General features: G+C 47.5%; 3 protein-coding genes and 1 long non-coding RNA gene across 9 annotated transcripts; 1 reads left to right on the top strand and 3 right to left on the bottom strand.

Annotated features, from left to right (window-relative positions):
* Positions 1-4,297: 4,297 nt before the first annotated feature.
* AK2 (adenylate kinase 2) lies at positions 4,298-21,588 on the bottom strand. 2 transcript variants are annotated; one of them, XM_006196946.4, is made up of 7 exons: positions 21,363-21,585; positions 14,919-15,044; positions 13,091-13,201; positions 12,868-12,962; positions 8,589-8,661; positions 7,213-7,408; positions 4,298-5,173 (listed from the first exon to the last, which is right to left on the bottom strand). In XM_006196946.4, exons 1-7 carry the CDS (start codon positions 21,459-21,461, stop codon positions 5,169-5,171), a joined length of 705 nt encoding a protein of 234 aa, XP_006197008.1. In that variant the 5' UTR covers positions 21,462-21,585; the 3' UTR covers positions 4,298-5,168. The 2 variants fall into 2 exon arrangements, with proteins under 2 accessions (XP_006197008.1, XP_072830949.1); XM_072974848.1 differs by lacking the exon at positions 4,298-5,173 and having other exon boundaries at positions 7,043-7,408; positions 21,363-21,588.
* A 26,605-nt stretch (positions 21,589-48,193) lies between these two features.
* AZIN2 (antizyme inhibitor 2) lies at positions 48,194-79,920 on the top strand. 4 transcript variants are annotated; one of them, NM_001293786.1, is given in 11 exon segments: positions 48,194-48,340; positions 48,437-48,554; positions 49,193-49,364; positions 50,901-51,074; positions 54,633-54,805; positions 55,768-55,902; positions 56,659-56,824; positions 58,372-58,534; positions 59,706-59,818; positions 75,996-76,210; positions 79,444-79,920. In NM_001293786.1, coding segments are annotated over 9 exon segments (1,383 nt in total). In that variant the 5' UTR covers positions 48,194-48,340; positions 48,437-48,554; positions 49,193-49,259; the 3' UTR covers positions 79,583-79,920.
* On the bottom strand, positions 60,681-83,315 carry LOC116282968 (uncharacterized). Its single transcript, XR_012079309.1, has 3 exons — positions 83,088-83,315; positions 79,760-79,884; positions 60,681-61,218 (listed from the first exon to the last, which is right to left on the bottom strand). It is a non-coding gene; the product is annotated as an uncharacterized lncRNA (long non-coding RNA).
* A 14,216-nt stretch (positions 83,316-97,531) lies between these two features.
* TRIM62 (tripartite motif containing 62) lies at positions 97,532-129,092 on the bottom strand. Of its 2 annotated transcripts, none has more exons than XM_072974841.1 (6): positions 128,896-129,092; positions 127,936-128,483; positions 114,673-114,768; positions 109,830-110,086; positions 108,692-108,807; positions 97,532-99,822 (listed from the first exon to the last, which is right to left on the bottom strand). In XM_072974841.1, exons 2-6 carry the CDS (start codon positions 128,341-128,343, stop codon positions 99,272-99,274), a joined length of 1,428 nt encoding a protein of 475 aa, XP_072830942.1. In that variant the 5' UTR covers positions 128,344-128,483; positions 128,896-129,092; the 3' UTR covers positions 97,532-99,271. The 2 variants fall into 2 exon arrangements, with proteins under 2 accessions (XP_072830942.1, XP_006197011.1); XM_006196949.4 differs by having other exon boundaries at positions 127,936-128,457; positions 128,896-129,091.
* Positions 129,093-140,297: the final 11,205 nt, after the last annotated feature.

The following is a 140,297-nucleotide window of genomic DNA, read 5'->3' as shown; positions in this document are numbered from 1 at the left end:
AAAGCCCTTGATATCCATGAACTTGTTTAATCCTGCCAACCACAAGGGGAGGTACTGCTCTCATTCCTTTGGGGCAATTTTCAAAGGTTTTCAAAGGATGAGCCAACAAATTCTCACCAGACACAGCCCACTCCTGCACCTCCCTGGTGCCCCCTGCCCGGAAGCAAACAGACCTCTCACTCCTCTCATTTTGGCTTCAAGGAGGGCAGTTCCTGCAGGCAACCATCGAGGGTCTGAGGAATAAGAGCAGGTACTTCCAGCCCAAGAGGTGGTTTCAGCAGACAGTGCAGTGAAAAGCAGCCTGTTTGGTCTGGTGCAGTACTCCAAGGGGGATGGAGGTAGCACTGGGGAATAGGAATGGGTGAAGATGCACATCCTGAAATACCTGGTAGTCATGGTAGGGTCTTTTCCCCCTTGGCAAATGGTCATGGGAAAAGAGGAAAAAGGTCATTTATTGGACAGCTGCTATTTTTCAATTCATATCGACTCTGCCCACCCACAGATGGGTGCTATGATCTTCAACTTCAGTTAAACATCTCCCCAAGGTACACAGTGAGCTACTGTCAGGTGCCGAGATCTAACCACAGGACATCTTCGTCACCCCCAGAACCCATGCCTACACCACTAGGCACATGACTGAACACTGAGCTGACAGTAAAACTCGGAATCCCCCCTCTACGGTCTCAAAGCAAAGGATCACCCAATTCCTGGTCAAAGCACTAATGTGGAGAGTTCAGGAGAAGGCGGAAGGGTGGCAGGTGGGCTGTCAACTCCATGCTGATGTACGCACCCTCATCTCCTGCTCTTCTGGGTTCTTGACATTACATTTGAGCTGAAAAACTTCTCTTCTATGGTCCCTTTGCTTAGTTTGAAAAACACCATTTCCAACCAGTTGTAGATTTCCCAAGAATTATAGGGGCTCTCTAGGTGAAAGCTGCCAGTGAGTGCCAGTGGGCTCTGTACCTTCCCTCGGGCCACGCCCCCTGCCTGGAATGCCCCAATCTCCCTCCCCAGAGCCAACCTGATCTGCTTTCTGCACGAAGCTACCCGCTTTTCTGCAGTCTGACCTCCTGTACCACATCATTAGCCTTTTCTTCACACCTCACTTTTTTTTAATAATATTTGATTTGTTTATTATTGTATTACTTATTTTGGCAGGGGTTGGGGAGGTAACTAGGTTTATTTATTTTTAGAGGAGGTACTGGGGGACTGAATCCAGACCTTATGCATGCTAAGCATGTGCTCTACCACTTGACTATACCCTCCCCACCCCCACGCCTTTTCCAAAAGAGACTCAAGGCAGTTTACAACACACGTCCGAGCACGGAAACACTAAAATGACAATAGCTGAGTTTGGGCGAGGTGGGGTAAGAATTTTATTAAGAAACCATGGCAGAGGAAAGCAAAGCAAGTGAACACAAGGGGAGCTTCCTTGCTGCCAGGGCAAAAGGAAAACACAGTAGAGAGTGAAGTACTTCTTACCTAGTAGAATGCACACCAGCTAAATAGGAAACAAAATGATCTCCTAGCTCTAAGCTCAGCTCTGTCCCAAAAGTCTTTACCTAAGGGACACCATACAACATGATGATTTTCTCTACAGCAATTTTACCCTCAAAGTACAGATCTATTCAGCCTGAGTTACAGGCAGGGTATCTGGGCCTAAGTCTTGTCCTGGCCTTGCCTCTGACACCTTGTCTTTCTACTCCTTTCTGCTCTCTGCTGGGGGCACCTGAAAGGGGCCTTCTGTGAGAGCAGCTCACCGTCCCACTGCCCAGGACAACTCGAAACACAGAGTTGCCACATTCCCAAGATGCCAGGGGGATAGTGCTCCCTCTGGGGTTGTGAATCACCCAATGACACTAGATGTATGAGGCTGCAGCCTGAGAGAGCGGACCGTGAGCAGAGCCTCCTGCTGCCACCCTTTCCAGAACCAGCAGGGATGGTGGGAGGGGGACGGATGGATGGACTGACTCCCCTCTCCGTGACTCATCCTTCTGGAATGAATACTGGTGGTCCTAAGAGCTCTGCAAATCCGGTACTTTGAAGCTTTTGTGCCCATAGCAAGGAAGCAAGAAAGAAAAATGACACAAAAAAAGGCCTTACCTGAGGCAACACCCCCCGACCCATGTTCTTCACTGTGACAGAGCAAACCTACTTGGATTTCTTCTTTCATTCAGCATTCCTTGTATTATGAGCACCTTGAGAATCCTTCCCTTCTCCCAGGAGTGTCAAAGCAACTGGCACAGTGTAAGAGGTGGGGGTGTGGAGCCACAGACCAGACTCAGCCATTCCTAGATGTATGAGCCTCAAAACGCACAGACATAAGACGGAGATGGTAATAGTACTTACTTCCCCATGGTTATTGAGAAGAAATGAGATAATGTATACAGAACCTACCACACATAAGCATTAAATATGTTAATCTATCACAAATTATGAAAATACAAAAATACAGAATTCCACACTCAATTTCAGAGGCCCATGGACTTCCAAATCTTCAGGTTAAGAATCCTTAGCCTAGCCTGGTTCCTGAGTCAGGAAGACAACAGCTCTTGCCAGTGCTCATGTTTTCTCTCTCAACTCCATCAGCATACACCGAGCACCTGCTGTGTTCCCGGGATCCCAGCCCACACGGGTCTTTTGGTCTCCAGTGTTGTCAGCACACAGGAGGGGTAGGGTCATTCCCATCCAGCTGATGAGGTACGGTAACTTGCCAGAGGGCTCATGGCGGAGGAGGTGCTGCAGAAATCCGTCTTCTGATTCATTTAGCTGGCTTCCTGAGAGGAGGCTGGTAAGGCTTCCTGAGGGCTGAGGCTGCTCTCCACCCCACTGCATCCTATCTGTGACACTGTGTGCAGACAAGAGATCCTAAGACACATGCCCTGGATCCTCAGATTGGCAGCGATTTCTTTAAAATCAGTTCGGGTGGTGTGGGCGTCTGTGAAACAACTCATCTGGAAAGGCCCTTTCTGCCAGTCACTCAATCAACTCAGCAACAAGGCCAAGGGGACAGGCTGTAGTGTCTGGGGTTTGCGTCGTGACTCTGTTTCTTACGTGTGCCCTCAGGAATGTGACTTCATTGCTCCGAGGCTTGCTGTCCTCGCCTGTGACAGGGGAATGGCAGTTGTACCCGCCCAGGGTGCTCTGTGGGGGTCAAGCGAAGTCGTGGGTGTGGGACCGCCGCACAGCGCCTGGCACGGCAGCCCTCCCAGAATGGTAGTGATTCTTACCTCATGCATCTCGGTTTCCAGATGGAGACCAAGCCCAGAGAAGAGGGTGAGCAACAGCTCACCCCATCTTCCTTTGGTTTATTCCTTCCAACTATACTAGGAGTTCTCCTAGGCTGGTCTGAGAAATACTTCCCCAAGTTTCCTGCATGCTGATCAAGGAAAGGAAGAAAATTTTCACGAGGCATTTAAATATTTCAGGGAACAAAAAGATCAGAGCAAATAAGTCACGTTGACACTTGAAAATGACTCTGCAGAGGTGGGGAAGTGGTGAAGCAGAAGAGGGAGGGGCTGTCAGGGGGAGGAGGACTTCGTACCAGTGATGTTCTGCCTCTCTCAGGAACAAGCGCCCGCAGCAACATGGTGCTTCTAGCCTGGCTCCCTGTTTCTGGGAACAGCGGTCATTTCTCAGAAACTTCCCTGGCAAAGGCAGCCCTTCCAAAGAGCATGAGAGCTTCAGTTTGGACACTCAATTGAAGCTGATTTTTGCAGGGAAAGAAATGGATTTACAAAGAAGCAACCAAGAATAATAGAGGCAGCTGAAAAGGCAGCCAAATCCCTGGCTTAGGGATCAGAAGCACTGGCTTTCTAGGCTGTAGACAACTGTCCGCTCAACAACCATCCAGCCCGGCAGGAAGCAGCTATTTTTCTGTGTATATTTGGATCCAACTAGCATTTATCTAGTGTCTGTTGCATGCCAGGCACCAAGCAAAAAGCTTCTTCTTATAAACTTCATTTACTGCCAATGAGTCTGAAGAGGCGGTACTGCCAGTCTCTTTTGTTCAGACGAGGAAATAGGAACGGAGTAAATGACTGGCTGTGGTTCGTCGCACATCCCCTGAACTCCAAGCACAGCGCTGTCTCCACTAGACCAAGCTCCTTGTCTTCAGGCTCAAGAAAATCCTGTATATGAGCAGGAGGTCAATAAGGTACAGGCTCTTCGTATGAATACACACTTGGACTTTCCTGCCTCACGGCTTCCAGTCACAAGAAAGGGCTTCCAAGTCAGATCCAGAATTCAATGTCATTTTTCTAGCCCAGATCCCCTTAAAAAATGCCATAACAGGGGATACAAATTTTTAACACACTTTATTGATTTAGGGGCCAAACAAGGCAGCATTTGGACAGTTAAGAAAGGCACCTCATTGGAAATAATAAATCACAGTGCTGTTGAGTGATCCCAGTCACAGGATTTGAGGATCGGAAGGATAATCTTTGGAACATGTTGTTTAGGACACTTGCTCATTTATTAAAAAGGGTCTCTTCACACATCATAGATGGAGGAAGGCAAGAGTGTAGGACTGTGGCATGTGCTGGGTGGCTGCCAAGAGCTTACCCACGAGAGCAGGTGTGCTGGTAAATCAGTGGTGAGTCGGGAAGGGAGCGAGACCAGCCTGCCCCACCTGCCGCACGACTCCAGTAAACTTGATTTGCTGAGCCACTGCCCTCATGAACACACTCCATATCTCTTTCAAGTGTGGAGATGACAGCTTGATCTCACAGTAGGGAACCAGGGTTAGTAGTCAACTCCTACCCTGTTTCAAGCGACAGGACAGGCAGGACAGCCGTGTTAATTTCCTGCACTCCTGGGCTGGCAAGAGGTTCTGATAAAAGCTGAGGTATTAGGGCACTGGCTTTAAAAAATATTGTCACCAGTCCAGAGTAAATGAAAACATGATTCCTTAGAAAGAATGCTGCATCTCCCTGTTTCTATTTATACCCTCCAATCGGTGTTTTAAAACATTAAATTTCCCCTTTGCTTATACTTTTGAAGACTCCTACTCTCTGTAAAAGAAATCGCTCACTACAACACTGCTGCTCTTCCCAGTCCTCCCTCTCCATCCTCACCCTGACCACCCCTCCCCTCTGCCCAGCACCTAAGAGCAGGGATCACGCCGCAGGGTGATGAGCAGTGGTGCAGTCTCGCCTGGCCTTCTGTTACTAGGCTGAAATAGAGAGGAAACAAGAGAGAACAAAATGGGTTTTTAAAAACCAAGTAAATATCAGAGAAGGTTGGCATGCACGCCCCAGCAACCAAATGTATTAAACACTGGACATTTCTCTGCCAGGTGAAAGCTCTCATGCCTGCTGAGGTTAAGGCTCTGGAATTAAATGAAGCAAAAATTGAATCCTAACCACCCCCAAAGGGCATGATTTCCCCATGATCTTCTAGTTGTTACCGGCAGCCCAAATATCACACACACGTGTGCACACATGTGAATGTATATTGATGGATGACAAATATTTGAGCAAGGATCATGCACACTCAATTAGCAAACACTCAAGGACCTCAACTTTGAGGCCAAGTGCCTGCAACTGTCCCCAGGCAAAGGGGAGTCGACTCTAAGATCCATGAGGCCACCCTCACCCAGAGCAGGAGCCCAGATTCCTGTAGACACAGCAGATAGTTTTGGTTTCGCTCCCTTTCCCTGTCCATTCCCAGAAGTCATGTGCTTCCTAGAAATACCCCACGCCAGACTGGATTTCCGTTAAGAACGGGTGGAATTAGTCTACAGCCATGGAAACAAGGCAGAGCAGAGCCAGCAGACACTCACTCGAAGCGGACAAAGAGGGACGCAGGACGGCCACGTACCCGCAGCCGGCTTCCAGGCGGACAGAGGACAAGCCCGCTGGAGGTCCCTTAGGTAGCAGGAGAGCTCAGGCCAGGTGGGGACTGGGCACTTCAGCGTCCACTGCACTGAGTCAGCACATTATGCCCGGCAGGTGGTATTATTTACTGGACCTGCCACTGAGTTTCTAACGGTTTTTCCAGAGGCTGCTGTTTCCGTGGTCCCTCACAGCAGTCTGTTAATTCATCTGTTTGCGACAAATCAAACCAGAGACCGAAAGGCGCAGCATGGACCCCAGAGAATGCTTAACAGCTGGGGACATGAGGTTAGGAATAATAAAAGCTGGCTAGTGTCATGGGTGATCTTATTTTGGGGTGATCCTTTCTCGGGGAACCTGTGGCCATCACCATCATACTGTAAGGGGTGAAGGATTGGATCTGCAAGGGAGAGGGTTGAGTTTAAAATGGATACATCTGATTTGGGTTTCATATCCTGCAGAGAGACTGGGTTTGAATAAATTCTAATCAAAATGATCCAAAAATAAATCACCCTCAGATCACTGTTTTGTTCACATTTGGGGACAGAGGCAAATGTTAAAAAGAAACCTGCCCTGGTCTCTCTTTGGGGAAGTGGACTGGCTGCTCTCAGATGCTCACCCTGGATACTCAAAAGACACTCTAAATTCAAAAGGACCTTTCACCTGGTTAATTCTTTGGCAAGAATCCAGTATTCAACACAGGTTCCAAATGATTCCTACTTTACAGAATCACGATGCAGATCACAAAAATATTCCAACTTGGCTTAGATCTCTCTATGGTGATACCCTCTCCCAGTAATTTCTGGAATCTATAATGTAAGTGCCTTTTCCCTTCCATTTAGGGCAAAAAACTTAATGATCCCTGTCCACACACTGACTCATTTGGCTTTTCTTTATGGGTGAGAAAACAAGTGGAATTTATAGCCAACAGTCTGTCATTAGGAACTGTGGCTCTGCCTGACTTCACGTGACTCTGAGCTTCCAGTTATCTGGTAGAGACAGAATAAACACCAGGGAACTAGGGTACCTGGCAGATACCTGAGTTAGTTTATTTTGGTCAACAAATAAAATTAAAAGTATGGCTAAAAAACTATACAGCTGGTAAAGCAACCTCGCCTATAACTTAGAGTAGGAAAGTGTACACGTACTTACATCAACACACACGCACATACACACAGATGAGATGAGAGTTGCACACACGCCAAAGATAGATGGAGCAAGTGCTTTTTTAATAAGTACATCAAATGATATTCTTGCTGCCCTGAGGAAGCTTCCCTCTGCCTGCTCTGCCAATCCCACCCGTTTCCTCAACAGGGATAGGAAGAAGAAAGAATTCCTTTTTGGACCCAACATTAAATAAACATAACCAAGTCTTTACATGTGGCCTTGGAGAAGGCTGCCAGGATGCTTGCAAACACGACATCAGGGGTCTGGGATGCGTCGATGGCCGAGTGGATCCCCCGTTTACTGTAGTACTCCACCAGCCGGGTAGTCTGAGTGTGGTAAGCCTCCAGGCGGATTTTCAAGGCCTTCTCATTATCATCTGATCGGCGGATCAAAGGTTCTCCGGTGACCTGAGACCAGGAGGGGGCAATGAAAGGCCAGGATTCTTAGCAAGGTCTCCTTAAGCCAGATGCAAATTTGAGATGCTGTCTGAACCTGAAGTCCATCAGAGGGAAAGACAGACAATCTAGACCCTCCCCAACAGAGAGCTATGAAGAACTTCACTACTCCCAGCAAGTCGGTCCCAGGAGCAGACCACCTGGTCCAGAGACGTCAGGGAGACTGAAACAGCAGCTGCAAGGGAAGGGCTGAGAGAAGGGGATGGGCACAGTCTTTCTCTCACAGCTTGTGCTCAGCTGTTCAGCTTCCAAGACAAACACTTCCAGAGTCAGAAACAAGGAGACAGAAGCCCCTGAGACCAGGAGAATACATCAAAATCAGAGCTGCATTAACACTTAGGATCTCAGTTGCCTAAGTATTCAGTGTTTTTACTGAGCTGTCAGCCATCAACATTCTGAAAGTGGTAAGTGAAGTGAGCATGCAGAATTACCAACTCTGTGAAATGTGACCAAGTTGACGATGGCTTTGGAACCTGTATGACCTGATGACCTGATGAACTTGTCTCATATGACAAAGGTAAAGCCAGGAAATTCTTACTGTAGCCCACGTGCTCTAAAACAGACGAAATGGACAATTTATGGCAAATGTTACAGTGAGCATGTGTGAGATCCGCCCTTTTACATCTGTAAGAGATTGAAGACTGTCGTAAGAACCTGGCCGTGTTAACCTAGCCAAGCTCTTCTGAATCTGTAGGGCACGGCGGAGTCACTAGAGAGAGAGGATGTTCTTCTGAAGCAGGGCTGGTCCACAAAACTCTCTTCAGTACTATTCTCCCCACCCTGGCTCTACTTAGGGGCTTCCCAGCAGCTCTTCTCCTGATTAGTTGACCATTTATTTAGGTTGCCACGATACCAGAAAAGGGCTGCTCTGGACAAAAGACAGGTACAAACTCGGCCCTGCGAAGTAGGTGGCACTGGTAGTGACCTCAAGGTCAAGCAATAAGACACTTGGTGAGACACTATAGATGAGCCACAGCCCGTGTGATTTATGTGATAGTGTTATTGTTCACGGTTAAGTCAGTAATACTGGTAGAAATAAACGGAAGATGGAAAGAACAAAGTGGGGAGAAAGACAGTGAAGGAAGAAAGGGGAAGGAAAGAAAAGGAAGTTTCCTGTCTTGGGTTTACATACATCATCTTTCATGGGCTCCTTTGGGGGGTTGAACTCCTCATGGTAGGAACGGCCACTTGCGGGGTGAATCAGCCTGAAAGACAGCAAATGAACACAAATGAGGCTGCCTGAACCCCAGCGGTCTCCAAGATGACAAGCACAGACAGAGAAACTGGATGCAAGGACTTTAACCCAGCAGAGAACCCAGTTATAGGCTTTTCTTGCTTAGGAAAATAACTGGGCTTATGCCAGAGTGAGTTATGTTTTCTATTTTGACTCAGTGTTAAACTGAGTGGCTGAAGATGCTAACACAACTGCCTAATTCAGGACTGAGAGAAGGCACTGTGGGGCCGGTCTCACACAGCCATTCATTTACTCACCCATTCATTCAGCAAGAATTTACTAAGGGCCTAGTCCGATTTAGGCCTTAAGCTGAATCCAGGGGCTACAGAGCAATGAGTCAAGATTCCTGCTCACAAGCAGTGCTTAAAGTAGACGGGGAGACAAATGTGGAAATAACGAACTACAATAAATGTGGTGATCCTTTAACAGAGATCTGGGCAAAGTGCTATGGGGGACAGAGAAACTAACCTTATTTTCTAACCTAGTCTGGTTATAAAACCAGAAAGGAGCTACAGGAAAAACATGTGCTATGGATGCCGACACCACTAGACGACGCTGGGACCACACAGGTACAGAGAGCCCAGTCATCAGAGGGCAACATTCAAAGCATCATGAAAAATGACATATTAAACAAGTCATGGAATAAAGAGCCCAAGAAGAAGCATTTACTTGGCACTGAAGATGTAGCTGGTAGTTGCATCTGTGCTGTGTCCCCTGAAGCAACAAGCCCATGTTCCCAGCTAGCGGTGGCCATACCACAGGAGCCCCAAAAACCTAAGGGAAGGAGGCAGGCCAAACACTGCTCAGGAGCCAGGGCCCACTTGAGTTCGTGTGGTTTTCCACTTCTATGCCAAACAAGGTCTGCTTGTTTAACTGATGGCTGTTCTCCTCATGAAGCTCTGTTAGACCAGAGCTTCCCAACATTTTCCACTTCCTGGCATGCACAGAAAAAGTACTTGGGGTGCTTGCTCTGGGGGCTGAGGGATCAATATCTCGGCGCATCAGAAGGGAAAGTCTGGGTTAGACTATCAAAGCCACACACGTTTGTAAAATGTGATGCTGTGTTTTAACGACAGCATATTTTGGGGGAGCCATTTATAGAGTACGGTGGTCCCATTTACAGCATGGGGGGCAAGGTGATGGTAGAATGAAGACATTATACTGAATGGGCCTCTGCCTGCAATCATGTAACGTAAGGTTGGGCCCTCTCTCCTACACTTGAGTTGCTGGAGGGGCTCCTCTGGTGCACCTACTGGGAAATGACATCCACTGGGAGATGCAGGGAGAGGAAGCTGCTGGGCTCCGCTGCAGCTCTCTCTTTGGGAAGGGCAGGGGGCAGCAGATGTGGACCAGGCTTCTTTCACCTTCTGGAGAGCACACAGCACATAGCAGCCAGGCTGCAACACACACAACCCTCTCCACTCCACATCTCGACATTATCTCTTGCTCACTCTCAGATTCCCTCAGCCATCTGCTCCTTCCTCACTCCCAAACATCACTTTAAGAGGAATGCAAGGCTCACTCCCTAGAAGGGAAATGAAAGAAAGTCCAATCTTCAAGTTCGCAAAATGGGTCTGGTCTCAAGTACCAACCAAAACAGCTCTATGAGCCACTAGGTCTGGCCTGGATGTGGAGGTGGAAATGGATGCTGGGATGCTACAGCCACTGCTTGCTGCCTTAAGGGTGACACTTCAGACACCTGTTTTCTCATCCACAAAATGGGGATGGTACAAGACATTAGGTTAATGATACCAGACAGCCAACACTGAATAGGTTAAAACCCAAAACCACCAATCACATTTATGCAAGAAATAAAATAATAACCCATAACATTATTAGAAGTGGAGTCAGAGCCAATTCAGAAGATATTTACAGTGGGGTCCTTTTCATATCAGATTTAAACAAAGATCCATATTAAACCAACTAGTTTCTGTCTCTTTTTCTTACAACAATCAACATAGTGGACCAGGAGACAGAAAGCAGGCTTTTGGTGCCAGTTCTACCACTGACATGCAGAATGAACTTGGATAAACACCTTTACCAGTCTGGCCTGTTCTGTTTCCTTCTCTGTGGGGAAAGGGAGCCACACCACACCACTCACCATCAAATTTAGAGACTGAGTCTTGTTCCCTTTACAACAATTCCGTAGTTTGTTCTTCAGAATCTCTCGGCTCCCCACCAGCCAACCCCAGTTAAAAGCCTCCATCACTTCACATCAGGCTCCTAGGTGGGGTCCTTGTCTGTTTCTCCTTTCTCCCAGTTTAGCCTGTATGCCAGGACCAAGCAACTGTTCTCAGAGTGCTGGATTTGCCACAACACCTAGTGGCTTAAGAACATCCCAGCACTCCTGACTCTTTGTCACATCCACCCTCTTCACCTGGCAGACTTTCCCCAGTGAAGCCCCAAGTCTACCTTCCCCACACACTCATTCTACTACGCAGCCTCGGCCATTCCTCCAACTCTGGACAAACATCTGCCACTAGCCCCAGCTAGAGCCCCTCCCCCAACCCAAACTCATTCTTGCCTCTACTCCCTCCTGGGAAAGCCTCAGCAAGATCCCCTCTATCCAGAAAGGTCAAGTTTGACTTCACACCTCTCTTAGCCAGCCTTCCCTCCCTGCCCCCAGGCTCTCTTACTGGACTTCCTACTGCAGTTAACAGCCCAGGTTTTATGTGTGGCTTATAGACTCTCTGAGGTCAGAGATGGGCATCAGCATATTGTTCTTCTATATCCTCTCCTGGTCCTCTGCTCCCAGAGCCTGGTGCTGTGCACAAGGCAGGCACTTAGGAAGCCGGGCCAATAACATCAAAGGCCCCTAGCGTCACCCATTACTGTTAACATCTGCCCTGCACATCCAAGACCCTAGCCCTGGTGATGTCCTGTCTTGTCAATCCTACTGCTTCTTGGACTATATCAGCTTTGCCTACTCTGTGCCAGTGGGGATGCAAAGAAGCAAAACTTCCTGCTTGAAGGAGCCTATGGGACAGCTGGAAACATGAAAACTGGATCTTTGAAAACAAAATTAATATAAGGTGGATCCCACTGTATCTATTAAAGCCTTCGAGGAAAACACCTCTAACACTCACTCTGTTGTCTGTTTACAGGTCTGCCTCTCTCCTTAAAGATATGGACTGAAGACACATGGAAGAAAGTTCAACCTCATTAGGAAATCAAAGTAATAAAATTTACAATAGGGAAATATTCTCTCCCAACTAAATCCAAAAGTTTACATGTACTATGGTAGTTATAACATCAATTTAACAGTGGACAACTGGAAGAAACACAAATACACAACAGGGGAACAATTAAGTAAATGATGGTTCGTCTACTGTGAAATAGGCTCCAGTTAAAAGCAATGGTCACGGATGTCTGGTTCAAGAGGGTAGGCTGACCACCTTTCTGAGACTCCATTAAAACGAAGAAGGGATAAAAAGCTATAGCCCGTAACAAAGAAAAGAATGTGGGGGTCTATTAGTGCTTGAGAGCTTCGCACATATTTCTGGAGGGCACAAAGCAGATGGCAGAGTGACAGTGAAAGAGGGTAGAGGACACTGTAGCCTAAAGCAGTGGCATTCTTTCAGAACAAACTGCTGAAGCAGAAGCATCCAGTGTTGACTACTATAGAGAAACAAGCACTTCTAAACAAATGTACATGCAAAAAAAGCCAGTGATTTTTGCTAAGGTGGCTGGACCTTAAGCAAGTTTTTCTTCAGTTTTCTAAACTCTGTGTAGATGGTCCTATTATTTTTATAATTAATAAAAAGCCTACAGCAAGGTATGGCAACTCCAACTGGAATTGGATTTAAAAAGCACTACACTGGAGATACACATGTAAAGAGCTCAGCGTTTCTGAAGTGCCCACGAAAGCAGGGCTCTGAACTACGCACATTATGTTATCCACCACGCACAGGGGTTCCCCAAAGCAGGATTATTAACCCCACTCTGAGGATGCAGCCTTAGAGAGGTTAAGAAACTTGCCCAGGGTCAGAGTTAAAAGGCTGGAGAGGACTGAGTTGTTGCCAGACTTCAGACCCCTTGCTCTTCTGTCCACATCCCCGTCCCAAGGCACCAAATAAGACCAAGCCATGATAAAATGGCACTAAGCTTCATGGCTGGGATTAGGCAAGAGCAGTTCCCGTGGAAGCATGAAAACTAGGGATCTTCAGGGGAAAAATACCTTCCTGTGATTCTCCGGATCAGCAGAGAGTCTGGGATGCTGAATTCAATCACAGAATCAAGCTTCTCTTTCCTCTTCTCCATGAGGTCATCAAGCTGTAAAAGAGCGTGTGGCCCACCTAAGCTACCAGAGCTCAATCAGACCCATTTCCCTCAAAGGAATGAAGAGATAAAGGGCCAGAGTGCGCCTTTTCGCGATGGTAATACAAAACCAAGCCGCTCACCATTTCTGCCTGCCTCACAGTCCGAGGGAAGCCATCCAGAAGGAAACCATTTTTGCATGCAGGGGTCTCCAAATTTTTCTCAATGAGCTCCACGACCATTTCATCGCTCACCTGGAAGTCAAAAACAAAAGTTTAAATCCATTAATTAGGTGACATTAGACCAATTCCAAGGCCACAAGTTTGTCTCTGTATAACCCAATTATTAAACTGCATGTTTTCTTGATCCCAAAAATGCAAAAATAAGAGAAAATATGGAGTGACTTCGTTTGGAAGATGCAGTTTCATGATTATTTCTCTGGTTGCCATATACACATTCTCTTCCCCTGGGATTCTCCTGTGTTCCAATACTCTGGATGAGAAAAGAGGATTCCAGTGCCTGCCGCCCTACCAGGAAACCTCTCTGGCCATTAGTCAGAGCCCTAACCATCAGATAACAGCTTCTCAGCAATCAGCTGTCCTCAAGACACCACAAAGTGAAGGCATATGGCTGAGAGATTACTTGGGGACGGCTCCAGGAGAGAATGGGGTTGACCAGAATGTAGAAAGGCACTAACTTTTATCTGTTCCCCAATTTTGATCAGGTTAACAGTAAAGTGACCCAAGCCATCTTAGACATGAAGCAACAGAGAAGTTCACTGACCTGGCAAGACTGGGTCAGAACCAAGGAACTAAGAAGCCAGCCCAACCCGTCTCTGAGCTTCTCTTAAAAACCCCAGTGAGGATCCTTCCAGCCTTCCCCAAACTGGTTTTCCTCCTGGGCTTTCACTGGAAGAAAGGTTCCCTGCCAGCATCACAGCGAAGGCTGCCCATTTTGGTAGCTAACGCTCTTATCTCCTGGGACCATCTGTGAACTTGGGGACATAGTATAAGCTCTGCAACTAAATGAAGGCTGGAGATAAGTCATCTCGTTGCCACATCCCAGTGCTTTCTCAGTGCAGGACCTTTCACCAAGACGCAAAGTCCAAAATACCTAGGTTTCTGGCTTAAGGCCTCACTAACATGAAGGGAAAGCTAGGAGAAAAGAGGCAGGTGGGCGCGCAGGCAGGGCTGCTCCAGCTCCAGGATCTCAAAGCTGGACCAGAAGTAACTAGCACCCTCCCCAACCAACATTCTAAGCTATGTAAAGACCAGACAGCAAAGCACAAAACTTCTGAAGGTGAGTCCCAAGGCCAAGTCCCAGAATAACTCAGTTACAGTTAAGCTCTGGCACTAATCAAAGAAGATTTAGTAGATAATAAATTGTATTTGTCCAATCAGGTCAACTGGACTAAAGACAAGAGAAAATGCTATTATATTCCCCAAATAAGGATTACTTTCGTCAACTGCTGAGCTACTCCTCTATTAGAGGCAAAGAACACCGAATCACAAAAGTAGATTAAAAACACTCTGTGACTTCTTTAGTCGTCTCCTGAATACACCCTCGAGTTCTGGCCTAGGGATGGCAGTTTCATTTTTGGCCTTAAAAAATGGGTACATTACAAAATGTGCTGGCACAAAGGAACCTCAAGAGTACTGTGAACAAAATAAGTGCCATAAATTCAGAATGAACCAAGCAACTTGCAACTGCAAAAGGTCATATAATGTGCCAGTTTGTTAAAACACCCTATAGCGTGGGGCTGTCCAACAGAACTTTCTACAATGATGGAAATATTCTGTATCTATGCTGGCTAGCAAAAACGTGAAATGAGACAAGTGAGACTAAGGAAATTAATTTTAAATTAAATTAAAATTAATTTCAATAGCTACACGTAGCTGGTGGCCACTCTACCAGGCAGTGCAGATCTAGACTCTGAGGAATATCAATATTCACTGGTACCCCCGAACCTACCAGCTTCCCGGCATCCATAGTTGCCTTTAGCTTTTTTCCCAGCTCAGAGCCAGAAGCCACCATGGCCCTCAGCATGTCCCCAGTAGCCAAATGGCAGACACAGAAGTTTTCAGCCAATTTGGGTGCCTGTGGAGGGCAAGAAAAGAACAAGATAAAGTTAACAGTGTAGGTCCTGGAGTCAGACCGCCTGGGTGTGAATTTACTGGCTGTGTGAACTCTGACAAATGCCTAAAATGTAACAGGGATAAAAGTACCTTATATTATAGTTTAATATATGATTATAGCATTGTAGTAAGAAATTACATGAGATAATACATGTAAGGCATTTAAAACAGTGCACCTAGCACACAGGAAGCCGTCACAAGTATCAGCTATTATCACTACTTCCACTAGACACACTAGTGACACGTAAGCTTCAGTTTCCTCGTTACAAACGGGAAGAACAGAAATCGCAATATCAACCCTTCACATGGCTGCTGTGGAGTTTAAATGAGTTCATGTGTATAAAGCACCTGGCACGACGCCTGGCATGTCACGCATGGAATGAACATTTGCTGAAGGAACGGACGTGTGGTTGTCAAGCACTGTGGCCACTAGCCTGGGAGGCAGCTGGGGCCAGTGCAGTACGCAGTTCGGTTCTTCTCCTTCCCTGTCACTAGGGAGCTGCATTATCTTGGCCAAGTCATTTAACCTCTCAGAGGCTGTTTCTGCATCTGTTTAAAATGAAGGCGAAAAGGCTCCATCTCAGAAGGTCGCTGTGAGGATCAGGTGACAGACACGAAGAGCACCTGGCAAACAGTAAGTACTTGCCGAGTACCTTTAGGAGGCAGTACAGCCTTTTGGTTAAAAGCGTGGGCGTGGGAGTCAAACTGCCTGGGTTTTAGATACCAGATTCATCAGACTGGATATGTGACTCGAGAAAAATTATATCACTTTTCTAAATTTTAAATTTCCTCTAAGTAAAATGGAGATAGTAGTAATATGTATATCACTGGGTTGATGAGATTATATAGAGTTCAACATATGCAGGGCCAGGCGTATAGTAAGTGCTCAGTGAGCCTTAGCTGTTACCCTTACCCTGCTCTAATTCCCTATTAATTCCTATGGAAAGAAAATACTTACTGGGATGTCTCTTCCAAGAACCCTGCTGGGAGCCAGGGAAACAGATGCGTAAGAGATACAGCCCTGTCCTCGATGAGCTCAGTTTGGTGGACTATACAACAGAGTGAAGACTAGAAGAGGAAGAGACTCCGGACAGCTCAACGCTGCTTTTATGGCGGCAAAGAAGAATCCAGAACTCATGAGGAATACAGTCAGCTCAAGGAGCCTAATACTTAGTTTTCTGGTTCAATTGTTTTGTGAAGTAAGCAGGGTCGGAACCTTGTTCAGACCAGTTCTTTGGGAGTTTCCTTAGGTGCACACGATAAAAGTTAAATAGATGGGGCTCAGTGCAACAAATGCTGGTTTGTGATTCATGGACTGATTCAGTTCGATCAAAGAACTGACTTCATAGCAAAATGGAAGCCAGGGATTAAAGTACTAAATACTTTAATACTGAAGTATTAAAAACTATACTTTGTAACTTTTACAAAAAACTTTTAAAGTTTTAACTTCACAAGGTACAGCTTTAGCAAACTGGCACAATATGAAGAAGTACAGTAAAAAGTGCTTTTTAACACTGAGGTACTAAAAACTGTACTTTGGGAAGCCAATAAAGTTCAGGGCCCTCTGGCAATAGAAAACCTTCTGGTCCTCCAGGCTGGCACAGTGGCCACAAACCTAGAGAGCTGTGCCTGTCTGCCTATCTGTCTTCTTGGCTGTTGAAATTAAGTTGGGTGGAAAATTTGGAGGTCAGGCTTGTTCGAGGGGAAAGGCTAACCGAAACACCAGAGAAGAGCTGTTAGCACAAAACCTAACCATTCTATTTTTATCACCCCAAATCGCAGGACTCTTCTGTGCTGTTCCAGGTGAATGGATCCTACGGCTGCATGGAAAAACACTCCCAGAGGGACGACACGGCATGGTGGAAGACTGACTCCTTCATTTCCTGCCGGCTGCATGGGAGTCAATGAGGTAGGCTGCTAAGAGCATGAACTTTGGAGTCAGACAGATCTGCACAGGAGCCCTGCTTGCACTCAACAGCTGTGTGACCTTGGGCTAGCTACTTAACTTCTTAGAATCTCAGTTTCCTCACCAGTCAAACGGGGATAATGTCTACTTCACAGGGCTCTTAACTTACCATGTAACCTCGGGCCAGTGATTCTTTGAGACTATTTTCTCATCTATAAATTGGATATATTATTACCATCACTCGGTAGGTAGGAGGAAGAATGGAAGACTCTCAACAAATTATGGTTCCTGGTCTAATCCCAAAACTACCCTAGCATTTGTTAGTCACTCACCTGACACTTCCTGCATGGTGCTCTGCACCAGCATGTATTGCTTACATGCACATTTGTTTCTGCCTCTACACCTATACTGATAGCAACAATGTGAAACAGTGATGCTGTTCAAGAATCAGTCATGAGTTCAAATCCTACCTTTGCTATTTTATGTCCTGGGGCAGGATATAGACTCTGGGTCTCAGTTTATCTGTAAAAAGGCAAGGATAACAACAGGACCTACTCCTAGAGTTGTAGGACTAAATGAGATGACACAGTAAAGTCTTTGGCTGGGGCATCTGTCACATAACCCAGCAAAGGGTGACTACTTTGTGATATTACACCCCCTAGAGGGCAAAGGCTGCTCTGCATCTCTAGCACTGAACTTAGTCAACAAAACATCCACAGGGTAGGAGACAATCAAACCCAGGGCCACAGAGAGCAGCAGGAGCAGGAGCTTTGGAGTCATTCAGATGCAAGATCAGCCAATCACTTGCCCTGCAACCTAGAGAACAAGCCCCTCCAGCTTCAGTTTCTCTAACTGTAAAAGGGGGAATAAGAGTGTGGGTCCCACAAAGTTGTGTTTGGGCTGTGAGTGTCTGTGCACTGACGTAACTGGCAGAGCCTGACCTGTAAGACGGCAGCTGATGCCCTAAGTGTGCTGGCCTTGAAGAGCTGGTGTCAGTGGGACACATGGAAGGAATTGTGAAAGGGGCTGGCAGAGGAAACAGGAAACACATCTTGGTTTTGGCCACACTGCAGGAACACCCAACCCAAAAAGGGAGACAGGGAAGTAAGGTTATTTAAATAAAATAACAAACTCAAGTGTTCTAGATGTTTCAAAAGCAGGTAGCTTAAAAATGTTTAACTACTTTAGTTAAAAATAAGAAGTTTTAAAAACAGATTACTTCAGCCATGCCAACATGAAATTGATAAAATATTATGTATTATGAGTTATGCAGGTATAAAAAGAAGTACTAGTGGTGAAGAAAACAAACATTACTGAGCAGGTACTAGGCACTAGGAATTCTATATTAAAGACTGCAAACATTTACCAATGGGGACCAGGCAGGCAACACATATGAAGTGGGTCAAATATAAGCAAAAGTCAGCGAAGAGGGCTATGCAGGGGACAGGAGAGCACGTGGACCATTTAAGTGGCAGCGTCACTCAGCTGTATGCCACGCTGAATGGAGGCCCAGAACCACCAGATCTGACTTCGCAAGAGAAACGGGAGCTCTGGATTTTTAAGTGAAACTTCACAACTGAAAACACTGTGTGGTCAACTTATTATTTTGAAAGCTGACAAATAAGAGGAATAAATCAAGTATTTAACCTGCCTTTATTATACAAACCATACCAAATAGTAGGTGAGAAGTTTCTCTTTATAGAAGTACTTCGGCTAATAAATGAAAAGGGAATGAGATCATTAGAACACCACCATTTTGCCATCCACAGTGAATTCCTGGACCCAGGTACTAACCACCAGAGACAAGCTGACAGGATGTGCCTCCAAACGGACAGCACGCCATCACCTGTGATGCACCGGGACCAAAACACTGAACCTGGGTCTGCTTGGGTGTATGATCAAACTACAGGAAATTTACAGGAAAGAGAGAGGAAAGAGGAAGATGTTAAATACGGTATGGGGATACAATAAAAAATCCCCAGAAAGAGGATACTCCTAGGATAAATAACTTCCACAAAACAAACAAAACTGCAAGGAAAAAAAGGGGAATCTGTAAATTAAAAGACACTTGAAATGATCACATTTGTGAGACAAATAAATGGAAATGTGAACTTTTACTGCTATTATTGTTTTTAAGGGGATATTGTGCTTATTTATAAAAAAAGAATTTCTCTTCTAGAGATATACACTGAAATATTTACAAATGAAATGTTACGATGTCTGGGAACTGCTTTAAAATTACTTGTGGAGGGAGAGTGGATGGGGAAGGAATGGCCACCAGCTGATGTTAGTTGGGGCTGGATAATGGTGCAAGGGGGCTCATTACACCATCCTGTTTTCTTTCATGATAAAAAGTTGGGGTGTGTCTGCAGGCTGCTGCAGGCTGCCATTCTGCAAGCTCTGAATTAGGAACACTTTTTTTTTTTTAACTCCATAAAACTACAACCACCAGGATTTCTACTGTTCCAGTTAAGGAAAGAAAGGTGTACAGAGGTTAAGCGACTTATGTAAATCTTACTCCTTCCTCAAGTCCCAGCTTTAATCACATCTCCTCTACTTCCACAAAGCCTTCTCTGACCAACTCCCATCATATATACACCCTTATAAATCAGCAATCAGGTATAATTTTCTTCAAAACTTTCTGAATACATCAACCTTTACATAGAGATACATCCAAATTTGGGGGGATATGCTACTAAGATGAGGGAATCGATAATTAGTGAACACTTACTATGTGCCAGGTTGCCATCAACATATGTATTATACATGTATAATAACAATCTTCCAATATCCTTATGAAATTTTGGTCTAGGGGGGGCAAGGACCTTATCAGTCTTGTTCACTGGTCTATCTCCAGTGTTTGGTGCTCATGAAAAGTTGAATGAGCCAGGTAAGCATTATCCCCATTTTTCAGGTGAGAGCACTGAGGCACAGAAATTACAAAGCTATAAAGCCCTTGTCTCAGCACTGGGATGGGTTGTCCATTTCACAACTACTGAAATTATTAACTTCAATATGAACGAAGGAAAAACAATCGATGCATTTGAGCTACCTTGTTTACCTCAGTCACTCACAGCAAAAGTCTGCAGACTTTGGGATTAAACATTCCTGGGCTGCAGGTTACCTAATAACTGAGGGTGGTAGCAACAGAAAGGAGAATTCAGTATTTCTGAGGACAAGGGGATTAGGTAACAGTGAGCCCCAAGGGCAAATCAATGTTGGCTATAGAGAGAAAAGGAAAAGTGGTCTATCTTGACCTAGTGGCCAGAGCCCAAAAGCAAAATAACAGGAATGAATTGAATCTCTCAGACTTCTCTTCTCCTCATTACCCATGTGAATTTATCTTCATCCATATCCAGTAACCCCACCAAATGCCAAGTAACGTGCTGGAGAGTCACAAGAGTCCCGAGGAGTAAGACATATGGTTTGTTTGGCAAGACTCTGGAATCTTTGCAAGTGCTAGGAAGAGAAGGGGGGACACAAAGCAGTCCCCTAGAACCCCATTCCCTTAGGAGCTCAGATTTTCAGGAATTCCCTCTTTAGATCCTAACAACAGGCAAAAACCTGAGGCCCCCCTAGGCGGGGGCAATGCCAAACGTCAGGCAGGTAGAAGATATTGATGGTAATTCAACCAACGGGCTTCTGAATCCTAAGAGAGATCATAAATCTCAACCTTGCTCTATGGGCCCATTAGTCCCAGATGCCAAAGGAGGCCCCAGAGTCAGCTAGGGCAGAGAGCAACTTCAGACTCCAATTACCCAGAGTCCGGTGGCTCCTGAGGTTCCAGGCTCCATGAAGTCAATTTTGCTAACTTGGGAAAGCTATCTGACCTCTCTCGGCCTGTTTTCTTAATGGTATACTGAGACACTCCCAGCTTAAGTGGCTCAGGCAGGTCAGACCCCACTTCCCTTAGCAGTACTTCTAATCGGCCCAGGCCACCTCCCACTTTACCCCACGTGCGGGAGATGCTCCTGCTCCCTCAGTCATTAATCATTACACGAAACGTACCCCTACCCGGAGTGCCTGACAATTCCCTCCCAAATCGCAGGTAATCTGGGGTCCCTGCCTCCACTCGGGTTGCAGTCTTTACCCTTCAAGTCTTCTCAGCTTCTAACCTCTTAAGGGATCTAATCAGTTCTTAGATCTCTTACCACGACACCTCAAGCCTGGACCCCTCAAGAACTCTAACCCTAACTCAGACTCCCTCAACCTCCAATTTGGACCCTCCCTCAAACACCTGCCAGAACCCCATATGCCAACCAGGGCGCCCCCAGGCCTCAGCCCGCGGCCTCGCTCCAGGGTGACCCAGGCCGCCGGCCGCCCCGACCTTGGAGTTCCACCGGTTCCGCTGTCCAGCCCGGCCCTGCAGCTCACCTGGGTACCCTTGCCAGCCCCGGGCGGCCCCAGCAGCACGGCCCGGATGCCTTTAGGGTACTCTTGGGCCGGCTGGGCCGCGGGCACGTTGGGAGCCATGGCTGCCGAAGCCTCTCACCGCTCAACTCGCCCGCACACCTCGCAGGTTCAACGCTTCCAGGGCAGCGCGCCACGCACGCCACGCATGCCCAGCTCGCCGCTCACGCTGGTCCGTCGTCACGTCCGTCAGCCTGCTTCTCTCGTCCCTGAGCGTGATCGACATTTCACCTTACCAACCACGTGGCAAAACTGGAGAAGACGCCTTTCGATTGGACATAACCAGTGAGGGAGTAAGGAAGGGGCGGGCCATCATGGACGGAGGAGGCAGGGGGTGGGGCTCGAGGCGGGTGTGCGGAGTGGGCGGGAAAAAGTGAAGCAAGACCGAGACCCGCCTAGGAGTTCTAGGTTGGTTTTTGACAGTTAATGACAACGGCAACTCCGATGAAGTATTTTAAGATTGCCCGTCGGCATATAAATGGGTAAAATCAGTCTTAGACCATAAATTGGCAAATATGTATCAAATATCCTTTGGCCCAGCAATCCCACTTCCAGGAACTCAAATGACATAATCTAGGACATACAAAACGATTTGTGTAACAAAGATAGGAAGTGTAGCACTTGTAACAGCCCCCAAAGCCCAAAACAAATAAAGAAAAAAAAAGGCAATATTCTAAATGTTCAATATTAAGAGCTTGGTTAAATAAATTGTAACAAATTTGTGTACTGGAATCCCCCCATGTTTAAAATATTTAATCACAAGGGAAAATATTCGCCAAACAGTATACAAAATTGCAGTTACAAAAAAAAATCCCAATTTTGTTTGTTGCAAGGGGTGATCTCTGCATAGCGTAATTACAGGAGCTTCTCCCCTTCTTGTGCATTTTTATATTTTCAGAAAGTTCTATAATGAATTCTGCCATAAACAGATCAACCTTTTTAAGTCAGGAAAAGGTAGTTTTTCTCAAAAGAGATGACCTTCTCTTGGACAGCTTTTTGGTGTGTGAAAGTTTCATCTACACCCTCCATGAAGCAATCCCTGAGGTCCTGGCAAGACCACCCCCAAGGGCCCCTTTGGACCTTTAGTCGAGGGTGTGATTATGAAACAATTATGTTTCCCCACAGGCTTGTCGCAATACATTTTCTACATCCTGAATATGAATTTGCTATCTCTTCAGCTTGGTCTTTTCTGTTTTACCTCCCCAAAGAAGTTCACATTCATTCCTCATCTCCACACTGGACTTCCACAAGGTCCCTGACCTCGAAGGAGGCGGAGATTGTTATGCCCATTTTCCAGGAAGATATACAGTGATCAGCCCAAAGCCACACAGTAGCAGAGTCCCAATGAACACTGGGAATGACAAGCTGGTGCCCCGGAAACCACAGGATTCATGGGAGTGAGGATGAAGGTAGGGAGCAAGTGCATTTTCTCCAGTAGAAGCCTCTGGTGCCCAGAATTCACTTCAATCCAAGAAGACCAGAGTTTATGGAGGTTTGATGTGCCCAGGGCACCGGACAAGGGGCAAAAGGAGCAGCTTTTCCTTTCTACCCTCAATTCCAACCATGCATGGAGCCTCCAGGAGAGAAAGCAAATCAGATTACACATAAATACACAAATGTCAGGTATATTCGCTCACTTTTAAAAAAAATATCCTAGTCTTTGGGCATACTAAGGATCATAAAGGGAATATTGATAGCCCTGGGGAAGGAGAGAGTACCTCATTTATTTATTTGCTCAACTATTAAATTTTAATAGTAACTGCTATTATCTACCTATTATTGGTACTGCATGCCAGGACAGTGCTAAGCACTTTATATGCATTGTCTTATTTAATTCTCACAACAAACTGTATATGAGGTAACTACTTTATTATTTGCATTTTTTTTGGTTGGGGAGGTAATTAGGTTTATTTAGTTTTTTGTTTTTAGAAGAGATAATGGGGATTGAACCCAGGACCTTGTGCTAAGCATGCACTCTACCGTTTGAGCTATCCTCTCCCCTACTGCATTTTTTTAAATAGAGGAAACTAAGGCACAAAAAAGTGAGATCTGTCTGACTGGCTGGTACCCAGTACTGCCAGGTGATAACACAGGCAGTTTCTACAGATGTGGGACTCACAGTGCAGCTGGGTTCCAGCTGGAGGGATCATGGAGATTTCTGTGAGAGGGATCTTGAAGGTTACAGAGGATTTGGCTTTGGGATGGTGGAACATTTCAGGCCGAAGGAACATTTGGAGCAAACCGTCAAAAGTGAAAGAGAGTAGGGTGTGCTGTGGGTTTTATTCAATGGACTTTGGGGAATCAGGAAGTTTCTTAGGTAGGATAGTCATAATTAGATTCATATTTTATAAAGGTCACTTGCAGGACAGATTGGAGAGGAGAGAAAGAGATGAATGAAAGATAAGCTAAGAAATATTTCTGTCAGTGTTTTGCGGTAGACAAAATAATGCCCCCTAAAGATGCCCACATCCTAATCCCTGGAACTTGTGACCATATTACCACACACGGCAAAGTGGACTTTGCAGATGTGATTAAGTTCAGGATTTTGAGATGGAGAGATTATCCTGGATTATCTGGATGGGCCCAATATAATCACGAAGGTCCTCATAAGGATAAAAGGGAGTCAGGAGAGCCAGAGAAGATGCGGTGACACAGCAGAGGTCAGAGCAGTGTGATGGCTGGCTGGCTGGGGACCCCAAGTAGAGGAATCATGGCAGCCTCTGAAGCTGGAAAGGCAAGGAAAAAATTCCCTCCTAGAGCCTCTGGAAGGAACACAGCTGCCAACATCTTGATTTTAGTCCAATAAGGCCCATTTTGGACTTCTAACCTCTAGAATTGTAAGATAATACATTTGTTTTCTTCTAAGCCACCAAATTTGTTACAGCAGCAGTAGGAAACTAATACATGTTCTTTGGAGGCAGGCAACAGAAAGACTGGTTACATTAAGCAAGAAAGGAGGTAATTGGGAGGAAACAGTTGTATAACCCACAGCCTCAGGAATGGCAGGACCCAGAGCTGCTTTGGGTAATCTAGGTAACAGGAACAAGGGGATAATGCCTAGGGGAATGTTTATTTCCTCCTCCAGCTTTTTCCATGTGAAGGGACTTCTTTTAGAGTAACACTCTGCTTCCCACCTCACCTCCTCACTCATCCATCCTCCCAAGAGGAGGAGGAGTGACCGCTCTGATTGGTGAGTTTAGGGAGAATGATTAGAGTTAACTCAGCTCTTCCTCCTTCTTTCTCTTTCAGATCTACTTGCCCACAAGAACCATGCTTTTTTCCTCTCTTCCTGCGTGCTCTAAATTTTCCAGGGTCTGACCCTCACAGGGAAAACTATGATTTTCCAACTCTGCCTGAGATTGGGTAGAAAAGATTAATTTGGGGGTTCAGCATTAGCAAACCCACATGTCAATCAGACCTAAAGGTACATTTCTCAGGGAAGGGTATAGCTCAGCGTTAGAGTGCATGTTTAGCAGGCACAAGGTCCTGGGTTCAATCCCGAGTACCACCACTAAAAAATAAAACAAAATAAAAAATTAATTTAAAAATACATATAGAATCTAATTACCTCTCCTCCCCAAAACAAAAACAAAAACAAAAACAAAACATCTCCAAAAACTTTATCAGTAATAAAGCTGATACTCTGATCTCCCTCTGCAATACGTCTTCAACTATCTCTTTTGGTTCTAAACTTGGGTGAGGCTATCCCAACACCTAATAAACAATTTCTCATGGATGCTACCATTGGAATGACTGAGCTCATTTTTGTTTTTAAAAATATCTGTGTCATTCTACCCAAATTTAAAGCTTGGATCTCATGTTCACTCTTTGGCAAAGGTGGTGAATACCTTGATTGACAGTTCCCTCAGACTGCAAAGAATGGGAGAAGTAGATGCCAAAAACAAATGACAACTTCCAAAATAAGAGGAGAAAGCTATTGGACATACAGAAAGGACAGATGTCCACCACAGGGAGCTATTGCAAAGGCCAAGAGAAAGGTAATGAGGGACTGGACAATGGAGATAGAATTAATGGGACTTGACACCAGACCAGATGGGGATGAGAATGTCCCAGTCTTGGGGCCAGGTGACTAGGGGAATGGTGGTGCCATTAATATTCATCTTATTCGTTCTTTACTTGATTCATTCAATATACATTTAGTGAGCATATATTATGTGCCTAGTATTGTGCTTGGTGCTGGAGATCCAGTGGTGAACAAGGAGGGTAGGGTCTCCTCCCTCATAGAACTTGTAGTCAAGTGGGGGAAAAAAAAGAAAAGATGGTGATTTCAGTACAATGACGGAGGATACGCTGGGGGAAGTCCAGGCTTTAGTGGGGACACAATAGAAGCGCACCTAGCCCAGACTTGAGGGGAAATGACATCTAAGAGAGATAAAATCTCAAGAATGAGGAGAATTTGCCTAGAGAAGAGAGAGGGGACAAAGGGAATGGTCTGGACGCAAGAGAGACTATGGCAATTTGAGGGGAAGCAAGGTACTCAGCAGAGGAATGCCTCTCTTATGTCGTGGAAATACTATACTGTAAAGGGCTTGCGGGAAACAGCCACATTTCACCTACAGAAGCTAATAGGGTGGACTCTTGCCTGCCTCCCTGGCAACCAGGGGATGAGCACATGACCAGGCTTGACCAATGGGATGTTCTTGCCCAGGACTTTGACCTTTGAGGGAGAGAGGCAGAGTGGCAGGGCCTGTTCTTTGAAGGAAGGGGAGAGTCCCACAGCAGTGGGTGGCTAGTAGTGGCTGTCCAACCAGGCTTTTCCTGTGTCATGTCCTTGCCTATGTTCTTAGCCTAATTGCTTTTGGTTCCTATCCAGGTTTGGAAATTGTGAACACCCCACATTATTCAATAAACTCCTTCACTATTTACGCTAGCCACCAGGACCCTAATTGGTACAGACCTGAGAGAATGTCAGCATGGCTGGAGTTACAACTTGAGAGGGTGAGGGAAGAAAGAAGAGGGTGGGGAGGCAGGGACTCATGGGAATTTTCCAGAAGGTTCTATGGAAGGCTTTCCTCTCCAGTAAAAAGAGAGATGCCAGGAGGAAAAATCCCTTCCTGCTTGCCTTTGGATATTGAGGGAGAATGCAGTGCTTAGCTTAACAGCCATCTTGGGGCCATGAGGGGAGAGCCAAGAGACTCAGAGAGAAGCTGACCTAGAATCTGCAGATCACTGAGCTGCTCAGTTAAACCACCTGGATGTCACCCTCCTCTAGATTTCTTGTGATGGGAGATAAACCCCTAATGCTCAAGCTACTTTTGTGTTTTTTTGTGTGTGTGGTGGGGGTGGTATTCTGGTACCTGCTGCTGAAGGCACTTTATGTGACTCAGGCAAGTCACCTAATCTCTCTGGGCCTCAGTTTCTCTTTGCAAAGTGAAGATGTTTATACCTGCCTCACTGGATCATAGTGAATATTGAATTAGATAATGGATGTAAATTATTTAGCACAGTGTCTTAATTATTACTATCTGCATCAAAACCATGGAGCAGATGAATTTGTCCTTGGAAAGGATAGAGAAAAGAGAAGGAGAATGAAGACTCAACCCTTAAGGGGAAAGAGGTAGTCAGAGAAAGAGTCAGGGAATGATTAGAGAGTTAACAGGAAAACCTGAAATTTCATTCTAGCCACCATATCTTTTTTCATCTGGAAAACTCCTGCTCATCCTTCAAAGCCCCAGTTTACATACTCCCTTCTCTATGAAGTCTTCTTGGGCACTCAACCCACAGCCTCACACTCTGAGTTAGTTGTCCTGATGCTCCAGCTCCCGGAGCAGAGCCTTCTTTTCTCTCACTTGTCATGATTTATTGTGATTTTCTGCTTTTGTATCTGTCTCCTGCCTCAGACCACGAATGAACTCCCTGAGAGCAGGGGTGCCCTGACTTGGTCTTCTGCCCTTAATATGGGGCCTGACACCTAGTGGTAAGAATAATAGCTAACATTTGATGATTGGTTACCCTGTACCAGATACTGTGCTAAGTGCTTTGCACATATTAAATAATTAATCTTCATGACAACTATATAAGTTAGGTGCTATTATTAGTCCCATTTTACAAATGAAAAAAAAATGGAAGAACTGAGAAGTTAAATACTTTGCCCAGGTCATGGCTAGTCAATGGCAGAGGTGACATGGACTACAAACTCAGGTGGCCTGGCTCTCTAACCTGTACTGTTAACCATACACTACATTGTCTCTCATGTGATTTGGGCACTGATAAATATTTGTTGATTGAAATGATAGGAAGGAGTGTTACCGAAGCCAAAGAAAGAATTTCAGGGAGTACTTTAATTAGCTTTAGCTAAGTCATGCTGCAGTGGCAAATAATCCCAAAATATTAGCTTATGGAAAGGGGCACATGTCAGCAGCAGATCAGCTATAGTTCTGTTATACATCAGGGATGCTGGCTGAAGGAGCAGCCCCTATCTAGAACAATGTTGTTCTCAGAGGAAAAGATACACAGGTGTGTTGGAGTTGGCTTGAGCTAGCAAGAACTGATAATGTTCATCTCTTCCCAACTCCATGCTCAGGGATGTCACACTGGTAGTTTGAAATCAGTCACAGTGGGAGCACTTATACTATGGAAATCAACAGATACTTTTTTCCCCTTAGAGAGTGAGTTGTTAAACATATACTAGCACAGCATTGGAAAAGGACAATGATATTGTGTCTCAAAGCTTCTGCCAGAAATGGTACAGGTGGTGGAAGTGCCACAGGTCATATGCACTCACATTTTACTTACCAAAGCAAATCTCCTGGCCATTCTGCAACCAATGGGACCAGGAATATATTTCTTCCACTGTGAGGGCCCCAGTGGGAGGGAAAGTGAATATTCACGAACAATAATATAATCTGCCTTCATGAAGGGGTCAAAGATGAGCACTGAGAAAATCCCCTGGGATCTGGCCTCAAGGAGTTTATCCATGACCTTTAACAAGGGAGCAGTTTCAGTTGGGGTTTGGGGTTGAGGGTGGATGGGTAAGGTATGAATTGAGAACCCACATTCTTGAGGCTATGGAAGGAGACAGGTGAGCTGGTAACCTGAGGAGTGGCCAAGTGGAAAGCAAGATGTCTTCTAGAAAGAGGCAGTGTGGTTATCAGTGGGTTCAAACGTCATTTTTAGTGTTAACCGATCTCTTTCTGCAACTGTGGTTTTTCCACCTTTATGCTTCATGCCAGGGATGACATTGGGGAAAACAAAGCACAAAAGAGAAAGAGTCTTACTTGAGGGTGCTAAAAGCTGAGGTCCTAGCCTAAGGAAAAGAAGAATGGAAGAAACAAAGTCAGTTTCCCACTGCCAGAACCAAGCATTTTCATGCCTGTGGGGTGCCCTGGGGGTGGGTAGCTTGGGGAATGGCAGTGATAGGATTCCCAGGCAAGGGTGGGACATTCTAGAGCAGGAGAGGATCTGTCATTTTTCTGGGGGCAGAGGGCGGGGTGGGGCGGGGAGCAAGAAAGCACAGGATCTCAGAGCCCTATCTCCACCCATGATGCAGGGCAAGGCCAAGGACCAGAGACACGAACTCACTCATGACCCCATGTGCTTCAGGGGCATCAGAAGGTGTAGCTGCCCATCGTGAGTTGAGGGGCAGTGGCTGGTGACCAGGGGACTAGAAGAGGTCTTGAGGGAGTTATAAGGAGCCTGTGGTAGGGACCTCTGTGGACTGATGGGCCTCTGTAAACTGATGACTGGAAAACAAATGGGCAAAGGCTGATCCTGCCTGCCCTCTTAGGAGGAGCCTGGTGTAGTGGTTACCCGCTGCTGTTATTGTTACAGGGCCCCAGTCCCTTATCTAAAACCAAATGTGATTCAGAACTTGGAATTCTTTGGGACTTTAGACAAAGTTGACACAGGGAGCAGCAGGGTGTAATGTAAACTTGCTTAGTGTGGTGCAGCCCCATGTGATGAAATACATTAAGATTCCTGCAGTAAAATGCCTAAAGATCAGAGTCTCATCTCTTTCAAATCAGAATGCCTTTCAGGTCAGATTTTGCTGTCAAGTAAGTTTTGGTGCCGAATTTAAAAACTCTTTCCTAGAGCAGTCCCGGGAGTTAGACTGACTCCTTCTTGTCCCTCCTCACCCTCTCCCAGATCCAAGTGGCCAGCAAGTTCCACCTGTCCTGTCTCCTAACATCTCTCATGTCTATCCCCTTCCTTCTAGCTGTCCTGCAACATCCTGACTCAAGCCACCTTTCCCTCTTACCAGGATGATCATAGCCACCCTCTAGCTGACCTCCCACAGTCTCCAGTTTCTCCCCGATACCGTCCTTGGAGGCACTACTCTAGCACACACACTTTTGGCCCACCTGGGGTGTTCCAACTGGAGAGTGATCTGGTTAACAAAAAATACTATCAGAACTGAAGAATCAACTTTCTTTAATGGCCCTGGGTATGGAAATGTTTGGAAGCCACTAAGTGGAAGACTGCGTACATGACCCCAGATCGGGGGGTTGGTAGCTCAGGCCTCCAAAGTTCCACACTGAGATGTAAGCTGCTGCTGCCCCACAGAAGGAGGGTTCTGCGAGGTATGAGAAGCTCCCACTTCCCATTCTTGGGAGTCTGGTTTCCTACTGGCTCCTCCTGACTGCTCAGGCGGGAGCCAGTTGTGCACCTGACTGGTACAAGCAACTGATACCAAACACACATCCCAGAGTCAATTTCTCAGGCCTAGAGGAATGAGGCTTCAATTTGCATGAGAGCTCTCCTTGCAACCCTCCAAAATCCAATGCTGACCTCCAGAGAGCCTGGCTGGCCACATTTATGGTCCTGTTTCACAGGCAAGAACCCAAGCAGGCCAAGAGGTCAGCTCTGCCTACTCGGCCCAACAAAAGCCAAATAAAAATCCCAGGTCTTCCCAAGCCAGGGCAGCAGCCCTTGATCCCAGCTGCTATATGTGTGAGAGAAGGAGAGAGAAATGCAGCTTAAGTTCTTACTGTTCCAGCCTCAATGAAGGAAAGGGCCACAGGGCCTCCATTTTAATCTTGCCTTTTGGCAATCAAGGTTCTCCATAATTTAATATAAAAAATTGTGTATTGAGCAAGTATTTATACCAAGCCCTGTGTTCGGCTCTCTCCGTATAATCTCACTGAATCATTACAATACTCTGGCTATGTCAGAACTATCAGTATCTTGTTTTCTGCTTGGGAAAACCAAGTCCTGGCATGGTTGATTGGCTTGGTTGAAGTCATAAAGTTAGTGAAAGCTCCCACTACATAGCATTTTCTTTGGTGGTTCTTCACAAATAATTGATGTGTCTCCCTCGTACATATTCCTGCCCTGTGGAACTTAGGTGAGAGCACAGGACTTGCTTTGGCCAATGAAACATGAGCAGAAGTGACATGCATGCCACTTCAAGGCAGAAGCTTTTGAGAGCTAGTGCAGGATTTATATGTTCTCGTTTCCTTGCCTCTGTAGTCATGGAAACCTGTATTGAGGTGGAACCTCCATCAGCCTAGGTCTCCGCGAGTCAACCTTGAGGTTAGACCCTTAGTTGATTCATATGATTATAGAGTATGAGCAAAAAATTTATTTTCTTGTTTCAAGTTACTGAGATTTCCCCCATTGTTTGTTACTAGAACAAAACCTAGTCCATCCTAACTGATCTATCCCTCATTGGGGTCAAAATAAAGTGGCTGGATAAGAAGTTCTTGCCCAGTGAGCCAAGACCTGCTTACTTTGAGTTTCAGTTACCACCTCCCACCTGCCAGAACACACCCTTTCTTCTGTGTCCTTCTGGGGCTCCATAGCCCCTCCTGACCTAGCATCCACTTCCCAGTTTCTGTAACATGCTTCCTGTTCTTTGCCATCCAAACCACAATGCTAAGATGTGGTTTTCTAAAGAACTGGCTAAGCCCAAGCCACCTGAACAAGTAAAGCCTTTCAGCTACTGCTATGAGGTCACTGTGACCAAAAGTTAATTTCCATAAATGCTGCCAGTCTACCAAGAAAAGGCTTATGATGTTAATAGTAACAAATAACATGCTTTGAGGGAAATGCCGCACATTGGACACTGCCTGTGAGGAAATCCTTGTGGAAAAAGCCAGTAGTTCTATTAGAAAGTGATGTTGCAGAGCAGAGGGCTCTGGGTTAGAAGAGCTCCTGGAACAACATTTATTGAGCGTCTACTATACCTGGCAGTCAGAACTCTGTGTTCCCTGTGTCAGGGAACTCAGATGATGGTGAATTTAGATGAGAGAGTGAGCTGAGGGTGATAGTACAGTGTGATCAATGAGGCTGGTTGGTTAATTTAATCATTCATTCATCTGATGCATATTTATTGGGCTTTCCTGATATGCTAGGTACTGGGCATTTAGTGCAAACAAGACAGGGACTATCACTGCTCTGCTGAAGTTTTTAGTCTATCAAGACATGAGAGAAATAAACACAAAGTGCTAAGGAAGCATTTAACAGAGGCAAATAAATTAATCTGGAATGGGGTGGGGATTCTGGGATAACTTTATAAAGGACATGACTGCAGAACTGAGTCCTGAAGGATGAGCAGGAATGAAGCAGCAAAGAAGAAGCTGGAAGGGCATTCCACGCCTTTCTGGGAAGAGTTTCAGCAAAGGCCTCGAAGCATGAATCAGCTTAGTGCATTTGGTAAGTGTAAGTAGTTTGGTACGACTAAAGCATAGAATTTAAACTGAAGAAGGGCAAGAGATGAGGTAAGAAACTAGGCTGACAGGTACTCCATCTTGAAGGGTCCTAGGTGCTGTGTTCACGTGCTTGGACTTAACCTGAAGACCGTAGGAGCCTCTGGAAGAGTTTTGAGTTGGAGTGTTTTTAAATTATTAAACAGGCTCAGCTGCTATAATGAAGACTCTAAAATAACAATGGCTTAAACAAGAAAGAAGTTTACTTGTCATTTATGTAAAAACCTAGGTGGGTAAGCCACAGTGCCTGTGGTGGCGCCACAATCCTCAGGGACCCTGGTTCCTTCCAGTCCGTTGCCCAGACATCCTTAATATACAGCTTCCTTCTTGTGGTCCAAGAGGGCAGCTCCAGCTCCCACCATCACTTCTGCATTTCAGCCAATAGGGAGGAGTAAAGGGGCTGCGGAAGACAGACCCCTTCCCTTTAAAGACGTAACCTAGAACTTCACTGTCATTCACATTGCTCTGTCCAGAATGCAGTCACGTGGCCTCCACTGGGAGCCAGGGTGCTGGGAAACGTGGTTTTTATTCTGGACAGACGTGTGCGTATCTAAAATGTAGAAGCTCTGTTACTAAAGGAAGGATGGATGCTGGGGGACAACTACCTGTCTTCATCAGGGTGTGATAATCCTATCTGCCTGTTGAAAGGATCTTTCTTGGGAAGGGTGGAGAAGGGACTGGATGGTCAGAAGTCAGAAGTCAAAACCAAGGGTATAATCCAAACGGGAGCTACTGAGGCTTGAACCAAGGCAGAGACATCTGGGGTTGGGGAAGTGGACAAAAATACTCTTAAGAGATATTTCAAGTTAAATAAACAGGATCTGGTGGCCAATTGACTATACTTTTAATTAACTGTACTTAAGACAGCACTGTGCCTAGCACACAGTAAGTGCTTATGACTGAATGAATATATGAGGGGAAAGAGGACTGAGTGAGTGAGTGAATGAACGAGGTGAAAGAGGAGCTAATAAAAATAATAATAATAATAAATAACAATAATAATAATAATGGCTCTGGGAACTAGTTTGATTGGGGAATATCAACATTTAAAGGTAGATATCAAGGAGTTTAAAAAAATAACACACCAACTGTAATCTGTCATTCGCCCTTCCCTGATGGGCACTTGGCCCCCTCCGTGATATCTCCAGCTGGTTCCAAAACTTTCAGTCATTTTTAGTTTTTCATGCAGTTTCTTGTTTGGGGCATTCACCTGGTCTTTCCTTTTACAGCGGAAAAATTTCAACGTGGAATTCAAAGTCTCAGCAGGACGGGTGGAGATAGGCGTGCTCTGCTATCTCTTCCCTGCCCTCTGGTGGAGGAATTAGAAGGAAAAAAAAGACTTGTTTCCTTAGGTGTCCCCTGCTGGCCCTTGGCTGACCTTTCCTTTCCTGCTTATCGGGTGGCTGTGTCCCTGTCATCACAGCCGCTGCGCACATTCATTATCTGCAGGCACAGTGTGCGGGGGCGGGGCCCCCACAGGCAATGCTGATCAAGGGCTGGGTGCCAACGAGCTTCCTCGGTCCCCGCCCCACTCCCGCCCCCGCCCCCGTCAAGGCTCACCTTTTAGCCCCCGCCCACCTGAGCCCTCATAGCTTCTACCCTCTGCAGCCCCAGTCCCGGGGCCTGTGGTCTTGGGCAGAATCTTTCTTCCTCTTCTTGCCCATTTGCCACTTGGTCACCTCCATGGCCATCTCCCTCTGGTGCCCATTCCCTTATTTTGGTAGCACCAGGGCAGGGCAGCGAGGGCGGTGGCTCAGCTGACAACCACTGGGCAGGAGCGGTCAGACGCCCTCTGGTGGCACCCCAAACTGGACGAATAATTCTCTTGGCTCTGTTCTTGTTATTTGCTGCTGTGTAATAGACCACCCCCAACTTTATAAACAACTGCTGTTTGATCATGCTCATGGATTCCGTGGGTCAGGAATTTGACAGGGCACAGGGGGATGTCTGGGTCCTGCTTGCCGGGGGCAGCCCCCAAGGTGATTCCCAATGACTCCTGCATTACGGTTTTCATGCACTTATGTCGTCCCCTCCCACTTTGTGTCAGCTTGGTCTGTGTAGCTAATAGAATATGGCGGGAGTGATAGTATGTCATTTTGGAGTCTAGGTTATAAAAGACACTGTGGTTTCTGCCTCTCTGTCTTTTGGATCACTGACTCTGGGGAAACCCGCTGCCATGTTGTAAAGACACTCATATATGGAGAGGTCCACCTGGGGAAGAATTGTGGCCTCCTGCTACCCCCAGAGAAAGTCTTAGGTGATCACAGCCTTTGGCCAATAGCTTGATTGCAACTTCATGAGAAACCCTGAGTCAGAACCACCCAGATGTGCTGCTCTCAGACTCCTGAATGTCAGAAACTGTGTGAGATGATCAATGCTTGTTGTTTTGAGCTGGTACATTTTGGGTGTAAGTTGTTACACAGCAATAGATAACTAATACATTGCTCCCTGATGTCTGGGCCCTTAGCTGAGAAGGTTCAAATGGCTAGGGGCTGGGGGCTGCTTCATTCATGTGGCTGGTCCCTGAGCTGTAGTGACTTCAAGGCTCAACTGGCACTGTCACTTGGAGGGACAACACACGGCCTGTCCATGTGGCTTGGCTTCTCACAGCATAGTAGCTGAGCTGTGAGAGGGAATGTCTCCAGAGGGAGTGTCTGCAGAGTAAATTTTCCAAGAGACTAAGGAAGAAGATGGAAAGTTCTTTTGGCCTTGCCTCAGAAGTCATGTGGGGTAACTTCTGCTGCATTCTGTTGTTACAAGTGAGTCACCAAGGCCAGCCAGATTCAAAGGGTGGGGATGTGACTGATCCTCTTGATGGAGGCGAGATAAGGTCATATTGCGAAGACCAAGTGGGATGAGAGATACTATGGTGGCCATAGTTGGACATAACTGCCCTGCCTCAGGAAGAGGAAACAACCCATTGCTCCCTGCTCTGCCCCTCAGGGAGAGAGCCACATACCTCGAGCCCTGTGGGCAGTGCTAGCTCTGCTTAAAATGCGCTTCCCACCAAGCCCTGAGAGGAGTCACTAGTCCGCTGAGCTTGGAAGGTGGAATACTTCCTGCCTTTGATTCTCAGCTCTGGATTCTGGCGTTATTTCTACCTTTCTGGGTAAATAGGGAAGGTCCCATCTGGCATCTAGTCCCATCAAGTCACACTACCCTTTCTCTGCTAGCCACTGGACTTAGCACTTTACCTCAGTCAGTCCTGCACTCACCCATTTTACAGAAGAGACTGTCATCTGGCCAAGGTCATGTAGCCAGAAGGTGGTAGAGCAGGCACTCAACACCCTGACCCCTAAGCTCAAGGGGCCCTGGGATTCCAAAAAGCCTACTGGGTGTTGGAGCCACAGCTCTAGTCTCCTGAGGGCCCTGCTGCGGGTGAGGCCAGTGAGCAGTGTGAGAGGGAGGGGCCGGAGGGAGGTACTCAGTGAGGCCCAGCTTCAAACCCCTGCCTGAGGGTTGGGGCTAATTGTCAGGTGCCTTGTTTGGGTGAAAAGGGAGGAGAAACAAGAGGAGAATCAGTTTTTACTTTCTTTTCAGGCCTGTCCTCAGGTCAGTGACCTTTTCTCAGTGGCCGGAGGGCAACCTCCAGGGTGACAGCCCTGGACTCGTTGTCCCTCTGTGTTTGTTGGACGGAAGTTCCTCTCTGTTCTGGAACCTCTGGTTGGAGATCCCTCTGGGCTCATGGGGCCTGTGGGCACTGGGTCTTGGAGTGATTTCTGGCCCCAGTGAACAGGTCTTCTGCCAGTGTCCGGCCTGTCCTGCCCGCTGCTCCCTGCCGGCCGCTACTTCCCATCAAGCTGCTTTTCCAAGTCCCCAGATGCAAGAGTTCCCAGCACCTCCTGCCTGCCAGGCACTAAGCTCATGTTGGGAACTCAGAAATAAATGAGATTCAGTCCAGTAGAAGGAGAAACACGCAGAGTTAACTACCAGATGTCAGGTGTTGACTGGGGAAAAAAGCACAACATAAAAGTTATGAAGTATGTTTTATCCAGCAGACATTTGGAGGACTTAAGCCCAGGAGACAGCCTCTCAGATAGTTCTGAGGGACTGTTCTGAAGAGGTAACGGAGGGACCAGGATATACAGTTTTGCCAATAAACAAACAAACCCCAGGTTGTCAGAACATCAAAATATTACTGTTAATTAAAGGAAAAACAGACATCTCAAGTTTATGAATTTAACACTTCTCTATATATGGGAAGATGCAAGAGTCTGGGCTCCTTGGAATCATTCCTTTGCTATGCATCTTAACTATCTAGGGCCAGGATCCTGTTTTTCTCCATCCGGAATCCCCTCTGTGTGCACAGTCTGGGCGGCTGCAGTGGCCGATGGCTTGAAGTCTGCAACGTCCTTTGTTCATTGACATGGCAGGCGACATTCTTCGTCCACTCAGTTTACAGGGCACGCTGAAGAAGGTCAAGAATCACGCTGAGGCGAGATTGCCTCACTCAGCAAAAAAAAGAAATGAACATTGCTGCACACAACAACGGGCAAATCTTACAAGCATGTGGAACACAAGAAGCCAGACACAAAAGACAATTAAAAAAGACCGTCTGCTTCCATGTTTATGAAGTTCTGGACCAGGCACAATTGTGGATTGCGTATCGATAGAAATGAGATCAGCAATAGCTTGGAGTGAGGGGGGATCAACTGGGAGGAGGCATGAGGTGATGGATGTTCTGAGGATGAAGAATGAGGATGAGGGGTGTTGTGAGGTGATGGAAATATCTTAAACCTTGACAGGACTGTCAGTCACGGGAAAATATCCGGTTGTTAAAACTAATCAAGATGTACACCTAAGATCTGTGAATTTCATTATCTGTAAATTATACCTGTGATGGGCAGCATTCAAAATAGCTCCCAGGGACCCTTGCCTCTGGTGTGCACAGCCTGGTATAATTCCCACCCATACATTGTATCAGGCTGGCCTGTGTGGTGGATAGAATATAACAGAAATGATGGTTTGAAATTAGGTTATAAAAGATGCTGTGGTTCTTTTTTGGACTTTCTCTCTCTCTCTCTCAGATTGTTTGTTCTGGAGGAGGCCAAATGTTGAGCATCCCTATGGAGAAATACATGAGGCAAGGAACCAAAGCCTTCTGCCAATAGCTCTGTTTGTGAGCTTACAGTAAGTGGATCCTTCAGCCTCTGCTAAAGCCTTCAGATGTCTGCAGCCTTGGCCAATTGCTTGACCACACACTCATGACAGATCTTGAGTCAGGCCACCCAGCTAATCTTCCTTCTGATTCTTGACCCTCAGAAATTGTGTGAGATAATAAATATTTGTTGTCTGAAGCCATTATGTTTTGGGAGTTATTTGTTTTGCAGCTGTGAATGACAAATACAATATTTCAATAAACTAAATTAAACGTGGGGAAAACATCTTCTAAGGGCTCCTGGCCCAGATGGCTTTCCCAGAGATCTTTAAGTGCTTTCTGTGACTCAGACTTCTGGGCTCAGTCTCCAAGATGGGGAAATGAGGAGCCTGAATTCTGTCTAGACCTCAGGAACTGGTGTCTCCAAAATAGCCACAGCCTCCGCCCAAGCCCACAGAACCAGCCAGCGGCACGCAGCCCCCAAGTCCACACCTGTGGAGCAGAGAGGACTCCAGAAATGCTCCCCCAACCCCGGCCCATGTGTACCTGCAGGAATCCACTCAGAGCTCAGAAGCTAATAGCAGCTACTATTTTTAGAATACTTTCTATGTGTCAGGTGACATGCCAAGCATTTTGTGCGGATCTTTTTTTCATTTACTCTTCCCAACAACCCTTGGAAAAAGATACTGTTTTAAAGTGGGGAAAGCTGAGGTTCAGAACACTGAAGCAAACTGCCAGGGCCATAGAGCTACTAGTGTGTCGCAGCTTTAGACTTAAACCCCGATTTGCCTAGTTCCCAAACTGGGAGGCTGGGAAGCAGCAACCCCTGCCCTGAAAATACTTTTCTCAGCTATTTCGGTAAGAACAAGCCACACGTTCTTCCATCAGAGAAGAGGCCCCAGTCTCAACCCAGATTCCCCAGGGCAATGATGTAAAGAGACTGCAGAGGATATTTGAGCCACCAAAAATCTCAGAGGAGGGAACTGAGACCCAGAGAGGAAAGTGACTTTTCCAAGGGCTCCTGCCCAGTGCTCTTTGCACCGAACTGCTCTGTCCCCACCACACAAGAGGGGAATGGTTGCCACATGGGGGAAGCACATTGTGGGTAAAGCGTGGCTTTGGGGTGGCGAGAGGAGAGAGAAAAGGAAGCTAAAAGTCACAACAACAAAATTGAGAACTTACCATTTTATCTTGGGTTATCCCCGCGTGGCTAGGAGCTACAGAAACCAGCTTCACAGATGGTCCCGTTGAGAGCCTAGGCAGCCCCAGAGGACTTCAGAGAAAAGCACCAAGAACAGAGCCTGGCCTGTGGCAGGCCCTAGTGAAAAGCGCTGAGTCATCATTTGCTGTGACCCTGAGTTGTCTCATTCATTCATTCATTCATTCAATAAGTATTTATTGACTATCTGCTTTGTGCTAAGTACTGTTTCAGGAGCTTGAGATATTTCAGTGAATACAAGATCCTTGCCCTTATGAAGCTTAAAGTACATAGACTTAAGATATAAATTCTGAAGTGTTCTAGAAAGTGAAAGGTGCTGTAAAAGAAGAAAATATAAGAAGGAGTAAGAGGACTGAAAGTGAAAACAGAGTGTGTGGAGGGGGTGGGTTGAAATCTTTAAAAGGGTGATCTGGGAGGCTTCCTTGAGAGGTTTCATCTGAACCTTCAAAGACTTGAAGGAGGTGAGGATGTGCCGTATCCAGACTGAGCCATCTGGACACCTGGAGGAAACCCATTCCAGGCAAAATACACACTGATGTATTTGCTGTGAAGAGGAATTATGTCTACAACTTACTCTCAGACAGTTCAGAAAAAATAAGTGATGTGCATAGAAACGGGTATACACAGATAGATATATAGAGAAAAGAAATGATAACGTTAACTTTTGAGGAAGCTAGGTGAAGGGGATATATAATTTTTAGAAATTTTCTGTATGAAATTCCAAAATAAAATATATTTTTAGAAAGATTTATTTTATTAAAAAAAAAAAGATATTCCAGGCAGAGGGGGCAGCGTGTGCAAAGACCCCAGGACAAAATTGTGTCTGAGTGTGTGCAGGAAACACACAGGGTGCTGGCAAAGAAAACAGAGACGGAAAAAAAAAAAAAAAGAAAGAAAACAGAGACGGTCCCCAACTTACAATGGTTCAGCTTAATTTTTCAGCTTTATGATGGTGAGAAAGCGACATGCATTCAGTAGCAATTGCACTGCGAATTTTGAGTTTTGATCTTTTCCCAGGTCAGCGATACGCGGTAGAGATGCTGGGCACCACAGTGAGTGGCAGCTTCCAGTCAGCAGCGCGGTCACAAGAGTAAACCACGGATACACTTAAGACCATTCTGTACCCACACAACCATTCTCTTTTTCACTTTCAGTACAGTGTTCAATAAATCACATGGAGTAGTCAACACTTCATTATCAAAGAGGCTTTGTGTTAGATGATTTTGCCCAACTGCAGGCTAATGTAAGTGTTCTGAGTACGTTTAAGGTAGGCTAGGCTAAGCTGTGAGGTAGGTTAGGTGCATTTTCAATTTACGGTGGGTTTATCAGCATGTAACCCCATCCTAAGCTGAAGAAGATCTGTAAAGAGAAGGCATTGGTGTTTATGATCTGCCTAGAATGCATCTTTGGGTAACAATATCCCATTTTTCCTTTGGGGAACTACCCCTTCTCCACTCTCCTTCCATACTGATCCCATCTGCCAGTGGGAGGGAGGGAGGCAGCTGCAGAACCAGAACTGGCCAGTTAGAGATGGATACATCTTGCAACAGGGCCAAGGAGACAAGAGTCCTGGGGCCCGGGCTGGCAGTTGGGGTGAGAGCCTGCCTTAGGAGAAAGCCAGTGGTGTGGAAGTCCACGCTAAGACTTGAAGCAAACACTGTGTCTGAAGTTTTATCCCTTGGTGGCTTAGTTATAAGAGGGAATGCATTCCCTTTTCGCTTGAGTCAGTTTGAGGTGGATTTTCCCTTGCAACAGAAAAATGTGTTGACTAATCCCAAGGGTGAGAGCCAGGCTCTGAGGAAAGGGCATTTTGGCAGAGACCTGAGGTATGAGCTGTGGTTGGTCTGGTGAAGAGGCGGGGATAACATTCCAGGTAGAGGGATCGGCAAATGCAAAGGCCGCAGGAAAGGAAAAGGCGGGGCAGGTTCAAGGAGCTGCAGGGAGGCCTGGATGGTGGTGGCAGGGAGAGGGAGGAGCTTGGAACTGGGTCCCTGATGGAGGGCCTCAGAGGCTTCGTTAAGGATCTGGGATTTTCACCCAAGAGCCGTGGGAAGTCATTGCAGGATTTAAAATAGGGGTTGACTTAATTTGCATTTGACATTCTTTGTATTTTAATAAGAATGCTCTGGTGGAGTGTGGGACTAGATTGGCAGAGGTGAGAGGAGTGCAGGGGGCTCCCTTAGAAAATTACTGCAGACCTCCAGGCTAGAGATGATGATTTAGAGCAGGGGCTGTGGCTATGTAGAGACTGGATGAGTTTTCTTGCTCTGGTCCCCAAAGATGGCCCCCAATAAACCAAGCCTCCCAATGGTCACGCCTTGTGTGTGGTCTCACATTGAATCTGGAATAGCTCTGTGACACACTGCCGCCAACAGAATGCAGAGGAAGCGATGCTATGCCTTTCAAAGGCAGGTGGTCTGGTGTCCATGCTATAGAGGACTCTGCTATGTGGCCTCTGTAAGGGGGCTTACCCAATGGATGTGGGGCCTCTCATGGACACCAGGCAGGGCTGGAAGCCTCAGAGACAGAGGCAAACACTCTTTGGGTCCCTCAGGAGTGGGTTCCACTGACCCTGGTTCTGACCTATCGCCTGACCACAGTCTCTGCGTCTCTGACGGTCAGTTAACTGGAGGCATAGGAATGCTGTTTGACTCCATTGGCAGTGGGGCAGGGGAGCAGGAGCCCTGAGGTACAGATGGAGCTGCCGGGCTCCACACCTCCCCGGAGTTAGTGAGCGGTTTTCAAGGGGAGAACATGACACTAAAGCAATTTTGAAAGAGGCTCAGTGTGGCTCAGTCAGGCTTCCATCACTCAGTGCTCAGCCCATCAGCTCTGCCCCTATGAAATCCCATGGGGAATGGAATGGAATTCCACCACCCATCATCTCACAGTGTGCTGACTCTCTTCCTGAGCCCCTGATCCCTGCTGGGTGTTCCTCAGCCCAGGTCCCAGAACCTCCCTGTGAGGCTGTTCCAGCAGTATCCCTCTGACACTTTTCTGGATTTTCTACTCTGGCCCCCTGCACCCGGACTCAGGGTAATAATACTAACAGTTACTACTTAGAGTACATTTACTAATGTATGTGCTGGGCACTAGGCAAGAGCTTTTACATGCTCATAAACTCCTTACACCCATTCTAAGAAGTGGGTACTCTTAATATGCCCACTTTACAGATGAATAAAATGAGGCTCACACAAGATAAATAACTTTGCCAAGGTCACACAGGCAGTGAGTGCGGCCCCAGGAGATGGAGTGAAGCTAATATACCCATGAAGTTTGTTCTCTATCTAGAAACAGGACAGCCCTCAGCTAGCCCAGGCTGGTTTTTGCCCCACCCTACTTCCCGGCCAGAGGGGGGTTGGGGGTGAGAGCCTGATGCCTTCTTTCAAGGATAAACAGCTTTGACATCTTGCCTGCTGTGCTTCAAGGTCATTCAGGCCAGGGGTTCCCAAAGTGTGGTTCTTGGGCCCCCAGCAGCAGAAACACCTGGGACCGTGTCAGAATGCGTATTCTCCGGCCCACCCCAGACTTCCTGAATCAGAAACTCTAAGATGGGGCCCAGAACTCTGTCTTTTAACAAGGCTGCCAGGTGCTTCTCATGCACATCCATCTGAGAAGCATTGAGAACACAGAAGAATCAACATCTTTTCCCATTCTACTCCCAGATGTCTCCGGAGACAGCAGTTGGACAAAGTGAGAATTTTCAGGTGAGTATTTTTTTTCATTCAGTTTTTGTTGTTTCCTTATCACATTTGTCAGAAATGACTGAGGTCTGCTTGAGAGATAGTGTGTGAATTCCTTAATTGCCGTACACTATTATTATTTTTTCACATATGTGTTCAGCCTAAAAGAGAGTGAAAATAAACCTAAAGAAATCCGAAGTACTAAATTCAGCATCTTAGCATCCTATCTGTCTAGGGAAAGGTTGTGACTATAATTCCACATTCAGTCAACACACTTAAGCTTTGCCTCTTTGGTGCTGGGTCCCGGGCTGGGCTCTGAAGTACAGACTGGGCCTCTGGTGTGCCTGCCTCTGTGTCACCTTATAACTAGAATTTGGGGGTTCCAAGAGTTGGGGTACAGAGTCTGCTCCAACACAACCCTGGGCCGCACCATTTCAAGTTCCTCATCGGTGCACAGCCCTAAGTTTGGATCCACGCTCTGCCACTTACCGTTGTGTGATCCTGGGCGAATTACCTGGCCTCTCTGGGCCTCAGGTTCCTCCACTGTGAAATGAGAGTAATAATTCCCACCCTGCAGGCTTGTTGTGAGGCTGGAGAAAATGTATGTAGCATTTTGGTGCCCCTTACTCTCTGTGTGACCTTGAGCAGGTGAGTTAGCCTCTTTAGCTGTCTCTTGCCCTGTAATACTAGTAGCACAAACCTTATCGGGTTGTTGTGAGGTTAAAGGTTATATAAATCTTGCCACAAGGCTGCAAGATAGTAAGTGCTCTGGCAATCTTAGCTGCTATTTTTATTATTAAGCACACAATACAGTGCCTGGCGCATAACAGATGCTCAATAAAGGTGTGGCTACTGTTAGTACTTAGTTTCCATCTGAGCTTGAAGACAGCTCTGACCTAACAATGCCTAATGCTGCTTGCAGTTTCTGATTTCTGATTACTTTAAGGTCTCCATCTCACTGATGTCTTCAGGGAGTTTGCAGGGCTGACTTGGGGAGGATGCCTTTTCTGCCAATTTGTCTTTTGTCTGACTCTGAGTTTTATCCTCTCTCAGGTCTCCTGCTATTTGCTCTTGGCTTGGTCTCAGCATTCTTTGTTCTGGCTTCATGCTGCATTCCCAGGGTGCATCTCATAGGCATGAAATCAGTCAGACTAGAGTTAAGCCCAAGCTCTGTTACTCACTAGACAAAGGATTTAATCACAATTTTGTCATCTGTAAAATGGGACTAATCATGCCTACCTTGCAGGGTTGTCTAAAGATTAAATGCAATCATGCATTCAGCATGGTGCCTGTCATCCAATGGGTGCTCAGTAAATGTTTATTTACTTTTCTGTCACCTCTCCCAACGAAGTAAATCCCATAATCATTCTGAACGGGTATACTGATCTGTAAAAGGGGGAAATAATCTTTCCTATTCATGGCAGAGTCTCCCAGTCTCCACACAACATCCAGTCTCCCTTTCTTCTTTACTATTTTGACTTTATTCAGGATGGGAGGAAGCAACAATGCACCCAACTAAAGACTACATCTTCCTGCCTCCCTTGCAGCTATGTGGCATTGTGTATCTATGTTTTATCCAATGATATGAAAGGAAGTATTGGATGCTGGTATGGCTTGAATTGTGCCCCCCCACACACAAAGATGAGTCAACGTTCTAACCCCCAGTATCACAGAATATGACTGTATTTGGATATAGGGTCTTTACACAGGTAATCTAGTTAAAATGAGGTCATTGAGAGTAGTTCTTGTCTTGTTGCAGAAAGAATTCAGAGATGAGACACGGAGGTCAGGAAAGTGGAATGAGGATTTATTTAGTGATAGGATGCTCTCAAGGGGAGAGTGGGCAGACTCAGGTGAGTGTTGTGCTGAGTTTCTTTGGCAAGCTGGTGATACAGGGTGTAAAAATGAATGGGTGGAATATTCATTGGGGGGGGCGGTTTGGGATCATATTTGCAGATTTTCATCCTAGCTCCACCTTTCCGAAGGGAGGAGGGATATTTGTCCTTATTTCATTTCAGTCTTCATTAGGAGTGTCAAGATGTTGGCGCATGATGGGTCCTTCCTATCAAAAGCTACTTTTATTGTAATGAGGGCATAATGAGCAAAAGGTACATTCAGACGTGGGAGATTCCTGTCTTTTCCCACATTTTTTTGTCTGCCTCCAGGACATACAAAATGTTACCCCAAATTGTGTGATTTCTTATCAGTCTGGAGGTTCCTGCTTTTCTCTGTCTGCCCAAGGACCCCTGTTTTTCACAAGAGGTATGGTTTCCTGCCCTTTGACCTGTGCCCTCCTTTCTCTGCTCATATCTAGCTATCTGCTTGATCTAGGTTCAGGTGGGCCCTAATCCAATATGACTGGAGTCCTTATTAAAAGGGAAAACTTGGTCACAGAGACTGACATGTACACAGGGAAGATGACGTGAAGGCACAGGGAAAAGGAGATAGCTGTGTGACTGGGGTGATGCACCTATAAGCCAAAGAACACAAAGGATTGCCAGCGTCAACTGAAAGAAATGCACAGCCTGAAAGCTGAGAGTTACGTTTTATTCAGTGGACATTTCTGAGGACTCAAACCCCTTGGAGCCCGGGATGACAGCCTCCCAGATCACTCTGAGGGACTGCTCTGAAGAGGTAGGGGAGGAACCAGGATATATAGGCGTTTTACAACAAAGACCAGGTAGTCGGAACATTAAAAGATTACTTGTTAACTGAAGAAAACCAGACATCTCAAGTTAAAGAATTTAGCATTTTTCTATGTATGGGAGGGAGCAAACATTTGGGCTCATTGAAATCATTCCTTTGACAAGCATCTAGCTATCTAGGGCCAGTATCCTGTCCTTTCATATTCTGAGTCCCCTCAGGCTCCAGAGGCCAGGCTGCAGGCTGATCTTCACTGTAGGGGAGTGGCGGCAGCAGCTGATGACTTGATGGCTTCAGCATTCTTTATTTACTGATAATGGTTTGTAGTATTTTTCATTCACACCAGTGGACACCAGAAGCTAGAAAGGGCAAGGAAGGTTGTCCCCTAGAATCATCAGACAGAGCATGATATTGCCAACACTTCGATTCTGGAATTCTAACCTTCAGAACTGTAAGATGATAAATATCTCTTCTTTTAAGCCATCCAATGTTTGGTACCTTTTTAAGGCATCCCTGGGAAATTAACACATGTGGAATTTGGGGGTGGCTGATTCCTCCTGCCTGAAATGTGCAGGATTGGTGTTTAAAATATTTAACAATCAGTATGGAGATGGGCACTGATTGATCAGAAAGGACACTGACCATGAACAATTTGTCTGGTCACATTCGTGTGGACTAGTTAAATATTAGCCCTAGGAATGTGGCTGGAGCCCTTGCAGCCATTTTGGACAATGAAGCTAGAAGCCAGGTAGTGAGGATGGCAGAGTTGAAAGAGAGGAGGCACCATGGTTCATGATGACTTTGTGGAGCTGCCACACAAGGTTTGGACCGCTCACCTCCAGTGGTATATACTGCACACATATTAGAATAAACCTGTGTTTGTCTATGGCTCTGTTACTTTTGGCTTTTCTATTTTCCTCAGCCAAACCTACGTTTAACTGATATCCAATTCCATAAAGTACTGGGAAGCCCGAATAAAATGATGAACTGGAAAGCATTTTACAAACTCTCCAGTTCTATGTATACAGAAGGCACTTTAATTATTGCAGTGTTTATGATTACACTTATGATTGGTTTAGGAAGAACAGGTTGAAATTGACTGACATGATTCTGGCCAAAGATCAAAGGCTCTTTGTCCTGCTTCAGTAATACGTTCTTGAGTACTCTGCGTAGCATCAATGGATAAAGTGACATGAGAGACTACAGCAGGAATAGAGCCACCAACCAGCCTTGGGTTGGATGCCAGCAGGATGACTGGGTGACTTTTTTTGAGCTGGGGTCTGAATGGTCAGCCACTGGTTGGCAGTTAAGCATGAAGGTTAAATTCAGGCCAGATGGGTTTAAGTTCTGGCTCCACCCTTCCTTGCTGTGTGACCCTGGGTAAGTTACTAAACTTCTCTGAATTGCAGATTCCTCACCTGTAAAATGGGGACAATTATAGCCCCTATGACATAAGGTTGTCATGGAGATTCAGTGACATCACATATCCAGTAGGGAAAAAGATAAATCCACAGCTTATTAGTATACAGCCCAGGGGACAGAATTTTCTGCTCTGACTTGACAGATTACAAGTGGACAGATTGGATTATGGTTTGTTTCTTTCTACCTTCATTGATTAATTCAGTAATCATACTGAATGTATCTATTATGTACCAGGTGATGAAAAGAGGTAGTGAGGCTGACTTAGACCATGACATCCAAATACAGCCAGCTCAAAGAATGATTAGAAAAAAGAGTAGAGCCAAAGTTTGTTTGGGTGTCCCTCCCCTCCTCTTACTGTTGTCTTTTCTTGAGGACTCCCTTTGAGATCTACTCCCTCTCAATCAAGAGATGCTTGTTCTTAGGAGAGCTTCAGTCACTAATTCATACTATGCTACAAATGACTACAAACCTCTCAAAACATGGACCTGCAAATGACCTTTTTAGTAAAGGTGACTGCCTCCTGAAAGGCTATACCTATGCATAGAAGGCAAAAATGTTCCAGGCAGAAGGGCCCAGAGAAATCATTCAGTCTGAACCCTGTCAGTTCATATGGGTAAATCAAGCCAGGCAGAAGTGACCCTGGTCTCAGCAGAATGATCCAACCAAGGATATCCAGCAGTTTGTGGCCAAGCTGGGGGTCAGGGGGCAGAACAGAAAACGTCTCTTCCAGACTCCATGGTCACTACTCTATGCCATTTGTGTGCTGAGCATGCTTTGATTAGGTTGTACAAGGTGCAGAACAAGAAACGCCTCTCGCTTTCAAGAAGCTACCGCCTGACAGGGGACATGAACCCATATGTCAGACTAAAAGCCCTTTGGCCCCGCTGATCTGAAATGCTGCCTTCATTGTGTACTGAATTCTCCAAGCACCAGCACCATGTGGTTTTAAAGACCATAGCTTTATAAAATATTTTGATATCTGGTAGAGGACGTCCTCTTTCTTCTTTTTCAAAAATGTCTTGGCTGTTACCGTACAATTACTGTTTGAGAAGAACTTTTGGATTAGTAGCACAGATGTTGAATCTTCCTCAGTACTCTTGTTTATGCCAGGCGCTGGGTGCTCTGAGGAGCCAGGCACTCAGATCCTGCCCTTGGGAGCTCATAGACTAGCTGGGAAGTATAAAGAAGTTTAAAGCAAAAACAGGAATCTCACAGGATAGGTAACAAAGGCCAACAGAGTGAGGAGTCCACACAGATATAAATGCTGTGAGTTCCATTGTTCCTTCAGGTTAGGAAAATCATGGGAGGCTCAACAGGGGAGGTGACATTATACTGGGCTTTGATGGATGTGTAGGAGCATGAGTTCATTAGGTATAAAAGAGAAGAAACGCTTTGCATTGAGGAAGTCATAGGACGCTTCTTGGAGAGGGAGACACATATGATTTGAGCGGTGAGTAGGAGTTGGTCCGATCAGAAGGTAGGATGAAGGAAGGGACTGCCCTCAGTTGGGAATGTCACAGGAAGGATCTCTGAAGATTATTTCAGCTGGGTTTTGAGTTGGAGGAATCAGAGACGATGTTGGAAGAGGCAATTAAATAAAAAGAATTTTACTAGAAAAGTAATACAAGGAGAAGTTATTTGACCTGGGCTTCCAGGGATGAGCGGGCAGTTTACCAGATAGAAGAGGAGAGGCACCATTGAAATGAGGTCGTCACAGAAAAGGCTTCCCGGAGCAAACAGGAAACCTCTTGGCTTCCTGCCCACTCTCTAAGATCCAAGATCCAGGAGCTAAGCGTCTCACCTAGTGGACGCTCGTGATTCTGAGAGGGTGGCCCTGCAGTTCCGATTTCCTAGCGTAGGGTGGCTGCGGAGGCTTCTCGGGAGGATTGAGGCTCAGGTTTGCCGGGTTGTCTTGCAGAGTTGAATGCTTTATGTCGAAATCGACCAATGGGATGGCGGCACCCAGTTACCAGGGCTACGGAGGTGCCGCAGGGCGGAGGCGGGGCCTGAGCTCTAGGGGCGGGGTCTGGGCGGGGCTTATATAAGTGGGCGGCGGCAGGAAGGCGTGGCGTGGGGGTCGGTGGCTGCTGGGCGGGCGGGGCGCAGGCCGCGGGGCCGGAGCCTGGGGGAGCGAGCGAGAGGAGGCGCCGAGGATCCGATTCACTCGCTGGGGAGACCTATGGGCCGAAGCCGTGTAAATGCGTTTTAAGGCCAGTGCGGGGAGTGGCTCCGGGAGCCTCGGGGAGCGGGCGTCCTCGGCTCCAGTGTTGACCTGCTCCCTGGCCCCTCTTGCCTCCTCTCAGCAGGGGCCTCGGCTCCGCAACTGCCACTCCTCCTTGGGGTGTTGCACAAGTTTTGAGGTCACCGGCGATCCCCCCTAGCAGCGCGCCTGGCTCTGGCCCCCGCGAAGGAGCACGGGGCTTGGTAAGGGGGTTTAGGGGGGCGGGACTTCGAATCTACACCCAGGAGGGATCAGCCATACGGAACCGCAGTCTTCGGATCTTGCCAGGGAGCCCGGGGTCCCCACCCACCATGGGGGGCCCCCATGCACGCTTAGAATCCTAGCACATCAGGACCAGCCCGGCCTCTGTTTACAAACGGGGAAACTGAGGCTCCAAGAGGGGGATGGGACGTACCCAAGGCCACACAATGGAAAGCACTCTGGCTGAGAGTCCTTGGTACAGCTACCTGCAGCCACTTTAGGTGGGCGTGGTCAGGATGAGGAGCATTTGGAAACTTCCCCACTCGACTTTCCTGCTCCTTCTCTCTCATTCTTTCCCATTTTACCAAAACTCGAATTTCAGAACTGGAATGGATCGCCAAAACAATTCATCCATTTTACGGATGGAGAAACTGAGGCTTGGAGAGGCAGTGACATCTAGGCAGATAATACATAGTCCTAGTACAGGATTCCTGATCATTCTCCGTCTTCCCAGTGAACCAGAGCTCCGCAGGCTTGTGCTGAGGGCTGGGTGTGACAGGACTGGGTGCCTTGGCCAGGGGAAGTGAGGGGTGCAGGGGAGGTCAGCCCCCCAGCAGCCCCCTCACTCTCTTGCCCGCAGTGTGTTGCATACTTTTTAAGGCGGCCAGAGGAAGCGGCAGCTCCATCCAGCCCATCGGCTTCTCGGCATGGCTGGCTACCTGAATGAAACGGACTTTGTGATGGTGGAGGAGGGCTTCAGCACCCGAGACCTGCTGGAGGAGCTCACTCTGGGGGCCTCACAGGCCACCAAGGTGAGGGTCTGGGAGTGGGGGATGGGTCCTCTGTCTCCCTCAGCAGGCCCAGCGCCCACCCTAGGGCCCTCATCTTATTCTTTCACTTATTTGGCATTCAATCCTTGCTATTTCCAAGAGACAGGCTATTTCATCACCAGTTCCTGGTCCTTGTCCCCGGACCTGCTCGTCCTGTGTTCCCTTCTTTCATGAACAATACCACCACCATCCACCCAGCCCTCTAGGTCAGAACCTGGGAGTCTTCGCTTCCCCGTCCCACACCTGGGCATCACCAAGCTCTGTGAACTTAGCTCCTTAAATTACCCTTCAGTGTGCTTTTCTGGAACTTCACTTTGTTGTTTAAGCCTCATCTCTAAAGGCCCCCTAAACTTTTCCCTGACACATCGCACCCCTTCAAGTTTAGCACAGCCCTGCTCAAAATCAGAATTCTTTGGCAGGTTCTCACTACCTACAGGATCCAAGTCAGAACCCCTCTGCCTTCATAGCCCCAATTCTGGCTTTTCCCATGGCACATATTTCCCACGGCACATATCCGTCAGAGCTGAACTACTCTCCTCATATTTCCGAATGATTCCATGTGCTCCATTATCAGTCCTTTGCCCAGACTCTTCCTTCTGCCTGGAACACCCTTCTCCCAGCCTTTCTCCCTCTTACCTATTTCTTCTCATTGCTTATTACTCACCCTTTCCTGTCACCTTTTCCTGATTGCCCCAGGTAGATTTTGCACTTTCCTTCTCTGTGGCCCCTACTGCATTTTGTGGAAAGTCCTGTGTAGCATTAATGGAATGGGCTTGTAACTGCATAAGGGATTAGTTTCCTCCAGACCCAAGCCCCTGTCTGGTCATCTCTGTCCCTTGGTATACTTGCATAAGGATGCTTAGTCAGACACCAAGTGGGTGTCAGTAAAAGAAAGTGTTGCCTAAAAGAGAAGCTGAGTCCCAGGAAAGGTTTAAGTTGTGTGGTGTCACCCATGGCCTCATATATGTTAACCCTCAGCAACCAGCTGTCCACAGTCATGGCTTGTGGTAGCAGTGGGACTACACCAAGGCTTCGCTGAGCACCTAAATGTGAAAGGCAGTGGCTGTAGGCCATAGCTTTGGTCTTCAAGAAATTTATCTGTTTTTTGGAGAAGACAGATGTGTATATACACAGTTCTGATACTTTGGAAGCATGTGCAAAATGCAGTGGCGAGAGTTTCCTTATTGGTTTAGGGGAAGGTGGCATTTCAGCTGAAACTTGAAGGTAGATTAGGTCTCATTTGCCAGACACCTGTTGGGGAAGGGTATTCTCCCTGGAGGGCACGGCGGGTGGGGAATAAAGGCTGGGAGGTGGGCAAATGATCAGGATAAAGCTAGAGTTTGAGCTGCAATGAGGGGAGGGACTGGAGCTGGATCACAGAGCCTCAAATGTCCTGTAGGCTTGGGGAGCCCCAGAGAATTTTAGAGCAGGGTCCTTAGGAGGTACTTGGGGGGATCGTGGATGGAGCCCAAGGCGGGAGCTGGGTGAGATCTCATATTCACCCTTCTTGTTGTGCAGGATGAGGTTGCTGCTTTCTTCGTGGCCGACCTGGGTGCCGTAGTGAGGAAGCACTTCTGCTTTCTGAAGTGCCTGCCACGAGTCCGACCCTTTTACGCTGTCAAGTGCAACAGCAGCCCAGGCGTGCTGAAGGTCCTGGCCGAGCTGGGGCTGGGCTTCAGCTGTGCCAACAAGGTGAGCCTCTGCCCCACACCAGCACACTGACCCCCGCTGCTTACTAAACACATGGCCTGGCTGCTGCAGGTGGACCTAGGGAAGCAGGAGTGACCTGCAGTTGGCCCCTGATCTCTGGGAAGGGCCACCACTTGGAAGGGGCTTAAGGGGTGAGGGAGGGAGAAATAAGCATGGAATTTGGCAGCCTTGAAGTTCCAAACTGGAACCACATGTGCTGTGTCCCTGGGCAGGTGGGTCTCCTTTTTAATGGAGATCTTCAGACTTCTTGGCATAGAGCTATACATGGTATTTTTCTAATTGAAACAAAACCAAACCACCTTTTTATCATTGAGGGGAGGAACTGGAGCTGGATCACAGAGCCTCAAATGTCCTGTAGGCTTGGGGAGCCCCAGAGAATTTTAGAATTTTTGGAAATTTTTAGAATTTTTCTTTCATAATCTTAATAATGTGTGACTGTACATTTTCTTAACTAATCCTTTTAGAGTTTTGTTGTTCCCAATTCTACAGCCTTTTGGATTTGATTAATGCTGTTATCTTAATTCCCCCTGCTCTCTTTAGGTTTACTTTGCTTATTAACTATCATTCTCTATTCACTGGAGTCCTGCAACGTGCTAGACACGGTGCTAGGGAGGGCTGGCAAGACAGTGTTGATTAAAACAGACTCTGTTTTCCTTGAGTTGCCTGCTTAGCTTATCTATTTTATTTCTATTCTTGGTAAAAGCCTTAAGCTATGACATTTCCTCAGAGTACAGCTTTGGACATACTTGTTCATTTATTGAGCACCTACTGTGGGGCCAAGTACTTTTCTAGGTAAGGAATGAACAAGTGAACAAAACAAAAAGATCCTTCTATCATGGAGCATACTTCCTAAAGAACAAACAAGTTAAACAATGAAAATCTATGGTATTTTAGGTAGCAAATGCTGTGGAGAATATTAAAGCAGGGAAGGGAGGTAGGAAAGAGACATGGATGTTGAGAGAAAGGATTATATATTTAGATAGGTTAGCCAGGGAAAGCTTCACTGGAATTTGAACACAGACCTGAAGGAAGCAAAGGATCAAACCAGGTAGATAACTGGGGGAAGGGCATTTCAGGCAGAGAGAACAGAAAGTGCAAAGGCCCTGAGGTGGGAGCAAGCCTGGTGGGTGTTGACTTGTGATACTGTCATTACTGTTATTTTTTTTAATGGTTAATAACGATTGTTTTGAGGGGGAACCCCTTTTAAACCGTGGTCAGCAATGTGGCTAGGTGTTGTGCAGAGGATTCTAGGAAAGGATCCTGGAGGAGATAGGAGGAAAGCTCACCTGGGCAAGATGACAGGGCTGGAGGGATTCCAGGTGGAGAGAGGTGTGCACCACAGCGGGTGGTCACAACGAGCAGGTTCATCTTTATCAGAGACGTGTATTACTGTCCTTAGTGGTAGGTGAGTCTCTGTCGTGCCACCCACAAAGCCCCTTTGCTTCAGCTCTTGCTTTGCACGCCTAGTTTCGTGTGTGCCTCACATGAGGTTCCTGGGGGAGAGATTATCATTTTGCAGTTGAGGAAATTGGGGGCCAGCTGCACACAGCTTGCTGAGAGTAGAGCCAGGACCTCCCCTCTGCAGCACACCGGGCTTCTGCTCTGGCAAAGGAGGACAGGGACCCTTTTCCAGCCCCCTTGGTCTAGGGGTGAAAAACAGGACCAAACCCCACTGACTAGAGTCCTGCGTTTCTGGAAACCCAGTGGTGGGGCACTGTGCCTGGCCCTCAAGCTTCAGAGCTGGCCTCCAAAGAGCAGAGCCATGGGGTGTTAGGACATGACCTTGAAGTCAGTGGGGGACGTTAAAAGCATCTACCATTTGCTGAGCACTCTTGTGCTAGGAGCTTTGCCAAGTGTTTTCTGTACATGATCTCATTTTATTCTCGCAAGAACCCTGTGAGGTAATTATTATTACCGTGGTTCTGACAACAGCCCGGTGAGAAACATTTACTATGTGAGGAAAGGTGGCACAGAGGTTGAGGGAGGCACTGGGAAGGGCCCGCTTGAGTATGGCTAGGGGTCTCAGACTCTACTGCTGCTGTCTTCTCCAAGGTCCTCGGGCAGGAAGTGGTGGAGCTGGGGTCCCTCCCTGTACGTGGGCTCATGTAGCCCTTGGGTGCCCAGACTGAGAGGTGGCTCAGGGAGGCACAGCTTTTCTTAGAAGGCCGAGGCTGCCCTCTTCTGGTTGGCCGGAGCTGGTGGCCACGCTGTACAGCACCATGCCTTGGTGGACACTGACCTAGAGTGAGGTCTAAGCTGGGGCTGTGTGTATAGATAAACATCAGGCAGACTCCAGGGTCAAGGGCACCAGCCGTGCCTTGTACGGGGCTCAGGTCCACACGCCCACTGTCCCAAGGACCTTGTGCCATCTTTCCTGCCCCATCCCTTGCCCTTTCTTGCTGTCTCCCTCAGCATCCTCCTGGGCACCACATCATCCCCACCCCAATCTTGCTCCCTCTTTATGGCCAAACCGAGTTGTTCACACTTGCTTGTCTGCACTCACTTGTCTCTTTCCCTTGGTTCCCACTCCTTAAGCCATTATTTCCTGACCTCCTCTCATCCGTCATACCAAGGAATGTCCTCTTACCAACATCCCCAGAGATGTAAAGCATCACATTAGGGTGGGGGAGGGTATAGCTTAAGTGGTAGAGCGCATGCTTAGCATGCACAAGGTCCTGGGTTCAATCTCCAATACCTCCTCTAAAAATAAAGGAATAAATAAACCTAATTACCTACCCCCTGAAATAAAACCAATCTAAATACATAGTCACTCTTCAAAAAATAAAAAGTAAACTTAAAAATATTTTTAAAAAGCATCACATTCGGTGCCTGCTTGTGGTAGGTGCTCAGTGACTGTGGTTGCTGTCACCACCATCATCATCGTTGTCTGTATCATTAATGCAGCAATCGGGTGGAGCACTGTTCTGGAAAGTTGCGGAAGAGGAGGCCCCGTGGGGAGAGGGCCTTACTGGAGCCACCCATCCCAGTGCCATACACAAAGCAGGTCTCTGGGTCTTGGATTACCTGTGTCAAAAAGACTCTTGGTCGGTTGAACTTTCTAATATATCAAATGGTATTCTCTAAACATTTAATTCTGCCAGAAAAATGTGTCAGAAACCTGTTTTCTGGGCCACCATGAATCTGATAGTGCCTTTGTGTGAACTAGAATATGTATCCCTTCCTTAAGACATGTCATTATTGTGAATACACTGAGTGAGATGTTTTGTTAGAGCGAGTTGCTTTACTATTGGGAAGTTGTAATAAACATACAAATCCACCATGTATTCTCTGAATGGGATCCCTCCCTCCCTGGAACTGTGCAGTTCACCACCTGCACAGCTGTACGTGGCAGCCCTCCTTGTCAATGGTGAACCAGCAGGAGTCCTGGTTTTTGTGTATCTGTTGTCTAAAAGTGAGGCCCACTTCTTAAGTACCTCCCCCAGGCATAGCTGTGACTCTGCCCCTCAACTGTGCTTCCTTGGCCTTTGTGGGCCCAGCAGGCCCTGGCACTTCCTGACCACCACCTTTGGAACCCCACAGGCAGAGATGGAGTTGGTCCAGCATATTGGTGTCCCTGCCAGTAAGATCATCTACGCCAGCCCCTGTAAGCAAATTGCACAGATCAAGTATGCTGCCAAGCATGGGGTCCAGCTGCTGAGCTTTGACAACGAGATGGAGCTGGCGAAGGTGGTAAAAAGCCACCCCAGTGCCAAGTAAGCTGAGAACCACTCATGTGGGAGGCCAGGCTGTGCATGAGGGTGGAGGGAGCGGGTGGAGTAGGGTTGGGGCTGAGGACCCTGCCCTGGACACGGCCACAGTCACAGGAGGTTGGGCAGACACTCCTGGACTGGACCCAGGATGCCAGAGCCTGACTAGGACAGAGGTAGGAATGATGGATAACTGCCCAGGCAGAGCCAACCCACGGTACTCTGGAGGTCAAAGTCACGGCAGAAGGAGCAAGAGGGGTGGTCGGGAAAGTTTCACGGAGGAAGTGGCATTTGAGGTAGGTCTTGAGGAGTGAACAGCATCTGGGGAGGGCATAAATAGTGCATCACACGAGCAAATGCATGAAGGTCAGAAGCAGCACACGGGGCATTTGAGGGATAAGCAGAAATTTGAGGGATAAGCTGGAACACACCACGTGCGAGGGGTGGAGGAGAAGTGAATGACGCTAGTCACGGGGCAGGGGCTCAATGCACGTGGGCTTTGGAGGGGGTCAGGGCTGGACATTTTGCTCAGGATGTGGCTCTCACTTGGTCACTGGACACTCTGGGGTTTCTAGGGGGGCCTTAGGTTCCATTTTGTCTGTTTGACATACTGGGGATGTCAGGGTTCTCAATAAGACTGTGTTTAAATAAATAGTCCCCTCACACAAAAAAGCTGGAAAAGGCCGGCTGGTGTAAAGGCTGATTCAGAGGAAGCAGGGCTGCCCAGGGGAGAACTAGTGAGGTTGGGACCAGGGCAGAGGCCCCAGGGAAGTGCCCAGGGATGTTTAGGGAACTGATTGGACAGGACTCAGAGGCTGACAGGCTGTGCAGGGGGAGGAAGGGGTCAGGGCCCTATGGGGTTGGGTAGCTCTGAGCCATGAGGGTTCACCCCCCTTGACTCAGGGAAGATGTGGTTGGGGTGGGGGAGGCAGGGTCCCCCTGCAGAGGTGCACTGTGTGTCTCCTCAGGATGGTTCTGAGCATTGCTACTGATGACTCCCACTCCCTGAGCCGCCTGAGCCTCAAATTCGGTGCGTCACTGAAATCCTGCAGACACCTGCTTGAAAATGCCAAGAGAGACCATGTTGAGGTGGTGGGTGTGAGGTAAGTGCCCTGGAGCTCCGCCATCCCCACCCATGCCCACTTCTTTCCTGGGAATTGACCAGTTCTGTGTGAGACCTCCCCTGGGGCCACCAAGGCCGGCCTGTCCCTGGGCCTGGAATTCTGCCACTTGAGAGTTTCCTCCCTTTAAGAAAGAAGGTTTAGATTGTCCCACTGCCCCAACCCCACAATCCCCAGAAGGTCCTGTCCCAGGAGGATCTAGGAGGGACCCTTCTTTGCAGGAGTTTTCCCAACCTGAGGCCAAAGGTCGTCCACCTTGGCTCTGCCTGTTTTCTGGGAGGGATATGGAGGACCTAATAATATAGCTTTCCTTTATTCTGGACTTAGGATGTGCCAGGCACTGGGCTAAATGCTTCATTGTGCTAAATGCTGTGGAATCTTATCCCCACTTTACAGATGGGGAAACTAAAGCATGGGCAGGCCACACTGCTTGAATGTACATCAGATCTGGCTGACTCTGGGGCCCTAGCCCTCATCCCAGAAGGCTTAGCCCTAGGGGCAGCATGGAGGGATGGGTGAGGCACCCAGTGCCAAGGGACCTTTGCTCTAGTCTCCTGTCTACTCCTCACTTGCTACTTGGCCCTTGGCAACACATTTAACCTTTTAGGCCCTTAATCACTACATCTGGAAAATAGGCACAGTGTCCAGTGTGCTTGTCTGAGGTTGCTCCCGGCTAGGGCTGACGTGGTGGGTACTTGCGGTCCTGCATGTAAGCCGAGGCTCTTCCTCTCTTCCCAGTTTTCACATTGGCAGTGGCTGTCCTGACCCACAGGCCTTTGCCAAGTCCATTTCGGATGCCCGGCTCGTCTTTGAAATGGGCGCTGAGCTGGGGCACAGGATGCACATCCTGGACCTCGGTGGCGGCTTTCCTGGAGTGGAAGGAGCTAAAATGAGATTCGACGAGGTAACCCTGGGGTTGCAAGTGTCACACCGAGCTTGGTGGGGGTGGGGGTGAAAGCAGGGAGGGTTATAATGATCCTTGAGCTCACTGTGAGTGGGTCCCAGGTGCTACGTGCTTGGTGCTTTACCTGAGCTATCTTATCATTAACCCTGTGTTAAAGCTGAGCAAACTGAGGCTCACAGAGGTTACTTTACTTCCTGGTTCCATGGCAAAGCTGGCTACACACCCAGCTTTGCCTGACTCCCGCCATGCACATATTTGAGGCTTAATCAGGCTATATTTGCATAAGTCATAAGGCTCTTTGAGGGTCTGAGTATGCCCTCTTCACCCTCCAGTGGGCTGATGAGAAATCAGGTTGGAGGGCAAGGGAAGGAAAAGCCAACCTTCTGTCCACTCCCAGTCCATCTGTTTCCGTATCGGTAACATGAAATCAGGGAAAAGGTGTTATTGCAATCCCCACTTCAACCACTAGGGGTCGCTTTCCCCTAGTAAGTGCTTCGTCCTGGGACATTCACATCGTGGAACCCACCCTAAGAAAATAATGTGATGGAGACAAAGAATTAGCTTCAAAGATGAGCATTGCAGCCTAGTTCATAACAGAAGACTTCCCTGGTCCATCTAACACTCGGGGATTGGTTAACCAAGTTATGGTATATTTTTATGGTGAAAACATTTACACACATGGGGAAGTCATTCAGTTTATTGAAATAATAGATTATAAAAGCATACACGTATGGCCCTATCATGTTAATAATAAAAAAAATCGAGAATCAAAGGAGCTTCTTCTTTTTAACACTTTTATTGAGTTATAATCATTTTACAATGTTGTGTCAAATTCCAGTGTAGAGCACAATTTTTCAGTTATACATGAACATATATAAATTCATTGTCACACTTCTTTCTCTGTGAGCTACCATAAGATCTTGTATATATTTCCCTGTACTATACAGTGTAATCTTGTTTATCTATTCTATGTTTTGAAATCACAGTCTGTCCCTTCCCACCCCCCAGGAGCTACTTGATTAGGTTAACCTGGGTGATAAAATTAGGGATGACTTTGATCTTTTTCCTTCACTGTATTTTCTGTAAAAAAAAAACTGTTATTTAACATATTGGTTATTTGTGAAAGAAGCTCCACATCAGGGCTTCTGGAATCTGATACCAAGTGTTAGATTAAGAGTGCCTTTTCCCAGGGGACGGGTATAGCTTCGTGGTAGAGTGCGTGCTTGGTGTATACGAGGTCCTGGGTTCAATCCCCGGTGCCCCCATTAAGGGGAAAAATAAAAAATAAATTTAAAGAAGTTCCTTTTCCCATTGTGGGAGCATTGAGAGGGTGATTTACACAAGTGTGAGGGGCTTGACCCAGCTCTGTCTCTGCTTACCTTCTTGGCCAGCTGTCTGCAGTTACCAGCTGGGGCCTTAGCAGATGCCAAGTCATTCTTTGTGAAATCAAAGAGGCTTTCAAGAAATATATTTGAAGCTGTAGCAAGTCTTCAGCATCAACCCCACATTTCAAATGTGTGATTGTCTCCCCACCCCCGTATTACCAGATTGCTTCTGTGATCAACTCAGCCTTGGACCTGTACTTCCCAGAGGGCTGTGGTGTGGACATCCTTGCCAAGCTGGGGCGCTACTATGTGACCTCGGCCTTCACCTTGGCAGTCAGCATCATCGCCAAGAAGGAGGTTCTTCTGGACCAGCCTGGCAGGGAAGGTAGGTGCCAGGTGGGCAGCTGAGCCCCTGAAGGCAGGGACAGTGGCTGGCTGAGCAGGGTCTGGCTTTAGGGGCTGGGGGACTCTGGAGACTGGGTCCTTGCTTTAGGGAAATTTATAATCACATCTCCTCACTCCCAAGACAGTCATTTAGCATCTTTTTTCCCCCTATGCACGTTTCTATTTTATGAAGATTGAGATCAAAGCAACCTGAGGGAGAATTAGACATTTGATTAACCCCGTTGTACAAATGAGGAAATTAAGAGCTAGAGAGAATACAAGTGAATTTTTTAATAGCTAGTAAGTGGTAAAGCCTGCATTTGACCCATATTTGTCTTCTCTCCAATGTACAGGCTCTTACTCACCCAACTGCTTCTCGTAACATAATGAAAATAATTAATGACAACTTATATTTGTCTAAGCCCACTTTACAGATGACAGAACGTAGGCAAGGAAAGGCTGAGTCACTAGCCCAAGGTCACACAGTTGATAAGGAGCAGTGCTGGGGTTCAAGTCCACGTGGGCTGACTCAAGTCTCCTCTGCCCACACGGCCAACATTAGTGCTCTTCCCTGACCTTCCAGATAGTTCAGTCCTCCCAGCAGGCCCTTGAATGAGAGGTTGACTCTGATCTCGGGGCTTTGTTCTCTGCTCTGGGGCCTCCAGGCAGGAGAGCTTGTGTACTCTTCCCCAGGGAGAATCCATGTGGAGGGGTGATGGTCTGTGTGTGTGTGTGTGTGTGTGTGTGTGTATACGTGTGTGTGTGTGTAGTGATGGAATTCTGGCCTCCTTTATGGATCTGGGGGATTATCCTATTAGCCAGGAGACCTGGCTTCTCATTCCAGCTCACGCACTGCCCCATCATGTGCCTCTGAGCAGGTGGTTTAACCTCTTGGGGTTTTGGGCTTGGGTGGGCTGCTTTTCTTTCTGCCTTTGCTGGGGCATTGAGGGGGCTCAGATGCAGGCAGGGAGTGTGTCCTCAGCAGGGTTGCTCAGCTGCAAGGTATTTCCAATGCAGCAGTGAACCTCCTGTCACAGGAGGAGGCAGGAGCCACCCCATAGCTGAAAAAGGGTTAGTCCTTTCTTTTCAGTAACCTGAGCTCTGCCGAGCCGGCCACTGTTCGGCCCCTCACACTGCTGCTTGTGCTGCCCCGACCTCTCCCCTCCCTGCAGAGGAAACCGGTTCCGCCCCCAAGACCATCGTGTACCACCTCCACGAGGGCGTGTATGGAATCTTCAGCTCAGTCCTGTTTGACAACACCTGCCCTACCCCCATCTCGCAGAAGGTGAGCCTACCCAACCCAGGCCTGTGTTCAGCGGTGTGTGTGCATTTAAATAACATTCTTCTGTGTACTATTATCTAATTTTTAAAAAGTAAAACATATTCACTGTAGAAAATAGGTAATAAGGATGAAAAGGTTTTCACCCATAATTCCACCATGAAGAGATAGATTCTCTGAATGTTAGATTTCTTTTCAATCTTTAAAAAACACATTATACTTTTTCCCTATAAAGTTGGGATCACATCGATTTGTAACCTGATTTTTTTCGTGTAATATGGGGTGTAGCTCTTCCACACCATTAACCCATCTTTGATACCGTGCTTCCTGACGACTACCTGATATTTTAACCAATCTGACTCTAGTGATTGGCCATTTGGTTTCCTGTTTTTGAGCTCGGTGGGTCTATCTTGACACCCCTCTCTGATCATGGCTCTAGAGTTAATTCCTAGAAGTAAAAGCAGCAGTTCATCTTGAATGGGTTTTTCCCTATTGACAAGGGGACAGGAATAGACAGAACATTCCTCCTAGTCTGCGGAATCCAGCCCACGACCTCTGGCCACTTTACTGGGCATTGTTAAGAAGGGAAAGGAACTCAGGCACACCGTTGTATTTTCACATATCCTGGCCTTTGTGTGGTCCTGCTTCCAGAAGGAAACTTAGGTGCCTAACCAGCGCTTAGACCATCATGAGCTTTCAATATGTGATTTGTTTTTCTTTCCCTTTCCATCCTGCCAAGTTTTTCTAGATGCAATCAGATGTGGGCTCTTCTTTGTAGCTCCTCCTGCCCCTCCTCTACTGCAGGCAGAGGGCGCCCCTCCCTCCCTCCTCCACGGTCCCCCGTCCCACCCACGACTTGATGGGTCCTCATTCCCTAGCTGTGTTGGTGAACGTGGTTACTTGTCTGAGTAAGCCTCCCAGATGGACGTGCTCAGGAATTCAGTTTTCTACGGTGATGCACTGGCATTGCCTGCATTCCTGTGGTCTTCCACATCCTACCGCACAGAGAAAGGACCAGGCCAGCCTAGGCCCGCCGAGCCCCAGGTTACACAGCAGGCAGCAGCTGCTCCCTCGTTACTCTTCCTTCCAGCCCCTCTCCCCTTCCTAGTCCCGTCTTCCTGTTGCAGGCCATTCCTGACCCCATGCCCTTCATCAGCTCTTCCAAGGAGCAGGGCTGTGGTCCCAGCCCCGCACCACGCCCCACTCCAGGCTCTCCATCTTGATCAGTCTCCAGTTGGTGTTCCTGACTTGGGTACCAGGATGTTACTGGGACCCTCTCTGTGGTCGGTGCTGCTCCTCCTCTGGTCAGTGCTGAGCTTTCTTCCTTCGGGCTGTCAACCACTCAGGAGTCCTGCCAGGTGACCGTACCCAGGGTGGGGCCCTCAGTGTGGCCATGGAGACGGACACTATGTAGGGGACAGTATACAGAGTAAGTTAGCTACAGTTGTGCAGAGAGTATGTCAGAGGGGCCCACCTTGGCCAGGGGTATCTGCACTTTCTTCCCCAAGGAAGGTGACTAGCCAGTTCAACAGCTTTGCACCCTGCTCTTTGCTCCCAGGGACTTTGTTTTTGGACCTCAGGTAGAAAAAGTTGTATTAAACATAATCCTTGGTTCAAGGTATATTTCTCATCATTGGAATGTGCTTGGCCCTTTTTTGGGATGTTTCTTTTCTTTCCCCTTCTTTTAATGTAGAAAATTTAAAAAGTTTAAAAAATTTAATTTATTTATTTTAGGGGGAAGATAATTAGGTTTACTTATTTATTTTTAGAGGAGGTACTGGGGATTGAACCCAGGACCTTGTGCATGCTAAGCATGTGCTCTACCACTTAAGCCATACCCTCCCCCGCTTTTAAAAAAATTCAAATATTTGAACACCCTCTGTATGCAAAGCGTTGTGCTGAGGTCTGCGGAAGATAGTAGGTGAGGAAGAATTGTGCCTTGGAAACACAATCCTGCTGGGTAGAAACGTGTGTGTGCACACATGTGAGTGTGTATGTGTGTGACAAGTATACAAACTACAACAATGTTATGAGAAAAGTACAAAAACTATAGGACAAAAGTTATGGAGCTTTTTTCAAAAATATTTTAGTACTTATCACTACAAAATAAGGACTTTAAAAAACCGCAATGCCATCATCAAACTAAAAAATGAACAATTCCATAGTATCCCCTGTCATCTAGGTAGTGTTCAAAATATCCCCAGTGTCTCATAAATGGCTTTTCTATTTGATTTGCTGAAATCAGGAGCCAAAGAAGATCCACATACTGCATTAAAAATTTTTTTTATTTAAGTGTAGTTGATTTACTATGTTAGTTTCAGGTAATTCAGTTATACATACACATACATGTATATATATTCTTCTTTCAGATTCCTTTCCATTATGTTATTACAAGAAATTGAATATAGTTCCCTGAGCTATAAAGTAGGTCCTTGTTGTTTATCTAGTTTATATAGAGTAATCCACATACTGCATTTGGTTGATTTCTCTCCCTCTTAACTATAGGTTTCCTCAATCCTTTTTTTTTTTTTTAATTTGTTGATGAAACCGAGTTGTTGGGTCTATAGTTTCCTGCATTCTGGATTTCCCTGACTGGTGAATTCTCAAGATTTCCCTTTGGTGCTACTGAACATGTTATCCATACCCTGTATTTCTTTGAAACTAGATAGTCAAATTTAATGGTTTCAGTAGAGTCCCAACCAGTTTTTGATAAAAATACTTCATGGGAGGTCTTGTCTTTGCTATCTTTTTAGTGTAATAAGCATCCTTATCATTTTATCACCTCATCCCTCTGTCTCTTCCCATGCAGAGTACCACAGTTTTGACTGATGTGTTATCATTTTTACACAGTTTTTTCTTCTTTTATATAGTCTTTTTTGTGTGTGTGTGGTAAGAACTCTTAAGATCTACCTTCGTAACAGATTTTTCAGTGTATAATACACTGATGTTATCTGTACGTACTGTGTTGTACAGCAGCTGTCTAGAACTTACTTATCTTGCATAATTGAAATTTTATATTCATTGATTAGCGACTTTCTGTTTCCCCTCCCCTCCAGTCCCTGGCAGCCACAATTCTATTCTTTGCTTCCATGAGTTTGACTATGTTAGATACTTCACATAAATGGAATCACAATTTGTGCTTCTGTGACTAGCTTATATCAGTTAGCATCATTATATATATATTATACATCAACATTCATCCAGGTTGTTGCATATCGCAGGCGCCCTTCTTTTGTAAGGCTGAATAATATTCCATCGTATGTATCTACCACGTTTGAATCCATTCACCCATCGATGGACATTTAGGTTGTTTCCACATCCTAGCAATTGTGAATTGTGCTGCAATGAACTCGGGAACAGTGATGTCTCTCAGAGATCCTGATTTCCATTCTTTTTGACAAATACCTAGAAGTGGAATTGCTGGGTTATATGGTTGTTCTATCTTTCATTTTTTGGGGAACCTCCATACTGTTTTCCTGACTGACTGCACCATTTTACATTCTCACTAACAGTGTACCAGGGTTCCAATTCTCCACAACCTCACCGACACGTTGTCTCTTGTTTTTTGATAATAACCATCCTAACAGATGTGAAGTGATAGCTCATTGTGGCTTTGATTTGCATTTCTCTTACGATTAGTGACGTTGAGCATCTTTTCATATACTTATTGACCATTTGTATGTCTTCTTTTATAGTTTTCTCACATTGAAATCTATTCCTAAAATGTATTTATAATTTATTTTGCTTTTTTTTTTACTTTACAAAAAGAATGTTATGATGTATGTTACCTTTGGACTTTAAAAAAATACTTAATATCACAGTCTAAGATCCATCAATCCTGCTGTATGTCTCTAAAGTTCATTCATTTGACGACTTTTTAACACTCTGTTGGTGAATATGCTGCAGTTTATTCGTCCGCCCTCCTCTCAAGGCACTTGGATTGCTTCTAGGTTTTTGCCACTGTGAATACTGCTGCTATGAATATTCTTGTTGTGTCTGTGACATGTGAGCAAAGAGTGGACTGCTGGGCACAGGGTATGTGCATGTTCAGCTTCATGAGATGGTGCCACTGGTTTCCAGAATGGTTGTGCTGATTGACAACCCCACCAGCAGGGGTGAGAGCCTGGGTGGGTCCACACCTCCCCCCACACTTGGTATTATCAGACTAAAACATTTTTCTAATCGAATGGATGGAAATATCTTGTGTCTTGATTTGCATTTCCCTGATCACTAATAAGGTTGGATAGCTCTTTGTATATTTATTGGACATACATATTTCCTCTTCTTTCAGAGACTTCGTCTCTTTCCTTTCAGCAACTGCCCCTCCTGTCTGAACTTCTTCACTGAGTGGTCTACATGCCCAGCCCCTGCTACCTCAGCTCCCATTCACTCTTCAAACCTCTCCAACCTGATAATCTAGGCCCCGGCTTCACAGAAGATGCTCTTGAAAGTCACTTCCATGTTGCTGGCCCAGTGGGAGCTCTTCTGTCCTCAGCGGCTGATCTTCCTCCTACTTCATGCTCCTGGCTCCTGTTGTGGGCTCTGCCCACTCCTCTGCCATGTCCACCCTATTACTCTAGCATCTTTACACTGCTCATCCTCTCGTTGTTGACTGTCTTGGGCCTCTGTCCTTGATCCACTTCTCTGTCTACATGCATTTCCTAGATGAGCTCTCCTAAACTGAGGCTTTAAATGTCTTCCATCCTCTCATCAGCACCAAATTCATCTCTCTGTCCCCTACCTGAGCTCTGGACTCGTGTATCCAACTACTCACTTGACATTTCTATTGGGTGTCTCACAGGCATCTCAAATTTAACTCATTCAGAACCAAACTCTTGATTTCCAACCCCAAACTTCTTCCTTTATCCAGTCATCTCTCAGTAAATAGCACTGCCAGTGAACCAACTGTTCAAGCTGAAAAACTTTGACATTACTCTTGATTCTTGCTTTCCATCTCTTCCCACATGCAGTCCACCTGCAATTCTTGGGTCTAACTCTAAAATCTAACGTCTTCTCTGCCGCCACCCTAATGCAAGCTACCATCGCCTCCTTCTTGGGCTGCTGTAGTAATCACTGACTGGTCCTCTGGCCCCTACTCCTGCCATCCTGCTGCCCATTCTCCACACCACAGACAGAGTGACTTTAAAAAACAACCCCAAAGATTATGTATTTCTCTGTTAAAACCTTCCCATTACTCTCAGAATAGAATGCAGACACCTCAATGTGGCTGGCCAGGCTCCTGCCCATCTCTTCAGTTACATCTTTCCCTGCTAAGCCCCTTGCTCCCCTGCTCCAGCCCCACGGACCTCCTTTCTGTCCCGAAAACACCTAAGCTCTTTCACACCTGGGTACAGCTGCATTCACTTCCACTAGCTCCTGAGATGATGGCTTTTTTCTCTTCAGTCGTGCCCCAGTTTAGATGTCACCTCTTTGGGGAGACCTCTACTGACTGCTCTCTCTAAAGCAGGCTTGCTTCTCACCATCCAATCATTTGATCGCCCTGTTCCTTTTCTTCATAACGAGCCATAATCTGTAATTATCTTGTTTTCAAATACTCGCTTATAGTCTGTCCTTCCTACTGGCATGTAGGCTCTGGCCAGGTGTAGCCACCTTGGTCGGTGTCCCCTCTGAATTCCCAGCACATGGCAGGGTGCCTGGGACACAGGAGGTGCTGGGTAAATATTTGTTGAGTGAATAGCTGGCCCACTGTCCTGTGAGCCCACTGAGGGCAGAAACCGCTCACATCTATTTCCTCAGTACAGGACTTGGCACACAGTGGGTGCCGGGTATATGCTGGAATCCATTTTTAAAAATTATATTAGCAACCTAAAATTTAAAGAAACTTAAAAGCTCCTGCAATCCTCCACCCTAATACAACTCCATTCGTTTTTCTGTAACATCACCCCTTCACCCCTTCTTTTGCCATATGCAAACAGTGTTTTGTGTCACATATATATTGACGGTGGCTAAAGTATTATAGCAGGTGCTGTACTAAGGACTTTACATGGCGTTACTGTTAATCTCTATAATAATCCTGTAAGGTAGACACTATTATCAGTCCCATTTTACAGATGAGAAAACTGAGACATATGGAGGTGAAGCAAATTACTCAAAGTTGCACTGTTAATAAAGAGTGGAGTTCTTAAACTGTAGACCCTTGGGGTAGAGTTCACGTCTTATTCATCTTTGAGTATCTGTCTATTGCCCAAGAACAAGCTCTTAACTACTTACCTATAAAATGATTGCCCCCCTATAAAATTACTGCCTCCTTGTAAATTTTCCTCATCACTGGGCATTTGGGCATTGCTAATTTTTGGTTATTCTTATTCATGTTTCTATTAGAATTCCCTCCACCTAAAATGTTCTTTTTTAGTTTGTTTTTTGGTTTTGTTTTTTTGGTATATATATATTTTTACTGATGTGTAGTCAGTTCACAATATTGTGTCGATTTCTGGTGTACAGCATAATGCTTCAGTCATACATGATCATACATGTATTCATTTTCATATTCTTTTTCACCAATACAAGTTACTGAATATAGTTCCATGTGCTATACAGCATAAATCTGTTGTTTCTAAAATGCCCTTTGTTAGTCTCTTTGTGCTGCTGGCTCAGTGTCCCTGCTTCAAGTGTATTCCCTTTGAAAGAACATTTTCTTACGGTGAGTCTCTGGAGTAGGACTGCCGGGTAAGAAGATGTAAGCATTTTGATGCCTCTTCATACATATTGTCAGACTGTTTTCCTCAGAGCCTGGACCAGTATTTATTGTTACCAGTTGTGCTATTTCACAGTGAGCTCACCTGCATTACGTGCTGTGACCTTTTTCTTGTTGGCTAATTTATCTGAAATGGTATACCTCAGGATTTTTTTCATTTTTCTCTCTTTGACAAGAATAAACCTTTTTTTAATGTTTATTTCTTTTGATGTCAATATTTTTTATATCCCCTGTTCACCTAGTTTGGGAGATCTTAAAGTTTTTTCCTTACAAATGAAGATGAGCTTGCATATGCATGTGTGTGTTTAATATAATATTTGACAAATATTTTTTTCTCAGTCTGATGGTTTATTATTCTAGTTCTGTGATTTTTTGTTATTCTTTCATAGAAGTGTCAACATACTATCATGTGTCTTAACTAAGTGTGCTGCAATTAGAAGTAAGGAAATCTGTCCCTTTCTACCTGCTCTGTGGATTATAGATATACCATATATATGTGTGTGTGTATATATGTATGTGTGTGTATGTGTGTATATATATATTTATATATATGGTAATATATAGTATATATAAATATATATTTATATATATATAACAAATAGACCATTTATTGGAGAAAATTTAGCACCATCAGTAAAATAAACTACTAATTCCACCATTCAGAAACGACTATTGTTAAAATTTACTTTGATTCCTTTTTAAGTGCTATAGTGTACATTGTTTTTAACTTTAAAAAATACATATTGTGAGCCATGGTTTTCTTTAAATACTGATGGACTTTTTATTTATAAACAATTTAAATGTTCACTGAGTGGTCTAAAATATTTAAGGTATAAAGGTGCAATTCAGTAAATGTGTATTAGCAGTTCATAAATGCAAGGTACAGGTAGGTGTGGGGAGGGACCCAGAGGGGGCAAGTACCATGGTATTCTTACGAGAATCTTGGGAAGCAAAATTCAGGGTACAAGCTCTAGTCACCCTACTTTGTAGAGAGACACTCTCCCTCTGTTGCCAAGATTGGGCTTTTTTACTGGCCACTGTATTTTATTCTAATTATTTATGGTTTAAAAAGTGTGACTCTGTCTGGAATGTGTATTGCAATAGCACTTAAGTCTGGATCTGGTTAGTTCTTGTCTTAAAAATTCTTAAGTAATGATTTCTAACCCTTTTTTGCTTTATTTCTGCTTTGCCATACTGTACATCAGTTCAGTTTTTTTTCAACGATCTCTAGTTTTTAACTCTGTTCTTTTGATAATTTTATTTTTTGTTCAGCCGATTCTACACTGTTTTGACAACAGCTTTGTGATACGTTCAGAAAGCGGGTAGGGTGCCTTCTGTTTCCAGCAATGTGTTAGACTAGATACTCTGAACAGCCTCCCGACTGACAACAAAGAAGTCTGTGTCCTGACTTACAAGACAGCAGGGAGTCTTCAGAGGTCAAAAATAAGTGAAAGCAGGAATCTCCCTTTCACTTAGAGTAAAAGCCAGTCAACCCCCCAGTCCGAGGAATCCTTTTAAAATGTAAGTCAAATCATGTCTTTTCTCTGCCTAAAACCATGCTTTGGCTCCTGTTTCACTCTGAATCAAAGTCAGAGCCCTTCCAGTAGCTCCCAAGGCCCTTGTGATCTGACCCTGTGTCCTCCCTGACCACCTTCCTCATCCCACTCTGGTCACACCAGCTCCTACAGTTCCTTGAACTCACCCAGGCATGTTCCCACCTCAGGACCTTTGTACTGGTTTCCCCCTCTGCCTGCATCATTATTCTTCCAGGTACCACACTGGTTCACTCCTCACCCCCTTTAGGTCTTTGCTCAAAGGTCATTTCCTCAGTGAGGCCTACCCTGACACTTCGTTCCTTAGTTAATACTATAACCTGTACCCTCCCCCCAACAACCTGATCTGTTTTTTTAAGTTACTTTATAACATACTATATAATTTCTTTCTTTATTTTGTTGTTTTCCTCCCCCCTGCTAGACTGTAAACCCCATGAAGACAAAGATCTTTGTCTCTTTTGTTCACTAGTGTATCCCAAGCACATACAAGTGACTATGCAAATATGTGCTAAGTAAATCAATCCAGAGAGAAAACCTAACTCTGAAACTGGCATTCTCTCTGGGGGTGTATGCTGAATCCTTTTAGCACTGATCTTCAGTTTCTATAGCTGTGTGTGCTCCTAGGGACTGGTCGAGATGGAGAATCTGATAGGATCCCTCACATAAAGCTGGAAACCCTAAAAACATACATCATTATTAGTGTAAGAGAATATTAGAAAAGAAACTCCCACAGAGGAGGACAGCAAGGAAACCTGTCTGTTTTGATCTTGTTAATGACTGGAAAAGGTCAAAAAATTGAGAACTTGAAACCATAACCCAGCCTTCTTGGGTTTCTTACCCAGATTCATAGTAACTGTGTGGTCTGAAAAACCTCAAGTATGGAATTTATTCTATCTTGCAGAAGCAAACACAACTTCCCTCTGGAGAAGGAATCTTCAACCTAGGCTTTTAATAATTTTCGCAGATAAAGTTCCAAGGTACATGAGCTCACAGGAAAAAATTACTGAACACAGAGAAACAAGTCACCATGCAGGGGAGCCAGCAGAAGCTGTAGACAGGAGATTCAAACCTGCAATTACTTTCTGTATTAGAATTATCAGATGCTAAAAATAAAACAAAAAATACTAACAATGCTTAAAGAAATAAGAAGTTGAAAATATGACCAAAGAGTGAGCAAAATAAAAATATGGCCTAGGAGATTTTAAAAAGAATTAAGTAGAACTTCTAGAAAGCATGTCCAGCAAAAATCGAGGATTAGAATTGTTGGGGGTAGGCAACTGGCAGCCTCTGTCAGAAACAAGATAGACTAAAACACTGGACAGCAACAGCATGTAAGTTGGGAGGTAGAGTGACCAAGCTGGTGTTCTAAGGTCTTGAACTGTTTGACTAGAAGGTGAAAATACTGATTATTTTTAGACTTTACATTAGGTATGCATGTTAAAATGTAAATGTCTAGAGTAACTACTAAAATAGTAGAAGTTTATTAAAATAGTTTAGTTTGGACAGTGGCATAAAAACACAGACCAGCAAAACAAATAAGAAAAAAAAAGATGAAGCAGAAGGCAATAGAAATATGGGCAAAAGACCTTAACAGGCAGTTCACAGAAGAGGAAAGCCAAATAGAAAATGCAAAAGCGCTCAACCTCATTGGTAATCAAGGAAATGCAAAGTAAAAGGAAAACAAGATACATCTTCTACCAGCTAGATTAGAAAAACAATTAAAAGCATGACGATATCAGGTGTTGGTGAGGATACAGAGAACTGGATCTCTTAGCCACTGCTAGGTGGGAGTTGCTAGGTGGGAGTTGGTACTTCTAGGAAGCAAGCTGGCATTATTTAGGTAAAGTGAGACATATGTATACTTTCCCCTCCAGCAAGTTCCTAGGTATATGTTGTATAGAAACTCTTGGCATGTGTGTTGGAAGAGGTGTCAGAATGTCCATGGGAAGAATTAATTAATATGAAACATTGGAAACAACCTTAATGTTGTCTTGATGCAGGGTAATAGACGAATAAATTACAGTGTACTGCACACAATGAATTCTATATAGTGATTATGAGTTAGGTCTACATGCATCAGCTGGATGAATCTTGAGGATGTAAGTTTTCAACTAAACAAAAAAGCACGTTGCAGAGATTACACACTCTATATAATTCATATGAATTTCAGGATTATGCTAAACCAAATTCTAGATTGTTTAGGGTTAGGTATATAATTGGAAAACAATGTAAAGCAAGAGAATAATGAAAGCAAAATTCAGGATAATGGTTACCTCTGGAGGGATTCAGGAAAGGGCATGTCTTTGGAGTGGGGATTTCAAAGATATAGGAAATGCTCTATTTCTTTAGCTGGGCAGTGGGTACATAGATATTCATTTTATTGTTATTTTTATTTTATACATGATACAAATCTTCTTTTGTATGAATTAAATATTCAACAAAAGTTGAGTCTGCTAGGGCTTATTAATATTCTCTGATAGGCTCATGTTTATTCTTTTATCATACTGTTTCTAACATTTAGAAAAATGTCTTGGAGATTTCAACTAGTAGTAGCTTATTTAATCTATTCATTAAATTGGGAAGAATTCTCTTTTTTGCTTTACTAAGTTTTTCCAGCTAGCAGACGGTAGAGCTCTTGTATTTTATCTCCCCTTTTAAAGTTTTATTATTTTCTTTGAATAAGTACTATTGTGATCTAAGCACATCCCAGAGTTTAATAACTTAAAGCTCTTATTATTGCTCTGAATGAAGACAGTTCCCTGTGTGTTTGAGCTGAGACACTGGATTGTATGCTGAAACTCACTGGTTTCCTCTAGTAACTGCCTCTCTCTACTTTGGATTTTCCAGGTTGGCAAATGTTATCTGCAATGTGATATTTCATTTCTTCATTTTCTCTACATCATACTTCTTTTGTTTCTTTTCTTCCCTAATAGCTATTGCCAGCATTTCTCATGCCATATAAAATAAAAATAATGACAGAAAGATTCAGACTTGGAGTCAGAAGACAGGGTCCAAGTCCTGGCTCTGCCATCTTGTTGCTGAGTAATATTAGGCAAGTTACTTAACCTCTCTGGGCCTTGTTTCTCTTGTTTCTTCATCTGGAAAATGAGGGGGCTGACCTTTAATTACTAAGGTTGCTTCTGGTTCTGAAATGAGGCCATTCTAGTGTATTACCAGTATGTTAGAGTTGGCTCCTTATATTAAATAGTTTCTCTTTACTGCGGGGTTTAGTTTTGTCTGTAATTTTAATTAAGAAGAGATTCTATAGGCTATTGAATGCCATGTTGACTTCTATTGGGAAAATTACATTAGAATTGTAAATCTAAGTTTCCATATTATGGTAAACCCAATGATCATATCATCCCCGCCTTCCATGATAAATTATCTGATCATTGAAGGTGATTTCTTGACTACGAGTGTGTATTTGATTAGCGAGGATTTCATTTTGGATTTTTACCTATATGTTCACAAGGGAGATTTTGATCATAGATTTTTGTTGTTTCCTTTTTCCCTTTTTGTGTACTGCCCTTGTTCATCCCATGTTTTTCCTTTTAAAATATATTTGTATAATTTATACAGTATGGAAATTAATTGATTTATTCTTTAAAAGTTGGGGAATTATTTAGGGATTCCATTAGAGCCATGTGCTATTTTAAATGTTTCATCTCTGCATCTGCTCACTTATTGGGTCTCTTTGACGAAGGCAGCTGGGAGGTGCCTTGTCTGGGACCACTTGGAGTTCTGCTACTAATTCCCTTCAGAACCTGGAGCAGGTCCATTCTTCTGAGTTTTCTCATCCATAAAACAGGAATTGCATCTGCCTCCCAGATGAGGTGTGCGTTAGTGGTGGGCATGCTTTGTAAACTAGGAACCCTTTTCCCTCTCTTTCAGAGGGGGCCCTACTAGCAGACTGGGCATCTTGTATTTTTACAAGTGCTTGACCATTTTCACCCAGTTTTCTGACTCGTAAACAGAGCTGAGACGTAGAAGCCTGTTGCCACATGCTTTTAGAATATTTATTTTGCAGATTCCTTTTTGTTTCCTTTAAAAAACTTTAGTAAAAGGGTAGCTTTGCATTATTTCCTGTGAAATTTTAAAATCTTTTCCCCCACCAATGTTTAATTTATACCACTAATAAGAAGTGAGAGAACTCTGATTGTAACTCAAGGGTGCCCTTTCTTTTTATTTTATTGCGGAAGAACCTTTGAAACCTATTTTCTCAAGGATCCTCATGGATTCATTTATATAGCATTTCCCCCTCCAAGTCTTTCAAAGTTAGCTTAATGTTTTTTAACAATTGGAGCAAAGGGAAATAATTTAGAGCAACTGAGATGAATTTTACTCATTAGCAAGAAGCCTGTAAACAAGAATTTTACATTATATGAACAAGGATGTATTTGTTTGTCTCCCTCTCCCAGAATGTGAGCTCCAGGAGCACAGGAACTTTCATTTTTTTGTGTTCACTGATGCATTCCCAGCTCCTAGAGCAGAGCCTGGCACATAGTAGGTGCTCAAGAAGTATGTGTTGAATGAGTGAATGAATGAATATAGGATAGTTCTCATCCTTGATTTTAGTAACGTGTATATTTTTCTTTGTTAATGAGGACGATGGCTTATTCATTAATTTTTGTCAAATATATGAGTATTATTTCTGCTTATGGAACTTGTTGACTCTTCTTTCTCAGTTTTACTCATTCCTGTTCCTGATTAAGGTATTGAAACACCTTTCCTTCTTCCCCCATTGGTCTTCTCCCTGCCTCCTTCTAGGTTCTTTGGATGGTTTCTAGTCATAACCTTCTCCTTTTTCTTTCTTTCTTGCTCTTTCTCTTTCTCATTACTCACGTATTTCCTATTCATTAATTTAAGATGTACCATTCACAAAAGCCTCAGCTGTATGCTAGACCACTAAGCATGGAGGAGATGGTGGTAAATAAGACTATCATGATCTCTGGACTCATGGAGTTTATACTCTGACCAGGAAGACAGGCCTGGGCAGATACATTTCCTAAGTATCTAATAATAAATTACAGTAAATGCTATGAAGGCAAAGCTTGGGGAGCCTTAGGAAAGGCTTCTATGAGGACGCTGAAATCTAAAGGAAAATTAGGAGTTGGCAGGTTTGGGGCCACAGGGAACAGCAGGGAGACAGTTGGGGGTGGGGGAAGGGAAGCAGGGTTTACCTGGGGAGCCCAGAGCAGCTGGACTAACTGGAAGAGGGCCTTCCAAAGGCAGGATTTATTCAGGACTCACTCATGTCCATCTTTCGGTCATGACTCTTCCTTCAGGACGTGCCTGGCAAGATCCCTACACTGTGACAAATTGCACTATCTTTTTCCCCCATTTAAAAAAATAGAAGTATAGTCAGTTTATAATGCTGTGTAAATTTTTGGTGTACAGCATGTGTCATACATATATTCCTTTTCATACATATACATACATGTTCCTTTTCATATTCTTTTTCATTATAGTTTATTCCAAGATATTGAATATAGTTCCCTGTGCTATATAGACTTGTTTATTTTATATATAGTAGTTAGTATCTGCAAATCTCAAACTCCCAGTTTATCCTTTCCCACCCTCTTTTCTCCCTGGTAACCATATGTTTGTTTTCTATGCCTGTCAGTCTGTTTCTGTTTTGTAAATAATTTCATTTGTGTCTTTTTTTTAGATTCCACATATAAGTGATACCATATGGAATTTTCCTTTCTCTTTCTGGCTTTCTTCACTTAGAACAATGATCTCTAAGTCCCTTCATGTTGTTGCAAATGGAATTATTTTATTCTTTTTATGGCTGAGTAGTATTCCATTGTATAAGTATACCATAACTTCTTTATCCTGTCATCTGTTGATGGATATTTAGGTTGCTTCCATGTTTTGGATATTGTAAATAGTGCTCCTATGAACATTGGGGTGCATGTATCTTTTCAAATTAGAGTTCCTTCTGGATATATGCCCAGGAGTGGGATTGCTGGATCATATGGAAAGTCTATGTTTAGTTTTTTGAGGAACCTCCATACTATTTTCCATAATGGCTGCACCAAACTACATTCCCACCAACAGTGTAGGAGAGTTCCCCTTTCTCCATGCCCTCTCCTGCATTTATTGTTTGTGGACTTTTTAATGATGGCCATTCTGACTGGTGTGAGGTGGTATCTCATTGTAGTTTTGATTTGCATTTATTGAGCATTTTTTCACATGCCTATTGGCCATTTCTGTCTTCTTTGGAGAATTGCTTGTTTAGGTCTTCTGTCCATTTTTTGGATTGGTTTGTTGTTGTTGTTGTTATTAAGTTGTATGAGCTATTTATATATTCTGGAAATTAAGCCCTCATCAGTTGCATCATTTGCAAATACTTTCTCCCATTCCATAGGTTATCTTTTTATTTATGGCTTCTTTTGCTGTGCAAAAGCTTATAAGTTTAATTAGGTTCCATTTGTTTATTTTTGCTTTTATTTCTACTGTCTGGTTAGACTGCCCTAGGAGAACATTGCTAAGATTTATGTCAAAAAATGTTTTGTCTGTTTTCTCCTAGGAGGTTTATAGTGTCTTGTCTTATGTCCAGTCTTTAAGCCATTTGAGTTTATTTTTGTGTATGGTATGAGGGAGTGTTCTAACTTCATTGATTTACATGCTGTTGTCCGGTTTTCCCAAAACCACTGGCTGAAGACTACATTTTCTCCATTGTATATTCTTGCCTCCTTTGTAAAAGATTAATTGACCATTAGTGTGTGGGTTTATTCTGGGCTCCCTATTCTGTTCCACTGATCCATATGTCTGTTTTTGTGCCAATACCATGCTGTTTTGATTACTGTAGCTCTGTAGTATTTTCTGAAGTCTAGGAGGGTTTTTCCTCCAGCTTCATTCTTTTTCTTCAGTATTGCTTTGGTAATTCTGGGTCTTTTGTAATTCCATTTCATTTTAGGATTGTTGTTCTACTTCTATGAAAAATATCCTGGGTAATTTGATAGAGACTGCATTAAATCTGTAGATTGCTTTGGGTAGTATGACCATTTTTAACAATATTAATTCTTCTAATCCAAGAACATGGGATATCTTTCTATTTCTTCAGATCATCTTTAATTTCCTTAATCAGTATTTTGTAGTTCTCTGTGTATAAGTCTTTCACCAACTTGGTCAGATTTATTCCTAAGTATTTTTTGTGTGTGTGTGCGCACTGTTATCTTAATTGTCTCCAAAGGTCTGTATTACAGATTTCTTTTCTGGATTTGGAAGTCACTTACAAAAAAATTAAAATTTTATGTAATTGTTAGTTGTGTCTTTGGGCAAGTCACTTAACCTCTCAGGACATTACTTTCCCTGAAATGGGAGTAATTCTGTCTACCCTGTGAGGTCCTCTATGACCTCTGCCAGGTCACCCAGTGATTGTCTGTGGGATGCCCATCTGCCTCACCAGACCAAGAGCCCGAAGGAGGGGGGGTCTAACTCACTTGTGTGCTTCTGGCTCCTATAACCAGGCCTCAAGTGGAAGGAGGGGATCATGGAGGCTGGGCCCAGAGGTCAACCTTGATTTGAGGGAAAAGGAAGGGATACAGAGGTGAGGACACACCCAGGGTCTGGAAAGTGGCAGATACACCACTGAAGACTGAAGCTGGCAGGTGACAGCTACACCAACAATAAAGATGATGGTGCTAATTTACTGGGCCTTTGCCATGTGCCAGACACAGTTCTAAATGCTCTACCCAGACTCATTTATCCTCTCAGTAATGCTATGAGGTAGGTACTGTTATTAGGCAATGAATACAGAGAAGTGAGAGGGCCACAGATACCAGACTAGGAGGCCCATCCAGTCTTTATCCTATTGGTTCTGGGAGCCATGAAGGCTTTGGAGGGACAGCATACTCAAGCTGTGCACATATGCCCAGGAAAGCTGAACGTGGCCATCTCTCTCCTGCAGAAACCATCCACAGAGCAGCCCGTGTACAGCAGCAGCCTCTGGGGCCCAGTGGTCGATGGCTGTGACTGCGTAGCTGAGGGTCTGTGGCTGCCGCAACTACATGTAGGGGACTGGCTTGTCTTTGAGAACATGGGCGCCTACACCGTGGGCGTGGGTTCCCTCCTCAGGGGGGCCCAGACCTGCCGCATCACCTATGCCATGTCCCGGGTGGCCTGGTAAGGGGGCCCTGCTGGGAAGGGGAGTGGGGGGAGGAGGAGGGGGCAGGCTGGGCAGAAGCAGTGGGGGAAACCCGAGGTTTGAGACCCTGCTCTGGTGTAATCCAATGTGACAAGTAGCTCTTGGCTGCTGATTCCAAGAGAGGCCTGTGCTTGGCACCTGGCTGTGGCCATGAATGAGACTGAGCTTCCCTTGAGGAGCTGAGTCCTGTGAGGGACACAGAGAAGCAGACCTGATAACATGGTGCTGGGTGGAGGGGGTGGGCTCTGGAAGCTTAGAGCCCCCGAGGCCCAGATCTACCTCCCTGAGGAAGGATGAGTGGGAGTCAGGTGGCAGGAGGCAGGAGGGGTGGGAAGGGGGCTCTAGGAAGAAGGAACAGGGAGCGAGCATGCCTTCCAGAAATGACATGAGGTTGGTCAGGGCTGATCTGGGAATGGCCTTGAAGGCCGAGCTAAGAGCTTTGAGCATTTGGATTTTTAGAAATACCACCCTCACCACTGGGTGGATTCAGGGAGGACATGGGCAGATGCAGATGGAGCCAACCAGTTGGGTGGCTGCTATGTGACCCAGGAAAGACCTGACTGCTCATGGAGCTTGCCCTTGCTGGGCCAGCGTTGGGATCCAGTGAGGCAAGATGGAAAAAAGTCACACGTGTTGAACCTTTCTGTCAGACCCTACATTAGGCATCTTATGATAACTTCCTTTTATTCACATGAAATGCTATGGGACCAGTGTCAACACAGAGGTCACTAGCAGAGGTCACTACTGGTCAGCAGTGTATAGCCCCTCCTTTGGGGGCTGGGGAGATGCCTGCAGAGGGCAGGAGCACTTGGGAGGGGTTTATGCTGGGGTCTCAGGGGTGAGTGCAGCCTGTGTCCCCAGGGATGTGCTGGATGCTTGAGGGCCCGCAGGGACAATGCTACCAAATGCCAAGTCTGACAGGTTCAGTATGAAAGTTGCATGTCATTTATTCAGTCAACAAACCTTTGTTGTTTCTACTCCCTGCAGGGGTACAGGATAGGCTGATGCAGCTATTTTGACATCAGGGGTGTTTTGACAAGGCCTAAAAATCAAACTTAAGAAAACAATAACCACACAGGCTTTATATCACCCTGGCCCCATCATCAGCAAACAAAGGTGGATGAGGCTGCAGTAGCACTCACTACTGGGAACAAAAATTTCTGATGTATTTATATATTTTTTAATTAAAAAAATTTTTTTTTAGTTTTTTTTTTTTTTGAGGGAGGGGAGGTAATTAGGTCTATTAGGTCTATTTATCCAATAATTTTTTAAATGGAGGTACTAGGGATTGAACCCAGGACCTTGTGCATGCTGAGCGTGCACTCTACCACTTGAGCTATACCCTCCCCCTCTGATGTATTTAAATGGCCATGTCAAAGAAATTCCCCATATCAAAGGGGCCTCATTGAAATGTCCTGCTTTACAGCGTGGCTCTGTGCTGGGTCCTGGGGGGAAAAGAGCCTCTAAGAATGTGGTAAGCCAAAGTATGCACACCTGCACACAGCATAGAGAGGGCAAAGGTCACTAGAGAAAGAGGGACAGCAGGCTGGGGAGGGTGGTGAGGGCTGCTTCTCAGGAGGCATCGCCTGATGGATAAGGAGGAGTTAGGCAGGCACCGGAGGGCCAGGCAAGATGACAGGAGGGAAGTCGTGGCCGAGAGGTGTAGGGGCTTCAGAGTCCAGTTCATCCACAGAATTTTAAGTAGCTCTGTCTGGCTAGAGTGGCATGTGGGGAAGACTGGATGAAGAAGGACCTTGGAGGCCCTGGTTGGGCTTGATCTTGAAGGCAGCAGGGAGCTATTGAGAGGTTTTAAGAAACTTATCTTTCAAAACCCATTTTGCAAGATGAGGAGACAAGAGGCTCAGATAGAGGATGCTTGTCCCAGAGAGCCTTCAACCTGGAAGGGAATGGCCTGACCAGATTCTGTGCAAAGATACTGACTACTTATTTGCTGCTGAATTGCACACGTCAGCAAAGAGGGAGGCCTTCCTGCAGGGGGGGACTGGAATAGGCTGGAAGTATGAAAGGAGGAGGATGTAGATGGAAGAGGAAGGGTCTTGTGGGGAAGCAGATCTAAGCAGAAGTAAAGGACAGGCTGTCATGCCACCCTCCCTCCCCTCAGGCCTCCTGAAACAGCCCAGGGCTCCTTCCCTGTCCTCACACCCAGCGTCCACCCCTCCACCAGTAAGCGTTCACCATGTGCCAGCCTGCTGTTGGGGGCACTAGGCAGTGAGTAACTCAGATACGTTCCCTGCCCTGCTATAGCTGAAGGAATGCTGGGGAAGCAGACACTAAACCCTATTGTTATCAAGGAGTGCTGGTGCTGTGGGACTCAGCAAAGGGACGGTGATGTGGGCAGAGGTACAAGCATGTGCAGAGGCCCGGGATGGGATGCACGAGAGCCCAAAAGACAGCTGCTATGGATGGCAACCAGGTGGCACCACTGCCCACGGTGGGAGAGATTGGCAGGGACCAGATCTTGGGGGGGCCTGAGAGTGGAGGGAAACTGCTGGCAACTCAAGAGCAGGGATTTACTTTAGAAAAGATGGACCTGGGTCAGAATTGTCTGGAGGGGGCAAGAGCAGATTAGGGAGACTGTGCGTTCTCAGATAGAGACGGTCACTGGGAGTGGAGAGAAGTGGACACCTGTGAGGATGCTCTGGAGGTGGGCTCAGGAGGGACTAATGGGGGTAGAAACGAGATCCCCAGCCTGGGGCTGGAGCAGGAGCCATTATTTACACGGATGTGCAGGGGAAACAGCTTGCAGGGCTTTTGAGGGGGGCAGATGATTTTTGAGTCCTAAGCTTAGGGTCTGAAGACTGTGGGCTTTGAAATGAGCACTGGGTTGAATCCTAGTTCTACCACATTCTGGGGATATGACCTTGGGCAGGTAACTCCCAAGTCTCAATTTCCTCATAGTAAACAGGGATGATAATGTCACCCTTACAGGGTTTGGGGACATACAATTAGGTATTTTAAGTAAAGTGCCTGGCACAATAATGGGCATATCAATGAATGTGGGTTCCTTCTCCTTGTGGGCTAGACGACCGGGAGAAGGGAGCAGGGGGGAAGAGGGCTCAGCAGGCCTCTCCCTGCCCCCTCCCCCAGGTCCTGGCCCCGATGGCCCTGAGTCTTCTGCTACAGGGCCATCAGGAGTCCCTGAAATGCAGGCCCTATGCTGGCTGCTTCCAGTGCCCCCTCTTGTTTGCAGGGAAGCCCTGAGAGGGCAGCTGCTGCCTGCAGAACAGGACGAGGACGCCGAGGGCATGTGCAAGCCGCTGTCCTGCGGCTGGGAGATCACAGACACCTTGTGCATGGGCCCTGTCTTCACCCCAGCGAGCATCATGTAAGCGGGCCCCGTTCCCCCCAGGAGAACCCCAGCGGGGCCGCAGAGATGCCTCTGGGAGAGGTGGGGGAAGCGGCAAGCAGGGGCACCCTCTGGCCAGGACTCTGGTGCTTGCTCTGCCGCCCCCCACACTCCACCTGTAGTGTTTCTGCCCTGTAAATAGGACCAGTCTTACACTCACTGTAGTTCAAGTATGCAACATAAATCCTGTCCCTTCCAGCTGTGTCCGCCTCCTCTGCAGCGCCTCTCCTCTGCACACCTCTTCTGTGGGGGTGTTCTTGGGGTCTTCCTTGGTCTCCTTCCCACCTTTGTAAATATGAAGCAAATAAATATTTAGGTTTTACTAATACTCCAGTGGAATCCAGCAGTTCAATTCACAGAGCAGCCTGAGTTAGACCAGGGCCGAGGCCTCCCCACCCTCTGCTTCAGTCGGGCTGCAGTGTAGGCATCTCCTACTGGCACCCAGCTCCTCTGACTCCTCTCTCTTGTTTTCACAAGCGTCCATGCCTGGCGTAATGAGGAAGGGTGAGCTGTTGGGCTGGGGTGTGGGGGCAGGGTGGCCTCTCTGCAGCACTGGAGCTGCAGCTCATGGCGGGTGAGGGGGTCTCTGTGTGAACCCAACACCCAGCTGAAGGCCTGGTCCCAAGTTGGGACAATCGAGTATTTGACACAGCTTTTGGAAATTCATACCAAAGACAAAGAGCAAAGAGATGGGTATCTGGGAGGTTTTGAGGAGATCCTGTTCCCCTCCTCTCCTTGCAGGTCATCATGGCAATCAGACTGATGCAAGTGCGTGGTAGTTGGTTTTCCTTATTCAGGCGGTAATTTGCTAGAACACCACTGGCCGTGGAGTACTGGCACATCCTGTGCCAAGGGCCCTGACGCTGGTGGGCAGTTCTTCTCAAGACAAAGGCTCCCTCACATCACTCAGGTCTCAAGCTCTGCACCTGCAGTGTGTGAGCTGCTCAGCAAAGGAGTTCATATTTCAGAGTTCCCCCAGCTGCTACAGGTGACCCTAAACAATTTTCTTCTGGAATTGAAAAAAATTGAATATAATTCACATGCCTTAAAATCCACTCTTTCAAAGTATAGATTTCAGTGGTTTTTAGTGTACTCACAGTTTGTGGAAATCACCACTGTCTGATTCTGGAACATGTTCATTACCTCAAAAAGAAACCCCGTATCCATTAACAGTCTCTCCCCATTCTCCCCTTCCCCCAGCCCCTGGCACCCACTAATCTATTTTCCATCTCTGTGGATCTGCCTGGTCTAGACATTTCATTGCGATTGTTTTTATATCTTCACTTGAGTGTCTCACTGGGTAAGCCTGGTAAAATGTGTGTGTTTTGTTTTCCACACCACCAAGCAATTCTCTGACACCAGCTGGGTGTCCTACAATTCAACTCAATTCTGACGCTACCTACCTAGAGATAGAATCAGATCCCATGGGTTAAAGGCTCAGTCTTACAAATCTGAACAAAAGAGCAAGGAGTCTGAACTGAATTCTGCAGGCAGTAGGGAGTCCTAGATCCTTCTGGGGCAGAAGCATGACAGGACCTTTGAGAGGATAACTGACAGTGTATTCAACTGGGGCAGAGGGAGGCGACCCAGTAGGCCGGTGGGAGCATGCACATCCTTCACTCCCTGGCCTGTTTAAGGCGAGCCCAGCCAGGGATGGACACAAGTTGTCATCTCTGCCTGCCCATGCCCCGGAGGAGATGGTGGCTCTCTGGGTGTCACCCTTCCCTAGGAAACTTACCTGCCCGAGTCAGCTCATTCCAGCTGTAAAGGGACCATAGGGAAGGCAACAGGATGGGAGTTCCCAGTCAACCTTTTGCTCCATTTTAAACCCTCTTCCTGGCAGCTATGGGATGAGTAGCTAGGCTTGTGTAAATTTAACCAGCAAAATTATGATTTAGGCTCCTAGCAGTCAGAGGGATCTTTTTGAATCATAAATCCGACCTTGTCATTCCTCTGCTGAAAACCCTTCAGTGGATTACCACTGTGATGCCAATAAAAGTTAAATTGCCTGAGATCTCCATCCACTTTTCAACCTCATCTCCTGCCACTCTTTTCTCACCACACACCAGCCTACTGGCCTCTTTTCAGTTCCTCACACTTACCGAGTTCTTTCCTGCCCCCAGGCCTTTGCCCTTGCTGTTCCCTCTGCCTAAACAGCTCTTCTTCCAGCGTCTTCCAGGCTGACTCATTCTCAGCTTAAAGGGCTGATGTTAAATGTCGCCTTCTCAGGAAGGCCTTTTCTGTACGCTGTATTCAAAGTGCTCCCCCTCATCTAGTTATGTGGAGTCATATTTTACAACAATTAGATTCTAAAGGCAGTATTTAAGGCAAGAAACACATTATCAAAGTTGTCATTGAAAATCCCGGAGGAAGCAATCATATTGGAGGCAGTACCTCATTCTTCTCTGTGTTCCTGATATGCAAGGCACATTTCCTTAAAACCCCAAATAGCTCCATGATCTCTCTCCTTCACACTTCAGGTCTTTGCTCAGATGTCACCTTCTCTGACCTTCCTGACCAGTCTTTAAAACTGCAACACTCCTGCTCCCACCCCAGCATCCCATGATCCCCCTTACAGCCTTACCTTTCCCTCTCATAGCTCATCACCTGACATACATTTTACTTAAATTAAGCTCTGAAAGGCAGAGATGTTTATTTTGTTCACTGCTGTGTTCCTAGTGCCTAGAACACTGCCCCACACAGATGTTCAATAAATAACTGTTGAATGAATCTTTCAAGTCTCAGAGTGGTATCTCCCTTTTCTCTTACTCTATGCCTGGGTACTGCTTCTCTAAGCTTTCACAGCATGCTATATTCACCCACAGTAAAGACCTGTTGATCACAATGTATTGTAACTTTTCTACTTGTCTTTCTGCAAATCTGTTAATTCCACAAGGAGAGGGAATGTTACTCTTACTTGCCAGTGTCACCTGGATCCTGGGTTTGTACTTGGGACAGAGTAAGTGCTTAGAGTCTTTTGAACGAACTAGTCTTGGAGGATCGGGGATACCCCTGAATCCCCAGACAGCGGTATCTGGTCCCTTCTCCTCAGCTCCTGAACAGCAGCCTAGATCCTGCGAAGGACAGACCACTGACTGTAACGGGCTGGAGGCCCTGCAGGCTTGCAGGCTTACACCCAGGAGGAGAGCGGGTCCACATACCAGGGCACTTAGGCGGGGAAGCACATGGGATGTATCAATAGCTCTTTCTTCCCTTCCACTCAGCTGGGTGACCATGAGGTAGGGCTACCATATAACATACAGGATGCCCAGGTAAATTTGAATAAAGATAAACGACAGCTACTTTTTCAGGAAACGCATGACCCACGCACTATTAGAGATATCCCTATACTAAAACACTGTTGTTTATCTTAACTTTGGGCGTCCTGCATTTTAGCTGCTAAATCCGGCAACCCTACTCCGCAAGTCTATGTCTCTCTGGGTTCGTTTCCCCCATCTGTGGAATGGGGGTATTTCTGTGACACTTGCCTCAGGGACTCCTCAGGCGAAGCAATCCCCCACCTCTCGCAAGGCTGTCCCTCCCCTCGGAGGAGTGGGAAGCGCTGATTTCGGGAGACGTTCTCGGTGGGTAAATATGAACAAGCCACTGCCTCTAGGAGCTCCCTTTTCTCATCTGAGCCTTACAACGCTCTTACGCACCGCTTCGTGGAACTCCGCTTGTTCGGCTTCCAGGCGCCGGAACAGCCCATCATCTCTAGTCCCAGCCGGCGCGGATTTCCGGCTGCGTGACGTCACTTCCGTGTCAGAGAGCCTCCGAGGCCTCGCGCCCCGCGCTCTGGCGCCCCCTGTCTGCCCGGAGGAGGACCTGACTTTACCAAACAGGGAGAAGAGACAGACGAGTCCACTGGTTGAAAGACGGACGGACGCAGCTCGCAGCCTCCACCAATGGAAGACCGAACCTTCGCCGAGGGCGGGCCTCCACGGGCCAGGGGTCAGTCTGGGACCCAGGCTGCCAGGAAGACAGGGACCCTGTCCCGGCCCGGCCAGAAAGGCTAGCCGGAGCAATATCGGAAGTGGGCTTCTGCCCACCAGCTACTTCCGCTTCCCCTTACAAAGTAGGGGGAGACTTGAATAACGAGACCAGAGAGCTGTACGGATCTCAGGTGTCCAGTGTCATCCACGCTCATCCATTTCATTCCCGAGAGGAGACTCGTGATGAATTCACGCAGAAAATCGTAGGCTTTGAATGAATTCTTGACCTGGAGGCCAAGCTGTTTTACGTTTTAAATAATAAAGAGTACTTACTTTGTTCTATGCCCTGCCCTCGCCCTTCACTCGCATTTTTCGTTTAATCCGCACAGGCCTGTGAAGTGGATATCGCAACACAGACTTCGACCCCTCAGTTCCTGTGTTGGGATCCTGGCTCTGCCAGTTACAGCCTGTGTTTCCTGTGCCACAATTTTTGCATCTGTCAAATGGAATCTACCTTATACCCTAGTTCTAAGGGTTAAATAAATTAACATATTTAAAGTGCTTAGAACAGCAGCTGACGTATCCACAGGAATCACTCAAGTTATGCCTATTTATAAATTAGAAAACTGAGGCTTAGCTATGAAGTAACTTGCCTAGAATAGATAGTAAGTAGTGGAGGCAGGTTGGGAAGCATCTCTACCTTTCAGTCGTACTCACCCAGCCGTCTTCCTATGGAAGCCTGTGGGGACCATAACTGCCTTTAGAGCAGCACATGTATTTATTTAGTAGGATCCTATCACCAAATGACTGCTCTCTGGGCATTTTAATAACTCCAGTTAAGATGATGAGGTTCTATAACTTGTTCTATACATCTCCAATGAAGATAGGCTGTAAGATCCAACTGCTAAATCTCATTGATATAAAAATTAGCAGAAATGAACTTCTGAAAATGTTCAATTTGAGATCCTGTGAGAGATCCAAGGTGTAATTTGGTGTGATAAGTAGTATGCTAGTGGAAAGCACAGGGTCCAAGGAAGTCTGAATAGGGATAGAGATAACTACCTGCTAGAGTTAGGATGGACTTGGCAGAAGCAGTGGATAGATGTAGAAACATTTATGGATGAGTAGGTGTTGTCCAGGTAAAAAGTCTGGGGAAGTTGAGGGAAGCATTCTAAACCAGGGAAATGGTGTGTAAAGGGATAGTGGTGTGATAATTCAGAGCTCTTTCTTGGGAACTGGAGTACCGGACAGAAGATGAGAATTAAATGGAGATTGAGGCATATTGTGAAGGGTTCTCTCCTGATAGCAGCAAGTCAACAGAAGTTTCTGGGCAGGGGTGAGATCAGCTTTGCACTGTAGGTGGCTCACTAGGAGGCAGTGAAAAGGATGCAATAGACAGTCTCTAAAATGCCCCCAATAACCCCAAATCCCAGCATTCCCACCTTGTATAATTCTCTCCCCTTTAGTATGGACTGGGCTGACTGATTCCATTCTAATGACTTGAATATGTTAGAAGTGATGGGTTATCATTTTTGAGACTAGATTACAAAAAAACCTGTAGCTTCTGTCTTGGGCACCCTCTGTTTTTGTCTTGCTCACTTGCTCTTAGGGAAGTCATCTACCATGTCATAAGCTGCCCCATGTGTCAGGAACTGACGTCTCTGTCCACAGCCAGCAAAGACTGGAGGACTTCTAATCACCACATGAGTGAGCTTGGAGGTGGATGTTCCCCGAGGTGAGCATCAGCATGACTGTGGCCCTGGCTAACACTTGATGGCAGCCATGTGAGAGACCCTGAGCCAGAGGTACCCAGCTAAGCCACACTCAGATTCCTGACCCACAGGAACCATGAGACAATAAATGTTTGTGGTTTTAAGTTTTAACAAAAATTTAAGGTGATTTTTAACGCAGCAATAGATAACTAGAAAATATAAAGAGATTAGAAGCAAAGAGGAAACAGGGTGATTAGGAGAGGACACTTGTTCCGAGCCAGGGAAGAGGTGCTGAGAATCTGAATTAAGGCAGTGGCTGTGGGAGTGATGAGCAGAGGATGAATCTGAGATACGTCTGGGGAAAATGAGAAGGCATTTGGCAGTGGAATTGGTTGTGGGGATGAGGGAGAAGGCAGGGGAGAGAACACCACCAGTGTTTGGTAACACAGGGGATGGTATTAGCTAGAGTTACCAACATGCAGGCCACTGGGGATGAGTTTAAAAAGTATCTCCTTGAGATTTCTGGCAACAACAAGATAGATCAACGAACAGACTCTAGGCTGGACAAAAAGAAGACAATCTCTGTGGTCTGGGAGGAAATATTGCAGAAAAATAGAATCGAGGAAGTAAAAACTGGAAGGAACTCTCTTCCCTCAGTTAGATTTACTTGTCAAAGTGTACAGCTTACCCCTCTCCCCTTCATCCAGTCATTCATCTGGCAGATATGTATTAAACGCCTTCTCTGTGCCAGACACTGGTCTAGGCATTGGGGACATAAAAGTGAGCACAAAAGTCCCAGCCTTCATGGCATTCGTATCTTTGTAGTGGGAAGAGAAACAATAAGACTTTCAGCTCCTGGCTGTTACTGTCACCAACAGTGCTTCTGTCTCAATCTTTGATGATTTCAATACACACAGAGATGACCCTTCTAACACTGTTCCCTCAGTTTCTTGCTTCAAAGATCTTGTCCTCTCTCCACCTCAGGCATGCACTCCATGGTCATACCCTAGACCTTGCCATGAATCTAATCCTCTAAGCAACACCCCATGTCTTTCCAGTTATTCTCCCTCCCATTCTGGCTTCATCAACCCTTCAATGCTGTTAATTTTAGTTAAAACTTTTTCATTAAAAGTAATAGAAACCGACTTTTAAAGGAAACAAAAATGAAAAGTTTGGGGAATTGGTTGCAAGGGCCTTGTGAATCAAAGGCATTGTTGATTAACGGGTCTGGGAAGGATCAGAGCAGCTCCAGGCAGCCACAGCAGCAGAGGTTCACAGACATTAATGTAACTCAGCTCCATTCTGGGTCTTACATTCCACATTTCAGATTCCTAGGAAGAGAGAAGCTGATTAGATCAGTTTAAATCAGGTGTGTCTATTCCAGATCAGTCCACTATGGCTAAGGAAAGAAGGACCCATTGTGAGCTTCAATGGCGTTGTTCACACCTCTATCCTCCAGCCACTGTATTCCTAAAAGGCAGCATGAGCTCTCTGAGCTCTTGGAGTCAGCAAGCTTTTTCTGTCGAGAGCCAGATAGTAAATGTCTTATGCTTTGTGAGCCATAGTGTCTGTGTCACAACTATTCTGCTCTGTGTAGGGTGAAAGCAGTCAGAGACATTACATAAGTGAATGACCATGACTATGTCTCAATAAAACTTTATTTATAAAACTGGAAAGTGGGCCATAGTTTGCCAATCCCTACATTGTACATTCTAGATTTTTTTGCAGGGGGAGCTAATTAGGTTTATTTATTTTTATTTATTTGTTTTTCAGTGGAGGTACCGGGGATTGAACCCAGGACCTCATGCATGCTAAGCACATGCTCTACCACTGAGCTGTAATCTCCCCTTACACTGTACTTTCTGTTCCCTCTCCTGTACTGTCCTTTCCTACCTTCTTTCTAGCAAGTGCTTAGTCATCCTTCAGGGCTTGGTTTAGATGCCACTTCTTAGAAGTGTTCCTTAACTCTCCTCCCCTGGCTGGTTAGTGGTCTCTTCTTTATGCTCTCCCAGACTCCTGTAACCCATCCAAGCACTTCTCATACTCTGTTGTCGTTGTTCTGTTCCAACCACTAGATTCCTAGTCTGTTATAAACCCAGCATCCTGCATGTCCGGCACGTGGTACACACCTGGGTATCATTGGATGAGTGGAAGAAGCCATGAACCTGTGGCTAGCGGACATTTGGAGCAGACATTCTGAGATCCTAGGGAGGTGGTGAGAATTCTGGGCTTTTGTATTAACTGCATGAGATCCATTTCCTCACTTTGTTGCCCCTCTGAATTCCAGGGCTCAGGCAGTAGGTAAGGGAGAGGGGAAGCTCCAACCTGGGCAGGGGTCCAGGGACCCCACAGTTTCTATGCCCTCTGAGCCTTGCCTGTCAGTGGCCCTAGGTTTATGTTCCCCACAAGAGCCATGTAATAAGCTGAAATTCCATGACCAGGAAAGCACAGGTGATGTGAATGTTTTAAGATATGAGAAGTGGAAAATTGTAAGGACTGCAAGCCTTGGATAATATGATAAGCCATAACCCAGCTGGGGTGAAACCAGGAGTGCTCTCTTCCAGTCCCTGGAGGACAACTTCCTGCTCCTTGATAAGGTTCCCTGTGGAGGCTCCACCAGGCAGGGAGCATTGCAGGGAGGTAGGGGGGCCAGTGTGTGGCCAAGGGTAGCTGTGGTCTCACAGTCACCCAGAGCCACAGTTACAGGGGCTGCAGAATGGGATTCCTGGACCTGAAGGTTGATGAGTAACATCCAGCAGAACCTGGACAAGGGCATGTGGTTGTGGCTCTGGGAGGCTTTATCCAGCTCAGCACATCATCCCCTGTTGCCTCAAGAGAGTAAGGAGAGTTTCTCCTCTTGACTTAAGGGTCATATGTCCCACCTTTGGGCAATACAGACACTATAGGGCTTTTTCCAAACAGACGAAGAATAAAACAGAAATGGAACCCCCCTGTTCTTATGGCCCTTGAGTGGCTTACCTGGGCCCCTCATGGGGACGGCGGACTGGGGTGGATGACCTGAGACCACTGACGGCAAGTTTTCCATAAGATGTAGCTGACGATCAGCAGAGTGGACAAGGAGAACAGGGTTGGGATGATGATCACTGCAGGCTGCAAGCCACCCACGTCTGGCCAAAGGGACGGAGTCATCAGGGCAGGGGTAATGGATTTCTCCCCAGGGGCAGGCTGTGCCTCTGCTCTTAGTAGCTGTGACCCACACAATACTGGGGTCCCAGGTCTGGGGGAGGCATGGCACAAGAACAGGCTTAGAGGCAAAGAATGAGTGACCTTGGATAAGTAGCCAATGATTCTTTTCCCTCACTGTTGGGCACTTAGAAGTTGCTTGGTACATACTTGCTGACTAAAAGGGAGAGAAGTGTTGCTAATAACACAAGGTGCTTAACATACCTTGTCTTATCCAAATAGTGTCTTTGCTATTCCCATTTACCAGATGGAGAAGCTGAGATGCAGGGGCTGGCTGGCCAAGGTTAAAAAGTCCATAATGGTGGAGGCAGGATTTGAACCCAGGTCTACATGCTGCCAGGCCTTCATGCTTCAAGCATGCTTTGAGCACTTGCCATGGGCCAGGCGTGGGGCCCAGTCCAGTAAGACAACACATGGGATAGTTAGCGTCTCAGTAAATTCCAGCTCTCATTAGGTATCACTATTAGTTTGACTCATTTGGTCCTCACAGCATCCTCTGCAAGGGTAGATGTTTTTATTCCTATTTTTCCAGATGGGAAAACTGGGGCTAGCCAGGTGAACTGTCTTGCCTAAGCTCAGCTGGCTGGTAAGTGGCAAGGCCACGGTTTAAATCCAGGCTGACTCTCCTTTTCCCATGTCAGCTAAGGTGTTTAGGTAGCAGAGGGATCCAATACTACTGGCTCAGTTTCTTCAGCTGAAGAATGGGAAGGCATTTGAGGGAAAGGAGTAAACAGAGGGACCTTTAAAGTGCTGTCCTATGGAAAGGAGGCCAGTCTTTTCTGAGGAGCACAGAGTACGAAACTGGGGGACACAAGGGGACCCATGTAAGGAAAGACCTGCTAGTCATTATTGTCCAGTAGTGGGTGGGCTGCTGCGGCATTAGTGAGCATTCTGCCACCAGACGGGTTTACCCAGGGTTGCTGCAGTGTGGGAGACTGCAAGAATCAAATTCTAAGGGCTCTGCTGGTGTCAGGAACAGTGAGGGGTCTCTGGGTCTTGTTCTACACAGCTGCCAGCTTGCTGTGCCTGTCCTCTCTGGGGCTCTTGAAACAGGGGAGTAATCCAGCTCTGAGACAGCCCCCAGTGCTCCCAGGAGAATCCTCACTTTCTCCATCTTTCACTTCCTTCACCTCCCCACCAGCCTTCTCTCTGGACTCCCTGCCTCCAGCTTTGCCCTGCCCTATGCAAAGATGACCATATCTCTTCTCTGCTGAAAAGCCTTGTCATGGCTCCCCATGGCCCTCAGATGGTTCACGGAATGGCATGACCTGGTCCTGCTTTCCTCTCCAGCTTCGTTGCTCTGCCTCTCTGCCTCCTACAGTCCTCAGCCACTAGATCTCATTTCCAGCCTCCGATCCCTATCACATGCTGTTCCCTCTTCCTGGACTCCTCACCAGACTCTTACCCATGCTGCAGGTCTTGGCTTCAGTGGTACCTCCTCCAGTAGGCCCCCCTTGTATGTGTTCCTGCGTCTCCTCTCTGGTCCTAGCCCAGCCCTCGGTACATGTGCTGTGACTGCTTGGTCACTATCAGCTCTTTGATGGAGACCTGGGTTGCACCGTCCCTTGCTTATCTCAGTGCTGGCACATAGTAGGCACTCAAGAGGGGTTTTTCAGGTAAGTGGCTGAATACGTGGGTGAGGGAGTGGAGAGCACAGTGGGGCTGTCTAGGAGGAGAGTGGGGAAGGAGCTCCAGGCCCCACCTCCACAGATAATGTCACCTTTTCTCCTTCAAGTCTTGCCCAATGTCAACACTTCTCTGGATTGAGCTGGGGGAGGTTGGACCCAGGCTGGGCTGAACAAACACGGGCTTCCCCACCTGACTTCCCCACCCCCATTCAGTTCTGGGCACTTGACTCCAGCCTCAGGGCTCTTTCTGGTTCACAAGACTCCCTCTTTGAAAACTAGTCAGTGCTGGGCAGGCGGTGAGGGTGGGCTGGGGGGCATAAAGCCTGTGTTCACCTAACTGCCATGAACATGCTGGGTGACCTTGAAGAATTCACTCTTTCTGTCCTCAGTTTCTTCAACTGTAGCAAGGGAGGAATGATCCTTGCACACATTACAGTGGTAAGGGGGTGAGAGGACAATAAGGAGTGTGGGTTTGGGAGTCACACAGCCCTGGGTTCAAATCTGAGCTTTACCTCTTAATCAGAAAACCATCTTAACTCTCTGGACTTAATGTTCTCATCTGTAAAATGGGGATAAAAGTGGTACCTCCTCTCAGGCTTGTTGTGAGGATTGAATGAGATGAAGCTAACAGTATTCATGATGTTCATGATCCCACAAACAAGTTCTGGTGCACAATCAGATTCCACAAATCATAAGGTGTGCAGGAGCATGGAGAGAAAAGAGGGCATTTGAAAACATGGGTTCGAATTGGGTTACAGAATTCCAGAGATGGGAGGGTGCCTTAGGAACCACATGGTATGTTGGTGAGGAGACTGAGATGCACTCCTCTGCCACTGCCCACCGCCTCCCCAACTCAGAGTGGAGAAGGGTCTTGTCCAAGATCACACTTAATTCCACACTACTTGGCTGGCAATTCCTGGGGCAGAGTACGGGCTTGGGCTGGGGAGTTGGGTATTTGCTTTGGGAACCAGAAAACTTTCAAGTGGCTCAGCTCCTCCCTCTCCCCCAACCTGCCCCTGTTCCTCCTCCAGTCCCGTCAGTATGAGGGAAACTAGCTGAAGTGCAAGGGCAAGTGGCAACTCCTCCCCTCCCCTTCCTTGATTCCAGAGGCCCTCCTCCTCCTCAAGGTCATGATCCCCCACATCCCCCATCCCCTTGGATCGGAGGAGCCCCAGTTCCAGGAAAGTGGCAGAGGAAAGGGACAGGCATCTACTTACCGCACAGGTGGGCAGCAGTGGAGAAGTTACAGGTGGGCTCCGTGCCCATCAGAGGGATGCTGGGGCCTCTGCTCAGCCTTCCCTGGCCTTCCTTTCCTGAAAGTGGGGCACAGGCCAAGGTTACACCCTGGAGCAACGGTTCCAGTCGACTGTTGTAGCAGGCTCCCTACTCAGATTGGGGGTCAGAAAAAGCAGGCTTCTAGAGGGCACCCCGTGGTCAAACATCTCTTATTATATTAAACTGACACTGTAGAAGACTATTTAGTAACATGGAAAAATGTACACAATCTGTTATTGAGTGGGGAAAAAATAGACTATGGAACAATAGCATACTGTGTTCTGATTTTTGTAAATAAACATACGTACTCACATGATAAAAAAAAAAAAAACCCTGTAAATCTTATCACCAAAATGCTAGCAGTGGTTATCTCCGCACAGTGGCTCATGGGCAATTTTTACTCTGTATGCCTTGACTGTATTTTTCAAATTTTCTACAATAAACATGTTATTAGAAAAAAATTTACTTAGGAAAGCATCACATTTTAAATGAGCAAGAATTTAAACCAACAATTCCATTTGTGGGAATTTACAGAACACATAGGAAATGAAGAATGAGAATATTTTTGTAAGAGAAAATTCTATTTTTGATTATTCTTGCATAAGCAAGAATGCCTGGAAGGAGTTACATCAAACTGTTAATAGCTATTGACTTCTGGGAACAGAATAGGGGGACTTTCTGTTTTAGCGTCTTACATTTATTTGAATTTTTTTTGCAAGGAGCAATAGTTATTTTATAATTTAAAAAAAGACAAATAATCAAACAACATTCCTAGTCTTTGCCGGCTCTCCCTGGTTCTCCCTGTGCAGAATCTGGCTGGGGGCAGTCGGTGGGCTCACCGTGGGGGCTCAGCTTCCACCTGAGCGTCTTCAGGGAGGACCTATCCCTGGCCTCAAAGATCCCTCCCATCTTGAAGATGGAGTGCTTTCATGATTCCAGCTTGGACACTAACCAGTTTCAGCCATCAAACATTTTCTGATGGTCAGTGTGCTTCAAGGGCCCAGAACATTGAGTTCTGCTGGAGCTGAGTCGCCAGGGCAGCTTTGTCTTGAATGGGACATGAAGGATGAGTAAGATTTCAACAGGCAGAAAAAGGAGGGCACAGGCATTCTAGGAGGCGGGGGTTAAGCAGAGGCTAAGGACCAAAACATGCTTAACACTCGCCACTTGGGATCCTAAGATTCTGAATGCTCTGTTTCTAACATTACATGCACAGCTTTTTCTCTTCTCCCAGGAGACCCTGAAAACAAAAATGCAGTGTTGTGTCACCATTAGCCTGTTGGGTGTTGGTGAAGGGGAGTAAGGCTAAAGGCTGGGTCAAGACTAGGACTGAGGTTGGCTCAGTGCACGGGAGCCAGGTCTGTGCCCACAGGGTAACAGCTGCTGCAGTGCTGCCCCTCTCTGGAGGTGGGGGGATAGCTCAGAGGTAGAGCGCATGCTTAGCATACACAAGGTCCTGAGTTCAGTCCCCAGTACCTTCATAAAAAAAAAAAAAGACTATTAAAGAAAAAGTAATTATTTAAAAAAAGTCCCCTTTGCCTTCCTATTCCCCACTATTATCTTTCCCACACCTGCTTGGTGTGGTGCCTGAAATCCCACCACTAGTTGACACTTTAAAAGAGGTTCCTACTACAAATGTGTATGAGTCAGGGAGGGAGGCAGCGCAAACTGGAAGTCGGTGACCCTGAGGGAACACAGGACGGTAAGTGTTGATGGAGGAATAAAGGGAGTGGAAGGGAGCATTCTAGGTGTGTGACAGAGGGAGACCCCTAAAGAAGAAGAGAGACTGAAAGGGGGGTGCTGTTGGGCAAACCCCACAAGGCTGCCTCAAGATAGAATCTTAGAATGGCGGTGCCCCCAGGGCCACCCATCTCTCTCACTGAACCAATGAGAGTGGACACTCCTAAGGTGAGATGCAGAGAGCTGTCCAGGGTCACTGGTGGGTCAGAGACTGAGTCGGGCCCACTCTAGATTTAGCAGGTTTGCCCAGGTCTGGACGCACAGTCCACACCTGTCAGACACCTCCAGCTGGTCTCTGCTTTTTCTGGGACCTCCTGGGGCCCTTATCTGCTTCTCCCTACTGTCAGTGGCAGGGGAAGAGCTGATGGGCCCCCGGATCCCATTCCTGATTTTAGAGCTGGCAGCTTGGTCATGGAGGGGCTTTGCCTGGGGTTTGTAGTGGGCAGAGGAAGCAGGTGCAGGGGCTCAGCTTATAGGGAGTTAGGGGGCAAAAACCCCTTCTGTGGGAAAAAAATTCCAAATCCTCAAATCACCTGTGGTACCGGGGCTGACTCTAGTGTCAGGGAATTAGGGGACCCCCTGGGCCGTTGTCCCCAGTGTCCCCACGTACCTGTGACTCCCTGTGGCTCCAGCAGCTGCGCAGGTGGTTTTGTCCCTGCTGTGGCTGGTACTGGCTCTGGTACTGGTTGCCAGTAAAAGAGGTACCAGGTGTGGGCAGGCACCAACTGACTCTGCCCTGGAGGAGGGGCCGTTGGGGTCCAGGCCAATTCTCCATTCTCTTTGGGGAGGAGGATGGAGAAAGGTACCCAGCTCTTGGTGCCTGGGGCTGCGGGCACTCTGGCCACTCCCCTTCTCTTTCTCCTCAGACTTCAGGTTCCCAGGGGGTGGGAGGAGGCATCAGAATCCACAAATGGAAGACAAAAGGTTGCATGCAAAGAGCGATGGCTGTGAGTCTGGAGGCCTGGGTCTGGGCCTGGCTCTGCCTCATAGGCTGCTGACTTCCCATCCAGATCTCAGTTTTTCTACCTGTGAAATGATGGGGTTAAGATCAGAGGTCTCTTAGCAGCCATCCTGGAGTCTGTGATGCTGGACGGACAGTATGCTCAGCTGGGCTGTCTCCACGGCAGAGAGGACTTCCTGATTCTGCTTTGTTTCTCTTCCTCTCTGAGGAGTTGCAGTCCCCAACTCTGAGGGCACCCCTGTACCCCACTGACCTTTTAGTGATGGGGGTCCTTATCCTCTGAGCACCACCCTCTTTAGCCCTGCTCCTGCCCACTTCTGGCTGGCCCTCTGTGCTCCTTTTTCTTGCCTAGGTGGGGCCATTCTCCCTCCTCAGTTACTGGGAGCCAGGACACCTGGATTCTGGCCTTGGCGCTACCGTATGCTAAATGATCTTGAGCTAGAAGCCAACCCTCCCTGGCCCTCAGGCTCCTCCAGCATTCAGGCTTGAACACATCACAGTGCAGTTTTGGGGAGCTCACCAGGGCCTGGGCCTCTGGCTCCAACCTCTTGAAAGACCTTCCCTTGTCATGACATCAGAGTAGGTTCTCTGTCCCAGGTTCTCTGTCCAGTGTCAACTCTTCCCCTACTTCACTGAATTCCTAGGGTGAATTGGGGGCATTTTGCAATAGTCAGAAATATGATAGAACTGTCAAAATTTTGAAAGAAGATGGACGACTGCTCTATTCTCTATCTAGGGTAAAAAAAATCCACATAATTTAATCCAGATAGAAAAGAAAAACAAAGGAAAATGAACACATTTCAAAATAAAAGACTTTCCTCTCCTGCTATTTTTTTGGAGGCTGTGCCTCCTGAATGCATCTCTACTTCTCTCCCTCTCCTTCTCCCTCTCTCTCCCCCTCCCTCCCTTTCCCTCTCAAGTCTGTTTTGCTTCCCATCATGCCCTCCTTCCCAGAGACACTGGCTAGAATTGTCGATGTCCCAGAGTAAGGAGAAATAACCTTGTCCGGTGGCCAATGACAGTTCAGCACCTTGGCCAGCACTCCACCCCTCCCCCAACCTCACCCCACTCCTGGTCCCCAGCATTTAAATCTGTGATATGGCGCTTTGCAATTGACTTTCTGGTGGAGCATTTGGGGCTAGTGAACAGAGCCAAGATTCAGGCAGGAGGAGAGGGAGCCAGGAATGCTGCCCAGGTGTGAGCAGTCAGCCTCCCAGGATGGCCTCTCTGGCAGGAGGGAAGGCCCAACCCCAGAGCCCCTGAGCTGAGACTGTACTGGCAAGAGACCTTATCTCTGCTGTTTTCTGTTCCTACTGCTACCCTAGGGAGAGACCCAGAGCTATTGGCCTTGTTAGGTGCTGAGCATGCCAAACCCTGGGACCAACATCAGACTTACAGAATCCTGGACCATCAGAGCTACTGCCTTAGCAATCAGTTAACTAGACCCCTAGTCCCTCCCAATATAGATGGGGAAACTGAGGTCCAGGTAGGAAGGAGGATCTGCTCAGTGTCACATGGTGCCTTCATGAGTCCACCCCTTGACTCACAATTGCATAATTCAATGGTGTGGGGCCTGGGTTAAGCTCCCACTTTGAATCCTAGGGGGACCACAGTTCTGGTGGCTGCTGCTTGTCATTGAAGTGGTCCTCAAAGTTGAGAATCATTTCCAGGGAGATCAGTAAAGAGTTGGGCTTTAGCTTTGTACAGGCCTGGGTCTGATTCCCAGGTCTGTTGTGTATTGGCTATGGGTTCCCTGAGAAGTGGTGTTTCCCAACTCAAGCATCAAGATAATGATGCCAACCTCATGGGCTTGTCTTGATGTTAGATAAGGTGCAACAAGTCCCAGCATTTTGCTTGCTGACCACAAACAGGCATCTGAATGTGGTTGCTGTCGTTCTGTCAATTCTTTCCTGCCCTGGGTGGGATCTTTGTTGATCCTTCCTTCCCCTCCAAGGCTGGGCTGCCTTTGCCTCCTCTCTTTGCTTACCTGTGTTAAATGTGGGGTTCCTAGCATGAGGCTGATGACCCCAGAGTCTTTCATTCAGGAATTCTCTGGACACATCCTACTTCTTGGAGGTACCCCGATTTCCCAGAGTCCCCAGCTGGGTGTTCAGATTAGGCCCCAACAGTTACTACCCGACACTTGGAAACTGAAAGTAAAGACTGGGCTGTGACCAGCATTTCTTGGACCTGGTGCTGACTGAGTGGGGGAAGGGAAAGGGGAAGAGGAAGGAAGGAATTGGATGGGGTGCTTCTGCAGAGGACAGATTTACTAAGCAAAAGTGGAGGGGTGTGGCTTTGGGGGAGTCACAGGGATCTGAGAGCCCCGGGGAGGGTGGGTGGGAACACTAATCCTGGTATCACCCTCTACAACTTCTCTGTAAACTGGGGTGCTCTCCATCAGCCAGTCAAAGACCTCTTCCTCTGCCCTTGCCAGCAACCCCTCCTCCTCCTGTCCCTCTTCCTAGAACCCTAACCAAGTCAATGACTGGGGTAGGTCCCTCTCTTCTCTCTCCAACTCCAGGTATAGGTGAAGATCTACCTGGTGCCCCAGGGAGCAGCCATCTAACCTCCCTCATTCTGCAGGAGAGGAGACTGAGGAAAGGACCCTCAGGGTACAAAATGAGTCAGCACAGAGCTAAGACTAGGCCGAGGACTCCTGTTTCCAAGGCTGCTGTCCTGCATGACTGCAGGGGGCCCCAGTGGCCTTTCTCCTTATAGTGTGTGCAGCCTGTGTGTCCACACGCAGGGCCCTGACACCTGGCCAGGCTGCTTCCCCATCAGTCAGAGGTGGGATGGAGCTCCTTCTACACAGCAGACCTGGGGATCTTCCTGGCCTAGGCGGTCCCACACTCCTCACATGGCCCAAGGAAGAAGATAGATTCCTTAGGGGCAGAGCCAGCACAGAGGTTCAGAAAACTCACACAGTTCCAGGCACTGACTCTGGGAGGCAGCTGGAGTGAGAGGCAGGGCCTTCCCAAGTGCACTGCACTTTGCAGCTCACCAATAAATCGTGTGAGATTGGTGTGATTATCCCCATTTTCCATGTGAGAAAACTGAAGTCCAGAGAGGTTAAGTCATTTCTCTAAAGGTACACAGTGATGGGGCCTGGATTTAAGCCTAGGTCTGTGGGGTTCTAGTGACCAGGCTCTCGCCACTGTCTGGTGAGCTCCCCTGTCTGCTCGCAAGGCTACTACAACACCCTTCTCCAGGCAAAGGCTGACAAGTGTCCTGGCTGGTAAGTTGTGATATATGTGCTTTGGGCTCACTCAGTTCTAAACTCACTTACCAGTGTGGGACATGGGACTGTAGGCAAGTCATGTCCTCTCTATGAACCTCAGTTTTCCCCCTCTGTAAAATGGGCATAATACTATTTACCCAGTAGGGTTGCTTTGTGGATTAGCCACGCTAATGTACGTACATTGCCTGCGCCAGAACAGGTGGGCGTCTGTGTTTGTCAAAATGAATTGAACTGACCACTCACAGCCTGTAACTTTAATTTAATACAAATTCATCATAACTCACAAAATGGGCAACATTTAAAATAAAAATACTGCTGGGGGTGGCCCAGATTCCCGTAGCTGAATGAGTGGGGTGAGACTGAGGATTCCTCCTGCCCTAGTGGGCAGCAGTTGTGAGGTGGGAGCCCCCCAGGTTCAGCTAACCTGGCTCCTATGAGATAGGTGTGGTCAGAGACCCCAAATTCAGAATCTACGCTCCAAGACTAGAAAGGAAAGCCAAGGCCTGGGAGCCATTTCAGCCTGGTCCTGTTGGTCCACTTCCTGGGCTCCTGTCCTGGACAGGGACAAAGCCACGCAGTAAGACACCTGGAGGCTCTGTGGCTTCAAAGTCAAGGCCTAGAGGTGGATTCCAGTGGCCAAAACTGTAGATGGGCTTGTTCAGCATCTGTTCTAGCTTTCTTCTATTGTGCCTTTTTGTAAGGATGAGGTTGGAAAGAAGAAAAGTACATTTTCCAGACTCCCTTGCAGCCAAAGTTCTGGATCTGATTTAAGTTTCCCCAAACAGAATCCCTCATAGAGATCTGGATCTGGAAACTGAATTGAATGGAGGGAGGCAGGCCTCAGGACATCCATTTCCTGGCACAGACAGCAGCAGAGGGAGCACAGTTCTGCAGCCAGTGGCTTCTTGATGCAGCGGCTTCCTGCAGCAGGGAGCAGTGTCCCTGGTCACCTTAGACATGATGAATTTGGCGGCTGGGAGCTGTTCCTGGAAATTCAGTAGTCTGCTCCTCCAGCCCTTCCAATGATTTTGCAAAGCCACTAGGGACCTGGTAATAAATCCTTGTCTAATTAAATGAGCTAAAGCAGCTCTTGTTTTCTGCAACAGTATCCCAACTGAGACAGATGCCAAGATTGATGAGGGGGCCCCGTCAACAGCCCATCCAGTGCTCAGCATTTGACTAAAACAATTGCTCCCCACAGCCCTGCTACACCCCAGACTGGTCACAGAGGCCTGGCTGGACCTTTGTTCGGAGCTGCTGGGGACCTCCAACATCCAGTGATGCTTGTCCTACATCAGCCCCGGGTGTGCCTTCATCCTGCCTGAAGATCTGTGAGTGTAACATGTGGGCTCAACTACTGGGTGATTTCCACAGGCCATAGCATCATTTCTACCCGCAGATAAGTGGGAAAATCAGGAACCATAAAGCTCTTAGTACAGGGCTGGAAGGAGGGGGTGGTTCTCAGAAAACCCGGAGACTAGCTAATGCCCGTGTCTACCATGGGTTAGGGTCAAGGATAAAACAGCCCATCACTAGGTTGGCCAGGGGCAAGTCTTAGGCCTGGGACCATAAGAGGGTTCTGTGTATCTTTCCAGCTGCCAACTTCTGACAACCCTCTGACACATCCTGAGGTCAGGGTGTGTGGGAAGGAGGAAGACACAGGGACACAGTCCCCTGCCCCTGAGAGGAGGAAGAGGAGGGTGGGGCAGGGGCTGCCCTGAGGAGAAGCCATGTCACATCCTTGGACCAAAGCTGCATCCCCATTAAGGTCAGAGCTACATAACGTCAATGCTGGGAGACAGTTTCAGAATTATGGAGCACATCCTCCACTATACAGACAGGGAAATGGAGGCCTCGGGGTAATCAACCGGCCTGAGATCTCAGCGTGGCCAAGCTGGGCCACAATCCAGGTCTCCTGTCTCCCAGGCGGGGCTCTTGCTGGTGGCCACTCTTGGGAGCCGCGGTCCCCCTTCAACGCACTAGATGCGGACGGTGTTGATCCGCAGCGGCTGCACGTTCTTGCCGTTGGCATGGCTCTGCCCCGGGCTGAAGTAGGAGCATAGCTTGCCGGGGAACTTCTCACGGAAGGTGTAGAGCCAAGACATGTCATCGGCGTTGTAGAAGATGAGCAGGCCTTGGTCGTAGTCCAGGAAGACACCCACCTTGTCGAGCTTGTCGCGGACGTTGAGCCGCGTCCAGGGCTCGGTGCAGGCGCTGTACTGGTTGCCATCGTGCATGACGATGCAGTAGAAGCCGCGGCTAGGCTGGATCTGGATGCTGCCCTTGCGGCTGGCGGCCTCGTGGGCCAGCCCGATCACCCACTGTGTCTTCTCTGCCACCACCACCTCCCAGTAGTGGACGCCACCACTGAAGGCCTCGGAGCCCAGCACCGACACCTCCACGTCGAAGCGCTTTGGTGAGTCCTGCAGGGGCTGTGGGTGCAGGTTGCCATAGGCCACGATGGTGCAGTCGTCGGACAGGATCAAGCGCTGGTGGGCGGTGCCCGGGTCCAGGGTCAGGGCAGCTGGCACTGCGGGGACGGAGGAGGAAGAGAAGATGAGTGGAGAGAAGGCTGTGGACCCACCCTACGGTGCCTCCCTGAGGCTGGGTTCTGGGTCCCTAAGAGGCTGTGTGATGCTGAATGCAAGCCTGCCCTCTCTGGGACTCAGCTTCCTCCTCTGTGAAATGGAAGGATGACAGCTAAGGCCCTTTCAGATTTAAACCTGGCTGCAGGGACAGGAGCTATGGCTGCTTGTTCACTGATGATACCCTGGGACAAGGCATTTCATAAAAATTTGTTGAATAAATCTGAATGAGGTCCAGAGTTGGGCAATTTCAGAGTTGGTAGGGAGCCTTAAAGATTATTCAGGTGCTGGATAATCTCCCTATGGGGTGATTAAGAAAGTTGTGGGGGTGTTTGGGTGGTCTCAATAGATGGGAACTAGGGATGCTAAATGCCCTGTATGAAACACACAGGGTGGCCCCATGCCCCACCCCCCAGTCAGAATTTCAAATGCTTCACCAGATATTTACATGGATGAAAAAAATTCTTTACCATGATCTGAAGTATAAACAAGATCTGACATATAAACAAGAAATAATTTTTTGTGCACTTTTAATATATACTGAATATTCTGAAACACAACTACTATGTAAAATGGGGGATGACTGAATTTGTTTTGTCTGGAACCTGACTAAGAATTGTTCACTTTTTTGAAAAATGCATCTCCAAGAGCAACACCATTGACCACTATAACCTACCTGTCTCGGACTGCATTTGAGGCAGAATGATGTTTTATCTGTGGTGTGAGCACCTGACTCTTTCATTGTTTTCTAGTGTGGTTGTAAGCATCTACATATTAATATACACAACAGTTTATTATAAATAAGCAAATGTTATAAATAAATATATATCATATATATATTCTTGAAATTGTGAAAAGATTTTATTATCTTATTATCTTCGAGACATTACAAATTATTTGTTATGAAAAGCAGATCAGGGGTCTGAAAGAGTGAAAGAGTTGAAAACTACTGATTCTAGGCCAACTCTCCCATTTGACAGATGGGGAAACTGAGACCCATAGAGGAGGCATGACTTGTCTCAAGTCACTTAGCAAATGTTGGCAGAGCCAGGACTAATCAAGACCATGTGCAGTCCATCCCCAGGCCTCTCTTCCTGCCTGCCTCTCACTTACCACCCACCACCCGACTCGGGCCCAAAGCCTTCCTTCAGACTGCTTCCTCCACCAGCTCCTCTCTGCTTGTAGTAATCACACCTCATGAGGCTCAGTTCCAGGGCCCATCATCCTCAGGGAAGCATTCCTGATTGCCCAGCAGGTGTGCTCACTCCTTCCTCCAAATTGTTTAGCTTTGTTTGCACCCCTCTCCTGATACATGGTGTAGTTTTCTGTGCCGATATCTTAACCCCATTTACACCAGGAGGGCAAGAACTGGGTACTATCCAACTAGGCTCTCCCTTGTGTGCCCAGTGCCCAGCACAGGGTCTGGCATGCGGAAGGTTTCCAGAAAGGTTCACCAAATTAAACTGACCCTACTTGTGTTGCTCTTTGGGCAGGCAGCACGGGCTGGGTCAGCCGGCTCTGGGCTGGCCACACTGGCTTAACAGGTCTGGCTCTCAAAGTCTCACGAACTCTTGTCAAAGACTCTGTTTACTCTTGCTTCCCTGAGGGAGCTGATGCTCAGCCAGAAGGAGGAACCTGGGATTGGCTCTCCTTAGCTTGGATGACCATTTCCAGGGCAGAGCAAGACAGAGGGAGAAAAAGAGAAGAATCCTGCCACCAGTTCCTTGGAGCAAAGGAAGGGCTCCTCTCTCTGAATCTCTGATGCTTTCCTTATCCAGTGGAGGGGGGCATGATTACACTTGGCTGGAGGTTACCTCCTACTTCTGTCACCTCTGCTGGATGTGTACATGCACAGAAATAAAATGCCTCGATGATGACAATCGTCCCCAGCAGGGAGTGACAGCCAGTCCCTGAACTATGCTCCTGTTCATACGTCCACTGATAAAGCTTACTGTTGGCTTATAGCAAGGAACAGATTTAGTTTTGAATTTTACACTCTTCTCTCCTGTTCTTAGAGGTCAGAGGGCTGTAGGGAAACTAGGAGCCCTATGAATAGAGGGGTTGATGGAAACACAATTCCCTATCTAGGGACACAGAGGAGGGAGCCATGAGAAGGAAGACACTGAGTCAGTGGATGGACGTTTCATCCTGTCCTTGGTCACAGCACAGCCTGTCAGAACCAGAAGGCTTCTGCCGCGTGGAATGTGGGGACTGGGTCAGCCAGCTCTGACACCCCACAGTGGGGTCGGAGGTAGGAGGTGGAGGGGCTATAGGAGGGGTGTGTATGTGGGGGAGCTCAGGAGAGAAGAATCTAATCAGACACATGTGGGGCCACTCCTACTGGCTATGGAATGTGGGTCATACTCAGCGTCTATGGTGGAGGGGCAAGAGGGGCAGAGCGGACACAATGCCAAGGGGTGGGCAGCTGCAGTTCTGAGTGCCCCGTGGGAAACTGTGCCTTATACCTGAGGTGCACGGGATGATTTGAGAGGACTAGAAACAGGCAGAAACTGAGGCTCAGGGTAGAAAGACCAGGGGGAGACGGGTACCCGGGCAGGAGGGCTCAGCCCCACACTCTTAAGCTTAAAAGTAGGACAATGAAGGCCACTTCTGGTGCTGCTGTTGAGTGGGGAGAGCACTCAAAGAGGCAGCCAAGGGGACTTTCAGTGGTTCTGAGATTGAGCCTACAGAAATAAGCCTATGGGACAGAGGAAATCCATGCTGCACTGAGTGCCAACTCCTGGGCCCTGATCTGCAGGCTTGAAGCCCAGAGGCCTGGATGAGGACAGGAACGGACACTCATTAGATGGGCCCAGGGGCGGGGTCTACCACTCATTGGTCAGTTCTGGCTGTAGAGGCAGGGCTAGGGGGCAGGACCTGATCCACAGGGGTCAGGGCCCAACATCCTATAGGGTGGGCTAGGCGTAGGGTCTGGCATTTTTATTAGGCAGAAGGTGTGGCCTGATTCTTTGGCTTTTACACTCCAAAAGGGTAGGCTGAAGTCCACCTTCTCATAAACAGAGGTCCTGTCTTCGGGCCTCCCTCTTGGACTCTCAGAGGCTAGGGCTGGTGGGAATAACAGCCTTCAGACAAGAGATACCCAGCTGGGGACATGGCAACACCTTTTTCCCTCTGAGAAGTCAGTACCTGTGCAGGGCCTGGCGATCCCTCCACCATCCTTTATCCACAGAAGAGGTGACAGACCCAGTGAAACAAATCCTGTCTCCTGGGGTTCACAATTTTACAGGTCAGAGCTCTTTTCCAGGTCTTAGGATACTGTTTTATAAAAACAAAAAGCAGGCTCTGAGGCAGCCCATCTGGTTTCCAGGTGTGTTCTCCGTCCACTTAAACCTCTTTGAGACCTCAAAATCAAAAGGCATTCAGGAAGAAGCATGGACTCTGGAGGCCCAGGAACTGTCTCCTGGCCACCGTCAACCACATATCACAGTGTCCCAAGCAGCAGAGAGACCCCACAGTCCAGTGCCATCACTTGGCAGCAAGTGGCTTGTACCTTTGTTCTTAAGGACAGTGGCTTTGAGGCCTGACTGGGCAAGAAATACCGTCAGCTCTTTCTTCTGGCCAGACCCTTAAAAAGTCCAGTTCCTCAGGTCTCCTGCCTATTCAGGCCCTCAGCTGCACAGTACGGTCATTTGAAAAATATTTTCACACCCTCTAGCTCATGGGAACACAATAGCTCCAGGAGCACAAATTACTGTACCCATTTTTCAGAATAGGAAACTGAGGCTTGAAGGAGACTTCTTTGAGTTAAGAGGCTTACTCAGATTGTGACTTGAGGTGGAAGCAGAGCTAGAACTAGAGCTAAAGTCTTTTCACACCAGGTTCTTTCCTTTATGTGGCCCCAGAAAGCCTGTTCAGCAAGACTAAGGAATCAAGCATCTGGTGATTCATGACAATCATAACAAACAGGTATCAAGTACTTACTAAGTTCCAGGACTATTATCACAAAAAATGAATCTTAATTCTCCTACCTACCCTGGGAGATAAGTCACACCTTCCCCATCTCTGTTTTACAGATGAGGATATAGCTTGGAGAGGCAGAGATTTGCCCTGGGTCACACAGCTAGGCAGTGAGCATGCTGGAACCCAAGAGGATTGGATTTAGATAAGCAAGTGGAGGAGAGAGCAGCCCAGCAGAGGGAGGTGGTAGGAGTAAAGGGAGCAGTGTCTGATATCCTTGGGACAATGTCACTGGGCCTGGGTAGGGAGGAAGTTTGTGCCTGGGAGCTGGGGCCATCAGGCCGGGCAGTTGGAGGAGGGTTTCCAATGTCAGCTGAGAGGTGGGGCAGGGTGTGGGTGGTGGTGCAGAGTGGAGGATCCAGAGCAGGGGAGTGACAGGTGTTAGACGGAGTTCTCAGGTGACCCAGTAGGAAGCCTGAGCTGGAAGAGGGGCAGGCAGGAAGCTGCTAGAATCCAGGGCTAGGTCCCTGGGGGCACCTGCCCCTCCCATCTGGACATAAAGGGCCTTGGTTTTGGCAGAGGAGCCAGAGTGACTTCACAGGCCTTACAGACAAAGGAAGGGGCCCAGCTAACCAGGTCACTGTTCTCTGAACCCCCAGGGGCCTCTGTCCTTGGCAGGATGTTCAGGGCACACACTACTGCTCCCTCAGCCCCTCTCCCACAGGTAGCTTTCTCTGGGCTAGTGGTTCTTAACTGGGGCAATTTTTCTTGCAGGGTATATTGGGCAATGTCTGGAGACATTTTTGGTTGTCACAACTGAGGGGTGGGGTGCAGCACTAGTCGGGTCGAGACCAGGGATACCACTAAACTTCCTACCATGCACAGGACAGCCCCCAAGATAAGGAATTATCCAGCCCCAAATGCTGATGGTGCTGAGCTGAGAAACCCTGCTCTGGGGCAATTGGGAAGTTCCCACATCTGTTTGTTCACTTGTGAGGGAGTGGAGAAGGGAACACTAACATCCTATAATACAGAGGAGGAAATGGACTCAGAGGGAGGAAGCAACTCGTCCAAGGGTGTATAGCAAGTTCCTTCCTTCAACAAATAATTATTGAGCACCTTCTTAATGCCAGGCACTATTCTAGTAACAGAACTGAGATCAGGACTCATTCACTCATTCATTCATCAACAAACACTGTACTGGTTGCTGGGGATGTATAGTGATGAGTCAGAACCAGCCCCTGACCCCTCGGAGCTCACAGTCCAGTGAGAGAGATGGCCACACAGACATTATTAACAAAACAGTGAGACCAGGAAAGCCCAGAGCTACCTGGAGAAATCAGGAATGCTTCCCAGAGGAGGTGTTTATCAACTAAGATGTGAAAGAGAGTAGGAATTAGTCATTAAACATTGAGGTTGGTGTAGAACGTTCTAGGCAAAGGGAACAGCAGGTGTAAAAGTGTGGGGGAGACAGAATATAGCTCATGTAAGACTGATGGTTCAGTGTGGCTAAGTGTGATTTAGAGGGAAGAATGAGAGAATGGCAGGGCTCACATCTCATAGGACTTTGACTGTCAAGCTGAGGTGCTTGGATTGCCCCTCTGAGCTATAGTAGGGGTGGAGCAGGTGGCAGCTGAGGTAAGTAGAGCTCTGAGACCATCTGCCTGAGGGGCTTCCCTGGGTCAGGGAAGGGAACAGGACCCTTGGATGGGCTTGTTGCCTCCCTGAATTATGCTGCTTCACCCATGTGATGCCCTTACCCTACTGGGTCCCAGTGTGGAGGCCCCTCCAAGGCTGGGAGCACACAGAGAACCCCATCCCATGAGGATAGCCAGGAGCCCCACCTTGTCTGCTAGAAAATGGGCCCTTCCCCCAACTACTGTCCCCTTTGTCAAAGAGGGTACAGATCCGGATTTAAGGGTACTAAGATGTGTCCCTTCACTTCTGTGAAATTGGCAATGATGCATCAAGTTAAGTTCTTCAGTCACCTACAGGGGAGCCCCATCTCTGTCCAGCATTTACACCCAGTGACTTCCCTCAGCCCCTGTCCATCTGCACCTGAAGGCCCAATCGTGAACATCTTGGATCATTCGTGCCCCTGCCCCGCCCCCCACAGCCTTTGCCTATACAGTTCCCAACGCTGGGGGTTGTCCAGAGGCACCTCCAGGCCCCACCCTTCCCTGAGTGGGAAAGTCCTCAGTTTTCAGCACTCAGTTCAAATATCATCTACTTAGTGTTTCCCTGGCTCCACCCCTGCCCCACCCAGAATCTCCAGTTGCCCCTCTGGGCTCCCAGGACTCTGTGTAAATCCCTCATCATGGCCCCTGTCCCACTGGACTGCCAGGGAGTGTTTGCCCATCTGTCTCCCCTGACCCCTGAAAGTGCCTCGAAGGACTTTCAATGTTTGTAGATCAAAAGAATGGATCCAGACAGGTGTAAAGAGCTCCGACTGCTGGGTGGGAAATCAATGAGTCCCTTTGAGCCTGCCTCCCCAGCAGCTTTCTTGGGTTCGTATGAGGCCAGAGAATGCCTGGTTAGCTTAGTAGGTATGGGTACAGACTCCAGGCTCTTGACAGATTTGGGTTTAAATCCTGTACCATTGACAAGTTGTGACCAGGGACAAGTTCCTAATAGCCCTGTGCCTCAGTTTCCTCATCTAAAAAATGATAGTAACAGTGTCTGCCCCTTAGGGAGAATTCCCTTCTGTATCCTTGTCTCACCTCTAAAAGACGTTGTGCTTGATTCAGAAACACAGAAAATTCCCTGCTGCCAATAGGTTTGAATCTGATGCCCTTGTGGGTCCTGTGACTTTGGGAAAGTGGTGATCTCCCAGTCCCAGGGTCTACTAACTCTACTAGGAACTCACTTCACACCTTCTCTCTGGGCAAACCTCCCATCACCTCCTCTACCCCATCCTCATCTCAGCTGACAACCTTGCTTCTGACCTCGTTGGGAAAGGTGAAACTGGCAGAAGAGAACCCCCACAAGCTCCCACCACTGCTTCCTCTGCTTTGGTGCCCATTTATTCTACCTTCTCCAGGCTCCCAACAGAGGCAGCGGTGGGTCCCACTCCTGGCCATCACTCCAGCAACTCTCTGGCTCCTACATCCTCAATTCCGCCTTCTCCTGGATCTTTTCCATCCCCCTCCCCCACTCCATATGCTGGCATTTCTTCTATCTTAAACAAACAGCCGCTGCCACATTCTCTCTCCTTCCCTTAAATAAAACTCCTTGAAAGCACTGTCTCCACTTCCTCTCTCGTTCTCTTTTGGATGACCTCCAATCAGGCTCTTGCCCCTACTGCTCCACCAGAGCAGCTCTTGTTAAGGTCACCAAAGACTTCCAGGTTGCCAGACCCAGAGAACCATCAGTTCTGGTTCTCCCATACTTGATGTAGCAGCATGAGCCACCACTAGCCACTCTCTCCTCCTCGAGACACTTTCTCCACTTGGCTTCTGGATGGACCCAGGTCTTCCTCCTACTTCTCTGGCTGTTCCTTCTTGGTCTCCTTGGCTGATCCCCCTCCTGTCCTTGACTTCCAGGAGTTCTCCAGGGCTCCAAATGTTAGAGCGACCCTCTCTCTTTTCTCTTTATCCTCACTTCCTAGGTGGTCTCATTCAGACTCATTCAATACCATCCACATGCTGATGACATCAGCCCTGATCTTCCTGCCATCCTGCAGACCTGTCATTCCCACTAGCTTCTCCATGTCTGCACTCAGACATTTAATTGGCGTCACTAACCTCACGTGTTGACAGCTCCATCCTCCCAGGCACCTCGGCCAAAATCATAGTCTTCTTTGCCTTTTTTTCTCTTACACTTGAGATTCAATCCATTAGCAAGTCCCATTGGCTCTCTGTTCAAAATAGATCCTAACTCCAATCCCTTCTCACCACCTCTGTCACCACCATCGAGCTCCAAGCCACCCTAGTCCCTCACCTGGATTACACCTTTTACCTCCTGTAGCCAATTCTCAAGGCAGCAGCCAGAGGGACACTTTAAAAACTGAAGTCAGCTCGTGTCACTTCACTGCCCCCCAAACCTCCAATGGCTCCCACTTCACTCAGCATAAAATGTAAAGTTTTCACATGGACCTAGAGGTCCTCGTGGTCTGGCTACTCCTGTTTCCCTGACCTCCTCACCTCCACTCTCCCTCTCACTCATTCCACTCCAGCCACTCTAGCCTCCTTACTGTTCCCTGAACATGCCAGGCTTGTGCCTGCCTCAGGGCCTTTGCACTTGCTGTTCCCACTGCCAGGAGCACTCTTCCCTCAGACACCTATAGGGCTCACTCTTCTTCTTCCTTCAGGCCTTTATTCTAGTTCCTCCTTCTCAGTGAGGTCTTCTAACTGGATCCCCTGTCAAAACACTCTATCCTACCTATACATCCCCAGCCTCCTTCCTTATCTTTTATCATTATCTGATAAACTATATATTTTACTTATGTAATTTTATTTTCTTTCTCTCTCACAAGCCAGCATGTAAGAAAGATCCACAAGGGTAGGAATTCTTGTCTGGTTTGCTCACTGCTGTATCTCCAGCACCTAGAATACTTCCTGGTGTGATGCAGGTGCTTGATATATCCTGTACTTATATAGAGTGAATGAGTGAACTGCCCAGGGCCTCGGTCTCCTCATCTAGACAATGGGTACACTAGTGGAACCTGCCTCCTGGGGTTGTATGAAGGTTCACTGGGTTGAGTGATTGCACAGGCGCCCAGCACAGGCCCTGGAACATAGCAGGTGCTCAGCAAGGCATTCTCCTCAGCCCTCTGCCCTGCCCCCACGCTGTGTGTAAAGCAGAGGGCTGGGCTGAGAGGTGCCCCATTTAGCTCCAACCCATGAGAATCCTTGTTTCTTCCTGGGCCTTCTTGGTGAGTGGCAGGAAGGGCCTTACCTGGGTGGATGTCCTGGAACAGGGACTTCCAGATGGTGTACTGCAGGGGGCCTGTGTACTTGGAGGTTGGGAAGTCTTCATAGGTCAGATTGGTCTCATGGATTTTCCCTTTGAGCCTGGAAGGAGAACAGGAGAGCAGGCTGCACTGGGGGCTCAATTCCTGCCCCGGCTCCTTCAGGGCAGCTGACGTAGGGTGAGGTCATGCATGTGAAGTCTGCCAGACCCAGACTCAAGTGCCCACTTGTGCCACTCCCTACTTCTCCAGCTATTACTCTCAGTTTCCTCATCTTTAAAATGGATACTATGCTAACAGCTGCCTTCTAGGCTTGTGAGGATTACATGGCATAACGTACGTAAAATGTTTAGCATGGTGCTCGGCACATGGTCGACACTGAATATGTGATGCCAGCTCTCAGTGTTGATCATTAGCAAACCAATAATTAAGTGCTGTTACTATTATTAAAGGTGGCTAGGGAACCAGAGAGACCTGGGCTTGAATCCTGGCTCTCCTACGTACTAGATGAAGGGCCTTGCCAATTGCTCCAGCTTCTCTGTGCCTCAGTTTCTACATGGGTAAAATGGGGATGACAGTGCTAACTACCTCCAAGGGGCTAGCAGGGTTATAATAATATAAATATTACTATTTATTATACATAATATCAATGTTATTAGAAATAATAATAGATAACATAAGACACATTTATAATATAATATAAATAATAACACAAGTAATATATTACAGGATTAAAAATATTATATATAGTAATTATTATAATTATACAATAATAAATATATTAATATATAATAAATGTATTATTTATTATATTATTGTACATTAATATATAATTATATAATTAAAATGATTAATTATATGTTTATTATTTATAACAACATATTTATAATATGTATAACAATTATATAATTTATATATAATAATAAATATATATAATATATAATATTAATCCATAAAGCCTTTAGCCCAGGCTTTGGCACATACCAGATGTCCTGTGTGTTTGACGGAGATTTTAAATGAATGAATTCTCTGCTAACCACCCTATCTGCCTCTATTCCCACCACCCTACAGGGACCGGGGAGGGGAAACTCACCTGGGGAAGACCCCTGGGAGGCGGGCACTTACCGCTCAGATAACGAGGCCACCCCGGCCAGGAAGGTGTGCCGGTCGGTTTCGGCCAGCCGCTCCTGCAGGATCTGGGCCCCCTCCTGCACCTTGCGCAGCTGCTGGCTGTAACGCTGGACTTTCTGCTCGATGTCGGTCAGCGTGCGGGCCGTGTCTGCCTCCAGCTCCTCCAGCATGGCCTTCTGCCGCTCCCGCAGCAGCCGGTGCAGTCGCTCGAAGGCCTCCCCAATGGTGGTCCGCAGGCTTTTAGTGGAAGACTGTGGGGGCATTCATCATGGGTTAGGTCAAGGAGAGTTTATGGGGTGATCTCTGGGTGAGAGGAGGAAACTGAGGGCTGTGGCACACCAAGTGGAAAGGGCAGGAAAGCCACGCTTGGTGAGGGGTATGGCACCTGCAAAAGCATGGTGGCAGGAGAGGACTGGCATGGCCAGGGACAGCAAACAATTTTATCTGGTCCATTAGGAGACTAATGAAATGGTCCAGGGGAGACAATGAATCTTGAACTGGAGGAACAGCAGAGGGACACGGCTTGAAAGACATTTATGGGGGAGCCTCTTTGGCTCTGGTGACCGATGGCTGCCTGCAGGGATGCAGGAGAGACAGGGTGAAGATGATGCCCAGATTTCTGGCTCAGGGATGGGAGGGACAGGGAGGCTGGTGGAAGACCTGGGGAGTGGGGAGAAGATGCTGAGTTCAGCCTGGGACACAGCGAAATCTTTATTTTCAAAAAAGCACTTATGGAGCAGAAATTTCATTAAAGAACTACTGACCTATCCAAATAAATAAATAAATAACTCATGAGGCCCAAGCAAAGATGACCAGGAGATCACAGATGTCAGAAATCTTTAGAAGAGTGCCGGGCAAAGCTTGGTGGCCACTTGTCCTGTCCCACCACCACGAGCCCCTCTGGTCAGCGAACAAGAGCTAGAGGTGAAAGCCATCATCACAGGAGACAAGTGTGGGCTCGTGTGGTTCTCTCTGCCCCCATGGGCATGGCCAGGCCCAGGAGGGAGTTGAGTGGTAAAGGGCACAGCTTCCGGACCCAACAGCTCTGGTTCTCCAGCTGTGACAACCTTAATTGCCCAATATCTCTGAACTTTGGTTTTCTTATCTGGGAAAGGGTAGCCCAACTACACTGCAGAACTGTGGTAAATGAGGGAATGTTCACAAAGTGCACGGCATTGTTTGAGGTGCAGACAAAGAGCCTGGCTATGAAAACAGTCAAACCGGCACATCCTAGAAGTCTTCGTGGAGAGCTGGCTTCTAAGCTGGGGCCTGGAGGATGTCAATTGAGGGTGCGGGGAACAGGCTTGGGGAACAGCATGGGGCAGAATGACACAGGGTACAGAAGTGTGGCCAGGCTGCAGCGTGTGGGGCCTGCCTCTGCAATTTGACTTTGTGGGATTCTGGCTGGGAGTTCACAGAGTCAGAGACCCCGCTGTGTTCAGTGCCCAGGGCTCTGTGGGAGGCTCGACAAAGGCTCAATTAGGGCCTGTTCCCTCCCCGTCTCAGCTGCCGCCGGCAGGAAGGACTGCTGGCAGTGGGCCAGACTCCCTGCGCATGCCCACCCAGAGCGCCAGGCAGACAAAGCGGGTCGGGGAGAGGCTGGGGATGAACAGCCAGGCTGCCTGTGGTCCCTGAGCCCCCTCATCCAGGGGGGCCCAAGGCTCTCCAGCAGCAGGTCATGGCAGGGAGGGTGGGGCCTGCTATCCCTGCACCATCAGCCACTGCCCTCCAAAGAACCCCAAATCTCATGGCCTTGTCTCCTCCTATTCAACCAGTCTGCAGCAGCACTTGGCCCAATGGCCGCCCTCTACTAATTGAAAATTCTGGTTTACCTCCCACCTCTGTAGCTGCTCCTGCTCTGCCACTCATGTTCCTCAGGCTGGCTCCTTTTGTTCTCACCCTATATGCCCTCCCTCGTCTTCAACTCCCACTGCTTTGAGGATGGCTTCCAAGTCTATATCGAAAGTCTTACATGTCTTCTGAGTGCCACATTCATCTTTCCACTTGCCTCCTCCACACTTGCCCCTGGAGTCCCACCAACTCACTGGATCCACATGTCAACACCACATCTTTGCCAAAAAACTTACCACCAGAGTGATCCTTCTAACATGCAAACAAACTGGATTACAGCTGATCTTGTGTTTGGGAACCTTTCTTGGCTCTTTCATGGCTAGTACAATGCTAAATTCCTTAGCCTGGAATTCAAAGTCCTCAGTCTGATCCCAGCTTACCTCTCCAGTGCCATTACATTGTTATTCCACCTGCCTGGAGTGGACCCCTCCTCCAACAAACACTTTATTCAATGGGCAAACTCCTATTCATCCTGCAAGACCCAGATCAAAAGCCACTTTCTCTATGATATTTTCCCTAACTTTTTCAGGCAGTTGAACAGTTAAATGTTCCCATGGCATTTTGTAAATATTCTTAATATACTGCCCTACATTTTATGTGGCTCACAGGCTAATGAATGAACTCCTCCTGGGTAGGAATGACATCTTCCTTAGCCCGGCAGCCCCTGTGCCCATCTGAGCCTGGTACAAGGCTGGCAGTCAGGACCTGCTTGAGAGGTGAAGGAAGAAAGGGTCTTGCCCAAGAGAGGTGGGTGCAGACTCTATCTTCTTTCCAGGGTCGGAGTACCCAGTACAAGAGGAGAGGAAGAGGTTGAGAGAAGGCAGCTCAGAAGTGGAGCATCAGAATGACGGCTACTCCAGAAGCCCTAAGTACGTCCCTTATGGGTTCTCCAGCTTGGTTCTCCGACCCAGCTTGTAGCCCACAAAGCCAGAGATCTTGCTGAGGACACCCCAGCATGAGGCTGGAATATGCACTAGGCTTGGACAGAATTGGACAGTAAGCTCTCAATTAGCTACTTACCAGCCGTGGGCCCGTGGCCTGTCTCTCAGCTTCTCTGTGCTTCAGTTTCATTCCCGACAAAATGGAGATAACAGTTCCTACCTCAAAAGGTGTACTTTCCCCCCACTCATTTGTCCAATGACTATTTATTGTGTGCTAGACACTGTGTAGGTTCTGGGGGATCCTGAGGTCATAGGGGTGACATTCTGTGGGATTCAGTGAGACAGTGAATGGGGAACACAATTCCCAGCACAGAGAAAGTTTCAGTTAAACTGGTGTGCCCCATTTACTCTAGTTTTTTCTAGGGCAGAGCCGGCCCCCCACCCTCATCCCTTTAGGGCTACCATTGGGAAAGCAGCCCCACCCCGGCCCACCACAGCCCTGGGAACTCACTGGGGCTTGGAAGACCTGGGGCCATTTCAAAAAAACACCCTGCCAAGAACGCGTCACTTGGTCAGGCCCGACCAAGGAAAACATTGGGCCCGGGGAGGGAGATCAGACAGGCCCTCAGGCAGGGCCATTGGAGGGGCAGGCGCCGCAGGAAAGCCAAGTCAGGCACCAGGTGAAATATGACCTCTAAAGCATCCATAGGCATTTCTTGTATAAACACCCCAGTCCAGACAGGAAGCAGGGCTGGGGGATCTGGAGGGGGAGGGGGCCCCCCAGGACCCCCCAGAGGTACACAGATGGACAGGAAAGCAGGGGAAGAAGAGGTCAGTGGAGAAAAACAATGGGGGGTGGAGGTGGAGAGGAGGAGAGAATGCTGGGGAGAAGAACAGACCATAATATTCCCCTTTCCTCCAGACATAGGCTTCCACTTGCTTCTCTTCACCTGAGAGGTGCAAGATCACCAGGCAGATGGGGAAACTGAGGCCGTGAGAAGCAAAAAGGCCAGAGTCCTATGACTGTTTCTCATCTGTTGCCCACTGAGGGTTCTGCCCAGAGGCACCCTGGAATGTTCTCTGAAGAAATGTGTGTCATGACCTCCCTGAGACCCCACAGTGGGTTGGTAGCCAAGCTGGGGCACGGGATTGAATATCCAACGGCCTCTCCAGGCCCCAGGGTGACCTCTGGGGGCCCAGAGCATTCCTAAGGCTCTGTTCCAGCTGCCCTGCCAATGGAGCGGAGCCGCACTGAAATCCCCCAAGGGCTTAGCAGCCTGGGCTGCGTCCCCACTGCTAGGTCCCAGAAGTATGGCAGAAATCAGAGCAAGGCTCGCCTAGTTAGTGCGGTATCTGTGGGGGACTTGGAGGGAGCCTCTTGGAAGAGTGCTAGGAGCCAGAACATCAGGGCTGGAAGGAGGCTGGTAGATCCCACTGCACAGATGGGAAGACCAGGGGTGCAGAAAAGTATGCAGTTTACCCAGAGTCAGACAGCGTGGTCGTGCTGGATCAGAACCTATGGCCCTCCTCTCAGGTCAAGGAAAAAGGCTTTTCTTTTCAGACCATTGTGATCAGAACCTGCAGGGTCTGGCCCTACTTTTCAGAGTCTATATCTTCACAGTCTGAGTTTAAGAGGGGAGCTGATATCAGGGCTGAGCCATAAATCATAAGGACGGCTTTGAAGGAACATTCTCACGGTTGGCTCCTCGGGCAATGTGTGTGTTTAATAATGGGAGAGGAAAAAGAGACTAGGCACGTTCTTCCAGCCCTGCAGGACGCCAGGGTCTTCCAGAGGGTCTCTGGTCCCACTTCAACATTCACCCAAAGCAGGAAGGGAGAAGGGGTCCCATCCTGAACCCAGGCACGAGCCCAAATCACCTTGCCCTCAGTCACCTTGGAGTGAGTCCTCGCCCCATTTACCCTCATGGAAGCTCCAGCCTCCGTCCCACCCTATGCCCCGCCCCTGTCACCTGAAGTTTAGACCCTCGAAGCCCCGCCCACACCGCCGACCAGCGTCCCCGCCCCTCAACTTCCCAATTGGCCCTGCCCCACGAGACCCCGCCCCCGGCCTTGGCACCCCGCCCCCGCGTCCAGGCCACGCTCACCTTGGTCTCTGCCAGCTGTCGTTTGAGCAGCTGCAGGGCCTCCGTGTGCTCCCGTTCACTGTCCTGAAGGGCCTGAAGCTGCTCCTTCAGCTCCCTCTGGAACAGAGACAAGGCTGGGCTGGGGGCCAGAGTTGGCCTGGGTATTGCCTTCTGATGAAGAGCCCAGGCCTGCCAGCTGCCGGCGCTGGGAGTTATACTGGCCCAGTTCTTCCCTTCCCCAAGCACCCTCCTTCGGTCTCAGTTTAACAACCAAGTCCTGGAGACTCTGTCTCCTGAGTATCTCCATAGTCTGTTCCCATCTTTCATCTGGAGTTTTGCAACAGCCTCCTCTCTGGCCATCCTAAGAGCTTCTGGATTCCGTTTCCAATCCACCTCCACATACGTTCTGCCCCACACTGATTTGCTGGCCAAGGCTCCTTGCTTAGAATCCTCTGGTGGGAACCAAGGTTGTACCACTGTCCATGGCAATGACTGACTGCCAACCTCCTCTGAGCACTTCCAGTGGGCTCTGCACTGTTCTCAGAACTTTGCTTGTATTGGGCCATTTAATCCTCTCAATAATCCAGAGGTAGGCACTATTATTATCTCCACTTTCTGATGGAGAGACTGGTACAGAGACGTCAAGAAACTGGCCCCAAAGCATACACCTAAGCATATAAGGGTATTGCCAGAATTGGAACTCAGGAAGTCTGGTTCTGGAAACCATGATCGTGACATCATGTGACACGTTTTCTACAGTGATGCCACACCTGGTGAACAGCAACAAAAATCCATGATAGGCAACATGTCAAATTTTTAAATGGCAGGATCTGTGTCCCTGATTTCCCTTTGCCCCTCGTTCCAATATGGCTCGGCATGGCACTGCTAGTCATCTTGTCTTTATTTTAAAATTTGATATTTTGTTCATCATGGGTTTTTTGGGCTTGATTTAAAAAAATTTTTTTAACATTTTTTATTGATTTATAATCATTTTACAATGTTGTGTCCAATTCCAGTGTAGAGCACAATTAAAAAATTTTTTTGTTTATTTTTTGGGGGGGGGGAACTAAGTTTATTTATTTATTTATTTAATGGAGGTACTGGGGATTGAACCCAGGACCTCGTGCATGCTAAGTACTTATTCTACCACTGAGCCATACTCTCCCCACTATGTATACCCTCCCCTCACTGGGCATTGATTTTTCAAAATTGCATTAAGTATTATTCATCTTGATTATTGGGTTTTTGGGCTCTTAATGCAAGTGTCTCAGTCCCCTAGCCCTAGTCCCATTGCTGTCTCCATCACTCCCATCCAGCCAAACTGGTCTTCCTCTTCCTCACTCTGGGCTTGTTTCAGCCTTATGACCTTGCACTGGCTGCTTCCTCTGCCTGGTGCACTCCCCTCTCAGATTTTATCCCTGCGATTCTTCTTGCATCATTACAGTATCAACTCAGATGCCGCCTCATCAGAGAGGTCTTTCTTGCTTGACCAGCCCATGCGCAATAGCATTCCTTACACCCTCTGTCCCACCCTATTTCATGGTCTCCATAGCACCTCCTGCTGTCCGTGATCTAGCTCATTTATTCAACGATGTGTTTATTGCTCACCTCCTCCACTGGAATGTGAGTTTCATGAGGGCAAAAATCTTGTCTGGCTTGTTCATTGTTCTATTCTCAGAGCTTAGAATAGTGCCGAGTGCACAGTAGGGCCTCAATAATTATTTGTCGAATGAATAGGATATAGGGGTGGGTCCCTTCCAGTACAGGGCCCAGCTGTCTGCATTTCTGGACATTTGGCCCACTGTATCATAGCTAAGTTGTTTTTCTGGCTGCCTGTCTTCCATCTCCATGAAGGGTAGCCCTATCGTTTCCTCTCTCCAGCCCTCCGCACCCATCAGCGGCCTGGAACTGAGATAGGGCTCAAGGAAGTTTGCTTCGGGAGTGAGTTTCTGTGGAAAGAGCCAGCAGGGCCAGGGCTCCCCAGTCAGCCGAGTGTGAGTGATGCTGAGAGCTGACTTACTTGTTCACATTCACCTCCTGCCCACTCATTCATCTCATTAGAGCAGGGAGGGCCCTCAGAAAACACCCAGTCCAACTAATTTTGCAGACTAGATAGCAATAGGAGAAAACGATTATGATGACACACTAAGGAAAGAATGTGGAAAACAAAATGATCTTTGCTTATTATCCCTTATTCATTCAACAAACATTCATTGGGCAATTATTATGCACCAGGCACTGTTGAGGCATTGGGGATACAGCAGAGAACCAGACAGACACAGTCCCTACTGACAGAGCTCTTCCCGTCTGGGGAAGACAGATAATAAACAAAGAAAATAATAAAAGCATCATTTAGTTACTGATTATGGTCTGTGCTCTGGAGAAAATAAAGCCGTGTAGGATGGGCGGTGAATTTAGGTAGGGTGTCAGGGAAGGCTTCTCTGAGGATGTAACACCCGAGATGACAGCTGAAGGGTGAGGAGGAGTCAGCCATGAAAACATGAATTAGATAGAAAAATGGGAATAGCTGGTTTTGTGGGAATAGAGAGCATGCGTAGACATGACTGGAACTTTGGTGGCCACCTGAGGGCATAAGGCAATCAGAAAGATGGACATTACAGGCAGAAACTAGAGAAATATAAGGAGGAGGCAGCCTGGGTCCCTGACGACTGTGGGATGGCCGCGCCACCACGGGACTCGGTGATGTACTAGGAAGCTTGCCCTATAGAAAAAAGAAAAACAGCCTCAATTTATAGTGTTTGCCAGTTTCCATGGTGGAAAGGCTTCCACCAGAGCCGATTTCAAGTTCTCAGTGGAGGTCCCCGGACATGATGCTGGGAAGAGGTTTGCACGATTGGCTCTAGAGAACCGGCACAAGCTGGCTGTGGTGCACCATCGCCTGGGGTCCTTTCTTGTTTTACATGAGGAATCAATATGGTTCATTTAATTTCAGCTACTACGTCAAGCTTCTGTGACTAACAGTTGGAAGTCATTCCCAATAGGTTCGTATGCATCTGGGCCACTGGGACAGATGGATCACGTTCACCTAAAAGGACAGAATGACTGCTCGTCCCTGATGGCCTTGGGTCTGTCCAGCTTGGGACAGTCTGCATGAGATGCAGTAGTCTGAGATGAACCAAGCACTCCAACCCTCCCCCTTGGAGGTCCTCATGGACCCACAGGGGACCCAGCCACCCAGTCAGCTCTTCAGACTCTCCAAGGAAACTGCCCTAGAGGCTGCGTTCCTCACGTCACTTGGGGCACCCCAGGGAGCTGGACAAATTCCTCCCTGCTTTCAGGGCCAGGGAACAACAGGATCCTGGGAGCAAAAGGACACTCATTTGTCCATCCACAAACATGCGCTGAATGAGGCCTCCTTGGGCCCCACATGCTGCTGAGTCAGCGACATGGAAAGAGATGGAGACAAGTCCCATGAGGCCTCATAGCAAGGGACACAGGCATTGACATCACAGTGGCTGCTGGAATAGTGGTACGGGACCTCCAAGCTGCTCCTCCTCCTCTATCCCCCATCTCAGTGAAGAGCACCCTACCCCCACAGCCATCCAAGCCAGAAATCTGGGATTCACCCTTGACACTGCCCACCCATCAATCCAATCAGTCATTAAGTTTGCCCTGGAATTTATTATCTCCTTTCTACACCCACAGGCCTGGTTCAGTTTTCATCACTTCTTTTCTGGACCGTGGCCCCAGGCTCCTCCCTGCCCCTGTGCCCCTCTGCAGGATTTCCACACTGTCTGGGAAGAAGGGCATAGCCTGAGCATGGCATTCAAGACCCTTCACTCCTGGCCCCAAACTTCTCCAGCCTTTTCTCTTCATCCAGATCTGCACTGTTCAATACAAGAGCCACTAGCCACATGTGGCTATTTAAATTCAAATAAGTTCAAATGAAATAAAATTGAAATTCAGTCCCTCAGTTGTACCAGTTACACTAGGTTGCACATTTCAAGTACTCAATAGCCACATGTGACCAGTGGCTACTGTATCAGATGGCACAGATGCAGAACACTCCCTTTATCCCAGAAAGTTCCACTGGACAGCAGTGCTCTAGACACACTAAGCAACTTGCAGTGCTTGCCTCCAGGCCTTTGCACATGCTGTTCCCTCTGTCTGGAATGCTTACCCATGTGGTTTTCTCCACTTGTTAGGTACATGCTCATCTCGTAATACCTAAATCAGACATAACCTCCACTAAGAATCCACATCCCAACTTCCATTCTGTCTACAGACAATCCTGTGTGTGCAGAGCCTGCCCTGGCACTGTATGGTACACACTGCGTTTTAACTGCAAGGTTACCTGTCAGTCTGTCCCGTGAGACTGCGGGCTCTTAGGGCAGGGACTGCGTCTGTTAGTTTCACTTTCTCAGTACCTAGGAGAGGGCAGGACACAGTTTGCAGAATGCAGGAAGAGGCTGGGCTGGTTCTGAGCTCACCTCTGAACGGGTGGGCGGAGACCCCAGGCAGGCAGCTCTCCCTAGGTGAGACTGAGGGAACAGGTAACTTGGGAAAACCAAAACCTGGAACCCACAGAGCAGGACTAGGAGGCAGTCTGAGCTTTGTTACCTGCCTGCCTCTTCTCCTTCCAGTCCTGGGATCAGACCTGATCCCTTGGGTTAGGAGGCTGGTTCTGCCACCCTCTGGCTGTGGGATCTTGGGCAGGTACCCTAACCTCTGTGTGTCCCTGTCCCTTGAGTCTGAAATGGGGATAATAATCCCTTCCAGGGTTGTGACAGTGAATTCAGTGATAGTAAGAAGTGTTCAGCCTCACAGTGGAGAGCCTGGCATATATCAGGTGCTCGGTAGACAGTGATCACCATGTCCTATATGAGGCTCCTTGGTCACTTCTCTGCATCACCTCCATTCACTGTCTCTAGGCCCCTCCTTTCCTCCTCAGATGGCCAGAGCAGGAAGGGGCCCCAGGGACCATCTGGTCCAGCCATCTGGAGTTCTAGAACAGGAAACTGAGGTCCAAGAAAAGGGAATGAGTAGCTCATGGCCACACAGCTTGACAGAGAACCAACTGGAAAATTTCCTCCTAGCAGAGGTCAGATAAGAAACAGGGAGCTGTTGATAAACTCCTAAGGGAGAGAGCTAACGGTGAGGGAGGACACTGGCGAGGCTGGAGGCTCAGAACCAGGTCTGGAGGTGGTGTGGTTGGGGTTTGAATTTCACAGGCATCATGCCACCTAATTCTTACAACAACCTCATGAGGTTAGTGCCTTTATTATCTCTGTCTCACAGAGGGGGAAATAGGGGCTCAGAGAGGTCAGGCAGCTTGCCTAAGGTCACACAGCTCCTCAGAGTCCGAGGTGGGGATCTGAGTGACTCCAGAATCCACGCTGGAAGCCACACGGCCTTTCTGCCACCCGCTCAGTTCAATGCAGCAATCACGTCTGGGCACCCACAGTCAGGCTCTGTGCCAGCCACTCCGGGGGCTGCAGACACAGTCCTTGCCCTTGAGGAGCTGGCAGTGAGTCAGGGAGGCAGAAATGCAAACAGGTAGACCCCAAGGGAGAACAAGATAAGCGTGGAGGGAACACCTAGGAACCCGGCTGCTTGTGACACTATCCCTCCACCTCAGTTTCCAATTTTGTAAAATGCAGCTAATGACAACGCTGGCTCCTGGCTCCGTGGCAGCTGTGAGGATTAGATGACCTAATACACAACCTGACCTGACGCACAGGAAATACTCAGTCACTCAGAGTTATTGTCATTACCATCACAATCACTATAATTGTATGTGAAGTAGAGACTCAGAGAAGGGGGGAGCTTCCTGGAGAGTGCTGATTATTGACGGAAGAATCAGGGAAGGTGGATGGATACGCAGGGTCCCTTCCAGTCTCCAGGGTGGGGCCAGAGTATTCCAGGGGCACACCTGGTGTGTGCAGGAAGTGAGGGGCTTTTGGGGATGACGGAAGCCAGGTTTGTGGGTAGAGTCACAAGCTGGAAAGGCCAGTGAGGCGAGCTGGGGTGAGGGTGGAGTGAGGGGGGTGGAGGAGGCCTTGGAGGTCAGCCTGGGGGAGCTGGACTCTGCAGGTCCCATCAGAGCTGTGGCAGGACAGGAATCGGGGATGGGAGGGACACCCCTCCCTCTGGAGAGGGGGCAGAGCCAGGCCTGGAGCAGAACTAAGCACACAATTATGCAAATATGTCAGCTGAGAGGCTCTGGGGCTCCCATAGGCTTGGAGAGGCCACGACTGGGGCAGCTGCTGCAGAGGAAGACAGATAGCCAGGGCTCACGTGCCCCCAAGGCCAGACCTCCCCTCCTGCAAGGCCATCCTGCTACCCGCCCAGAGGACAAAGCTGCTGAAGGAAGCCATCTGCCCTGGCTTCAGAGACCTTCTCACCCCCATCACCAAGCAGTGCTGCCCAGTGGATACAGCATGAACTCTGGTGTCAGAATCCAGGCTGCGTGCCCCTGTGGGGATCACTTCTTCCCCTCTCAGGGTCCACCTTTCAGGAGCCTTAGCTATAAAATGAGGATGGGAGACACTCACGGGGACTGATGAGGATTAAATGAAATGACACCTTTGAAAAGTCATGGTGTGGCCCACTGTAGATGCTTAAGGCCCCCTCCCCTTCTCTGGGCCCGGGACTGCCTTCTCTGCCCCTCTCTCACCCAAGGAGGGCTCAGATCTTCATGTAGCAAACTGAACTTGCCTGTCTTTTCTCCTTTCCCCCAAGTCCCTCTGCTACATCCAGAACCCCTGATGCTCCTACTCCCGACAGACTGAACTCTTATAAATCTGTCTTTGAGACCCATTTGCCCCTGATGTTCCATATGACACCTCCTGGCTGCATCCCCTCCTCCAGGCTGTCCCACCAGTCCCCCCTGCATGCTGCCCCTTAATGTATATCTGACCAGGCCAGCCTTGTCTGCTCAAACCTGTTCCTGGCTCTCCAGCATCAAGTCCAAGCTCCTTGGGTTGAGGGGTGGTGCATTCAAGGCCCTTTATGAGCTGGTCAGACCTCACTTTCCCACATACACCTCCCCCTCTAGCCTCAAGGAAGCACCTGCTCACCTCAACGCCGGTCACTGATCAGACTCAGATAACCTGAGTCCAAGTTCCAGTGTCATCGACGCATATCGATTGTGTGGCCTTAGGTACAGTTTCTGAACCTCGGTTGCCTCATGTGTAGAATGGGGTGATGTGGCCCACCTCATAGGGCTGCTGTGAGGATTAAACGAGAGAGGGTGCCTGCACTCTCTGCACCCAGGCAGTGGTGGCAGTGGATGTTTTTATCTTCTCAATCCTTAATGCCTTCTGTCTCTGCTCTCAGGATTCAGCTCAGCTGTCAGTTCCAGGGGAACCTGGGCAACCCTCAGTTACCACCAGAGGAGCCTGGGACCTGACCTTGCAGCTTATGGGCCTGTCTCCCAAGAGCCACAGCGGAGTGTCAATTGAAGAAATTATTGAATGAAGCTCTGAATCCAAGATGAAACCAACTTCCAAACCCTCCACGCCCACCCCAGTGTCCAAGCAGATCTCAGGGTCCAGAAGGTAAATGATGCTGTGAAAACATGACTGGAATGAGGGTCCAGGGAGCTGAACTCTGAACCAACCTCGGGCAAGTCAGTTTCCCCGAGTGTAAAGTGGGGAAAGGACAGAAGTGGATGGCTTCTGAGGTCCCTCCCCACTTTGAATGCTTCCTGAAGCCATTAGGGTGTTGGTGAGGAGGGTGAGTCCTGAGCTAGACAGATCTGAGTCTGATTCCCAGCTCTGCCTCCTATTTGCGGTGTGATCTTGGGCAAGTTACTGAACCTCTCAGCCTCAATATCTTCATCTTCAAAATGGGCTGATCACAGTCTTATTCAGGGAGCAGGAAAGGGAAAAGAGCTGCTGTGAGGATTCAACGCCTCTAACAGCACCTGGTACATAGCACGTATCCAATACACTCTGGCTTGTGGGGTTTTTTTAGAGTTATTATTATTTCTGTTGTCACTTCCTACCAGATCCTTTTTACAAACGTACTGAGACCGCAACTTCAGTTCTGAGTTTTGACACCATGGCTAGTGCTTAGTCAAGGTGTCCTGGATGAAAACGGCTTTCCTGGCTGCCCACAGATACTTGTGAAGAGGGAAGTAGTGATGCCAACAGCAGCCCTGGGTCTGACTCAGTGCCAGCCTCGGCCCCGTGGAGGTCGCTGTTTGCACACAGATCTTGTCCTCTCCTGGGAAAAGTAGCAACAGAGGCTACTTCCCCAGGACACAGACAACCTGGACGCCTTCCCATCCACGGTACAAAATGACGTGCCGTCGCATCTGTTATCTCTTTGGATGGGCAGCAACTTTTTCTCTCTCTTTATACATTAATTAGACAGTTTTTGTTCTTACTTCCACTTTCCAGGCTGGGAAATGGGGCAGGGGAGGCAGTACCTTCTACTCAGCTGGAAGAAGTCAGAGCCAGAACTGGAACCCAGTCCCCAGATCTGCTCTTTCCCTGGTGGCTGCCTCAGCTTCAACGGACCACCAGGCCCAACTCGTCGGGGCTCCCATCCAGGGCTGATCCACTGCTGTCTCCCTTGGCATGGAGGAGGCTTTGGGAAAGTTTCCAGTGATCACATGAGGCCTGGAGGGGGTGGCTGGGACTGAATCCGATCCCTCCTCTGGAGGTTAGGAAGCTGAGAAGGCCGGAGAACCGGATGCCATGCCTGACCAAGATGACATCCAGCACCTGCCCTCAGTGCATCAGCTGGCCCAATGTCCTTAGCCTGACCCTGTGCCGAGTACACTTGAAATACAAAGACAGGCAGGGCATGGGGCAGACAACTACCCCGAGCCCTCAGAGGCAGCTTGGAGGCCAAGTGGCCTGGTCAGACTGGCTTCCAATCCTGTCCCTGCCATTTACCAGCTGGGTGACAGAACAAGTCACTGAATTCCTCTGAGCCTCTTTTTCCTTATTTGCAAAAGGAGCAAATGATGGTTCCCACTCGACAGGGCGTTATGAAGATTAAATGAGGAAGTACAGGGAAAGTGCGAGTCCCACGGAGTAGGCTAGGGCTCAGCAAGTACTGGCTGAGAAGCCCCAAACCCTTCTGAGATGGGGATCCCTCCTGCCCCTTTGCTCTTTTGCTTAGCCGTGAAAAAAAAGGGAAGGCATGCACACACACACTCACACACATACACACACACACACACACACATGCTATTTACACAACAAAAATGCTGTAACACTATATAGCAAATCTTTAAGAAAAAAATCATGTTTTTCTATGGGGTAGGATTATGGGGACTTTTACTTTTACATTATATAGCTCTTCTTATCATGTTAATTTTAAATCAGAAAAAAATAAAGATATTTAAAAATTGTTGTATGCTACTCTGTGCCAGGCACAGTATCAGGCACTTAAAAAAAATTTTTTTTAAATTGAAGTTTAGTATCAGGCACTTTTGATCCATTCTCCCTAACCCTTACAACATCCTTCTCAGGGAGGTCCGATTGTCTTCATGTTATAAATCAGCAGGTGGAGGCTGAGAGAAGTGAAGTGACCTGACCAAGGACACACAGCTTATCAGTGATGATGCCAAGAACTGACCTCAGTATTTGAATCTTGAGTACAAAGCAATTTCACTTGGCAGGTCAGGGAAAGCTTCATGGAGGAGGCGATATTTGAGCTGAGACTGTAAAGCTGAATAAGACTTCTCGCCGCTAGAGTTCTCAACCAGGGGTGATTCTGACCTCATGGGACATTTGATGAAGTCTGGAGACATTTTGGGTTGTCACAGCTTCAGGGAAGAGGGCGTTGCTACTGGCATCCAGTGGGTAGAGACCAAGGATGCTGCTAAACATCCTACCATGAACAGGACTGCCCTGCACAACAAAGACATATCTAGCCCCAAATATCAATAGTACAGAGTATGATGTAACATAATAGAGCTGTCGTTTATCGAGTGCTTACTATGTGTCAAGAACAGTACCGCATTCTTGAAAATGTCATCTTATTTAATCTAACCTCATTATTCCCGTGCTCTCAATGAGGGACCCAAGGATCAGAGATGGTCAGGAACTTTCCTAAGGTCACACAGCCAGAAAATGGTAGTGCAGGATTAGAGCTGCCTGAGTACAAAGACTGAGCTCTTAACCTTTCTGCTCTGCTGCCTCTGGGATTTATAATAAATGAAAAAAGCTCCAGGCTAAATGCTAGGCGAGGTGTGAGGAGACTCCGGCTGAGCCCAGGAGTAACCTCCTCTGGCCTCAAGGACTTGCGAAAGATCTCCTTCTTCCCTTTCTGTCATTTCCCCATCTGTCAAATGAAGTTTGCACCAGATGATCTCCAAGGCCCTGCTGGTTGAGTCTGTTTTTCTCCAGGAGAGGGGCTCAAGCCCAGCCTCCAGGAGCCCTGGGGACAACCGCCAGCTGCTGAGAGAGGAGAGGGTGTGCCAGGCAGGCTTAGACTCATTTCTAGTGCTTAAATTGCTAATGAGCCTTGAGCCCCCATGAAAGGAGAGGGGGGTGGGGGTGGGGAGTGGCTTGAACTTCACCCAGGAGCTTACTTCTCCAGGGGGGGAGGCATGTTTCTCTGCTACTTTCTTGCCAAGCCCAAAGGAGGCACCGAAGCAAGGCCCTCTTCTCAGGTGAGAGGCAGGTCTGGGCATTTGCCCAGCTGGGTGCATGAGTTCTCACAGGTAGAAGGAGAAGGGATGGGAGCGGGTGCTGCCCCGGCCCCCACCATGTGCCAGGCATCTCAAATAGCAGGTTCATCTCAGGTCAGCCTCATGAAAATCCTGGTAGGCAAGAATCATCCTGACCCCAGTTCTTACGGAGAGCGTCAAGGCTGCCATAAAGTGACCTGATGATCACACAGACAGTGCTGAAGGAAGGTTTGGAACCAACCAGGACAGTACAATAGAGGGTAAGTAAATAGCAGTCCTGTTTTCCTTTTAACCAGAGAATGACAGTGTTTCAATGATGTTTGGAGAAAATACATGTTCAGTTTTTCCTGCCTGCCCCAGGACATGGGATAGACTGCAAAAAACCCCAAACACAGTAATTCAGATTTCCTGGCTTGCAGGTGGGGAAACCAAGCTTCAGAAGGCAGATTTCTCTCCAGCTAAAAGTCAGACAGGGAGAGGAGGGGATGAGTGGCAGGGGTGGGATCTGGCCCAGGTCGAGCTGAGCTTTCTAGCCCGGCTCTCTCACTGCCTGACAGTGTGGCTTTGAGTAAATCACATCACCTCTCTGGACCTGCATCTCTACAACTGCATAATGAAGAGGCTGGGCAGATGGTCTCGGACAGAGTCCCTGCAATCTCTTACGACCTGTGCCCAGTCCTGTCCAGGGTTCTCTCCTCCTCCCTGTTTATGTGACTTCATAGATGGGGAGATGGAGACACCAGTGCCTGACACAAGGGGCTCTGGGGGCAAACGACCAATGCCAGCCTTACACAAGCCCCCAATGTCCCCAACCCTTGCTCTCCATTCTCAAAGAGACAGACTTGAAGGGAGTCTGTTGTGGTTTGGGGATTAAATGGACAGAGAGGGGGTGAGGTGAACATGGGGCCATTTCTCTTAGGGCCGTGGGCATCTGCTGGTGTAGGCTGACTCACAGAGACCCATGTATAAGGTGTGTGTGTGGGATGCCCTACGACATGAGGGCAGGTAGTTATTTAGCTCCTGCTTAAGCATCTTGAGGGTCAGGGAGCTCACCACCTCCCAAGTTAGACCACTTGCATTTTCATAAAGTATTTGAGTCAAAAACCTTTTGCTTCCAAAGGCTCCACAGTCTGGGCCAGCTCAGATCATGGCTGATCATTCATTCATTCATTCATTCATTCAACATTTAATGATGCTTGCTGTGGGCCAGGCCTTTGTGCCAGACTTTGGAGCCATAGATATGATGACTAAGAGATTGTCCCTGCTCTTGGGGGACTGTGTGCTGGTCTAGCATTCCAAGAGCAAAGACACAAGGCTGCTAGATTTAAGTGGTTTACCTTGAGAAAATGGTTTAGGTTTAAAGAAGCTTGGGATTCATTTTATTAAACACAGAAAAATGGGTTTCTTTGCTACAAGATTTGTCTAAGCCTTTAATATGCAAATATATGCCAAGAATCCTCCAAGGAGGGTATAGAGAATACCCTATAATTCCCAAATATAGCTGATCTTGGAACACTACTTTTTAAAAGATTATACTTATCAACAAAGAGTATTTAGGGGAGATACAGCTCTAATGCTATTGTTTTGGCTGGTGGAGCTTGGAGAAGGTTTATACAGAGAGGGCATCTGAACAGGGCTCTGAGAGTTGAGTAGGAGTTGGTCAATGAGGATGGAAAAGCTTAAGGCAGACCAGTTATAGTCCTAGCCTGACTATGCTCAGATTACTGTGCATATACTGTTTCATTTAGTCCAAAGGTCCTGATGTGGGTGATGGAGACAAGGAGGTCACCAAAATTTCCTGGAAACTCTTAGAAGTCCACTTCCCTCTGTTTTCTCAAATCACCTCACCTCTAAATCTTATTGTCCAAATCTTGAGTCCTGTCCTCATTTTCATTCTGGCCTCTACTCAGATTTAAACCCAAATGGTTCTTAGAGTGTCTGAACTTGATCCCAGCCTCAGCCCCTCACACACCATGGCCTAGCCCCTGACACCAAAACCCACCCTCTCAGCAACTTGATGACCCTCATTTAGACCTTCTCTTAGATTTAACCATGACCTGTCCAGAGCAATCTAGCTCAGGTACTGCTCCCTAGGTCCAGATGCATACCTGATTGAACCCTGGGGCATAGTGCCCCCAAGTCTGCAGCTCAGCTACTCCATACAGTTCAGACTCATCCTCAGATGGCGACCCTGCCCCCTGTCTAGCCCCGACTTTGTCCCCATCCCCATCTGTGTCTTTGTCCCCAGCTCAGTCCTGATCCATTCTTAGCGGGCCTTGTCTCCAGGTCCAGCTCCATGACCCCTCACAGTAGCCCTGCCCTTGTCCAGTGGATTCGGCTCCATCCCTAACCCTGCTCCAGTCAGTACCTGATCCAGCTTTTATTTCATTTGTCCCCGCCGCGGTCCCACTCCGGTGATCTCTCCGCCTACCGTGGACCCACCCCCTGACTTCAGGTCTATCCGAGACCCCGCCCAGTATAGACGGCCCAAGGCCCCACCCTCAATACCGCCCCCTCCCTGCGGCCCCGCCCCATCCTAATTCTGATAGGGCCCTGACCCTGCCGGCAGCCCCGCCCTGTGACAATTCTGACGGAGCCCTGCCCGCGGTCCAGCCCTGACCCCGCCCCCGGCCCGGCCCCGCCGCCCGCCCCAGGCAGGCGGGGCAGCTCACCTGCAGCTCCTCGAAGGCATCGTCGATGCCGGTGACCTGGTGCTGCTCGTGCAGCGCGGGTTCGTCGCAGAAGAAGCAGAGCAGCGCGCGGTCCGTGAGGCAGAAGAGCTTGACCTTGTCGTGTGCCTGGCATGGTCTCGCGGCGCGGCGCGCGCTGAGGATGGCGTCCAGCGGGAAGGCGCTGTAGCGCTCCACGATGTTGGCCAGCTTGAGGCTGGGCGCGAGCGCGGGCTCGGCAAACGTGCGCCGGCACTCGGGGCAGTCACGGGCGCCCTGCGCCTCCTGCCTCACCCAGTGCTCGGTGATGCAGCGGCGGCAGAAGTAGTGCTCGCAGCCCAGGCTCACCGGGTCCTGGTAGATGCTCAGACAGATGGAGCAGAGCAGCTCGTCCTTGAGGCTGCACGCCATGGCGCCGGGGCTGGTGAAGAGGGTCCCCCGAGATGCAGGGGGGCGGCTGAGGAGAGCGCGGCGCTGTCGGGGGCAGCACCTCGGGATAGAAGAGCAGGCCCGGAGAGACAGGAGCTACAGGAGAAGGAAGGGGGTGATGTCTGGAAGAGGGGTAACACGAGTAAGAGTAGCAGGATAGGGACTACCCGGGAAGTGAGCCCAGAAAGGTGGTCTCGAGGTAGTGGATGACCAGGAGCGATGGGTGCTGGAGGGAGGGTGCGTTGGGTGTCTGAGGGAGGGTGCTCCTGTCAAGAAGCTTCTAGGGAAAGGGATAGTTCGAAGAGATGGGTGCTGGGAGAGGGAGATCTGGGAGGGGGTGAAGGTCTTGAGGGGTTGTAATATCGAGATGGGTGCCCTGGGGGGAGGGGGAGAAGCTGAGGATGGGGAATTCTCGCGGAGGGGGAAGCCAGGCGGAGCCGCACCGCGGCTGTGCCTGGCAGAGGTGAGGAGGGGTGTGAGCACGCTCAGCTGCCCTATCCCGGCCCCAAGATCCGGACCCGCGCGGCCCCTTACCCTCGCCGGCTCAGCGGCCACTGCTCCGGTCCGAGCGCAGCCTCTCAACCCGGAACCAGCCGAGCTGGAGCTGCCGGTGGCCGTGGCTCCCTCCCCGCCCCTGCGGGCGGGGCCCAAGCGACTCCGCCTTCGCGGCGGGCGGGGGAGAGGAGGGGCGGGGCCGGGCCTCCAGCTATGGACCCCCCCTCCCCGCCCCCACCATTCTCTAGCTCCCGGGGGAGCGAAGCCCAGCTGTTTCTTCAGGGTCTGCAATTGGAACAACATCCAGGTCTCGCTAGGGGGTCCCTGTGGTGGGAGGGGGGACAGTTAATTTGATAGGATAACGAGTAAAGGAGGGATATCTTTTTGGATCATCAATGCGAAGATATGGGAAAAATAATATTTTGTATTAAAACAAAGATACATTGTGTAATCTGCATAAAATAACAATTTTTGCATACAATATAAAGCTAAAACTCGAGAATTACCCTGCCTGCTTAGAGTAAGTTCAAGACCCTCGCATTCCCAAGCCTTGGGGTCCCATTTCCTCTTCATTTTCTTGACGGGTGCTTGGGGGAGACGTTTGGAAAGCCCTGGCCCTGACTAATGTCTGATCTAAGGAGTTGTCTCCACTCAGCAAATATTTCTGGAGGGCTATATTGTATGTGTGTGATGAGGGGTGTAGGGTGTAGGGGTGGGGCGAGTGGAGCAAGAGAGGGAGAAAGAGTAATAGGAGACCTTGTCTTGTTTGCCAGATGGAGAGGGGATAAGGGATTTCTAGGCAGCGGGGCAGCAGGAGCAGGAGCATGGAGGCGTGAAAGGGAAAGGCACTTTGGGGGAAGAACAAGTGGTTCTTTACTGTTGGGGGTGGGGTGCAGAAGGGGCTAGGGTGAGATGGAGGGCGTTGAGGGTCATGGTAAAGGATTTCCTGAAGGCACTGGGCTTTCAAGCAGGGGATTGACCTGATCTGTTATGGGTTTCAAGAAGTCAAGGAGCAAGATGAAGATAGGGACCCTTTCTGATGTGTCTGCATATGTGAATTGCTCCGTGAACAGTGAAGGTGTGTAGCTGAGTAACAGTAGCAAAGACGTGGATTTCAGGAAGAGAGACTGGGCCCCAGTAGATCACTGTTGGCATAGTGCCTGCAGGAGATGACAATCTGAACTGGGGCCGTGACAGTGAGTAAGGAGAGTAAGCCAGGGTACTGAAAATACAGACACTGTGAACTTTTGTAATGGATTGGATATGGGGTGAGAAAAAAGGAGGCATGAGGGTGACTCCCCAGTTTCTGGCTCTTCCAGCAATGTCTTCACTGGAGTTAAACTTTACTGAGGTACAATTTAAGAAGCAGCTTGAAGTTTACTCCTCTGCTATTTATGTGTCCTCCATTACATCATCACCTGGTTCAGCGTCTCCATCATTGCCAGAAACAAGTTGGTAGCTCATGCAACAACCATTCATTGACTTTTCCTTGCAGTCAGAGCCCTGGTTTTGTTCAGGTGGCCCCCTTCCCCATGAGACCAAGGGACGGCTGACCCCAGCCTAGCTCTGGGAGTAAGTCCTGTTTGGTACAGGTCCATCAAGGTGGTTGCATTCCTCTTGCCAGTGATGCTTTGGGTTTGGAAGTATGATGCAGCTCTGGCCTGAAAAACCAGAGGGGAAGCCTAGGGATGGGGTGGGGATGGGGAGGCAGCTTCTGCAAAGGGTCTCTTCCCTTTCAAAAACAGTCTGCCCCCTTTGCTGGATGTAAATGTGTTTGGTGGTGATACTTGGAATTATTCCCAGTCTGAGGATGCAGCCAACACATGACAGAGGCGGGGAGAATCCTAGGGAGCTGGTGCACTGATGCAGAGCCTAGACTTTTAGATATGTGAGATGGTCTGGTCCATCTTATTGTTTAAGCAAGTTTAATAGCAGTGTGCTCTCTCTCGCCAAACAAAAGAATACCAAATGATGCACTGACATGCATCTCTATTTTTTTTTTTATTGTAAAGAGGGCAGGTCTAAATTATTGAAGAATTTGAATGGAAATGAAAAAGGCTTGATGATGGATGAAACAGTGGGCTTCATTTATTCAACATGTAATCCATCCTCCTCTTTCAGGGCAATATAGCAGCTGGAGAAATGGCTGGTGTGCTAGAGCTCACATTTTCCAGGCGCTCTTGCAGCTGAATGGCTTTGTGACTAAATTCTTTTCAATAGAATGTAAATAGAAATAGTCCTTAAGGCTTTTACTCTTCCTCTCTCTGTTTTCTCTTCTTTTGTTGTGGAACACAGATATGCCAGGAACCCAGCTTCAATAATGCTTCAAAGAGGCTACCAGTGCAAAGATAAGGAAGGAACCTAGGTTCTTGAGTGACTACATGGAGTGGAGCCACCCACCAGCGTGAACTTGAGAGTGAGAAATAAACTTCCGTTTTCTAGAGGCCATTGTATTTTGGGTCTCTGTTGCAGCAGCTTAAGCCCTGCTATCCTACAGCTCTTTACAGAAGGGGCTTCGGTACTGTTGTATAGTATTGTCTAACTCCTTTGAGGAGGTAAGTTCCTCTTAACATCTAGCACCAATGTCTTCCAAAGTGCATAGAACATGGTTTTCTCTGGCTGCAAGTCACAGTCTCTTTGGCCTTTCACAATACATTTCAGCTTTTATTCTTTTCACCCCTTGAGCTGTTCTTCTCCTGAACTTACCCCATTAAGGTGCTGAACACTACACTCAATGCAGACTGTTGGTTATATTTAAGCTTAAGTTTGGCAAGTCATTGTTCTTTCTGGATCTGTTTCCCTACCCTGATGCTGTTGAGAGATCTGAACCAAGACTTGGTGATCCCGACTTCAGTGCATGCCATCCACTTCCATTCATACTCCAAAAAATAACATCAGGGTGTTTGTTTGTTTGTTTGACAGTCACCCAAGAGATGCTGTTGAGTGAAAAAAAGAAAGGAAGACTCGAACACACACAGACGCACAGACACAGACACACGACGTCCTACACATGTGCACAGGCATTATCTGTATAGGAAAAAAAATCTATAGAATGCTATAGTGATCCTACGTGTGTTCATCTGTTTATCTGTGGGCTAGGGTGGGGGGAGGACTTTACCTCTTACACTAGATAGCTTTATTTGTTTATTATTTAATTTCATAATCAGAAAAAAGACACAGTTGATTCTCATCATTCATGGATTATTCATTCATTATTTGCAAATTCGCCTACTCCTCAAATTTACTTGAAATCCCCAAGTCAATACTTGAGGTGTTTTCACTGTCATTTGTGGACGTTCGCAGGCCCAGGGTGGCCAGAATTTGGACTGCCTGGCACGTGTGTTCCCAGCAGAGGTGGGACCAGGGCACCACTGCCTTTTTGTTCCAGCTGTCGTGCCGTCAGCTTTTCATGGTCTATTTGGTGCCACATTTTTCTCACTTTGGGGCTTTTGGTTGGTGGTTTTGCTATTTTAAAGTGGCTCCCAAGCATAGCACCGAAGTGCTGTCTGGTGTTTCTAAGCACGGGGGCTCTGGCGGACCTTGGGGAGAGAACGTGTGTGTTTGATAAGCTTCATTCAGGCATGAGTTATAGTGCTACCAGCCCTCAATTCAGTGTTAGTGAGTGAACAACATATATTAAATACAGCATCTTTAAACAGAAACACACGTGAAACAAGGTTAGGTATTGATCGGTTGACTAAAATGTAGCCAGAGGCTCCCAGGAACCTAATGCTGTATTTCCTCAAGGGGCAATGATTCAATATTCCCTATTTCCATCTTTGCAGCAACTGAATAGAACAGAACTACATGAATGTCAGGGAGTCACCTGTATTTAACGTTGTGTCTAACAGCATCCATCAACACGAGGTACCAACCCCCCATGCCCCTTTCCATCCAGGTAACATAGGCTCAGGCCCATTGAAGGGGGAGAGATAAAAGAATGAATGTGGATTGAGCCCCTCCTGCTTGCCAGGCTGCTTCCGGTCCATTGCTTTCTTTAATCCTCACATCAGCCCTCCAGACTTGATGTTTCCCTCCCTCTTTGCAGATGAGGAAACTGCAGCTCAGAGCGCTGATGCAACTTGCCTGAAGCCAGAGCAAGTAAGAGGCACAGGTTTCTCCACCTCCAGCTGCTGGAGAAGATCCCACAGTTGCACAGCTTGGCGCTGGGCCAGATCTGGGCTCTCAGCTCCAACCCATGACCTTTATAAAGGGTCCAGCTAGCCCCCCTTTCTCAGTCTCTTCCTCTCCATTTCCAGACTCCAAACCTTTGCTGGTCTCCTCAAGGCCCATAGGGACACCCCTGCTTCTTTCTCAGTAGGGGACCTTGCCTCTCACACCAGGAAGAAAGTGCCTCCAGGGAGACTTCACCTCCGCTCCCTTTCAACCTACCAACGTATCTGAAGAAACCCCTCCAGTCTTTTGTGAAATGAGGCTGAGTATAAAATAAATAAGTGGATGAAATCAGTGCATTTATAACTCCATTCAGCCTCACCTCTCTTCCTCTAGTCTGAGGATGGAGTTGCCTTCCATTCAAAATGAATTCCTCCACCTGGGCCCTGGTCTCATTCTCGCAAGCCTCCTCTGGGACCTGACTCTTTCAATTCTCCCTGTATCCTCTCCGTATTTTTGTTTCCTTCCTTGGCATTCATTGGCTTCTTCCCCCCAGCCTATAAACATGCTCGAGTTTCTCTTAAAACAGCCCTTTCTCCAATTCCCCCACCTTCAGCCACCTCATTTCTTGCCTTTCTCTATTCCAGCCTCTTAAAAGAATCGTCTACACACTCTCCCCTGCCATTCATCAGCCATGGCAGCCTGGCTCTGCTCCCCACCACTCCACTGAACTCACTAATAATCTCCTAATTGCCAATTAAACATCACTGCTAACTATGCTAACACATAGTTGTTGCTGCAGAAAAACAAAACACAGAGACAAATTAAAAGGAATTTGAAATATTCATGATCACACCACCCAGAAAGAACTATTGTTAGTACTTGGTTTACATCCTTACAGGCTTTTTTCATGTATTATTCATGCTTGTGTATGCACACACACACACACACACTCACACACACACACATACACACACACACACACACACACACGGGAAGAGGGAAGGGAGGGAGAGGGAGAGAGAGAGGAACATGGAAAAGGAGAGAGATTTTTTAAAAATATAAATGAATTCACTTTCTAAATTATTGCTTCTCTTGAACTACGTGTGTCTTTATCATAGGTTCTTCCAGGAGCTGATCTGGAGGAAATAGTTTATTTGGAAAGTGTAAGTAACACTCCAGGGAAGTGGGAAAGTGATACAGGGAAGGGGAGGCAGCCCCATAAGTCTGCACCATTAAGCTGCTAGCACCGAGGCAGCTGAATATTAATCCTGCAGGGAAACTCTGGGAAATGGTACAAGCACATGCCTCAGAATGATCCCGTGCAAAGGACAAGGGAGCCGGGCATTTACACACTGTCTTTGAGTGTTGAGGCTGCTCCCCAGCACTTGTGACCTGTGATGTACGCAGTCAGCTTCCTGCAGTTCTGGGGGGAAAAAGACCCTCAGCCCCAGATGCAGATGCTGGCAGTTGGAAGCCCTGGGGGCACACGGACAGGTTCAGGGGATAAGGGCAACAACTGTGTCTGTTACCCTCCACCCCTTGCACCTGTTCAGATCAACTTGCACTTGACCTTCAGTTTCGTGTGCTACCACTGTTTCTTCAAGGTGGTGGCCAGTCACAACTTATTTTTAAAAGAAGAAGACAAGCGGCATGGTAGTGGAACAAGCTAAAGATCTGCCGCTTTAGCTGGTCCTGAGACTAAGTGATGCTCCTCAGTTCCCTTCTCTACCACCCATTTGAGATGCCCCTCACCTGGGCCAGCTGGGGTCACTTACCCTGAAAATTCAGTAACTCCTGTCTTTGCCTGCTGGTCTCCTGGCATGAGAAGCTCGAAGTTGCCAGGGGTCAGATATAATTTTAGATTTAGTGAAACCATTACAGTGTCCTCTGGTAGGAGTGTTCTCTCTCTACCTTCTGGGAACTAGGATCTCTAGTCTAACAGAGCCTAAGGGCTTGGGGATAGGAAGTGTAAGTTTACCACATGGGCGACTGGGAATAAAGGTGAAAAGGGCCACTTCCATGGTTCCCAGACTTGTATAATCTACTGATCAGGAATATACATATATACAGTATACATGTGTAGTGTAGGTACAGATACATAATGGCTATTGGCTGAAGTTATAGAAATGTTTCTTGGAAAAGAATCTGAAAAGAAAAAATATATATGTATGTACATGTATAACTGAATCACTTTGCTATACACCTAAAACTAACCTTATAAATCAACTAAACTTCAGTAAAAAAAAAAATGTATCTTAAGGACAGCACCTCAACCTTGTCAAGCTGATACCTTAGTTATACCTTTAAGAGATTATTCCAATCTTTTCTTAGGATGGCGGCTTCTGGTTGATATGCCAAATGGTAGGTCCATTGGATAATATGGTCATGTGTCCACGTTCATGGTCATTTTATTGGGGAGGGGAATCCCAAGATGATAAATTAGATACTCTGGGAGCCTTCAGATAGTTATGTTAGCCAAGACATTATAAGTGAGAAGGCAAAACTGGATCCAACCCATGAAGTCGTAGAAGAATCATGTCCCCTCTGGGATGGTTGGGTTCTTTGTAATCAACCTGTTGTCATGCGCCTGGGTGCTCTCCTTCAGGGGTGGGACCATGTCAAGAGGTTGGCATCAATCTTTGCTCTGGAAACTGAGTTGTATCTAGATCAGCTTTGATGAGAGGGCACCCATGCAGGTAGGCCATGCATGGCTTCCATCCTTGCCATGATGGCTCCTTGGTCCACGGGCCCATTGTTCACGCTCTGAGGTGAGAGGGTGGCTCATTTCAGTGGGATGAACCATCTGTCTACCTGGCTGTTTGGTGCCCCCTCTGCAGTGGGCCCTGTCTGGTAGACATTGATATGAGACAGAGACCCATATATTTTGTACCTTCCCTTAGAGGCCAGTCCACAAGCTTGTTCTCCAGACTTCCTGAAATCCAGTTTTTCAATCTTACCTTTGCAGGTTCATAATTAACCAACCAAACCATCACCACTGCCCAGGAGTACTTTACTCAGGCCACTTCTTTTCAGTAAGGTTGAGGAATTAAAGCACTGCTTGAAGTTCTACTTCCTGGGACAATTTCACTTTTCCACTGTCCTGCAGGACACCCCTTAGTAGGGCTGTAGTGCAGCAAAAGTTTTTTTTTTTTCTTTTTTTGTCTTCTGTCAACCAATTGTTCTAATTCAGGGTAAACGAGGCCCTAGATTTTTCCTCCTCTGAGGATGGACATAAGTAATCCCCCATGAGTTCACAAGAGCAAGCTGAACGAGAGGTTCCAGGACAGATATGGGTGATAACGTGGGGTCTGGCCCACATGTGTAATTTACATGTGACCTCTGATCCTGCTCAGGCTTGATCTTAAATGTTCCATTTCCATTCTACTGTAGCTTGCTGTTGCACCTCTGACTTTATGACCTGAGGGATCTGACCACACAATTAAAGCTCTGGCCACAGGATCAGTTGATCTCTGGTTAGTTGCTCAGTCTCTGTTAAGAATCCAGTAGCCTTCCAGTTGTTAAGTTTTAAAATATTGAATGATTTCGTGCTGCATAAAGCATACCTTGCTCCAAATTCCTAGAGGTCTGCCCTGAAACCTCCTAGTGGGGCTTGCTAAAGGCTCCATGTGTGTCCTTACCTACTATGAATACTTCTATCACCACGGTATTTGGGAAGTGGATTGAAACAGTATTCCCACATGAGCTATATGCTGTCTCCAAAATCCAGAAGCCTGTCGAGTGCCTCTTTCTTGGTGGTAAGAGATATAAACTACTTACTTGTCTGTTACTTTAGAGGGGGTGTCTCTTCATGTCCTGGATCACTGAACCCCTAAACCTTTACCACTGTGTCAGAATCCCTGAATCTTTTTATCTCCAGCCCTCTTGTGCATGTGTCTTAGAGGGCATTCCAGACATTCGCCACTTCCTCTTTCCTGGGTCTGATTAACGTGATCTCATCAGCATAGTATTCCTCAGAACCCTGGTTCTGCCATTCTGAGGATGTCTCTATATCGTGAAGTTAACATAGCCCTGGGGCAAGTCTATGAATGTATACTGCTGTCTGTTCCAAGTGAATGCAAATTGCTTCTGATCTTCCTTCCTAAAAATGACTAACGGGAGGGGTGGAAGGGGGGAGCGAAATGCATTTGCCAGAGTAATTGCTGCATCCCAAATGCCAGAAGCTATCTTAGCCTATTTTAGTAAAAATACCCCATCTAGTAAATATATCATATCTTGAGGCTACTACTTACTTAAGTTTATGGTAGTACACCATCAGCCATCATGATCTATCTTTTGTTCTGTTTTGTTTTCATGTTTATTTTTGCAGTGGCCAGGCTGGTGAATTAAATGGGAATGCTGTGGGGACCACCGCTCCTGCATTCTTTAAATTTTTGAGGGCAGTGCTAATCTCTGCCATTCACTACAGCGAAGTATTGCTTTTACCTACCTAACTACCTTATCTAGGGGCAGTGTGTGTGTAATTTCAGATGCTGCCATTTGGCCTTCCTATCATTGTGGAACTTTCTTGTACAGGTTAAGAAATCAGTGTGAGCTGTCTACAAGCTGCTAAGTTTATTCATCCCAATGAAATATTCAGGGATGGAGAATTTACTACAGGAGAGTGTGCAGACCCAACGGATCCCCTGTGAGATGGGCTTTGGCCAAGATTCCATTTATCATCTTGCTTCCCTATGTCCCTACTTTAACAGCATTTTAGATGCCCTGGTATTAGTGTCATCCCAGACCATATATCCAAAAACCATAGAAACATCTGGATATTCTTCACTATTGTAGTTAACAATAGTGGCTACACTGGCTGAGTTCCTTTTGGAGAAAGAGCAGGGGAATCAATTCTGTATATACTTACTCTGGCATTATACTGCCCCTTTTCAAAGGAACCTGGTCTTTCCTTCAAATGATGGGCTCTGGGTCTAAAGACAAGTTGTAGGCATGGAAAATGGGTGGGGGGTAGCAGTTTTCCATTGTGATTGTTTGCATTCGTCTTCAGATCACATGCTCGTGACATGTTTTGATTACACTGGTCAATTGTACTCTTGTTGGTTGTCCATTGATCTTGCCCTTAGGAAATCCAAGGTCTGTTAGCTCTCTCTCAGATCTCTGTGGGTCAGGCTCCCTTGGCAGCCTCTGATGGTTGAGTTCCTGGCACCTGGCCTCTGCTGTTCTGAAATCCCATTGTCACACTAGGGTATCCAGGCACATGGCAACCTCCTCTACTGTCCACGTATCTTAGAAAGGACAGCCACCACTGAGCTGCTCCGTGATGCCAGTGTCCCCTTCACAGGCTCATTTCGTATCATTCCAGTGAAAGGTGCTGGTTGAGAACACCTCGGCTAGAGGGTCCTCTGGTTTTTTTTTTTTTTTTTTTTTTGAGGGTCCTCTGGTTTTTGGTATTACTTTTCCTCTAGGGAGCCTACCTCTCTGAACCTTTTGATTGCTTTCTCCCATTCTGGCAGCTCATGCATTGCTGCGTCGTTGGTTGTAGCTATTCTGTTGGTTGTTTAGCTATTGCCTGAGCACCAAATCCTGTTGTTTAGTGCTGGAGCCGGGACTCAGAAAATCCTACTTCAGTATCTCCACTTGCTCCCTGTTATATTCTGCAAATAAGGAGTTCCAGAGGGAGTTGACAAGGCTAAAACATGAAGGCGGGACTTGCTGCTTCCCACTGGCTTCCTTTTGGCTTCCTGTTCTTGCGAGCATCACCCTGGTGAAGCTTCTTCACCCTGGCACAGCAGTGCCTTCCCTTCGTGGCAGATGAATCCAGTTTGAGGTTTTCCCAGCACCCTATAGCACCAGTTTCCATCACTTTGGTGCCCCTCCTTGGAGGTCTGAGTTTTAGTTTCTTAGAATCCCTCCTCTAAGCTTATCAATTTTGGTAATTCTACTCTCTGACCTTGTTTCACCAGCCCTGGGCATGGCATCTGCCCTTGTGATTGCTACTTTGCGAACTTAGCGATCTCCATTTTCACCCGTTCAGTTACAGGTTAAGAAAGCAATGTGAGGTTTCTTCTAGCTGCTAAGTTTATTCATCCCAATGAAGTATTCAGGGATGGGGAAATTATTACAAGAGGCTGTGCATATAGTTAGTAGCATTAAAGTCATTAATATCGTTACGCCTACTTAATTCGTTATACCTACTTAACAATACTTTACATTAGATTCTACTTAAATTAGTCTTGTGGTTTCTGTCTCCTCAATGAAACCCGATCACTTTTCTTCCCAAGTTTCAAGGAGTCACCCCAGCTCCAACTGCCCTTGCCAGGATGATAAATCCAGAAGCCCAGGAGAGTAATTCCATCTCAACGAACTTCTCTAATCCAGCCCCATGGTCCATTCCCCCCACCGACTCAATACCCTCAGTATCCATTCCCAGTTTTCCGTTGCTACTTATTAGTCAGATCCTGCGATTCTTTTTGCAAAAATACATATTCTCTGAGCAGAGATAGTACTTCCTCAGTGGTGCCATGCTGAGACATGACCCTTGTGATTAGCCTGGAAGTCACAAGAGGAAGTAGGAGCAGGCCTTAAAGAGGGCAAGTATCTTCTTGCAAGGGATCTGCCTTAGAGGAGGTCTCTGCCTTGTCTCTTGGCATGGAAGGAGAGCCTCTTATCCTCTAGCAAAGGGAAGTGGGACACTCCTGCTGGCTCCTGGGCCTGGTTTTCAGCCTTTTCTTCCCTCCAGTGGCAGGGAGATGAGGAGATTTTTAAATGCTGTCATAGAAGTCTTCTGGCTTTCGTGCTGTGCCCTAGACTGATAATTGGCTACTTCCAGCCTATCATTTTCTTCTTTCATCACATCAGTGATATTTAACAACAACCAACAAACCTCACAAGCTCTTCTAATTACTATTGCTTCTATATCTCTCAAACATTAGAGAGGCTCTATAAATGTCACATCCCCTTACACTTGTATCCTACCTAGCCCCCCATTCACCGCAAGTGAGCATCCCTATAATGGGGCTTCTGTGCCACGTCAAGGTCTGCTAACAATGGGATCTTGTTGCTGTTGACTGGCAAGAACTCCATCCTAAGGATCTGCTTCCTAACCCCATTCTAGTACAATCTGCCCAGATTTGACAAGGATTTGAGTTAAATTAGCTTATTTGGGAACTATCAGTTACCTTGGGGGAGGGGTGGGAGGTGACAAAGGAAAGGAAGACAGACAAGGACAAGGAGAGTGCACTGTTAAGCCAGCTACCACCATTGGTTTTCAAAGCTTCATCCAGCTGGGAAGGTCTAGGAAATAGTACTATACACGTGCCTCAGAAATAACCCATGTGAGGGGTGAGGGAGCTGGGCTGTTTATA

The sequence above is a fragment of the Vicugna pacos genome, chromosome 13, assembly GCF_048564905.1.
Source record: "Vicugna pacos chromosome 13, VicPac4, whole genome shotgun sequence".
NCBI classification, from domain to species: Eukaryota; Metazoa; Chordata; class Mammalia; order Artiodactyla; family Camelidae; genus Vicugna; species Vicugna pacos.
This window is presented reverse-complemented; position numbering and strand designations above follow the sequence as displayed.

What these genes read in the sequence shown, in the direction of transcription:
- AK2 (XM_072974848.1), bottom strand. Translation starts at nt 21,461, where the DNA reads ATGGCTCCCAACGTGCCCGCGGCCCAGCCGGCCCAAGAGTACCCTAAA. An exon ending in ATCCGGAGAATCACAGGAAG is followed by an intron (nt 8,662 to 12,867) that starts GTATTTTTCCCC and finishes GCTGTCTTTCAG; the next exon opens with GCTGATTCACCCCGCAAGTG. An exon ending in AGGAGCCCATGAAAGATGAT is followed by an intron (nt 7,409 to 8,588) that starts GTATGTAAACCC and finishes TCCTGGTCTCAG; the next exon opens with GTCACCGGAGAACCTTTGAT.
- AZIN2 (XM_031683540.2), top strand. Translation starts at nt 49,260, where the DNA reads ATGGCTGGCTACCTGAATGAAACGGACTTTGTGATGGTGGAGGAGGGC. An exon ending in AAAAGCCACCCCAGTGCCAA is followed by an intron (nt 54,806 to 55,767) that starts GTAAGCTGAGAA and finishes GTGTCTCCTCAG; the next exon opens with GATGGTTCTGAGCATTGCTA. An exon ending in CTAAAATGAGATTCGACGAG is followed by an intron (nt 56,825 to 58,371) that starts GTAACCCTGGGG and finishes CCGTATTACCAG; the next exon opens with ATTGCTTCTGTGATCAACTC.
- TRIM62 (XM_072974841.1), bottom strand. Translation starts at nt 128,343, where the DNA reads ATGGCGTGCAGCCTCAAGGACGAGCTGCTCTGCTCCATCTGTCTGAGC. An exon ending in GACAGCTGGCAGAGACCAAG is followed by an intron (nt 110,087 to 114,672) that starts GTGAGCGTGGCC and finishes ATGCCCCCACAG; the next exon opens with TCTTCCACTAAAAGCCTGCG. An exon ending in GTGGCCTCGTTATCTGAGCG is followed by an intron (nt 108,808 to 109,829) that starts GTAAGTGCCCGC and finishes TTCTCCTTCCAG; the next exon opens with GCTCAAAGGGAAAATCCATG.